Genomic DNA, 144,179 nt, shown 5'->3' on the forward strand with positions numbered 1-144,179 from the left:
CCCCATAGGCAAAACATACGCCCGGAGGCAACATATACGCCCTGAGGCTAAACATACGCCCCATAGGCAATCTTTGATTTTCTTTTATCAATCATGTGTCTGAAATAAAAGTTTTATTAATCATACGCCCCATAGGCAAAACATACGCCCGGAGGCAACATATACGCCCTGAGGCTAAACATACGCCCCATAGGCAATCTTTGATTTTCTTTTATCAATTATGTGTCTGAAATAAAAGTTTTATTAATCATACGCCCCATAGGCAAAACATACGCCCGGAGGCAATATATACGCCCTGAGGCTAAACATACGCCCCATAGGCAATCTTTGATTTTCTTTTATCAATTATGTGTCTGAAATAAAAGTTTTATTAATCATACGCCCCATAGGCAAAACATACGCCCGGAGGCAATATATACGCCCTGAGGCTAAACATACGCCCCATAGGCAATCTTTGATTTTCTTTTATCAATCATGTGTCTGAAATAAAAGTTTTATTAATCATACGCCCCATAGGCAAAACATACGCCCGGAGGCAACATATACGCCCTGAGGCTAAACATACGCCCCATAGGCAATCTTTGATTTTCTTTTATCAATCATGTGTCTGAAATAAAAGTTTTATTAATCATACGCCCCATAGGCAAAACATACGCCCGGAGGCAACATATACGCCCTGAGGCTAAACATACGCCCCATAGGCAATCTTTGATTTTCTTTTATCAATTATGTGTCTGAAATAAAAGTTTTATTAATCATACGCCCCATAGGCAAAACATACGCCCGGAGGCAATATATACGCCCTGAGGCTAAACATACGCCCCATAGGCAATCTTTGATTTTCTTTTATCAATCATGTGTCTGAAATAAAAGTTTTATTAATCATACGCCCCATAGGCAAAACATACGCCCGGAGGCAACATATACGCCCTGAGGCTAAACATACGCCCCATAGGCAATCTTTGATTTTCTTTTATCAATTATGTGTCTGAAATAAAAGTTTTATTAATCATACGCCCCATAGGCAAAACATACGCCCGGAGGCAACATATACGCCCTGAGGCTGAACATATGCCCCATAGGCAATCTTTGATTTTTTTTTTTTTTATCGATCATGAGTCTGAAATAAAAGTTATCATTATTATTATTTTTACTACCATGTCAAATACCTGGCATTCCGTGCACCCTGTACTCCATGACATCTATACCCATCAAGACTCTCTACAGGTTCGCGGCCTCGGCCTGCTCGCGACAGGCACTTCACAAGCGTACTACTCGCGACGGGTGCTCCACAAGCGCCGTTACTCGCGACAGGCGCTCCACAAGCGCCACTGCTAACGACAGGCACTTTACAAGCGCACTGCTCACCACACGCGTTTCACTGGTGCGCTGATTGTAAACAGGCACCGCTCAGGCGCGCTGATTGTAGACAGGCACCGCTCAGGCGCGCTGATTGTAGACAGGCACCGCTCAGATGCGCTGATTGTAGACAGGCACCGCTCAGGCGCGCTGATTGTAGACAAGCACCGCTCAGGCGCGCTGATTGTAGACAGGCACCGCTCAGGCGCGCTGATTGTAGACAGGCACCGCTCAGATGCGCTGATTGTAGACAGGCACCGCTCAGGCGCGCTGATTGTAGACAAGCACCGCTCAGGCGCGCTGATTGTAGACAGGCACCGCTCAGGCGCGCTGATTGTAGACAGGCACTTTCTCAAGCGCGCTGCTCGCGACACGCGCTTCAATGGCGCGCTGCTCTCGACACGCGCTTCAATGGCGCGCTGCTCGCGACACGCGCTTCAATGGCGCGCTGCTCGCGACACGCGCTTCAATGGCGCGCTGCTCGCGACACGCGCTTCAATCGCGCGCTGCTCGCGACACGCGCTTCGATCGCGCGCTGCTCGCGACACGCGCTTCAATCGCGCGCTTCTCGCGATATGCGCAGGTTCGGACCCTTAGGCGGTAACTCGATCTACACGATTTCTCTTGTCATCTCAAACACCAAGTATCTTTGTGGATCTATAACATTCATCACTTGACCATGTAGGGCAAGCATGTCATGACATACCAAACAATAAAATCAAGTTTTAATTCAGAAGTATCCTGGTGACACACAAATTAAAATAAACTGAACTTAGAAAGGACATCAATGACTTAAGACATAATGATATCCATCTGACTCAGGTAATGGCTTTAATTTTATCACAACTCTGCTTTACCAGACCCTCACTAATAAACTGATCTATATTCTCAATTTCAGTTGTTAGGAAAATTCTTTAAATTAATTGAAAAACCTGATCTTGTCTTATTAAACATCAACACTAAAAATATAATAAATGTTGGTTTGATCTTACCGCAGTACAAATTGAATAAGTATCCATGCCAGGACATCCGGCAGCTTATACCAATAATGGCTTGAACAATCATGCTATCTGTCATATTACATGACATGTGACATGCCAATCCCAAGTTTGTCATAATAAAATTTTACTGAATCCTCACCCTTTGGTTTAACTCAATTGGCATGTTCCTTAGTCTGAACTACTACTACTGTTCTTAACAAATGGAAACACTAGAATTAAATTTATCATCAACTGACATAATGAATACATGGGGTCCTCCATTCATATTTTGGCAAAGTTATCTTTGCCATGCAATTGCATTGTAACATCTTTTCATGCATATTTGTCACAACTTCAAAATTATATTCCACATAATACACCACTGACTTGTATTTTAGTTTTTGTACCAACTCCTTTAATACCTCAATTTGACTGTCTTTTCTCTTTATTCCTCTTTGTGTGTCTTAAAATACAGAAAAGTATTTTTAATTATCCTGTTAAATTATAACATAACTTGTAGTCTTTAAAAGTACTGTCTTAAAGCCAACAGTATATTTAAATATTCTACACAAAACTTTTATCTATTAACCAAATTATAATCTTAATATTAAATGTATGATTCATATTATTTTACACACCACTTTTGTCTCAACATAAATCATACCTTGTTTTAAAATGAAAGGCACTTTTAATATTTTACACAAACTTTTGTGTCTTGACAAACCATAAAACCAAACCTTTAAATCAAACATTAAAATAGAAATAAACACAACAAATCTTGATTTTGTGTTTTCAAGCCAATGGTCTTTTCATGGTCTGTTAATAAAACAATTTTCGTAATATGACTTTATGATTGTACGATTACGGACTTTAGGAAAATGTTTTCAAGTCTTTTAGAAATCACCAAATTAAGAAATCAGTAAATAATTTTGTACAGATAATTAGAAACATGGAACAATCTCACCAAATATGAAGATTTTCACGCTGGTGTGCGTTTTAAGTTTACCATTTACTCGAAGTTCTCAATATCCTTACAAATTTAAAAATCTTACTCTCCGGTAAACAATACGATTCTTTTATGCAACACAATCACTTTGTGAGTTTGGGTAATATTCCACTTCTGAACTTTTAGAGAATTACTAGTCAAGATCATCTCGAGCCGAATTGCGCGCTAAAGTTCCCAAAACCAAGTGACAGATAGCTGTAGTGAGGCGACGTAAGCGTTGATATTTGACATGTCTAGTGCTGCGCCGATACACCGGCACAGTGTTGATTTTTGTCTCTAACAGTACCAAATTTCATTGAGATCCGTTGAGCCGTTCTGGAGATACCTTTAAACAAACATCCATCCATCCAGCCATGTAAACATTACGATGATTAGTATGATGTACTCTATGCCAAAACATAGGAACAATATTGTTCCTTGATCTTACCCTTACTTATATTATAAATGCGAAAGCTTAGATGGTTGAATGGATGGATGGACGGATGTTTATTAGACGGTATCTCCAGAACGACTCAATGGATCTCGCTGAAATTTGGCATAGATGTAGAAAATAGTCTGTTAGAACTACTAATGTTACTACTGCTACTAATGTAGTTTCTTTATATAAACCTTGTGAACAGAGTCGCAGTCAAAAACTATTAAATAAAATTAAAAGTTAAACTGCTACAGTATGTATAAAACTTTTCATTCATCCTCAAGTATTTATTATTTTGAAAAAAAGAGATTTGGGTCAAGACCTACATAATGTATAACTCTGTCTACCCCCTTAGATCACACACACTGATGCTTTATCAATTACATTTACACACCAACTAAAGTTTACTGAACAGACTACATTATTTACACCACAACGTTGTCTGAATCGAATTAATTCCAGAGCCGAAATTTATTTAATTCAACGCCCACGTTTAAAAAAATATTTAGTCCCGAGTATATTTAAAATAGTCTTAACACATGTTTCCGTCGTTAGAGCTTCAATATTTCTGCCAAGACTACATAAAAATATCGTTTCATTGATAACGTAACGTAAACTTACGAAATGTTAGAAATTTTTCTAATAACTAGGTTAGCAAAGACAATTTTAAAAGGATCGTATGTAAGCTACAGTTTTTAAGGAATATTAACTCACATTTGACACCTTATAATATACTTTGTTCGATTATAAATTTACAAAGAAATCAATCGGTAAGAAGGCTTTAATTACATTGAGTTCTGATATCAACTAGAGTTGCAATGATGAAATTAAGGAATATGAAATTACTAGCTGTCGCCCGCAACTTCATCCGCGCGGAATTAAATAAAAACTTAGTTAGTAGCCTATGTGTTCTTCCAGACTGTGTTCTACATCTATATCAAATCTCACTGAAATCCAAGCAACCGTTCTGGAGATACCTTATAACAAACATCCATCCATTTATACATTCGCATTTATAATATTAGTAAGATTGGATTTCGAAAACGACGAATAACAGGAAGCATTGAGGGGTATTATTAATAATTTTTCAATCCATACTTATCAGTTTAAATTGCCAGATTGTTTAAACATTACTAAGTAAGATTTAATAAACAAAAATGCTACGTAATTAAAGATCAAAGGAATATAAAACGTGTATGTGTTATGAATTAAAGGTTTCAAAGAATAACATTAATGTATAAACATTTTTAAAAGCTAAATTAGTAAGCGAAGGAATTTTCTATTCAGAAATATCTTATCATTAACAATAATAAAGTCAGATTTATTTTAAGTAGTCTTTTGTAGAGATATCTTTCACTAAATAAGGAATTTTGGGACTTAGGAACTTATTGACCATTTTAATTAATTACAATAAGAAATATCTCTAATAATGTATAATAAAATCACGTGGATACGGAAGTGTGTTAGTGTAATCCAGTTTCTAATAGGTAGTACAATCGTGTACAAAATGTTTTTTTCAATTATCGTATTAAAACGGCTTGTCTTATAATGTTTTTAAAGCCAAATCAATCTTTTCTTCACGACTTATTAATAATATAAGGTAACCAGATATTAAGAAGTGAATTGTAGATTAGTTTTAAAATGCCTTTAATGCAAAATCGTGAAGTAATAAGACTAACACATTTTAGTTATATTGTGAAAAATGTGACAAAAATTAAGTTGTATGAGAAAAATTATTTAACCAGAAATATTGAATAGATAAATTTAGTCTAGAAAATTCTTCGGATTTTGGTCACGATCTTTGCTAATAAAGACTTGAATATACGACCTTTGTTACTAAAGAGTGTACGCGACTGTACCTTATACGAGTGTGTGATCGTCCGATAACAGAGAACAGATGCTATGTTCTTTTATTAGTCTGCGCAGCTCTGGGTCAGTGTTGTACATACGTCGTAAAGTTTACCGCTCCAAGCTACATTACCCTGCTATTTGTTCCACTAAAGTTTAATATAAATACAAATAGAAGCTTTTGTTTCCAGATCAATTGTTTTAGTTTCAGATTAAAAGCTAAGTATTGTTACATTAAACTTAGTTTTACAAGTGTACGACAACATTTTTGTTAAGTATGCAAATCAGCTCTGAACCTTTTTTAAAGTTCAGTTCACTTAGACTTGAGCGCTCACTCACTGATCTCGCGATATAACTATGTCGGCAGACGCGCCTCGAGCTGCTTGATGACTAGAAGCTCGCAGCTCGAAACACAAATCATAACTCTATGCATGTCCAAATTGAGCTGCGAGCCGGTTCACTGATTTGCTTCACACATGTGAACCGTGCGCTGATCTTTAGATCATCAATTTTAGTTGAATTACCCATGACTATTGTTAGGAAGTGTGAATATTATTAGGTAAAAGCCTTTTTGCCCAGTTACAAAAACAGAACACCTTTGTGCATTCATTTCTTTAGTTGTTTAGATCATTTTCTAATGTGCAAAAGAATTAGTACCATATTTTTCCGCAATACCTCAAGGGTTTTTATATTCCAGGCCAAGCTATATTTACTTCCATACTCGTTAATTTGTCACTAAAGTTGATCCTTAGTATAGATTTCTCAAAACTAATTCTACACTAAGGGGGCCACTTAACTATTATGCGGTAGTTAGTATTTTTATTTCTGTTAACACTCCATGTGCGTCTCAACATAATGAAAATAAAGTGAATGTTAACCCAGAATTCGATAGCGGATCACAGTATGTATTTACGTTTCGGCTTTGAACCCATTATCGATGTGAAACGGAAACGTCGGCAATGGGGCAATAAAACATGATCTTGTTTCCATGAATTGATGACGTCATATAAATCCCATACACGCACACTGAAATGAAATCCTACAAATCGAGACATTTTAAAAAATAGAAGACGTACACCGGAAGATAAAGTTTTAAACACGAAATTAAATAAGACATAAAAAAAAATTGTCACTACATTAAGAAGCATATTATGTTTGTGACTGACATACTTAGAACAATGCAACAATTGTTTGGCAGTCATAACTCAGTGGTATATTTGTTTGACGGCCCTGACATGGGCTCGCGATGTTACCACACTACGCAACGGCTCATCAGTTTCATATCGATGGTTTTCTGACGCAACCTCGTAACTCGATTTTTGACGATTTTGAGATTTAATCGGAAAATTAATCAATAAATATAGCCGCATAGATCTGTAAAGTTATAAATAAAAATATTCATTCAATTTTTTTTTATTTAAAAAATACAATCTCGTATCTCAGTTCAAAAAAATGTGTCAAGCGCAACCTCGTATCTTGAAATACAAGATGGCGCATTTATAAACAAGTTCTCTCTTTTTCTCCTATTAACAGTAGAAGCGTTGCTGGAGTTTCTTCCGCCACTTCTTCTCCCAGCGCTAACGCTTTCCGAAGTGGTAGTAATGTTAGTTGTATTAATAATAGCAATCAGATAATAGCAACCAATCAAGCCGAGGTTCGGCCCTCTCGGGCACCCTTGAAGCGGAATGCTAAACGCGTAATGAGTGACAGCCCAAGCCGAGGTCCCCTCTCGGGGGTCCTTGCGCCCAGTCACTCCATGGAGCGTCCACCGAAGCGACCTAAGAGCTCGGTGACCTCCCAATCCGGTAATAATAACGAAGTAACAGCCCGAGCCGAGTTACTCTTAACCGAGTTTCAGGCTAAGCGCCATCTGCGCCTGGCCACCTCAAGCCCGGTGAAACTGTAAATGCCACTTCAAGGCAAACAGTGACTGCTCAGTCACAAAAAAAAATCTCTCAGCAATGTTATTTGGTCCAATTTTATTAATAAAAACTATTATTACTTTAAATATCTTTCAGTAAATTGAATTGTTATTCAAAGTGAATAAACAATAGTTAATAAACACATTTTTAAATTAAAGTGAAAAAAAGTATCAAAGTAAGTAAAAAAAAAAATTAAACAATTATCACTTCTAACCCATCACTGACACACTGGCATGAAATTAAAAAAAATAATTTGTTACTTATTAGAGTTAAATAATACGAGTATGTCATCCGAAGAGCCAAATTCAACAAACGAAAAAACAATATCAGATAAAGATCGAAATAATAATGAAAGTAAAAATCACGAAGTAGTAATGGTGCTTGATGAAACCACTGGAGTTTTAATTCCTCTCGAATGTACACCAGTGAACGAAGATGAAGAGGAGAATGTTGATGAATCTACGGGCTTATTTGTAGTAGATTCAGATCAATCAATGTCATCACATGGATTATTAAATTTATCAAATTCAATAGTTTTGAATCAAACTGACAGTTCTAAACTGGGTAAAAAAAAGTAGTGATTTTGGTTTGTTAAAAAAAAAATCAAAGAATACTAGAAAAGAATCAAAGCTAATCAAGGGGAAGCTATCACACGTAGAGAATTTTTTAAATAAATTACCCAAGATGGAGTCTCACTATTGTCGAAAAGATACATCCAAGTTATATTTAGACAATTTACCTATATATAAGTCTGCTCAAGACGTTTACCGTGATTTTTTAAAATCTATGAAAGAGCCAAATATCCCAGATAGTGAAGTATCTAGCTATGGATTTTTAGTTAAAAAAATGCAATCGATGAATATTGAGATTTTCCAACCGCGAAAAGACTTCTGCGACACATATTTTGCATTTAAAAATAAAAATATATCAACAGAAGAGTACAATAAGCATGTAAAAGAAAAAGACCGTGCTTGAGATGAAAAAGACCAGGATAAAACAAAGGCTATTGCTGGAGAGATCAAGGCTTTCACTGTAGATGTCCAAGCTGTGCAAATGATCTGTTCTTAAAATAAAATAATTAAAAAAAAATTATTCATGTATCCTTATTTGAAAAAGATATTACGCAATCACGTATGTTAGGGGACGGACGGGCAAGACGGAGAGGGCGGGTAAAACGAATAATCGTTTTAAATCGCTGGTCGGTCGGTAGAAATACTTTAGACTGCCATCTATCATTCCATTATATAACTACACGCACCGTTGTTGACAAAGCGTCGGTCTCACATACTTGTGTCATTTTTTCTTCATAAATATTGAAATTTAGGAAAATAATTAAAATTTTTAACCGTAAGTATACAGAGATTATTTAAATATTGTTAAGGACGATGAAAATTAAAATTTTTTTAATGGAATATATAATTAATGAACATGAAATAATCAAGCTATTTTTTTTTTTATCGCTGTAGTTTGTAATAATTTAAGGTTATGTTATAAAACTACCAGACGGGCAAAACGGAACCGGGCAAAACGGATACTTAATATTTTTTAATTAAGTTTTAATTGTCTTATATATTGTATTTAGCATAGTATACTTGTTGCAGATGGTTTATAATTATAAAAGAAAAACAGATCGTGCCAGTTGGTCTGAGGAAAATTTACAAAAGGCAATGAAAGAAGCAAAGAAGACATCAACACTTAAAGCAAGAAAATATATGGTATCCCGTATGCAACTTTGCATCGACATATGCATAAAGGAACTTCAAAAAAGAAACTGGGCCGCTTTGAAACTATTTTTTCGCCGGAGGAAGAAGAAATACTTTTAAAATATACCCACGAAATGGATTCTCTCTTTTAAGGACTCACACGACTTGAGTTTATGAAAATTGCTGGAGATTTTGCTAAAGTTAAAAAAAGATACTGCAGCTGCAAAAAGAAAGGCTCCAATCGACGCTCCAGGTCCATCCAGTGTCAAAAGACCACGAAAAACAAAAAAAAGCCTTGGAAAAATCTATGACATCTTACCTGTGCACCGTATGCAAAGAAAAATATGTTGATCCGCCGAGAGAAGATTGGATACAATGTGGGACCTGCCAAGAGTGGACACATGAAGCCTGTTCTTCATATTCGGGACGTGGTTCATATTTTTGCGACGATTGTTTTGATTAAAATGCGTTTTCTAATCAGTATTCGTTTTGCCCGACCTGGGTATTCATTTTGCCCGCCCTAGTAGGGCAAAACGGATAATGTTGACTTTTTTTTTTTTCAATTTTGAAGAAGAATTTCTTTATTTTTATTTCCATTTAACTTTAATTATAAACGTTAATGACCCAAAGAATTATTAGCCAAAGCTAAGAATAAATATGATTATAATATATATTTTTAATTTTATTTTTAAATTAACATATCCTTTTTGCCCGTCCTTCCCCTACGTTTTTTTCTCTGCGACAAACACGTATCTCAGAAAATAAAAGAAAAAATAATGATTAAATTTTTTTAATACTGTATTTAACTCAAAAATTTGTCAAAAGATTGAATATTTTTAAAATTAGAAAAAAAAATTGTTAAAAAAAATTAAGAATTTCATTATAAAACGTTTTTTGTCTTTCCTGAAAAGTAGTGATTTCTGAGATACGAGGTTGCGTCAGAAAACCATCGATATGCAAGTTGTGATCTATAGAATAACCATAAATATATAGAGCTAGATAACTCCCTGAACAGTAATAAGGAAATCAATAATTTTAACAACACTTCTTCTACACATAGAAATTAAAAACCCAATTATTTTTCAAATTTGCATACGGCTTTTATTTCATTACATTAAAATACAATATTGTATAGTTTATCCTTTTCATTCTTATTGAAAGAAAGTGAGACAACTGTAATAACGCACGGTATGATTTGAGTACTTTATCAACATTTACTGAAATAATATTAATGTTTTGTATTGAAACCGATTTATTATTAGAATGGAAAAATTTATAAAAGTTTTTATTGTTATTTATACGATTTCATTTTTCAATGTCGAATAAATCTCATCTGATATAATAGTCAAATGGATGGAAAATTACGTTATGACAACTATAAAAAATGAATTACTGGAAAATGCGTCCGAAAGTTTATAACACGCGTGTAAATCATTCTGATTCCCGTCATATTAAACACATTTAAGACTAACCAACTTGCGGGAGTAGACAGAGATGTCAAAGATCTTTTGTCCTGAATAAGAAGTTATTAAATTGATTTGGTGAGTAATTTTACGACAATTCAAACACTAATACTAAACAGATTGTACTACAAGTTATTCTAGTTTTTAAATTCATATTTAAAAACTAGATTACTACTTTAAATAAACTATACGCTATTCAAGAAAATAATTTATATCTGTTTCAAATTTCATCAGACAAATATTTAGCACTAGTTGTTGCCCGCGAATCCGTCCGCGCGGAATGAAAAAAAACTTAATAAGTAACCTATGCGTTCTTCCAGACTATGTTCTACATCTGTAGCAAATTTCATCAAGATCCGATCAGCCGTTCCGGAGATACCTTCAAACAAACATCCATCCATCTATCCATCTAAACTTTAACATTTATTACATTAGTAAGATTAGTAAGATATATGGAGTTACGTTCAAATAACCATTCATCCATCCATCGAAACTTTTGAATTCATAAATTTACAAGCGTTTACCGGCGTGTTTAATTATTTCAAGTGACAAAGCCTTAAATATCTTTTTTTAATCTACTAACGATTACTTCAAGTAAATTTTATTACACAGACTAAATTTATATCAAACATATGCATATTTAATTTGATAGTACACACACATATTCGGTATTCATAACTTAGTAACAAATATTACAATGGTTCTAAACTATGAAGTTGTATAATAATGGCACTGTCCGGTTTTGTTAACGATGACGTCACACGTCATATTGATACACCGGAAACAATCATAGCCTACAATGTTGAAATATTAACTACTATAAATACGTGATCGGAAGGTCCATTGAATTGATTATATTATGCTTCAGTTTATTATAATGTTGGTTTTCTGTGAAGGAAAACATCGTAACGAACAAAGATATGTATGAAGTTAACTCGCACTTAACCAGCGTGGTTGGACTATGGCCTAGTCACCCCTAACTTAGGTATGCTACGATTCTATCGGTTGGGACGTGTATGAGTTGATGACGGATTTTTATTGACACGAAACATTGACATATTGCAATACCTCGCACTCTCTCTCTGGATGTAATATTAATAAAAAAATAATAATTTTAAATTTTGTTCTGTCTGTGTCTGTAAGTTTGCCGCAAAGCCGCGTTTTTCCTTGTAATTTCAGGAACGACTGCATCGATTTTGACGGGAAGATAGTTGATGCACACGGGAATATTACAGTCAACTTTTTTTTATATGCTGACGAAGTTGCAGTCGAACGCTAGTATTAGGTCCTTACATATGAAATTGGCGTTTTGTATGGGAGGAAAAAAAGTCGAATATTTTTTAATATAATATATTTAATTAATCAAAGTATGAACCATTATTTTCTATGCACTTTTGCCATCTCATAGGTAGTTCATTGATCCCTTTACTAAAAAAACCAGTCGGACGGGAATCAATAAAATCTTTGAAGACGATTTGGACTGCCCCATCGGAGTTGATTTTTTTCCCTTGCAAGAAGTTATCCAAATTTCGAAAAAAATGGTAATCTGTTGGAGCAAGGTCCGGGGAGTACGGAGGATGTCTTAGACTTTCCAATTGAAGCTCTTCTAATTTAGTAGCCGTCTGTTACGCAGTGTGTGGTCTAGCGTTGTCGTGAAGCAGCAGTGGCGTGGAGCGATTGACCAGCCTAGGTTGTTTAGCCGATAGCTTTTCCATCATGGTTTGCAATTGCTGACAATAGACATCAGCCGTAATAGTCTGGCCAGATTTGAGAAAACTGTAATGAACAATACCGGCACTAGTCCACCAAACGCTTACAAGTAACTTTTTTGGGGTTAATTTTCGCTTGGGGCAGGATTTGGCTGGCTGGCCAGGATCCAACCATTGCGCTGAGCGCTTCCGATTATCGTAAAGAACCCATTTTTCATCACAGGTAATGATTCGGTTTAAAATACCTTCATTATTGTGCCGGTTTAGTAATGTAACGCAACAGTCGACGCGCGCTTGCCGGTTTGCTTCAGTCAATTCGTGAGGTACCCACCTTTCAAGCTTTTTAATCTTCCCAATTTGCTTCAAGTGAATTAAAACAGTTTTATCACTAACATCGCAGCCTGCAGCTAACTCGGACGTGGTTTGCGATGGATCCGCTTCCAAAATAGCCTTCAACTCTTCATTATCAACTTGAGTCTCAGGCCGTCCACGGGGCTTGTTTTGCAGATCGAAATTTCCAGAACGAAAACGTTGAACCAAAAACGAACTGTGTTTTCTTTTGCAACACGGCCGCCATACACATCATTCACCCTTCGAGTCGTTTCCGCAGCACTAGTGCCACCGTGGAACTCGTACTCGTAAATAATGCGATATTTTTAGTTTTCCATTTTGTAAAATGAGTGACGCAAACAGAAAAAAACAGAAGAAAAAAAACAAACGAATGACGGTCATCGAACCACAGATACATGAGTCTATAGCTGTACAAATTTGAATTTGGAATTCCTTACCAAAGAGGAGAAATTCGTGATTAAATTGGCCAGTACGAAAAACGCCAATTTCATATGTAAGGACCTAATATTAGTATAAAAAGAGAATTAAACAAACATACAGATCGTAAATAGACATCCATATACCTTACAACCTTGACACCTTCTGCGTACAAATATTTTATTTCTCCATGTTTATCTTACAAATGGGTCGTTCTAGAAACATGGTATCCGGAATGCCATAGCCTTGATCGATACAATTTGTATTTGTATTTTGAATGGATGAAATTTTTGTGGTTGTTTATTTCGTTGGTAAAACTGTACATTACATGTTCAAATAATTTAGCTCTTATATTAAATTACTTTTAATCAAAGATAATGTGTATTAGGGTTTAACTAATGTATTTAGTTTAACGAAACTTTTACATATTTATTTTTAACTTATATTCAACTAAATATGAATCAATTTTTTTTAATCGTGGCGTGGTATTTATTGAAGCTAATTTTCGTAAGAATGTTGCAAAAACCGTGCACGTGTCAATGAAATTTTCATAAGCATTTGACTTATTTATTATGAAGAGCTGCCAACAAGTTGATCGTTATAAATACTGAATTGCCTCTTCATATTCACGTTACGAAAGTGACGGCAGTAGATAGAATGAGTTTATTTCCGTCAAATCATAATATTTTTACAAACGCCAGTATTTACTGCGAATGTTCTTTGCAGTTTCAATTTAAATTGTTTGCGGACGCTTTTAGAAGGCATTGGATATTAAAAGCATTTTTAATGATTCACGAATTTAAAAGCTTTATCTGTAAATCCTTCACTGGTCTTTCAACTCAACTAAGGTTATTAGGGTAGCTAAACATTTTTTTTTTATATCAAAAGATGGCAAACTAGCAAACGACTACCTGAACTCGCCGAAATAGAAGTGACCGCTGCCCATAGACATTTACAGATGCAGATACGTTGCCTACCTTTAATAAATGGAGAAGGGGACGCACAGAAAGAGAATATTTCCCCGTCCTATGCGTCCCCTCTTCCGCTAGATCCACTCCCGAGAAAGAGACTAAAATTAAGCCTCCGTCATCACACGGAACACGGAATTGCTTCCACTTCACATAAATAATTAATTTTAATACAAAAATTGGCAATTAATTTTATATTTACAATGTTTTGGCAACAATTTATAGCTTTTAAATTATTTAGTCCTTGCTAGAGAAAAATGATCTATATTATTAATTTATAAACGAGTAAAGTGTTTAATAAACTTTAAATACAGCCGTAAAAGTGTATAAAAATATATAAATTCATAAATAATTTAAACAATGCTCAACATCAATGAATACTATAAACTAAAATCGACGTTGAAAATGTTTTACATCATATATCAGCTGTCTTTTGCTTCAGTATTAGACATTGATCTGTAACGTAAACAGCATCAGATGCAGAGGATATTACCACGCGAATATAGAAACGATAGCCATTGGCTGAGTTCTGTTTCGTATTCAAAAGTTGTATACGTTTTATTGATGCTTGCGGTCGTTGTATACGTAGTAATCATTTCAAACCGATAACCAATTACTCGTGGATGCTAGATCTAGAATGTTCCTTGGAGTATAACTTCAAGAAATTGTATTAATATCCATTTAAATACTTACACAACTTACACCTATAACCCAAAGGGGTAGGCAAAGATTACGGACCTCCATTTGGTATGGCGAAATAAACCACCGCAATCGCTCTTTCGAGAGACGGAACGTGACGACTGGCAAGCCGCGTCGCCGTCTTTTTCTCCCGGGAATTCACACATATGTGCGGGTTGCATCACGATGGTTTCCTTCACCGTACGACCGTCGGATAAATGTACATATTTAAATTGAAAACACACATTCGTTCGTGGGATTCGAATCCAAGACCTGCAGATTGCAAGTCAAATATTTACATCCAGCGTTAAATCCGTTAGAGAAAGACTTACCAGAGTTTCAAGTCCAAGACTAGGTCGAACTGGCGCGGAAATAAACAGAGTAGAGACATTTATTATCGAATTTATTCAACTTTATGTCGCTGTGTCGTTTAAGTTACATACTTTTATAGTAAAGTGGAAGAATTTTTCTGTTAACGCAATTAAATAAATTAAACCTGGCTGACTGTACCTTGTAAGGGAAGAATACAGAACAAATGACACTGTCCAAAATCGTACCAGACTTGTTTGCTAGAAGTAGTCAATAGACGTAAACCCTGACGTTCTAAGCGTACGTAAAAAGCCTAGTTCAAAATACTCTAGGACGTTAATAAACGAGCAATCATGTGAAAGTTTGCTGAATCATCAGTTTATTGTAAAGAATATATTAAATATCCATTGAACGTCAGATTTATATGCCTATTGACGTGGCGTTATCTAGAAATAGCTACGTGTACCTGAACCCGATCCGTCAGAGCTTTATAATGGCCGATCCGAGCTGGAACGTAATTCACCTGGCTTTTCACAGATAACATAGGAAATCGATTTAGTATTTCTTGTTTTGTATGGCATGGTTTTAAATTCAATCTAGTCAGTTGTTCAGCCAGACTTTACTCTTACATAGTTGTAATAATCTTACTAATATTACAAATGATAATGTTTGGATGGATGGCTGTTTGTTAGAAGGTATGTCCAGAACGGATTCATGGATCTCGTTTAAATTTGGCATAGAAGTGGAACTTACCTGGAAGAACACATAGGCTACTAATTGAGATTTTTAATAGATTTTGATTGATGGAGTCGCCAGCGAAAGCTAGTTTTTAATAATTATATTTAAAAAATGTGAGTGTTTAAAAAACTTTTTTTTTATGTTTCTTTGGTTAGAAGAGGTGATCAATTCCACCACTGTAGTCACAATAGATGGTCTATTGCTTAATTAATTCCTTGCTTATCTTTGCTTATACCTATATATTCCTTGCTTATACAATGTGTTTATATTTTTCCCTCATCTAAAACTACTGCAGATATTTTAAAGATAACATAATATAATAATTTCTTTTATATTCCAGATATTTCCCCTAAGCTTTCGAAGAGAGCGGGCTTCTAAGTCCGGTTTAAAGGTAAGTGTTTAATATTAATTTGCTCTCTTAAATAACAAAAAATGTGATCTTGAAAACTAGTTCTTTCACTTAGTAAGTTGAGCATTAGAAAAAGTAATACACATTTTTTATTTGATATATCTTCACGTGTAGTTAAAAAATATTAAATGTAACTTACTTAAAATATAAAACATACATGTTGAAATTCCTCATAACATAAACAGTGCTGAAAATAATTAATTATATTTCATTCTTGTAGGGCAAGGCGTCATTAAATATATCCGCATGTATATTAAAAATTGTTTTGAATTGTCTGTCTGACAGTACGTTCATTCGTTAATATTACACACATTGTATATTTAATTATAAAATATGGTTTGTTTAATTGATAGCTCATCATTTTTAACTGATAGCTTAAAAATGACTACTACACCCCCCTCCATCAATGGCTAGCTCTCCCCCTTGATCATCGCCTGGCGACGCCCTTTTTTTGAAGAAGGAATAAGCCATGGTAATGACTTAAAGAGAGATATCGAAAAGCTAATGTACATAAGAAACTGTAATTTCTCAAGCCGCTTCAATAAAAGGATGTTTTCTGCCACTAGCAATTTATTTTACCTTAGGTTAAATGTAATTGTAAATTTGAGACAAATTATTTAATATTTCCTTAAGTAATATTTTAAATTAAAAGGATAGTTTGGAGACTTTAATAGTGTAGTTGTAGACACGATATGTCGTCTTCGTCATAATTTATTTGAAACGAGCAAGTTGACCGATTTCCATCCATTTATTGCAGCATTAAACAATGTTATTATAGCACTTTTCAAGTTAATTACCATTGCGAAATTAGGTTTAAACTGTTTGACAATGTATCAAAGCTGTGTACGAATAAGTAACAAATTCAACCATCAAACTTTTAATATGATTTAATTTAATTAATAATAGACACTTTTAGTAAATTTTTAAAGTTACTAAAATATATTTTAAATGTAATCCAAAAATTCTTTGAAGGAAGTATCTTTTTGTTAGGAAAAACTAAGTGTCTCATTTGATTTTTGCAAGGTTTGCAGGTTCTATTAAATGAAACACGCCTTTTCTAGTCGCCATTAAAATCTAGGAAGTTGCTTTTTTGTCAGTTCGGCAGATCAACGTTCAGGAACATTATAACATTCAATACTTTGATCTTTACCGCTTGTTTACCTAAAAATTATACTGTATATTAATTAAAAATTATAAAATTTTTAATAAGATTAATATTTTAAAATATTAACAGACATCCGCTTTAAAAACTGATGCATTCGTAAAACTAGAATAAAATTAGGTCAATCGTTATTTTCTGAGGTAGTTTTAAATCGCTGTAGCCTTCGAATAATGTAAAATAATTATTAATTTTACTTTAAAATAAATACAATAAAATATCTAAGACATAATATGCGAAATAGTCCAAAACAAATGGCATCGCAGTCAGCCGACAAGCGACGGGCAGGGGACGAAAACGTCCGGCCCGGATTAGACGAAACTATTTGATTGACGCGCTATATATGTAACAACTGAATTCTATTTCTATATCTGGAATTGCAACTGAAATATTCAATAGAATTAAATCTGAATTCAACCTTTACCTAATAGACCCATTTCAAAATTACTGGTTCTAAGAACTGATTGCTACATTTTGCTACGGGGTAAGCCCGTGCAAAAAAAAACTACATCGTTACAATTTCTTTCTTTAACTTATAAACCCTCAACTTTGTGTCTTTGCAAATCTCTGGCTTAACCGAATTCTTCGTCGAACATATGATGATTAGTTGATAAGGTTTCAAAGCTAATTACTGGCTTCTCTAATGTTTATGATTCAATTCGATTGTAAACTCCCATAGCGTAAACGACTTAGCCTATTTTAGCGATTAAGGTGCCAGTACATTCATATTCTTATTTTTTATATCATAAAGTGGCAAACTAGCAAGCGGCCACCTCTATTCACGTTAATAGCGAAGTAACCGCTACCCGTGGACATCAGCAATTGCAAATGCCTACCTAATCAACGGAGGAGGAGACGCACAGAAAGACATTTTCCCCTTCTATGAGACTCCTCCTTCGAAATCTATATCCCCTTTCCATCCTTTCCTTGTAAGAAAAGGGAAATATTTAATTAATGTGATGTCTAGTATGCAGATTTGTAAAACATCGTGATTACGCATTGAATACAAACCAATGAGCGTAAAGGAATTATGTTTTTTTAACTTTAACATTCGTTTATCCGCTATCTGTATATCTTACTGCGTGTTTGTTTTGCAGCGGAGCATATAAATCTCTTCACAAGTCTAAAACTGTTACTACTTTTTGTTAATGAACGCATTCCAATGATCTAGGTACTGTAATGTGGGATTTCTTTGCTCTACTTCTTTTCGTGTGCTCCACTGTTTTTTAATTTTCATTAACTTTTAGGTCATAGATTATAACATACCAGTATGTATATCCAATAAATTATCCTCTTTTCTGTCTGCATGTATATTACCTAACCTAATAAATTACATAATTTAGAGTTTAACCTTAATATTTCCACATACAAGTGTTGTAGTTAGAAAATGACAAATTAACAATAATTTCAAACGAGTATGAATAATCAGTTAATTTCGTACATTATTTTGGTCGTGTGTGCCTACGCCTCTTGTCAACGACTGTCATGAAACTAGGATCAAGTGTTAACCTGCAATATATTTAAAACGGTCTAATAACGAAACAAATTTGTTTGGAATGTCATCATAGGGTTCCGTAAAATACACTACGCGATTTGCTGTCCATAAGATGTTTACTCCGAAAAAAATAATTGCTTACGAAAAAAGTGGGCACAAATATTGATTGTGCTTACAAATATTTTGAAACATTAACTTACTACGGAGAATTACTGGTTATATCAGTTTTTATCGATTCAGTTTAATTACAAAAAGTATATTACAGTTTTAAATAGCAAAATGTTTTATGTTAGTTTAGAAATATTCTATAAAATTATACGGAACCCCAAAAGCATTTTTATAATACGTTCCAGATGTGAATATATTTCTGTCGCGGCCAAAATAAAATTAAAAATATTCCGCAAGTGACTAACGCTGTCAAAATAAAATAAATGTCAACTTTAATTTATTATAATATCATTTTAACGCCATACTTTTTACAATTTAATTGGGGCCATGTGTAAAAATTTATACAGCATTGTATATTACAAAAGTACTGTAGTATTGTTTAAAAAATCATAACAGAGTAAGGTTCAAGCTAAAAATAATAAAGACAGTGATTTAAGAAGAAAAAAATGACGACTGTAATTCGTAGTTTATATAAAAAGATGAAAAATTGTTCACATAGTTAAATATGATTTGTGTATTTATAAAATTTTATTACGTATTTTAGAGCGTCATTTGAGCACAAATTGCACTAAAATATCAATAATTATTGACCTGAATAGAGACGTTTTTGGTGCATTACATCATTACCAAATTGTTTTGACTTGAGCCCTGCAATACATGTTATTGTTTGGACCAATACACTCAAAATATACTGGTTTAGAAACGTATGAACTAACGTGAAAAGCTTGCTACGGTAATTGGAACTTGTACTTACATACATAGCTATCTAAGTACAGTGAGGTTTGTTAGTGGTGTGACACCTCTTAACTAATGTTTGAGAAAATGCATCTATTTTTCATCGATTAACGCCTGTTTATTGAACATGTATAAATTGATTAAATTAAAATTGCCACCAGTTCTATTTGAGTTTTTCATTGTTTAACATAATTTTGTGCTTGAGTCAGAACGTATAAAAAATGAATTTCAAATCTGAAATGTTTACAAGAAAAAAAAACACTACTGAAATTTTCATACGTTCAATGTAAGCATTTCAAAAAGAACCACTTAAACAATAAAAGATTTACGGGCTACCATTTAGGCACCAAACAAAAACAGATCAAAACACCTCTTTGAACGTTAGCTTAAAAGTAATTGCGATAGTAAACTATTATTTTGAAACTAATGCTCAGATACGAACTCACGTGCCTAAAGTTAATTCGATGTCAGACATATTATAGGACATTTATAGGTGTCCGATCTCAGATTGCATGTCCTTATTCCCCTTTTTCAGATTGTATCCGTATCCAAACTCCAATCTAAGATTCGCTATATATTTATCCAACATCAGATTTCGGATACAAAGATCGATACTCAAATTTAATGTATGTTCAACTATGGACTTATTGTAGTCTATTTGATAGTCCGAATGTTCGATGTTTTGGCTTTATTTCAATCACGTGAATCATGAGCGTGCTTTTGTCCGTTGCTTCTTTCATCTTTATTGTAATAGACCATCAAGTATTCCGCGTATTATGATACGGGTATAAACTAGTTTGACGGCACGGAACAATGGGACCGCTGCCAATTTTCATTACAATCTCCTTGACAGTATGTATGCCTTGCCATTAATTGTTGCATTTAATCTTTTTTTATTACTTGTAAAAGATTAAAGGAAAACAAATCGATGTGTATCTATTTTAAGAGTGGTTAACCAACTTTTAATTCTATTCTTTAACGATTGCTTTATGAGTGATTTGGGAAAAAAAATGCACTAGTAAAATATTTTGTTTTTCTTGCTAATATTTTGTTTCTAATATGCAAACATGTTTGTATTATAAGGTAAATTCATTCAAACATTATTTTATAATCATTAAAACATATATCTATCCGTCTATGCCTTTTCCCAATCATTTAGTGTCGGCACTCTCGTTCTAGCTCTCCAGACGGCTCGATTCTTGGAGCTTTGTTCGTCTATTCACTTAAATAGCCGGATATTACACCACTCTTCTGCAAATATTCCAATTAATTAAAGTAACGAGTATATTAGCAATATCTATGAACGATAAAACAAGTGCCGTGTTCCGCACATCCATCATTTCCTCAATAACACTTACCATTTACTGCGCAGCCGCTGTAGAAACGGCAATAAATTTAATGATTAATTCGAAACGGAACTGATACTTGCCAAGTGCAGTTCCCATTGGAAATACCTCCTTAAATTTACATTAATATAATAATCTGATTTATTGCAATTTATAAGTGTATGGTCTTCAAACAAACAAGAAGTTAAAAATAATGATTTAAGTACAGTCGCGTTCGTTCGCGGTATCCTAGTTACATCTTGAATACGAAATTGGCATCTCGCAACGAAATTATACTACGTCCTTTCTGATTATAGGTTTGCCATCGATGTTTTGAAAATAAGAATAATTGTGGTTTACCTGCACTGTGCCATTGACGGAATACTGTGGTGAATAAGACTCTTTTGTTAAGTTTACTGAACTTTAAATATAACAGACTTCCGATGGCTTTAGTTAGATAATTTATCATATGCCCTACGAGTCCAGAGAAAACTGCTAGGTTATGTTAGATTAAGTTAGTAACCAACTAGTGTTTTCCCGTATTTTAGTAATACCTAGGTCTTAGCAAATACAGATGTATATTGTTTTAGGCAACCTAAATACAATTATCGACTGTTATAACCTGAACACAAACGAAATGTTATTGTTTGTGTTGTACTAAAAATAACCTGTGAGTGAATTAGTTTACCTAACCTCAAAGTAAAATCAATAATTAGTCAGTGTGAACGCAAATGCAAATCTACCGATGTAGTTATTTATGTGTATTAACCATAGATATATTTATAGACTAGTATTGAAGTGTCAAACATGTTTGATGTTTAATCCAGAGACAGTTTTTGCAATGACATTTTGTATTGTAAAAGGCAACAGTTACCCCAATGCAAGTGGAGGCCTTCTTTTTCGCCTCACTTTTGTGCTCCTGGTTAGATATCTACTGATAATATATCTACGGCATTAACAATAACTTTAAAATATCTTATTAATATTTTAATAGGATAAAAAATTCAGTCATCGTCTCGAACCATTTAAATTGTCTTACAAATACCTCAAATTTTCATTGCCATATATTGTTCACCCACTCATACCAGAGGGCCTACAACTCTGTATTCGTAACGTCATCGAATTCGAAAGAATTGTATTAGATTTGCACAGTACCAAGTACCGTATCAGTACAGTATCAGGCGTAAAGTACTACAACACATCTCATATAAATATTGACATATTTTGTCGATGACGTTACGAAAATGCATATCACAAATATTCGTGATAGACCCACTGGATAAGAAAGAAAACAATGTTTTTGGACACGTATTTTTAAATTGGAAATCTTATCATTTATCTATATATATAAAAGAAAGTCGTGTTAGTTACACTATTTATAACTCAAGAACGGCTGAATCGATTTGACTGAAAATTGGTGGGCAGGTAGCTTAGAACCAGGAAACGGACATAGAATAATTTTTACCCCGTTTTCTATTTTTTATTCCGCGCGGACGGAGTCGCGGGTAAAAGCTAGTCATCATATAAAAACATATTTTTATCCTTGTTTTCTCAATGAGAATGAAAGAGAAAACGATATATTTTTAAATGATTCCCCAGTGGAAACGGACAGTTACGATATAAATGCATTTCAACAATGCAATTTGTGAAGTATTGTGTTGAAGTAAATGTAGTAATGTTCTTCAGCCGTGAAAGGTTTTCGAAATATTTATCACTGAGAAAATCTCCATTAAAATATACAGGGTGGTAGAAATGTTTATGATTTGAATACACACATACAGGATGTTTCACTGAAATACTATACACATATCTGTATGAAAAGTTACTTGTTTTTTTAAGGCAAAATGTTTAAAAAATAAAATATTACGATATATTTTATATGAAATATATTTACACAAACCTATTAAGAGCTTAATTAACATTTTTTAAACAACTTAAACTTGGAATGGTTAAAAAAAATTAACATACAGAAGATTCTTTTGGAAACATAAATTTAAAAGAAATACGAGGATTTGTTCCTCTTAATATTCTCTTGTTACTTATTTCTTATAATATTATAAATCCAGTAATAAAAAAATGTTTCGTCTAAATAAAAAAAAAACTATTGCGCACTAAGTAAACAATAATAATGCAATAATATTAAGAATATTACAAATTATAAAAAATAGAAGACATTACATTCATCAAAATTAATTAAAAATTAACTATAATCTTGCGTTAGTGCATATGTGTGCGTATAATCTATCTTAAAATGAAAAAAAAACATGTCATTATGCCTTTGTAACTCAAAAAAATAATTTAAAAACACCAACACAATCCAAAAATTCACTCACATGTTTGTACTATTCTTCTTACATTCGAAAAATAATGAAATTAAATATATTTTTTTACCATTTATCTAACATAAACGTACGAGAACTATATCTATGTCTTATTTAAATTAAAATGTCTTCACAAATATACAAAATAAAGTGACTATCCAAATTCAGTCCGTCTAAATCAGGGATCCCCCAGCATTTTAGACAAGTGACCCCCTTTTCCAAAATGAACCGTTACCACAGACCCCCTATGGCCAAATTATCTACTTTTAAGGTCAATTATTATTTTTAATTCTGACTTAGGTCAATAGAAGAAGGCAGAGTGAGAATTAGTAATGCTTTAAGTTTAATATCAACCCCAGGGGGTGCGATATCGACCCCTTTGGGAACCCCTGGTCTAAACTATAAGTAATTACTTTGATAATATACATTTTTTTGGTACCACAGGCATTAAAATGTGAACCACAAACTGTTTTGAAAACTGTAAAATATAGTATAATTTAAAAAAATAGAACTGTCGAACTCTTCCAATGTAAAATAGAAGTGAGAAATCAGACATAACCACAATTCATTGTAACCAAGTAAACATATTGAAAAGATATCAGATACAATTTTTGTCAATTTTTTTTTTAAAAGAGGTATCTTATAAGATAAATTTCAAAAATTACATTCTGCATCCACTAAAATTTTATTAAAAAAGTAGAAGAGGTACATCCTTAAGGTGAGAAGAAAGGAGATCAGTTTGCGTTCGTGACATGTTTCGCATAGAGCTAAAAACCAGTTAATATGTAGACCAGACAAACGGATAATAAACTCTATATACTTCTGTACTTTGCTCTCTTTACTTATAAATGACCAGCAAAACAAATACCTCTCAATTTAATTTGTCTTGTTTTTGTTGAACTCTGCTTCTTTCCAAAAACTGCCTGAATGGCATTTGGTGTGAGTGAAACGAACCATCAACCACAGACCAGTCGAAATACTAGAGCGATCGCTCATTAGATAAAGAGACCTTTGTGTATTTACGATACTTCAATTCTCACTATAAACTGTATTATAAACCAATTCTTGTATTTTCATTCTGAGCATCAACTTTTTAGCTGGTACCAATTTCTTAACATGTGGAAGAAGACTGTTAAAGAAGCCAATATCTTCATCTTTAGCGGGCTCTTCACCGGTTGCACTTCTTTGAGCTTCATCATCATCATCGTAGAAATCTGTCTCCATTATAATTGGTTTTGTATCGAATTCATCGAAATCTTCTTCATTAGTGACCTCATTCGCCGGCTCGGCGTAGTAGGATGCGGACGTGTCTATAGGTTCATATTCCTGTGGATACTGTTCGTCTACTGCTTCATTATTCTCGTAATCGTTGAACTGACTTGTGAGAAATTGTAGTTTGGGCAAGTATTCCCATTCTGAGTCTTGCTTACGAACTTCCTTCCTTGCTTGGTCTCTTAGATATTTCCACTTCAACCGCGCTTCGTCTCCTGGAAGAAAATATTGCATTCTTTAGTTATGGACTGCATAACTTCTAGATTTAATTTTTAGATACAATTACGGCATTCAGTAAGCGGTAAATGTGACGTTACGTAATGCAAATGAAACATAATTTGTTACAGACCAGTCATTAGATATTGGTTACAATAATTTACAAGTTATTTATCGTTTACAATTTACCCAGTTCTTATTAACATTGTAACCCGAAGATACGTATTAATTAATTTAATTATGCATGATAAGTCTGAGAATTAATTAGCAACGCATTTTTGTTCCTTCGTACTATAGTTAATGAGATACGTTAACATCATGCAAATTATGCTTACGGTTACCTCTTTCTATCAAAAAAATTATACAACAGTATTAAAAACCGTAATCTAAAATGTTGTACTTACTCGTAACTCCTAATTCCTTAGCGATTTCTTTCCAGCTTTCATCCAGTTTATACCAGTTATGGTGACCTTTTAACTGCCTATTCCAAATCAAATCCATAGGTCTGACTAAATCTATCAACTTATTCATGTCAACATCAATAGTTCTACGTTTGTTCATCAATAACTTCTTCCTCATCGTATAACCGAGCTTCGGTCTTTTTATAGAATCGTCTAACGAATTGAAAACTTCATCGGTAGTATCTTCATCACCTTCACCGTCTTCAGCCAGGAACTGGTGGTGAATGAATTTCAACTTCTTGAAATGTGGCCAATCTGATTCGTTTGGATTCTTTTTCATCTCTTTCCTGCATTGATCTTTTAAGTTCTTCCATCTCTTTCTACAGTTTATACCTGAAACATTTTAAAAATCAACTTGGTAAATTGATCTAGTCCATTGGATTTTGGAATTAATAAACACAGTATGCATGAATTGTAATTATTAGAAATTAATTTAAATCATATTCTCACGAAGTATTTTATTTATTAGTAGATATGTACTATGCTTTGTTATTATTACTAACATTATAATTTATGGGTCGTATTTAGGGGATGAATCTCGCTTTGAATCGACATGTCGGTAAACCTAACCACTAAGCATAGAGGTTGTTTGATTCAAAGAAATTCATTAAAACATTTAATTAGACGTGTGTTGAGCAGCTTCAAACCGACTCAAAAGTTCAGCTCACATAGGCTTACACCATTCAGCTACGGCTCACCACCTAAATTGGCAGCTCACGGCTCAATGAGATGTTAATGCGAACCGAGCCTTGAGCTAGTCGACGTATCGCAGAGCGACCAATCATGCGCTAGCAGCTAGCAGCTCGCGGTCTTTTAAAACGAACCGCGCGCTTTACATTCTCATAATGCTGGTGACTCGCTTCTCGCAGTTCGAAACTACTCAGGTACAAAATAAGCTGAGCTGCGAACCGGTTCATTGATCTGATTCACACATGCGAACCGTGAGCTGTTCAAGTATAGTTGTGTTATGTTACCAATGACTACATTTTGAATAATAATGAAGCCAGTTGAAATTAATTCAACTCGATTAGTTTCCTACAGTTTAAGAAAATATTTATCATAAAAAAACGTAGCATTAGAATAAAAAATTCTATGAAATCATTCAATCGATCCTGATACAATTGTTATAATGTATGTACCTATTTGGCACCTTTGGTCAGTCTGTCAGATCGTTCGAGTCGCGACAGTGAGAGAGCGTAACAATAAATACAAAGCGCGGGACAATATGGCGGACGGGACGGGCGTTCACCTTCACAAGCGAAGCGAATACGCTATTAACTCACTCGTCGTGCCCACTTCCGCGGCGACCTCGTTCCAATAGCGCTCCAATTTGAACCGGTTCCTGTGGCCCCTGTAGCTTTTATCCCATAAACACTCCCTGGCCTGGACGGCTGCTATCAGTTTGTCCATGTTTTTGGACCTGACGCCTTTGACTTTAGACTTCATAGCGGAGCGGTTGCGCAGGCGGGAGCGGAGACGGGCACTGCGAGAGCCGCGCGGCGGGTTACTGAGCGGCGTAGGCCGCCCGCGCCCCGCTCCCGCTCCCGCTCTCTCTAGCGCCGTCCTGTTCGCTCGCTCGCTCGTGCACGTTCCGCTATTACAATGCAAGTCGATAAACTTTCTAAACCTTTACCCATTTTAATATAGGTATCTACTGGCAAATTGTTTCTGTTATGACCAAATGTGTTGTACTTATTACTCGTTTGACTGTTGTTCAGAGTATAACTCGTTATAGATTCGTAAAATTATATCAGGACAATGGTCGCAATGAAAGCGGATACTGGATAACTATGGCCACAATTTAATGTTTCAATTTTGCTTTTATTATCATTTTGCGATTCAACTTTCAATTTGTTTTATCTCACACGTGCAACTCTACCCAACTAACTTGTCTTGTATCGGCAAAATACAATTAAAAACGTCAGATAATCCGGTTATATTACTATTTAAAGAAACTAAACATTACAGTTACAGTACACAATTTGTATCTATGTAGCTGTCGCCCGCGAATCCGTCCGCGCCGAAATAAAAAAAAAACTAGCCTATGAGTTCTTCCAGACTATATTCGACATCTAATGCCAAATTTCTGGAGATACCTTCTTACAAACATACATCCATTTAAACATTCGCATTTAAAAAAAAAGTTATTTAATAATTATAAGTGACAACGGCATCTGTTATTTAACATTTGAATCTTCTTACACAAAGCTAAAATATGTTGTATCTACTTCGACATAGAGGTCGCTCGTGTAGTAAATTAACAAGAAAATAAAAAAGAAGACGAAAAGTAAAAAATTAAATAAACAAATATTATAATCTCTGATCAGCTTGATAAATTACAAGAAGTAGAGTCGACTTTTTATTTAAAATAAGGTATATTGGTAGAGCCCGCAATAAGACCTTTTGCACGAATTGGCGGGCTTGAACGGTGCCATGCCCACGACTACACAGAAGACAGTCGTGAACTGGAAGCAATTCCGCGTTTCTTCTGATGAGTGTGCGTGCCGGAGGAAGAATTTTTAGACCCCTTCCCCTTCCCACCCATTTCTTAGTAGGAACTAATGGGAGGGAGAAGTGAATTTGGCGGGGGAAAAGATGCGTAAGAAGGGAAATTTCTTTCTGTGTCTTTCCTCCTCCGTCGATTAAAAGGAGGCTGCGATCTCTATGTTATTTCGGCAAATCCAGGTAGCCACTTGCTCGTTTGCCATCTTATCTTATAATATATAAAAATAACAGCCTATTGCATAGTATATTTTCAGCCAATTCACGCACAATGAAACAATCCTAATGTGACAAAAGAATTCGGACACATATTTTTATGATCCAATGTTGGAACTAAGATGTAAAATTTTTAACTAAGTATGAATAAAAAAACCTAAAAGTAATAAATAAGTTACATTACATTGTAAGGTTAGTTTGAATGTAAATAAGTATACTTGGGCATAAAATAATGTTTCAATAAAGTGTGTACTGCGCATGAGTGAAATGAAGTGGTATTTAAGGGTCATCAGCCGGGCTCAGTACGATCTTCAGGGCGACCGAGTCAGCATCGACTGATCCAATTACTGAATACTTCGCAAGTCACAACCCTACTTGCTGAACGATATCTCGATTAAAGTAAGTGTATAAAGTTTTAGTATATTCGAAGATAATGTAGTAAAACTTTCGTTTGGTTTTTATAAGTTTGGTAATGTTATATTACACGGTAGATAAATAGTGTAGTTTTATTGCGTCAAAATCATTTTGAATGACAAAAAAGTTTATAACTTTTTGGGACGCAAATACTATTAATACTTAAAAACTAAAAAATGTGTATATTTTTTAAATTGTGTGTGAATTTTTTTATTAAATTGTCAAGTAAGTAATTTTTATAATTACATTTTGAATATCATCACCATATCTGCTATTAAAATGCTGCTGGTTTTATAAAATGTTTTAGCTTTAAAAATTTCCAAATTATCACCAATTATTTGAAATAATCTACTAGGAATACTTCATTGAAAAATAATTAATTAACGTATATTTTTTCCAAAAGTTTTAATTTAGATTTTCTAACCCATTTTATTTTAGATTTTCGTATAACACGGTCTTTTATTATTGAATAGGTTTAATTTTATAATCTAAAAAACTTGTATCAAAATATTCGATAGAGAATAAGAGAAAAAAATATGTCTTTACAAGTGTCCATAGTGAAAGCATTTATACAATATTGTAACTGAAACTACTAATAGAAGATGCATCTTTTTTGGTAGACGCTGCCCGAACTGGGTTAAACACCCCAAATGGAATCACCTTGAAGATATGTATGTATGTATATTTATACATCCTTAATGTGTATATGTACATTATATTACTACTAGATTAGATTTTTTATATCACAGTACAATGCAGCGATTCAGTTTTATAAGTCCAAAAAAGTCACATTTAGCATCTTACTAGGTTTTTTAGTTTTAGTTAATTGATAACTGTTTATTAATTAACTAATTTTTGTATTAACTATTTTTTTTAAGTTTATTTTTCAATTTTTTAAATACATTCTGATTCTATTTTGTTAGACTCCGGATTAGACTCCGAAGCTAAATAGAGCTTACGAGTCTAATTTAGTTTATGGGTATTGAATAGAATAAGTTACGGTAGTAGATTATAGTTTTTTTGTATTCACCCTATTATATCAGTTGTGTACTTAGACATAAGCCTTCTTATAGTATTCTATTGTTCACACGTAAGTGTATCTCAAAGTATGACTACATATAACACTTCCGAAGTTAGAATTTTGTTTTTAACAGAATCCGAAACTTGACTGCATCCGAAACTTACTAACTTCATTCTTCGCTTAATGTATTTAAAATAAAGTCTGTCTGTAGCCGATGTACTTGATATCACGAACGATGCGAACCGATTGTTTATTATACAAGTAGGTCGCCCTTGTCTCACCGCGACATCAACCTCGCTGAAGGCTGTTGCATCGGATTAAAGACAACAACGTCCATCAAATAAATATTTATTAATTTCCTATACATACTATCGCTATCGTATATATTCGATATCAAGAATATAAAAAAAAATCAAAATAAAACATCCCTAACTTTTTTAATGTAAATCCACAGCTAAATTTTTAATTTTTCCCCACTTACCAATACCCTTGCCTTGTCTCCCATAAGCATAAAAGATTCAGCTCAAGTTGAGTACAAAAACCTAGAAAAATTACGGGTTTCGTCTGATGAGTGAGGTTAGGCTCTCCGCTTTACCCTTCCTTTCTTTTTCATTATCAATATGATAGCCCTGTCATATATACTTTCTGTTTTAGGTGATTAAGGAATATTATTGGTCTGTTATCAGTGAGAATCTGGTACGGATTTTTAGTTACATAATTCACAGTTACTTAAACAAAATATGATGTTAGTAAAGTGATAGTAAATAAAGTAGTAGATAAGATACATTGGCATTAAACGTTTTAGTGAATATAAAGCCGGGACACTAGTAAATTAAAGGTATTAACATAAATGTATGCGACTGTACTTATAGTACGTTTTAGTCAACACGAGGCGTCCCTGAAGCCAGCTCAGCCCGTGCGCCGTTCGACAACACTAAGTAGACGGTGTGTGGGGAACAGATTAATGCAGATAAGTTGATATTGGAAAATAACGATATACAAGTTAGAAAAAAGTTTGCGGAGTGTAGCACTTTGTAACTTCCTTACGGGACTGTACTTGTATAGTTCGACTTAAGAATGTAGAGCCTGTGTAAGAAACTTATTTTAAAATGCAATTGCCACTCTATCGCTATAATATTCGTTTTTTTTGTATTTCCTGGTAAATAATCCACAGGCGTTTTTTTTATAAATTTAATTAACCAATATAAATTAATTAGAATGGATCTAAATAGTTGGCAAGTTACCAGATTATTCAGTTAAAAAGGAAGCTCAAATAGTTTTAGTTTCGGGTACAGGCTGCAAACAACAAAGGTCCTAAATTCAAATTGTATTTACTACTTTTTAGAAAAGATGGTTCAAACATGGAACATTCTTTATAATAGGAAATATATTATGTTAGCTTAGAAGAAGCGCATGTCTCAACTACATTTAGTCGGAGTATACCTACAGTCTTTCATCATCATACATATTAAATGCTAGTTTCCAAGACACTGCAGATTCGACAAGTTTGCACTGGACTGGAAACATCTTTATTTCTATGTCACCTTTGTGCAGTTTTAAATGAGAGCGTACTTCGTTTGTCCCTCGGGCCTTTAAACTAACTAGATGTCTTACTCTTAGCAAATCTTTTGTCCAACATCTTGAGCTACATAAATATGTGTTTATCTCTTTCATTCTCTGTGACAACACTGAAATAACAATATGTTATTGAAGGTCTTGACTACGAAAACCCAAAGATATCAAACTTTGTATTTGTAAAAGAATGTTTTGTTTATATAAGAACGTAATTAAGAGTACTAATGTGGATGGCTATAAAGGTAGAGGAAGACATTTTGACCTTTCTTTTCAAAGAATGGATGAGTTGTGTGAAAGAGGATATGCGTAATGAAGTCTACGAAATCAGATATGACGGATGATAGAGGTGTATGGAAACTTTGCCAACCCTCCACAGGAATAAGGACAGGTTGATGATGATGAGTTAAGAGTACTAATGTTGGACCAAAGTTATATTAAATGTCTCCATTTTTTTAATTTTTAGGAGAATAAATACAACACATTGTTAACTATAAGGTGTAATATTAGGTGTTGTTTAATATAATATAAAGTGTGTTATTTAGTATACTAATTATTCGCCTTCGCAGGCTCATCGTCAATACAAATATGCTTTTTCTGTACACACTAAACCATTTACGACACATAAATGTCAAAAGGTTAAGGTCCATCGATACAATAAGAAGTGGTCTTTGTGAATATCTATACAGTTTTATCAAAACTTTATACCCTTAAGAAGCTTAAGTGATTTTTATATGAAGTACTCTATCGAGTAGTAACGCGGCCCTAATCCCTCCTTCCCCCTAGCCGAGAGGCCCTCTTCCGATGGGAGATAAAAAAATCGGCCAAGTGTTTCCGACACTATTATTTTATGTCAGGCGCTTTTAATTTAGCACAAGTCACTATTTATTGCGGCAAGTTGAATAAAAAATATGAAATATATTTTTTTACTCTAGCAACACTTTTAGTAGAAATTGTCACGTTCTTCGTACTCTCGTTTACGGAAGTCGGCCATTCTGAATGTTATATAATTTGTAGGTAGAAATAAAAAACTGAATACAAGAGATTTCTTTCATCTCGATTACTATGGTGATGTACTTATGTACTGTGTATGTATATTTCTTTTTAATTCTTTTCCGTCAAATACAACTTAAGTTGCGTCATTGTGTTTAGAATATTTTCTTTTACGTAATTAAATTTATTTCAAGGGAATTTTTGTACAAACAAAACTAATATACTAAAAAACAATTTTACAACAATTTTAAAATTAGATTACGAATAATTAAGTAATTACCTTTTTTTCAATATTGATGCCATTTGCATCGAATTAATTCTCATGTTAAATTATGTTTTGAAGTGTCTTCTAGAAATGATTATAAATAAAATTGTAATATAGTTGACTTGAATTCCTAGTTATACCTCAGGTCACTCACTTCATTTAATACATGACGGGCACAGACGGAAATACAATAAAATAATATAAGGTTTCACAACGGGTATCGCCATATAACGTATATCTTTACAGCCCTTGCCTTTGAAATTCAATTCACTTTATCCTATTAGAAGACGACTGCGGATATTTTCTAGTTTCACTAGTAACTGATCAATTATAGTTATTGAGTTCAACAATTAGTATGTTTCTAAGTATTTTAAATAGTTTAGACATAATTTCAATTATACGTCAACTATATCGACGCTGGAAAGCATAAACGCTGTAACCCTTGAAATCGCGAATATGTTTTTCACACGTTAATAATTTCAACCATTATCAAACGATAATGATTTTATTATAGGTTAGCGCAAACTACACCACATTGCTAAATACCGCATGCTTGTAGGCATATCAGCTCACGAGTTATGATTTTTTGGCTCTCCTGTAAAGTTCATACTTTCGGGGTTACAGCGTTTACGCTTTCCAGCGTCGATATTATGTCATTACTATTTGCTCCGCTGGCTCAGCCACTGAGACAGAATGGATAATGTTCGGTGTGTCAAACACGCATACATGAGACTGCCAGTGGTCGGCGCCCAGTTAGCCATCCCAGGTATCGCTGGATGGATGAGGTGGATAAAGATCTTCGATCAGAGATTGGATCGGGACAGTGCGGATCGGATATAATGGAGACTTTTGTTGTCGTAGGCCAAGGCCCATTTCAGGTCACTGCGTAACCATAGTTAGTTATATCATGACTAGCGCCCGGCGCTGACAAATTGTGGCTATTGAAACATTATTACGTGCAGGCTTGCGAAATGCCAATCTTAACCATTAAATAATTAAGTATTTACTTATACCGTAAACAGTGCTGTAACACATATTTATGGTGAAACATATAACCATTTTAACGTCCATAATGTCAATCAGTCAATCGGCGCCCAAAGAGTTTTAACACACGTTTAACTAAACATTGTCATTAAAAGTTATATAATTAGCTGTTGCCCGCGACTCCGCCCGCGTGGAATAAAAAAAAACTTATTGAGTAGCCTCACATAGGCTTCAAAACTTTCAAGAAAGATTACATATCTGTGCCAAACATCAACATGCGTTGAGCCGTACCTGAGATACCTTCAAACAAACAAACATCAATTCATCTAAATATTCGCATAATATTAGTAAGAAGTGACACATAAATTCATAGAATTATGTAGGTACGTTACGTATTTTTTTGATGATGCAATTGTTTTAAAAAAATGAAAAGCTCCTTTTAATAATTGAACTAATACATACAATATCTTGTTAACGTCTCTGAGAAAAATATCAACAGAAACTAGAACAACGACCTTATTTGCATAAGCATCATAATTAAGGCAAAGATCAATCGAACTTCCCTATATCTAAAGAGTACAACAGCCTCTTTACTTCAAAGCTTAATAAAGGACAAAGAAATAATATTAATCCTTGGTTACTAAGACCAAAATCTCTGTTTAAAACGTATTGTTATTTCTATTTTGTCAAGGATAATAAGAAGGATGACGATATGTTACATGCAAGGATGTTGGTCTCAGAAATCAACGATAACTACCCTCCTCGGTGGGGTAAAAACATTATTGATAAACTAGTTTTTATTTGATACTTTCAATATCATATTTATTTTCTACTAGATGTCGCCAGCGTCCACTCGGGATTAAAAAAAAATAATTTGTAGCCTATGTGTTCTTCCAGACTAACTTCTACGTAGTAACGTAGTTACGCGTAGTAAACCTGTATTGTTTTTCTAGTCTGTTTTTCTAACACACCTCAGTACAAGTAGTGATGGATAAATTCTGCTGCCATCAAGTGTAGATTGAAAAGGAGATTCTGCATTTTGTCTGTTTTACATGCGAACTTCTGGTGAACAGATTCTCTAGTGTTACTATTTTTATAGCCTTTAGAAAATTATCGTTTATAGAATTAGACTAGAGACTAGAAGTATGTCATTGTTAAGCCTGCTACAAACCTTCAGTATCAACTGCACAGTTTTAACTGAACTGAAGATTTGTGGCTTTATTTTCCCAACCAAACCGTCTCATGTTTTTCATTATTGGTATTTTAATGTTGGTACATGTTTATATTGTTGCAGCTGTTGTTCGACGCATGGCGACAGCGCAGCATCATGTCGGGCATGACGGGAGCAAGCATGCTGCGCACCAGGCGCAAGGATGTCAATGTCAAGCCCAACAGAAAGTGAGTACGAACCAACAAATATAATGTATGAAAACAAACGCATACTGCAATCATATTAATTGCCACATCAAATTGTAAAATAAAACATGTTACTTTATAAAGTGACGGCATATTGTAGACACGTAATATTGTCACGATATTGTTAAGTTCATTTGCTGTCTTATAATCTGGGAAAAGTGGGGACAAGTTTAGTATTCTCAAAGGTTTCATCTTTGTTTAATAATTTCAACATTGAATGCTAATATCGATATAAATATTATTTATAAAGCGCCAACCCTCAAAAACGTCTTAGGGCATCGCCAAAAGTGCGAATGAGTCCTCGAGCGCACTCGTGCGTGCTCAGAGCTCACGTGTTTGCACCGTTTTATACAATTTGTTAGTCACGTCAACGCTTAAATCCTTTAATACTATAAAAATACTATTATTGTCACTTTAAAAAAAGATTCTCGCTACTAAAGTAACTGAATTAGAAGGAAGACTAACTGCCACTCTCTTAATCCTTATTTAATGATAACTTAATCTACACTAAGCTTATCAGAAAGGAAAGAATAGTTTTTAATAATAAGGAATTAACATTACATTGCGTAAAAAAAAGAAGTCGCATATCTCTCGTCCCTTAAAACTTTTTAAACAACTCTTAAGATTCCTGTCTACCCACAGGTTGGACCGAAAGTCCTCTCGGGGCATGCTCTACGAGAACGAGGAGTTAAGGCTGCGCACCATCAACATAAATGCAGAAGTAGAAAGAGGTAATAATGATTTTACTACGCCTTAGACGAGTTAAAAACTTCTTAATAATTGCTGGAGTTATAAATTCTTTACCAGACCTAACTAATAAAGTGTAGAGAGATGGATAGGACCTGCGGAGGCTTTAACATCTGACGAAGCGCCAGAGATTATAATGCACCCAGTTCTTCCGGAATAATAACTAGACCTACAAGCCGGTTTTATGTAACAAACTATTGAGAAATGACACTCACGGAACCTTTTACAACTAGCAAAGCGGAGGAGAATAAATACTTCAAGAACGAATTTTGTTTTTTTTGTTATTATGCAGAACGAACCAACAATATTGTGCAATAGTTGCCGTTTCTTTGGACTCTACCATTGTCCTACACCTATTTAGAAGCTTTATTACTTAAATGAAATATTTTCGTAGGTCAATCGGATATTAAGAAGTTGAAGAGAGAAAACGAGCAGTTAAAGCGAGAAATATCAGCACTTCGCTACGAGTACGATCGTCTGGATAGCATGCTGCGCGAGCGACGCTCCTCGCCGGAGCATTCGGACGTACGGACAACATTTACGTCTAACATTTTATATAGAACGAGTGTTAAAGTTTGGTTACATTCTTACGTAACAATGTCAGACATAACCTAACATATTTCAAAACAAATACAAAACACAACCGATACTAATTCTTTATAACCTTTGCCTACATAGTTGCGAGAATATGTTACGTTACCCTGTTTTGAATTTAATTCAATTTCTAACATGTTTAAATGTGCAGTCTTGTAAATGTTAGTTTTGACCAGATATTATTATCTCTGTTTTGTCAAAGAGAATGAGAGATGGTAAATTTCTTCTAAGTGTCTCCGCAAGTGAGTCATGCAAATATTTGCCGTATGTTTTGTGAATAAAGCACATTGTGTGTTGGCAGGACAGCGCGTCGGTGAGCAGCGCGTGCCCGGAGTGCGCCAGTGTGGACTCTGCGCGTGCTGTCGCCTTCCACGACCTCAGCGTCGTGCCTGAGGAGGCAGAGGAGGGGAACAAGGTACAGACATTACTTTATTTTAAAAAAAAATGTCCATTTTTTTAAGTTATCAAGATATGAGATTCTGTCACGACCAAAATGAACGTCTAGTTATTATGACCTAGAACCTAGAATAAGGGTCTTAACCCGTGAACACAAGAGGTGCTCGTTACTCGGGCCTCAGGCGTAATGTATAGGTAGAGACCGATCGCCGAAAACTGAGGGCACCAGCTAAAGACATACATCTTTACGGGCGCCAGACAATCACACCGGGCGCTTAATGTGGTTAATACAGCTTAAATGTTACTTCTCCAAACGCTTTTAATCGTTTAACATACGTGATTGTTGCCAAAACACATTACCTAATGTTGTGATTTTTGAGATGTTCGGCTTAGTAATTATAATTTATAAATTAACTTAGATTAATTGTGTCTTAGATTAATAAATTGTTTGTCAAAAGTTTTAAAAAAAAATATGTGACTGAAATTGTTAATTGTCATTGCTTAAAAGTTGATCGTCAAAAGTTTAAAAAAAAAGAAACGTCAGTGGAGATTGGCGTCCATGTGGTCGGAGAAGGAGGTTTTTTAAAATAAAAGATATTGTATATTGTTTAAGTTGGTTCAATGTTTAATGACGAGGAAGTTGATTAGTAATAAAGAACTTATAAGAATATAGAATTGGAATTTCATTTTATATCAGAAGTGCTATTAAGATCTGCGCGCCATGTCGGATAACAACCGTGAGTATTATTCGATGTTATTATAATAATGATTTCAAGCTAAGTATTCGTTAAGAATAGTAAAAACTAAAGTGGTTCTCAAAGCGAGTTATTGGCAAAATACTTTTAGTTAGAGGAACTCTTTGATATTGATGCATATGTGTCGTATTAATGTTTAATATCGATGACGCAAAAGTGCACATTCGAGGTTGTAATAAATTGTGTACAGGACACGTTGTGATTATAGACTCTTACTCCAAGATGAAGTATTCAGAGCACAAAAGTAAAGTCTGTTAGAAAGTCTGTCAATTAATTGAGTACAACCGTTTTTTTTTTTTTGTTCTCATTTTATCTCTTAGTTTCCAGTACAGTGTAATTATGCATTTAAACCAGGCCTATATATAAAAAAAGAACTTATTAAAATATATATATTTAAAAAAAAAAACAAAACATTGTTTTAAGTGTTTTGATCCCAATTATAATTTAGTGAAATAAATAACTAATAATTCAACACATGTAGTAATTTATTTTACTGTTAATTCTCGCCTGTTTAGATCTGTTTCTTAAGTGTAGGTGTGCTGTTGAAGGAACAGTTAACGGCCATGTAGGTGTGCTGTTATATGAATATCATTAGTAGAATAAATCTCACAACAGTCATGTAGGTGTGCTGTTGAAGGAACAGTTAACGGCCATGTAGGTGTGCTGTTATATGAATATTATTAGTAGAATTAATCTCACAACAGTCATGTAGGTGTGCTGTTATATGAATATCATTAGTAGAATTAATCTCACAACAGTCATGTAGGTGTGCTGTTGTAGGAACAGTTAACGGCCATGTAGGTGTGCTGTTATATGAACATTATTAGTAGAATTAATCTCACAACAGTCATGTAGGTGTGCTGTTATATGAATATTATTAGTAGAATTAATCTCACAACAGTCATGTAGGTGTGCTGTTGTAGGAACAGTTAACGGCCATGTAGGTGTGCTGTTATATGAATATTATTAGTAGAATTAATCTCACAACAGTCATGTAGGTGTGCTGTTGTAGGAACAGTTAACGGCCATGTAGGTGTGCTGTTATATGAATATTATTAATAGAATTAATCTCACAACAGTCATGTAGGTGTGCTGTTGAAGGAACAGTTAACGGCCATGTAGGTGTGCTGTTATATGAATATCATTAGTAGAATAAATCTCACAACAGTCATGTAGGTGTGCTGTTGAAGGAACAGTTAACGGCCATGTAGGTGTGCTGTTATATGAATATCATTAGTAGAATAAATCTCACAACAGCCATGCAGGTGTGCTGTTGTATGAGCAGTTAATGGCCATATAGGTGAGGTGTTATGTGAATAATGAATAGGTGACACGCGTCACAATTAGCCAGACCACAAATTTGTGCCTCAGGATATAACGTTACAAGTCAAATACGCCATAGATAATTTGAGTTACAATTACAAAAAAAAAAAAACGTTAAAATTAAGACAAGAACGTTAAGTGCAAGCATTTTCAGGAAATGGCGATGGAAGCTATACACCGAAGCGAACTCGTCGGGGACATCAGAGGTTGACTTCCGATGATTCCGAGGAGGAAGCAAACAGCAAACGAAAGAGAATGTCTGGAGGTATGACGGCGGACGACCTTGTGAAGATCATAACATTACTACAGGAAAATTCAAGTAAAAACACTCAAAATAATAATAATAACGTGGTACCAGAGTTCGATCCTAACAATAAGTCTCAGGATGTGGAGCGATGGTTGCGGAAGGTGAATGAGTGTTCAGTTATTTATAATTGGAATGATAAACAAACGGCACATTATGCGTTACAAAAATTACACGGGCTAGCGAAGACCTGGTACGAATCCTTACCATCACTCGATTACACCTGGGAGGAGTGGCAAATAAAATTTAAGAGAGCTTTTGCGAGCGATATAAATTACGCTATGCTATTGGAAGATATGTTAAACTGAAAATCTCGCACTGAGGAAACCTTGAGAGACTATTTTTACGAAAAGTTGTCATTATTAAGTAGGTGCGAGATTGTCGGTCGTAAGGCGGTAGATTGTATCATATACGGAATTACGGATGGTTCTATTAGGAACGGTGCTCAAGCATTAAAATGTGAGGAACCAGAGGATCTGCTTAATTATTTATCTTCACAACAGCCTATACATTTAAAAGATTATCGGGGAACGCTAAATAATTCTTTCAAACGAAGGGAGTTGCGGCAAAACAATCAGAGTAGACCTTCAGTCTCTAGTAGGGGTAGTGGTAGTGATCTAGTGTGTTTTAACTGTAGTGAACGAGGTCATAGCTACAACGTTTGTAGTAAACCATTGATTAAATGTGTGAAATGCGGTAGAGTAGGTCACAATTCAGAAGCTTGTAATAGAAGGCCACTGCAGTCATTTGAAACTAGCTCTCAAAACAGTTCCAAGTCATTAGACAAAAGGGTTTTACGGGTTGTTGCTAGTGAACTATCAGACTTAAACTCAAAAGAACCTATCGGTCATTGCGGTAAGGGCGACTCTTGTTATGCGAATCAATGTTCTTCTAACGTCAATAACACGAATATCTCGGACGACACTAACAATAAATTCTACAAAAATGTTAGTGTCAACGGAGTAACAATGAACGCTTACATAGACTTTGAGAGTGAATGTAGTCTGATTAGGTATTCAGATGCAATAACTCTCGGTCTCGTGCAACATGACACTAGTTTACCAACGATTAGGGGATTTGGAAATTCTACAGTCTTCCCGAAATTTCAATCGTTTATTCAAGTTCGAGTTGATGACGTCGAAACTAAATTAAAAGTTTTAGCCGTCGACGATGTCTATTTAATCACACCTCTGTTGATAGGGCAGAACTTTACTGAAATGGCAACCGTGACCGCGATGAAAGACAAAGATCGTCTTGTCTTCTATCATACTCCCGTTAGTGTTTCCGACGAAACTGTTAATGCTCTCGATTTGTACGTTGCTAAAGATGTGGTCATCAAAAAAGGGGGCTTGGTAGAAGTTTATACTAACATACCTTATACGGGTGATGTCTACATAGACGGAAGTATTAGAATGAGTCCAAACCAAGAGCACCACTTGCACCAAGGCTGTTTTCATGTCCAAGACAATAGAACTACAATATTTATCACAGCATTGACAAATAGTGCGCTAAATTTTAAGGCGAACAAGTTGGTCGCCAGGTGTAGCCCTATAGCTGAATCTAAAGTCGTTAATCGGGTTCGTTTAGATACAACAAACGAGGATAAGACTATCGAACTTCCACCCTTAAACGACACTGACCTAAAGATAGGAGAAAAGGTAGATCAACATGCTCGTGACAGATTGTATAATCTTTTACAAAAGTATAGAGACTGTTTCGCAACCACTCTCGGCGAGTTGGGCTGTGCAAAAAACACAACTATGAACATAGAGTTACATGACAAAACCCCAGTTGTTTACAGACCGTATCGTTTGTCACACTACGAACGCGAGAAAGCTAGAGAAATAATTGACGATTTAATTGAAAACAACATAGTTCAAGAGTCAGATTCAAATTATGCAAGTCCCATCTTGTTGGTTAAAAAGAAAAATGGTGAACTTCGGCTTTGTGTTGATTACCGAGCTCTCAACAATAAAACCTTAAAAGACAAATATCCCTTACCACTAATAGACGACCAGCTTTCGAATTTGAGTGGTAACAAATTTTTCACCACACTGGACATGGCATCTGGTTATTACCAGATACCGATGGGAGAGGAGAGTCGTCATTTAACTGCATTTGTCACCCCAGACGGACATTACGAATTCAAGCGTATGCCGTTTGGGCTGGCAAACGCGCCTTCAGTGTTTCAAAAGATGATGAATCGCCTCTTAGGTCCTCGTAGATTTACATCGGCAAACGCTTATATGGATGACCTTCTCATTCCTTCTGCCTCAGTTGATCAAGGCCTTGAAAGACTTGAAGATGTGTTGCGAGTGATTCAAGAGGCTGGACTTACGTTAAACCCATCAAAATGCAGTTTCTTTGACACTCAGATTGAATATCTCGGTTACGACATTTCATCGGAGGGCATTAAGCCAAGTGAAAGAAAGATAATGGCTGTCAAAGAATTTCCCGTGCCATGTAACGTTCATGAAGTGCGGCAGTTTCTCGGTTTGGCAAGTTACTTTCGTAGATTTGTGAAAGGTTTCGGGGAAATTGCCAGACCCTTGACGGCGCTGCTGAAAAAGGATTCACAGTGGCGGTGGAATTCCGATGAGGCGGAGTCTTTTGTTTGCTTAAAGAATCATTTAATTAAGCGACCTTTATTGGCATTGTACAACCCAGAGTTGGAGACAGAGGTGCATACAGATGCTAGTTCGCTAGGACTGGGTGGAATACTGATGCAATGGCAAAGTTCTCCTAGAGTGCTTAAGCCTGTTGCATATTTTAGCAGACAAACCACACCAGAGGAACGATATTTCCACTCTTACGAGTTGGAAACTCTTGCTGTGGTATGTTCACTAAAGAAGTTTCGACCGTACCTTTTAGGGCTGAATTTTCGCGTCTTCACTGACTGCAATGCTCTAAGAACAACCCTCACAAAAAGAGATTTAATACCCCGCATAGCACGGTGGTGGTTGCAAATTATTGAATATAACTTCACCATCGAATACCGTCCAGGTTGTGGAATGAGACATGTGGACGCATTAAGCCGAAATCCTCCAATTAAGGACAATTCTCTAGAGATTTTAAATACGCTAAACATTAATACAGAAAACTGGTTACTGACACTACAGATGGCTGACCCCGAACTCGAACGAATCTTTAAAATTCTAAAGCCTGATCTTAATGAAGAGGTTTTAGAAATAAAAAAGAATTACGTCGTTAAGAATCATTCCTTACATAGGAGGGTTGGAGAAAACCATCGTTTAGTGATCCCCAAAGACGCAAGATGGCAGATATGTAAAGCAAACCACGACGATATTGGCCACTTTGGATTTGCCAAAACATTGGAGGTCATTCAGAGTAGGTACTGGTTTCCCAAGATGAGACGCTATGTAAAAAAATATGTCGCTGCATGCATTGACTGCGCATATAATAAAGATTCTGCAGCACGAATTAATAGTGGACTTCTACACCCCATTCCTAAAGTAGAAGTGCCATTTGACACGTTGCATTTAGATCACGTTGGACCTTTTGTAAGAAGTAAGTCGCAAAATAACTATGTTTTGACGATTGTCGATGGTTTTACGAAATACCTGTTTGCAAGACCCGTCAAGGACACTAAAACCAAGAACGTCATCAAAGTTCTCGAAGGTTTATTTACTGATTTCGGGGTACCGCGTAGGTTGATCTCGGATCGTGGAACTGCGTTTACCTCTTCTCAATTCAAGAGTTTTTGCAACAGCAAGGGTATTAAGCATGTACTCAACGCAGTTGCTTGTCCCAGGGCAAATGGTCAGGCCGAAAGATTTAACCAAACAATTCTCAAAGCCTTATCCACGCAAAATTTTGGCAAAGACGAACGCATTTGGGACGAGCAGTTGGGTAAAGTGCAATGGGGTATTAACAATACTGTTAATGCTTCAACAAAAAAAAGTGCTTCGGAACTATTATTTGGAATCAAATTCAACGGTCCCAAAGATAATATGTTGACAACTGAAAACCTTGAAGGAGATTGCAATCCATCCGCAAACAATGAGATAATCAGTGGATCTTCGCCCGTCGTTGGATATCTCGCAACAAATAGGCGTTCAGATATTCTTCAGATCCCTATAATCGGTCAATCGTCATTAACTACTTCTGATGAAGCTCTGAGCAATGAATCGGTGGATCAGTTACCGTCAACTTTGTTAACTACACCGACAGATATAGTAAAAATTAGGCAAGAAGCTTCGACAAATATTAAACGGAGCCAAGAAAACCAAAAAAGAATTTATGATTCCAAAAGATATCCAGCAACTACATTTTCGGTAGGTGACTTAGTAAAAATTACCAAAACGAATTTTAAAAATGATGGTAAAAGCAAAAAACTTTTGCCCAAGTTCTGTGGTCCTTATAAGGTGACAAAAAGCTTGGGAAATGACCGTTATGAGATCTCGAATATACCTGGTTTTAAGTCAAAAAAGTACGTAACCGTTATAGCTGCGGATAGAATGCGTCCTTGGATTAATATTCGATCATTAGAAATTGACAGATCCTCTCGTTCTCCTTCAATTACTTCAGATTCTGACTCTAGTTCCGATAAGGAGTAGTTAGATATATACATTTCCTTTCTTATTTTTTTTTCTTCTTTTGAAATTGTTAATTGAATCGTGGAAGAATACCCTTGCCGATGTTTAACAAGAGTTAATTCAGTTAAATAATCTGTCAATTATAATGTAAATTGTCAATTATAATTTTATTATAAAATTTTGTATGTCTTATTTTACTATGAGCCAAATGTTGTGATTTTGCGTGCTTCGGAGTTAGCACGCAGTAGGATGGCCGAATGTTGTGATTTTTGAGATGTTCGGCTTAGTAATTATAATTTATAAATTAACTTAGATTAATTGTGTCTTAGATTAATAAATTGTTTGTCAAAAGTTTTAAAAAAAAATATGTGACTGAAATTGTTAATTGTCATTGCTTAAAAGTTGATCGTCAAAAGTTTAAAAAAAAAGAAACGTCAGTGGAGATTGGCGTCCATGTGGTCGGAGAAGGAGGTTTTTTAAAATAAAAGATATTGTATATTGTTTAAGTTGGTTCAATGTTTAATGACGAGGAAGTTGATTAGTAATAAAGAACTTATAAGAATATAGAATTGGAATTTCATTTTACTAAAGTAAAATAAAGATCTTTGATATGTTGAATCATCGCGAACAAAATTAAACTCACGTAAAAAGACACAGTTTGCCGAGTTCGCGTTCACCGGGGCTGACGTATCGTACTTCTGCGTCGCAAGATCATTCTAACAAAAATAGCACAACTATTAGGAAGCTATAGATTCCCAGAGTTCATATAAAACCTTGCTTTAGACTTGTACAAAAGTCCTCATATGATTTCAGTCCTACTGGAGAAAATAAGTCAAGGGCATCCGCGAAGTGTGTATGAAAATAATATATACCTAGAGTTAAAATCTTATAAATAAACTCAGTTGCGTCCCGAACGACCACAAACTGGCAGCTTGTGAAAAGTGATTAAAAAATATGCGTTCGTTCAAACGTTTTCGTGGATCAAAAGGTGTTTTATTATTTATTTTATATGTGCTATTAGTTAAACGTTTTGTGAATCTGTGAATATTATACTATATGTTACGAGGCATCTTTTAAATAAAACGGTTGATGGCATTTTAGTGTGGAATATAATAATCATGTGACATTTTATTAAGAAAAAAATATTTATTTATAAACATCACCTATTTTGACAGCATGTTTAAATTTGGAATGTGTTTCCGCATGCTGAAAACGTCAAATTCCTTCGAAAACTATTTAAAAATTGTATCATTTTTGTGTTTTTTTGTGCCAAATATTTGTATAATTAAAAGAAAATTCCTTTGGTATTGTGAATGATATGAGCGAATATTTATGTTGCTCTTGTTACATTTCTTGACTCCAGTCATCATAAGCGTGACAAATCTGGCAGCTGACGTTAAGTCGTAATTTTTAAATGACAGTTGAGCGCGCCAACTTTTAATTCAAAAACGTTTTGTACGAAAAGTGGTTAGTTATATTTTAAACAACTTTTTATTGCGAGTTAGTTGAAAACACAATACAATATACATTTTCTGTTATTAAAATTAAACAGGAGTGTTATTGCGATTAGGTTTTTAATTTTCTATGGTTCGATTTCAAAATTGAACCCCTCTATATACCTATATTATAATATTTGGTGATTCGACATATACAGAGTTGTTATATGTTTACTATTAAATAAAAGCGTAAGCGAATGTTAGAATGAATCTGTATACGTCCTGCATTAATAATAACAAAGCGTTTTAATTCTAAATTATGTTATTACGACGAAAGTCTATGTTACACAATATTATGAGAGAGTATATAGTTTTAAATGTAATTTGTTTGTACACAATGAATTTTTCATTTAAATTCCAGAGCGGCATTGAATCTCCATGCACCTGTGAGGAGTGTCGGAACGATGCGACATCAGAGGCCGCCCCGCGCCAGGACAGCGAGGACGTGACCTCGCACAACATGGAGCGGCTAAACAATGTCGACTCGCGACCCAAACTCGAAGACAATGGACACGAGCGGACAGTTGACGTAATTATTCACGATGCGCCCGATATGCCTAGATACTTCCAGTCGGTGACGTCATCGCCGTGTCACGTGCTCGCGCCCCCGCCGCCCGGCTTCGTGCTGGCGCCCGCCCCGCTCCCCCCCGCCGGCGCCGGCGCCCTGCACACCACATACATCCAGCAGAACTCCGTCATCATGTGCAACACGCGCCACGTGCTGCAGCGCCAGTGCTGCTGCCAGACGCCCCACACGCACGCCCCGCACGCCCCGCACGCCCCCCACGCTCCGCCCGACCTGCCGCCTGTCGACACACAGCCGCCCAAGTCCTACGTCACTGAAAAAAACATAGAGCTGACGTACGACTACCCGCGCTCGACGCCCATCCCCAGCAACTCCAGCCCGAAGTCCGGCGACGAGCTCACGACGACCACTGAGGTGGCCAGCACCGTCGTCTTCGTCGAGAGGCGGATACCGGTAAAGCCGAAGAAGTTTGACTTCTTCTTCAGGTCGCGGTCGGCGCCCGTTGGCGATCACGAGGAGCCGATATACGCAACCGTCAACAAGCTCCCCAAGAGGCTGCGGCGCATGGAGCTCGCCAATCTCGAGAAGGAAGTCGCCTACCGGGCGGCCGAGCCCGATTCCTCTGTGCGGACTGAGGTCACGCTCAAAACTGACTCCGAGTCGCAGGCCCCGCCACCCGACGACGACACCAGCCGGTCGGAGAGAGAGAAGTCCTCCGCACCGCAGAGACCGGAGTCGCCGAAGGCAAAGAAGCGCAAACGCTTCTCGCTAACCTTCAAAAAGAGAGAGAGAAAAAGACGAGATAAGAAAAAGGAGGCAAAAAACGGTTCGGCCAAGAACGGGGTGCAAGTGCCGCTGGAGAGCGACAACGAGCGGCTGCTGGAGGGCGCGGGCGAGGGCGAGGGGGCGCGGGCGCGGCGCTGCTCCCGCCACCGCCCGCGCGCCTCCACCGCAGGCCCGCGCTACAAGCGAGACAGCTATCAGGTACACACGCTGCGTCGCCGCCGCGCCGCGCCGACACGCTCAGAACACTGTTCTCTACGTCTCTGTTACTTGTCTCTACAAGACTGCACATTTTGATCATATCTTCCGGTTTCTAATTTAAAACAAGACTGAATATTCAAAATAACCGTAAAATATTTTAGTACGTATTTTCCTTTTGTTTTGACATCTCCAATCTACACTCTCACGACTTTATTCTTTCTGTCCTAATATTTCATTTCATTTAAATCATTTCAAAAGTAGAAAACATATTAGCTAGTGTTAAATATTCACATAATATTTTACTACGAGTATCTTAATGTGTGTTTTTTATCCACTTAACTCTCACTAAACATAGTAAAATAATATTTATTTTGAAATCTAATTTGGCAGGAGATGACGACATCCCACTCAGAGCACGAGAGGACGAACAGCGTGTGCTCGTCTATGAACTCACTGGGCTCTGCTTGCACGCACAAGTCGCGCAAGCTCTCCGCCGCGCCACAAGATGGAGCCATTCCCTGGTGCGGGTGCTGGGGGGCCGGCTGCGTGTAGATACACGAGGGTAGAACAAGAAATTATGAATGAAGACTATTGCGTATGCTACATTGTTCAATGTGCACAAGGACCAGAGAATCTCAAAGAGGTCCAGATGATAATGGTGTAGGTTTCACAAATAAAAGAATTATAGCAACAGGATGTTCTACGAAGCCAGAAGAATTTTTAAAGGGACTACAAGAATGAAAAGTTTTGATATCTCCGCTGTATACTTTATAAGATGAACGAAAATGGCGTCCGTGACATCTGTTTATAACCTCAAAAATTACAAACGTGTCAAAAATGTACAGAATTTGTCTTCGTATGACAATTTTGTGGTTTGATATATACCAGGTGCTTGGATATTCTGTGGACTCTTAAATTATTGGACAATAGCTAGTGGAGTGAATTTAGTTTAGATTTTTAGAAATCATTTGTTATCATATACATAAAAAATAGCAGAATATGTTGTTTCAGAAAGAATGTTTTATATAAGTTTGACGTCTAATCCACAGTCGATTTGCGGAAATGTCATTTTGTATTATAATTATAAGTGACAACACCGAAAAAATTTATCTCTACAAAAGACCTCCGGAGGCCTTTTCATCGGATTAGCTATGCATATAATGACGACATATATAATCTACTTTTTATGTAAAAATACATATATAATTAATTTACACAAAAATAATTTTCTATTAATTATTGTGAAATTTAGACATTACAAAAAAAAATAATTTTTAAAACTGTTAATGTCTACGGTAATAGTATACATATAAATGGTGTAAGTTCATTTTATCACAACTGTGTAATTCCAATAATACTTTTAAAAAGCACTGATCTCTAAGAAGAATAGGTCATTGCTTAGAAATTACAAATTTTGCTTCGTTCTGACTTAAATGCGCATGTTTATATTACTGACATGGGTGATTTTATCTCTATTATTAGTTCAAATCTTCACCACCATGACTAACCTCTACCATCAGCGCCAAAATGGTGAAAATCAAACAGATATAAAATACCATGCCTTGTAGCCTATCCAGTATAGAGGTCAGTAATTAAAAACATATTGTCGTCTCTATTTTGTAAGAGTGAAAGAGATGTCATATATATTTAAACAGTGTATCAAAACTTTTCTACAATGGACTCAGTTCCTTAAGGAATTTGTGTAAATCAGTAGTAGAATGTGTAAATATTGTAAATGTTCTGTGATTTCATAGAAATACTCATGTTCGGTACACAAATTATATTACAAAAATGGTTCTGTTCTCGTATTATTTATATTAATAATCCTCAGAATCATTTAATAACCCTTAGTGCAGATTTCTCATACCAATACTAAACGTTGACTAAAGATTCTGCGTGTCAGGTTACGTCAATTCTTTTGTAGTTGAGAATAAATGAACTGTGGGCCTAACACGAATATTTGCAACACTCGCTTTCATAACATCATCGATATAATATATCGGGTAGGAGCGTTGCACTTTTGTCGATAATGTTTCGAAAACATTCTCACAAATATTCATTCTAGACCCTAAAGCAGTGTTCCCCAAAGTGGGCGATAACGCCCCCTTGGAGGCGTTTGAAACCTAGGAGGGGGCGATAAGAGGCCCAAAAAATGGGGGGCATTGAAATTAATTAGTAATGAAATTGTGGTTTTTAAGTTTTAGCTGAATAAAAATTAGGGGCGCTCTGAAATATAATTGATTTTCAAAGGGGGCGGTGAAAGAAATAAGTTTGACAACCACTGTTCTAAAGGGAATGTAAATAAAAACACCAGATAAATACATAGATGGTTATTTATTATAAAATAGGTATGACACATTCTTTTGAACTGTGTTTTACAGTTATAATTGAGACGCACATAGCAAAATTTATTTACCCACTGACTCTAATCAATTTGCCTTCAATTAAAATAAATTAAAGTTTGTTACCAAGAAATATTTTACGGATGGGATTCATACTACATTACTAGTTCTTATATAACAGAAAAGGATGGGAAGGGGAAGTGGATTTGACTGAGGACGCAGAGGAAGGAGAAATATCCTCTTTCTGCCTCGATTAAAGGTAAGTAACGTATCTGAAATAAATGGCTGTGTGTTCTATTTCAACGAATTGAGGTGAGGCTTATCGTTTTTCACCTCACATATATAAAACAATATTTAAGCTGATCAGTTCAGAATGTTCGTAAATCATATAATAATTATTTTTATTATAAATGTAGAAAATACTTTAAAAAATGTCTCAGTTATTAAAAAAATGCTTCAAAAATTTTAAATATTGATTTAAAATATTATAAAGCATGATTAGAATTCAGTGGGCTAAGCGTACATTGACTCTACATTAGAAAAATTCGACAACCTACAAAAAAAAAATTACAGGCCACAAAAAACCATTAAAATAGGACTCACAAAAACGATCCACGTCACCAAACAAAATGGCACTAAATTCCCGAATAACAAAAGGAAAAGGGGAAGAAAATTGTGCGAATAGAAAAAAAACAATAAAAAAAAAAATCATATTGCATAGAAGTAACAAAGATATGGCTTTTAAAAACTCTTTCATATAAAAAAATAATCTCAAATAAATAAATTACATTAAAAAAATAAACGAATAAATGTACAATATTTACATCAATTATTTATATAGAAATTGCATTTAAAAAATCATCAGGGGAAAATCGTGAAAATGGAAAAAAAATCATTTTTCGAGATCTGACGAAAAGCGGAAAAACTAGGAAGAGGAAACAAGAAATAGACAGTTTCTATGTCTTCTTCGATTCATAGTAAAATATAAAAAATCCCCCAACGTTTCATTCCCCTGTTGGACATGTCCATCTCTTTCCTACACTCCTTTTACTCGTATACAAAGCGAGTGTGCGAAAGAGACGGATTTATATAAATGACAAATACATTGATAAAAACTTACATTTAAATACACCTTAAACTACACTTAATGGAAACATCTAATATATTAAATAATTAAAGATTTCACTTCCACACTCCGACATCCAAAACTATTCAAGCCTTCCCAGTAAATAGATTAAATTCTGCGGATTATTGCACTTCATACCGCAATATACAAACAAACATAAACACAATTTAAAAATATTAAAAAGCAGACATTTTTTTTTATTAAATTGTAACATTGTGTTGTATGGATATGTATTTATTGAGGAAAGTATCAAGAAGACAATAAAAAAATAACATCCTAATATCAGTCTATTTAGAAAAACACTTACAACGCGTGCACAATAACATCAGACACTGTAATGACGTCACTACACACTCGGCTACAAACAACGCCAAGATATAATAACTGTGAATGTATAATAGCGTGATACTTGTATACAAACTGATTGCTCTTATCTTTTTTGTCTAAAGAAAGAGTGGAATAGCAGATATATTGTCGTAATATTGGGATTAGGTCTTATGTTATCGTGCACGGGTATTATAGGCCATTCGCTGCACAAAACCGATCTTATACAAAATCTGTCCATAGACCTTAACGTTTATATTAAAATAAGGTAAAAACCATGGACATAATAGTGTGCGAAAAATAATTATATAAAAAAAAATATCAACTCTTTTAAATACGATTATAAAAAGATGTAAAAAATTCACAAATCAAAAAGCTGCCCGATAACTTAAATGCATAAAATACATTGTATAAAAAATATACAAAATAATAATAGTAATAAAAAAATCTGAAATATGTAAAAATAAACCTTATTTATATTGTGATGAGATACAATTTTGATTAAAATATATTATTGAGAATCCGAGAATGACTGAACATTGCACAAAGATTACGTGATTTTTAAAGCAAAATAAAATTTGAATAAAAATAAAGCAAAAAAATCAAATATACATTTCATAAATCTCCATTAATTTTAAATACATAGAATAAATAAATGCATATATTATTTTAATAAAATAAAAACAGTACATCTAATCATATAAAAGCTAAATCGTGTCTGTTTCCATTATACAAATTTAAAAAAAAATAATTAAAAATGGCAATAAATATCACACTGTATATTAATACCAATGACTCCAATACTTTCACAAATACACGATTTTACTCGATTATGCATCAACATTGACTATCTAGCGATTTATCTGCTGACACACACTAGCTAGACTGGCATTTTAGTATGTGTACACATTAACTACACTCGCATTATAGTCTGTGTACACACTAACTACACTCGTATTATAGTCTGTGTACACACTAACTACACTGGCATTATAGTCTGTGTACACACTAACTACACTGGCATTATAGTTTGTGTACAAACTAACTACACTGGCATTATAGTCTGTGTACACACTAACTACACTCGCATTATAATTTGTGTACACACTAACTACACTGGCATTATAGTCTGTGTACACACTAACTACACTGGCATTATAGTTTGTGTACAAACTAACTACACTGGCATTTTTAGTCTGTGGCAAGACTGTGCAGTACTTTAAGTGTCACACTCACCAAACTATGCCCAACATTTGAACAAACATATACAAATATTGGATAATTTAGTTCACTGGTATACCACTTCAAACAGCTCATAAAGAGCCTTATTACAGATTATATACGACCTAAAATATCAAATGGGAGTATAAATATTTGTTGTTTCGCCCAAACACGACCTTACTCGCTATATTTATTATACAAATACATAATACAACATAATGCCAAGCTTCGATTATTATATCAAGCAAATATATAAATAAAATATATTAAACAATAAATAAAAGCTCCTATATAATATTTTGCACATATATAAAGAACGTTACACATATATATATCACTATATGTTAATTAATATTAACAATTACATCAATAATTACTTTTCGAGTGAACGGAATGTGCTCGTAAATGGTGTTGCCATAAATCGATTATACAAATATAATTGCTTACATTATATCATTCGGTATTACTTAATTTTAAGATTTTGTGCTCGAATTTCAACCTTAATACTAAACGAAATGCGATTCGATTTCGAACGACGGGTACGTTACAAAATGGCGTCCGTTGTGTTCACACTAAGTCGAAATTCATTTTATAAAAAGCGTCTAGACATCAAAATGCAAGCAACTCGTAAGATCGCCGTCCACTAAGCGCGATATGATATGACAACACTTGTACAAAATAAACCGCATTTAAATCACTGGAACAACGGCCGAACTTCCATACTTAATTTATAACGACCACAGCAACTCAAGAGTGGGTACACTCGGCTGTCACCAACTGTCACTGTCACATTGACAGGTGTCAGTCGCGCGACAGTGGCGCCCCAAGCCAAACTTACGCACTAGCTGTCACGACATCGCCACTGCGGCGGCAAGTTCCATACACACGTTACGAACTGCTGGCGTGCTCGCGTGATGACGTCACACCGGCCCGCTGACGTCACACGTCGTTCATCACGAATGCAACATGCATTGTGGGTTCCTAGAAATAGTACAACACCAACCTTATTTATTTAGATCAGTGATTGTCAAACTTATTTCTTTCACCGCCCCCTTTGAAAATCAGTTATATTTCAGAGCCTAATTTTTATTCAGCCTTAAAACTTAAAAACCACAATTTCATTGTTTTAATAATTTTAATGCCCTCCATTTTTTGGCCTTCTTATCGCCCCCTCCTAGGTTTCAAACGCGTCCAAGGAGGCGTTATCGCCCAAGGAGGCGTTATCGCCCAAGGAGGCGTTATCGCCCACTTTGGGAAACACTGATTTAGATCTACACATTTATAAATTAAAGCTCTAATGCTTACTTTATAAGTTTAAAGATTTTTGTAATTTAAAATAGAAAATTGTCGTATTTCATTTGATTTTGTTCAAACAACATAATAAAAGCGTGTAAATGCTCAATTACTACTGATATAACAGCGATAGAAGTCGTCTGTCAGCTCCATCTAGTGGCGATATCATACAACACTTACACACGTTCCTCACACCATAACAAAGGCCTCCTGCCCCCTGAAGAGGAAGGGATGCTGGTCGATCATAGTCTGCACGATGTCCTCGAGGTAGGGGCGCGTCATCTCGAAGCGGCCCATGTCTGAGAACTGCACTGGGAGCAGCGTCGGCCACCAGCAGATAGCCAGGTTCTTGCTGTCCATCGAGTTCAGCTTAGAATTGTCCGCGACCCTGGATTTTAGAAACTTATTTTAAAGTCTAATTGATTGTGTCACTCAAGAAATACGATAGGATTATTGGCACTCATTGTATCGGAGAAGCGAGTAAGCATAAAGAGGTGATCAAAAGGTAAAAGTATGCATTGTTTATATGTACATTTCTGTGAATTCTTTTGATAAACATTACATTTCATTGTAAAACTCTGTTAATGTGAGATTTTTTTTAATTAAAAGATGGCAAGCGAGCTCGCGGACAAATAGCGAAGCGACCGCTGCCGTACACATCGATAATTGCAGATACGTTGCCTAATTTTAATCGACGAAGGACGCACGACGAAGCACTGAATTTCATATTCCCCAATCCTATACGTCCACTCCAAAAATCTACTTACCCTTTCCATCCATTATTTATAATATAAACATGGGAAGGAAAAGGAAATTTAAATTAGACCTACGTCAGACACACTCATCATATTGTACGCGGAATGACTAACTTGACGTTCATCTTCTGTATAGTATAGTACCGTGGGAACCGGACTATTCGTGCAAAAAAATATTTTTGGTGGCGTCTACCACTGTTAGATGTGGTATAGACGTCGCTGGTGTGTCAGAGAAATGTCACACCTGGCAAAGTGATGCAGCACGTAGTCGAGTGTGGCGCGGGCGACGGGCGTCAGCGCGGTGTTGAGCAGCGAGCGCAGCGCCAGCAGCCTCCAGCTGCGGTCCTTCAGCTCCACACCGCCCGCTATACAACCGCGCATCGCTACACACATACATACATTCATTTAATACGTTTTTTTTTCTAACAAAGTTATGACCCTTTTGCAAAAAACAGAGACAACATTATAAGTCTATACGGTAGTCGAAATCCACAGTTACTTTACTATCATCATCATCATCATCATCAGTTATCACCCTAACTTAGGGGTGACTAGACCATAGTCACCCACGCTGGCCCAATGGGGGTTGGTTGACTTCACACATATTGTAGTGGCCTGTATTAAATGAAAGTTCTTCTTGATCGGAGATGCTAACGCCTTTATTGCTCCCAAACGATTGGACAATTTTGACAATTTACAATAGCAATTTATACTAAGTTCGCCGCGGCTCCAACAAACGTAACACTGTGCCGCACCGTTCTTTAGCGGGCTTAAGTTAAAACAACGCCGCGTCTTTCTGTGTCAGTTGATAAAAGATTTACAAAGAAACCCTTTAGCGGCCCGCTGTGGCGACACAAGATAAACATTGAGCCGACGATAATTCTTTGAAATGTTAAACTTGTCGCGATGCGAGTTCAAGAGCGGCACGTGTAACATGAGTTGGTAACTACGACGCCAACACACTTTACTTTACTGTATATACAAAAATTACTAAATAATACACGTTATTTTCATCAAATCACATTAAAAGGCACATTTTGAAATGCATTGTATATGATTTCAGATGTCTATAAAACAATGAAAACTTAACACAAACTGCACCGCTGTATCTTTTCCCGTCTTCAGCGAAACGTTAAATTTGCCATCTATCTGACATATAAATAATTAAAGACAGCACCTTATATACTTACCAGCAATATCTTCCAATTGTGACATGCTGGTCTCATCCAAGAGGGGCGGCAGTTTCTTGGAGAAAAAGTCTTTGAGTGCAGTCGCTACGGCATTCACTGGGATGTCTAATGCTTCTAGATCTATATTGGGGTCTGAAATAGAATGTTTTTATTACTTACAAATATAACATTTTATACACCTAACCTAAATATGTAGATAATTATAATATGTGACTAAATTATTTTCAATGGAAGGATAAACTTATGTAAATCTTCTTAAAATTATTCAACCCAATTTTTAACGACATTTTATTACGACAAAGTTGTCAGTTGAAAACCTACACATCAGCGATATTTAAAATCTTATTAATATTATAAATGCAAACATTTAGATGGATGGATGGATGGATGTATGTTAGAAGGTATCTCCAAAACGGCACAACGGACCTTTACGAAATTTGACACAGATGTAGAACATAATCAGGAAGAGGACTTATTAAGTTTTTTTTATTCCGCACAGTCAAAGTCGGGGGTGACAGGTAGTACCTTCATAAAACTTGCTGAATAACATATCGACATGCGCCCTGTTGCCGGGCACGCGGTACAGGCCCTCTGAAGCAAGGCCCTCTCGCTCTATGAACTCCACGCACTTCTCTACGAACAGCGGCACACCGTGTGGACCCTGTAATACAATGTATGGAGAAAGTGAATTTTACATATAAAGTGTAGAATGATTGTTGGAAATTCATTAACTCTGCCTACACACCATCATGTTATAAATGTCTTTATTATATCAATCCGCTTCCCGTATAGTTTAAGTATTAAAAATGAAAATTAATATATACCAAAATGTCACAAAGAAAAACAGATATATAATATTAAATTACCTGTGGACCCCAATTCTGTATCGATGGTGCATTTGTTATCTGTGATGAATTCTTTTTGTCTTTACTTTTGGAGAATTCCTGGAATATAAAAATCTACTTTTAATTTAATTAAGGCACTACTGATTTATGAAGTTAGTAATTCAGATTGTTTTACTATTTCAACTTGCTGTGTATTTGACGATAAAATTCGATAAATTGACACATCTTACTTATATTATAAAGTGGAAAATTTAGACAGATAGATGGATAGATGGATGTATGTTTGTTAAAAGGTATCTCCAGAATGGTTTATCGGATCTCTAATATAGGAAACGACTAAAACCGATGTCGACACCGGACAAATGTACATGTGTTTTAGCTGTTTCCTATATTACTTAATGTCTCACTTAAGCTTGAATAATTTAATTAACGGATCTCGGTGAAATTTGGCATAGATGTAGAACATAGTCTGAAAAAAAAAGCAGACTACTAATTAAGTATTTTTTATATCTAGTATCTATCTATTAGACATCTAGTATATTAGTAATGAACCTTATGCCTGCGGTCGTGTTTGCTGAAGGGTTGTCCGCGGCGCCGAGAGTCAGCCGCACTCGAGGATGAGTTGTCTTGAGCCGAGGACGGGTATTCCCCGGATAATAACTGCAAAACAAAATTGCATGAAATAGCAATTTTAATAGTAACATTTTTTTGTATCTATTTTCTATATTTAATCGATTTAATATGAAGACTTTTTATTTCATTTTTTTTTTATAATATTACATAGATTTTATTGAGAACTAACCTCATAAGGCATTCGATCCTGTTGCATGAAATTAAAATTACACAAGGTTTATTAAAAGCTGTATACAATTTTTATGTATACATATTAATAAAATTTGAATATCTGTATTAGAGTTGCTGATGACAAAAAAAAAACAATTTTAAAAATCTTTGTATATATCGGCTGGACCGATTTTACGAGAAAGCTAAGTGAATCTATTACTAAAAATACATTAGGGGGTCTATTTTATTAAATCTAATTACCTTATGCGTTGGCTCATGATGTGGAGGAGGCGGTAGAGGGCGAGGACGTCGCGTCTCGCCATCCGAACTACCGTCACTGGAGTCGCTCGCAGCCGCTGCAACATTAAACAAACAGTTTTTATCTTATTTTTATAAACTAAATTGCTAAAATAAATAAATAATTAGTTAAATTAGATTGATAATGTCAAATTATTGCGTTTACCTTTATCTTCTTGAGTCCTCGCCCGGTATCCGCTGGGCAACTCGGGTGGACCTACAAACATGCCCAACTTCGGTACTCGCGGACTCTGAACCGCCACTAAGTTGCCTAGAGACCTGTAACATGAAACATATAATTTTAACTAAGATACAAACTACGTTATTCAAACATAAAACCATTATCTATATCCATCAAAAACAGATAAGTCGCGTTTTAAAAAGGTTTACTAAAAATAGAACAATACAAAAGAGTCATTGCACGGAATCTATTTTACTTGTGAGGTTATTTGCAAAACATCTTGGAATATTAACTTTGAATTGTGTTGGTATGGCAACATTGTTCATTTTTATATCATAAAACGAGCAAGAGGCCACTTTAATACACCAAAATATCGAAGCGACCGCTGGCCATGGACATTTGCAATTGCAGATGCATTGTCTACCGCCAATCGACAAAAGAGTGGACACACAAAGACAATATTTCCCCATCCTTTGCGTGCCGTCTTCCGTCAAATCCACTTCCCCTTCCCATCCTTTTCTTGCAAAAAGGTGAAAAGTGAAAGAGGAAGAAATTTAAGCCTCCAGCACTCGCACTCATGAAACTTGCAATTGCTTCCATTTGACGGGTGTCTTCTGTGTGGTTGTTGGCACAATTGTGCAACAGATGTAGTTGGTGTGATGTTGTGTTGGTGTGATGTTGTGTTGGTGTGTTGGTGTGTTGGTGTGTAAACACTGACCTCTTCTTGTAATGTCTGGGCGCGTGGTGCGCGTTGTGCCGCCGCCGCGCGTGTATCCGCGCCGCGCCGCCTGACGCCTCGCTGGACCCGGAACTGTCAGTCTCCGAGAATGCTGTATCACAAATATAACATTTACTATTACTTTCTATTGTCATCCCTTTCTTTCTCTATCTTATTTAAACAGAGACACCTGTATATTACAAGTGTTGCGCCTGTGAAATTTTAAAAAAATATAAATAACTAGAAGCGAAAATTTAAATTGATGAATGGATGAACGCATCTTGATGAAATTTCGCACAGATGCAAGACATGTTCTATAAGAACAAATAAACAACTTATTAAGTTTTTATTATTCGTTCTTATTATATTTTTATAACAAAGTCGAGGGCGACAGCTAGTATACTATACAATTAGAAAAGGAACATCAAATGGTAAAATGTCTAGTAATATCATGAATTTCACGATCAATCGGTAACATTTTATCTTTAATACATTAAAAAACACTCACATGGTTGATGTAAAGTAGTCTTTTCATGTCTTCTATGTCTCCTAAGCCTGGTCATAGATGGAGCCTCCATGTATTCATTAGTCTCTTTAATCTGAAAAGATATAACATATTACATAATATACAAAGTACATAACTAAAACTCTTCACAACAAATTCTTATCCCACATTACATCATGTACAAGTCAAATTTGGTTAAGCGAGAATCTCGGATTAAACCACTATCACTGAGAAAATATCGCTCTCTTATACTCTCGCTTATTTAAGTTCGACTGTATTCATATATTTTGATTTAAAATCTCTTAGCAAATAAGCTATAATATTTACTAACATAAATAAATCTTTTTAAGCTATCAACTTATATAAAAAGTATGTACATTTCTACTTATTGCTAAGGGCTAAAAGTATTTGAAAAAAATATTAAAAAAAAAACAATCAAAAGCTCAATTTTAGATCAACCGTGCTATTTGCCGACATAAAAATGCAGCCAAAATTATTTATAAAAAAAAATTAACAAACCAATCACATTACTATTTATTTTGGATATATCCGTGTCCATTAAAAATAAATATCTCAACGATTATTTCATTTTTGTGGTTCACATTTTTTATTCTTTCATTATAAAAGCTCTGTCAAATCAACTTGTAAAGTTAAGAAGCCTAAATCCTTAAATGTACGTATATTTTATTTGAAATATACACTTGCTCTTATGCGGTTTACGAACCCTAAGGGTGAGATAAGATACAGCTGGAACTATAAAAATAAACGCCATGCAAAAATGAACTTTATCTAAGCGTGACAAGATGCATATCCTTGTGCTCTTGTACCTGCGCGTACTGCGCGTCGAGCTCGGTCTCGGAGCTGACGCCGGAGGGGTGGTGGTGCTGCGCGCCCGCGCCCGCGTGCGTCCAGCCGCGCCCCGTCTGCCCCACACAACTCACACTGTCCGACTCGAGGGACCATGTACCCGTACCACCACTACGCTACGTACCACTGTACGTACTGTACGTACTGTACTAAGTCGGTACAACCCCTCGAGTTGGTTCCGTACAATACTAATGTTTATTGTCGTCTAAATCCGGCTTAAAGGACCAATTTGTTTAAATCTCTCGAATGGAAATTAAGTCAAAAATGTAATGCTGTGCGTTCACGTTTTGAAATTTTGAAAAAATATTTCAAAGGTGCCTTAAATATATTAAATTTGATAACACCGAGTCCGGCTCGAAGGACTATGTGCATGAATTTGTATAATAACAGGCAATAAAGTATTATGATTTCGATTCTTCTTTGAATTACCGAAACTCGAAAAAAAATAGGACAACAGAGTATCCAATTTATTGTTATATTGCCTGAAATTATTGAAAAATTAAAAAAAAAAATTATCATTAGTAAAAGTATCGACTGAAAATGATTTGAAATAACAAACATAATTGAGAAATAATACTTTTATCATATAAATAAAAACAAAAATTATCTTTCAAGAAACACTAGGTATTATTATCTCAATTAGGTCACAGGTTTTGAAATGATTGTATCACATGAAGAGCACTAGATAACCTAACATGTAGATTATGTGGGTAGTTGATAAACAGTCATACCTTTCTATCGCGCGAGTGCGGAGGTCCTATAGTAATGTGTTGTAGCGCATCGCTCACCATCGTGTAGTTATTCATATCCAATTTGCCAGGTTGCTATATCGTTAACAAAAACATATATAACAAGACCCTTATAACATCTATCTTATATATATAAAATAAAGTCGTACACGTACACTATTTATAACTCAAGAACGGCTGAATCGATTTGACTGAAAATTGGTGGGCAGGTAGCTTAGAACTAGGAGACGGACATAGGATAATTTTTACCCCGTTTTCTATTTTGTTATTCCGCGCGGACGGAGTCGCGGGTAAAAGCTAGTAGTGTATAAAGACATTAATTTGTACTGTACTAACATGAATCTATAATTGAAGGTTGTATTTTTTCTATATATACAGGTAAATTTTTATTAAGTTTCGAATATTATTATAGTGTCGTAGATATAGACTGCCGTGTAAGGTGTTTCCCGTTGGACCGATCGACCTAATGGGAAGAGAATTCCTGTAGGCTCATAGACCGAACGGGAAACAATCGGCGTGACATTTGTATATTGTTTTGGTTGTCTTGTCAAAAAGAATGACCACAATCTTACTAATTTTACTATTAAATACGAAAGTTTAGGTGGATGGATGGATGGATGGATGGACGGATCGATGTTTGTTACAAGCTATCTCCGGAACAACTCTACAGATCTTGATGAAATTTAGCACTGATGTAGTCTGGAAGAACACATATCCCATGTGTTCTTATAAAGTTTTTTTTTTTAATTCGGACGAAGTCGCGGGCAAAAGCTAGTTAGGAGGGTTACATTTAACATACCTTGAGTGTTTGAGAATGCCTGGGTCGCTGTGGCGGGGGTTGGGGTCGCGTACGACCAGTTGTGAATGCGCGGTGCCCGTAGCCCGCAGGCTGCCACACTCCACCTCCATCTGCAATGTACCATAACACCACTAATATACCACATCGTTATATAGCACTGCTAAGAGTAATCACAAAAACACTGTTTTAGTAACTAATTTTAACCTTGAGTCAGCAAGCAATCACGGTCTCTCAAGGTCAATATAACTTTAGTTCAAACATACCAATAATAATTTTCACATTTCATTCAATTTACTTGAAAAATTAAGGTAAGGGGGTGTTCATAAATTACGCGAGGTGTTTTTATTTTAAATTTCAGACAGACACAGAGAAAATTTGACTCGACCCCCTCCCCCCTTAAACCTCTCGCGTATTTTATGAACGCCCCCTAATTTCACATTTTTCTTTTCAATTGAGTTCTATTTCATGCACACACACTTGCTACAATATATATTGCAAAGTAAATATATTTTAAAGTCGAATATTTGTAAACAATACCAAATAACAAATTGTGCCAGTATAAAAATATAATTAACACTAGAAACCACATTCTCATATTTTGATAAAAAAAAGTATCGTAAAACAAACTACATATTTAAAATAAAATATTCTTAATTAAATAAAACATAAAATAAAATCAAATAAAAAAAATTCTATCCTACTTTTTCATGCAGATAAAAACTTTAAACAAACACTATATGCATTCTCTAAATAAAAAAAAAATCTTACTAGAGAAACTTTGGATTTTTTAACATTGTTTAATATTTCCATAAAGATTTCAACATAGACTCTTTTTCCACCAGCACGACTATCCGCTGGGCATAAGTGACTTGTCATTTTAGTTTTTTCTTTTATTAAAATATCTACACTGGTTTTAACTGTTTGACTAGTGAAACACCTCTAATGCCAGTCATAAAGTCGCGGGGATATTTGCTTAGTGGAAAAGCTGTCTACAACATGAAGTAAGGTTATTTTCACCTAATCTGCGTCTCGAATTACATGGTTGCAATATAAATGGACTTTTAAAATTATTTGGGATATAAATCTAAAGTTTCTCTATCGCCATTGCCATTGTATCGTACAGGACTAGACAAGTCTATCTACACATAATCGTGTCTCAGTAAGATACTCGCTTGTGCAGTCACCTGACTCGTGCGTGCTCAGCGACTCCTCCGAGCAGTTCAGATCCGCTGCGTTTGTAAAGTACCATTACATTGTTATTATTGGTATTTATTAGTAAAAAAAAATTGTACGTCTTCATATCCAGACAACTAAAATCACCATACAAACCGATTTTGTTTTCTCTTTTAATTTCTCATGAACAAATTTATTATTAACACTTTCAATGTCTCAATGTTCTTTATTCATTAAAGTAATCCGAGTCGTTGTCACTGAATGTGTTAAAAACTTTAGACCAGGGGATCCCCAAAGTGCAACCCCAAGGGGTCGATATCGAACTTAAAGCATTGCTTATTCTCACTCTGTCTTCTTCTATTGACCTTCAGAATTAAAAATAATAATAATTGATCTTAAAAGTAGGTAATTTGGCCATAGGGGGTTTGTGGTAACAGTTCATTTTGGAAAAGGGGGTCACTTGTCCAAAATATTTTGGGGATCCCTGTTTTAGATTTTACGCGTAAATTTCGTAATAAGAGTTAGATAAAACAATAGGAACATAAAACTAAAAGTTAAAATTTTCTCCTAGAATGTTTTAATGTTAACAATAACTGAAGCTTTGCCAGACAAATTTGTGTCGTAATACGTTACACTTACGGGACAGATCGGCGTGCATCCTGTGGTCCGGTGGTGCAGGCTCGGGCGGAGTACTCGGCGGCGGGTACACGCTGAATCCTATTACAAAAAATAAGGCTATAGTTGTTTTCAGATATCTTTGCGGCTCTTAACTTCTTATTTTTTTAAAATTATTTATTTATAATACAGTGTTAACCTTGGAAATATAACTACGTCACACAAAACTATTTAAAATAATTTGACTGTAGGATCAAATTTTTTTTTAAATTTAAATTAATATAAAATAAAAGTAGGTAAATAAGTTAAGTTAAATGTCTTGTGTGTGCGCAGAACACAAGGTTAGTTATAGTAAGGCGTAGAGGGACATGGGGGAGGACACTGTGCAGCACGCCTATTACCTTGAGCCGCCAAGATATTTGAATTTAACTATACTAATTTAAAGATGGCACAAGTTAAATAAATCTCTCAAACCTGTTAAATGTAAATTACTGTTGTTGTAAGTCATTAGTACATCAAATTCATAATGACGTCCATGACTAAATTCACTAACATTTAGCAATTTCGTAAACTTAAAAATAGTAAGTCAATACAGTTGCTAAATGTTTTTTGGTTGTCTACATAGGAATCTAATCTATCTACAGATATCTGCCTAGCTCGTATCTCTCAAGGTGGTGGAGTCAGCATTCCTAATCAGTCTCTTCCACTTTATCTTCGAGATCTTCATTTGTGACTTAAAACTCTTACTCTTTTAGCATTACATCTAGCAAATCTACAGATAATATAGAATATCTGTATACCTTTAAGGAAGCCTCTATTCTTGGAGTTGTTCAAGGTGTCACTGTATTCAGAGTCGATATCAGCTCGTGAGTCAGGACCGATCAGTAGATCCAATGAGTTAGTCAGTTTATGTTCCATCCTGAAATAACACAACAAATATTAATAAAACAAAAATATCGGTTTATTAAAAACCAATTCTAAACTTCTTGGACAAATAAAATTACTTAATTTTTTTATATTACAATGTGGCAAACGAGCAAGCGGCCACATGAATTCGCCGAAATGGCGAAGCGACCACTGCCCATAGATATTCGAAATTGCAGATGCGTTGCCTACCCTCAATCGACGAAGGAGACGCACTAAAAGAGAATATTTAACCTTCCTATGCATCAAATTCACCTTCCTTTCTCATCCTTTCCTAATAGGAAAATGGTGGGAAGGGAAACAAGACTAAAATTAGGCCTTAGGCAATCTCTTATCTGCACCAGTAAATAAGGCATTAAGTTTTTAAACTGAGTGTTTGTGTGTATGTATGTATGTATGTATAGAGATATGGTACTTGTGGTTGAGATGGTGGGAGTGGTGTCGCGGTGGTGGTGCGGGGCGCGCTGCAGCCACATCTGGCAAGTTGTGAGGCTGCTCCATGCGGAAGGCGCGCTCAATCTCGCCTTTACGCTCCCACACCTCCTTGAAGAATGGCGTGTAGAATGCAGCTGGAATATACAAATGGTTTATTGATTACTATTTATATAACTACATTCAAAATACGAGTTAAATTGTATACAAAATTGATTTATAAAACTAAATTAAAATCTGTTTAGATCATAATTTTATCAAAAAAAAAAAAACAATAATATACAGGATTAAAACCCTAAGACACTTCACTTTATGACTACAAAAAAAGTATGGCATGGCAAAGTATGGCAGATTTTTTATGGAATTCTATGTGCTTCTGTTTACTTAATATAGGCTTTCGAATAAGAAATTTCAATACAAAACAAAAGATAATAATGACATGATCACTTAAAAATCATTATAAACATGTTATCACCACTTTAAACAAAAAAAAGTAAAGAAATGTTATTTTGCTTAGAACTTAGAAAAGTTATTTAAAGTACTTGTTCATTAACTGTGTAATATGTTCTAATTTTGTATCCTGAGCATACTTACCGAGGGTTTCTAAGAGAAAAATCTCAAAAACATAGATTTCCCACAGATATTTTGGTCTCAGAAACCCAGTGTTTATGCAATATCTAATATATAAAATTCTCGTGTCACAGTTTTCGTTCCCGTACTCCTCCGAAACGGCTTGACCGATTCTCATGAAATTTTGTGAGCATATTCAGTAGGTCTGAGAATCGGCCAACGTCTATTTTTCATTTTTTTTTACTGCGAACGGACGGAGTCGCGGGCGACAGCTAGTTTAATATAGTATGTATATTGACTAACATTTGTTCTCAGCGCTGGACGTATAAGTAGTGAAGTGAGCACCAAGTCTGTCAGCAGTGGCATTGCCCTCCGTGATGAGGGCGTGGCCGAGGTCGGTGCCGAAGAACGCGGTAGCTGCAGATCCACCACCATCAGTCACCGCCACCATTTGGATCGGCAGGTTGGGGATATTCATCGAGAATGCGCTGCAAGGTACAATATCATTAATATGTGGCAGAGAAAAAAAATCAAAAAAAAAAGAGGCCCAACTGCAAGCACTTCCAATCGATTAAAATAATTTTTATCAAAATCGGAGGACCAGAGACGGAGATTCGCGGTAACACACATAAAAAAACTGTCGAATTGATAACCTCCTTCTTTTTGAAGTCGACTAAAAAAAAGAAGGTGAGGGGAGTCGGACAAAGAAAAAATATTCAGTATCACAGCTCTCTCTCTCAAAAAATCTTCTTTAGTTAAGCCTTTTGGAGTGCATAAGACCAAATCATTAGCTTTCTGCTAAATGACAAAAAAAAATATTACTAACTTGAGAGTAGCCAAGCTAGCTTTCCTCTTGGCAGAGTATATTAGTATAAATCCATGAATCAGCTCCTCTCTGAATTGACTGGCGCCATGGAAGCTCGATATTATCACCTGCAAAATATTTTTCTATGAATATTATGATTCCATCACATTATCTTTGAAAAAAAAAATGAAAAAAGAGACAGACTATGGATATTTAAACCATTATAAACTGACCTCGACTTTCCTCTTTGAGTCTCCGAGGAAGGTCTCTATGACAATAGAGCGGTCGCCGGTAAGGAAGCAGGCGCGGTGGCCCAGCAGTGGGCCTAGCACACGCTCCGGTGAGTATGGGTCATCGCAGAACATGCACACCATTATCCTGAAACACATATAATATGTATCAATACAACAAGAAGTAAGCTCCCCACAACTTGTTACCACTAGGTAATAAGTCCATATATACTTTAAGATTCAAACTTAATAGAGGCTTGTGGTCTCAACTCTGAATCTCCAATAGCCTAATGGTTAACATCGGTGGCTCAGGGGTTAGGCAATTGACTTGCAATCTGTAGGTCCTGGGTTCGAATCCCACCACGTACCAATGTGTTTTTCGATTTACATATGTACATTTATCCGACGTTCTTACAGTGAAGGAAAACATCGTGATGCTGCACATATCTGAGAAGAAATTCAATGATATGTGTGAAGTCAACCCGCACTTGGCCAGCATTGACTATGTCCTAGTCACTACTAACTTGGGGTAGGCTCCGAGCCCCTCAGTGGGGACGTATAGTGAGCTGATGATGGATGATTTCCGATTAAGTGTTCGAGAGTTATCCTACCATTGCACAAGCATAGAGAAAAAAACTTTGTGGATAATGTACGCATGACACTCTCCGGCATTGACACTTAGAATTATGTTCCGTGTTCAACAATGTATTACCGTATATCAGAGTCGAAGCAGACGATGAGGTCTCTGTAGAGATGGGCATAGCTCGCTTTCTCTCTGTTGGTGCGGATGAGCTCCTGGATAGCGTCAGCAGTCAGCACCTCCGTGCCCAACTCACTCACCGCCGCCTCCATATACGAACAATGTAAGCTGGGACAAAAGTATATTAATCATTAAAACAAACAAACATACTGTAGTGGACTGTATTATATGAAAGTTCTTCTTGATCGGAGATGCTAACGCCTTTATTGCTCCCAAACGATTGGACAATTTTGACAATATACAATTTATACTAAGTTCGCCGCGGCTCCAACAAACGTATCACTGTGCCGCACCGTTCTTTAGCGGGCTTAAGTTAAAACAACGCCGCGTCTTTCGGTGTCGGTTGATAAAGGATTTAACAAAGAAACTCTTTAGCGACCCGCTGTGGCGCCACAAGATAAACATTGAACCGACGATAATTCTTTGAAATCTTAAACGTGTCGCGACGCGAGTTCAAGGGCGGCACGTGTAACATGAGTTGGTAACTACGTCGCCAACACATACAACACTAATAATTTTAAGTACCAAATAAGAATATATGAAAAAAAATATTTTCATTCAAAACTTGTGTAGTTTTGAATATATTCAACGCGAACGTCAAACGTATTATTTATGTATATGTTTTTGTTATAAAACGATAGAATTCGACTGCCTTGTAATCCGTATATATATATTGTTGTATCTGTCTTGTCCAATAGAATGAAATAGATAACGTTATATATTAACAAAAGAGTCACAGCAGTGGAGTTACAAGAAACAGCAACAATGATCCATTCTACAAAAAAAAAAGTTTTCAGTAGTTTGAACGTGAGTTAGCAAAGAACTCACTTGTCAGCAAGGTTCTGCCCCTCCTCCTGCAACCTGGCGAGTTCCTTTTTGTCCATTCCTTCATCTTGTACGAACATCACCACTAATGGAAGACCCTAGAACACAATAAATATTACAGTTCGTCGATTCCTAAGTAGTCTTATTCAGTATTTCACGTTTTCATTGTTATGGTTTTTATTTGAAAGAAAGAATACAAACTTGAAAAGGTAATTTATCTTCTTGCTCAAGACTCGACAGCAGCGTTTTCTCCGCACAATTTCTGATGAATTCAAACGACTCCTGGTCTTGATAGACGCAGAAATAACCTAAAACAGAACATATTTATATATGTAAATATATAACATTAACAATATTTTTTAATTCTATCATGATCTTAAAAAATATATTACTATACTTTAGAAAAAAACTGAGCCTTTATAGTGTGCAAGAATATGCTGGATAAGAGCAAAGAAACACCAATAGCTTCGTACGATATTTGAACATTAGTTAAAAGGACGAATTCGACAAAATTAGATAACAACACATATTGGTTAATTAAAAATAAAGTGTAAATCAGCTCTGAACCGATTCAAAAGTTCAGGTCAAAGACTTGAACCGTTAAACTGCGGCACGACAACTAAATTAGCAGCTCACGGATCATCACGATATATGTAATTTATATGTGAACAAAACGCTCAATTCTATGTATATATTGAGCCGAGCTGCGAGTCGGTTCACAAATGTGAACAGTGAGTTGATCTGCAGGTCATTAAGTTCAGTTCAGTTAACTAAGTGTACCGTTAGGTGCGAAGTCATCATCAGTGTCGGTGGTGTCATCAGCATCAGCAAGCCTCAGCCGCTGCTGCACCCGCCAGGGTTGTCCGCGTACACAGACACGACGCGCAGCATCACATCCCGCCAGCAACCGCGACCCGAACTCACCAGCCACGCCCTCCATCTGCACACAACATCTCTACTTTAACTTTTTTTTATATCATAAGGTGGCAAACGAGCAAACGACCACCTGGATTCGCCACAATAGCGAGGCAACCGTTGCCCATAGACATTCGCAAATGCAGATGCGTTGCCTACCTTTAATTAACGGAGGAGGGTACGCACATAAAGAGAATATTTTTTCTTCCTATGCGTCCCCTCTTCCGCCGAATCCACTTCCCCTTCCCATCCTTTCTTAATAGGAAGTGGACTAAAACTAGGCCTCCGATACCACACTCATCAGACGAAACGCGGAATTGCTTCCACTTGACGCCTGTCTTCTGTGTGGTCGTGGTATTGCACCGGTCGACCCGGCCAATTTGTGCACCCAACAAATATTGTTGTTGCGGGATCTACCACTGTTACCACTTTCCATTTCACAACATTTACAAAAAAATATTATCACGATCTTATACACCCAATTACCTGAAACTTTTGTACAGGTTTTTCAGCATTTAAAAGTGGCTTACTTTATATAATGAAATAGTAAAGACGAGTAAAAGTTGTATAAACTGACAACATATTAAATGTCCCCTAAATCCGTGAGGTTACAAATATACGAAATATTGCAGTAGACTATGATTATCAGATGACACTCACCCCCAATATGATGACATTTATCTGATTGGAATCTGTGGTGAGGGCCCAGGGAGCGGCAGGCGGACCTGCCTGACATTGCGACTCACTTCCTGATGTTAAAGATCTGAAATCATACATACATTATTACATTTCTACTAAGCTTAAATTATGTAGAATTCAACTAATACATTGTACAACGGAAAACAACTAATATACAAAGGATAAAATTAGAAATTTAAGCACCATGGATCGTCTTCTCTCATAATATTCAGCAACTACTAAACTCCCTCAGAAAACATTATTCAATAATTGCTGACTACATTTTTCAGTATTTGCTGAACATATTGTTCAGTATTTGCTGAACATTTTGTTCAGTATTTTCTAAACATATTGTTCAGTATTTGCTGAACATTTTGTTCAGTATTTGTTGAACACATTGTTCAGTATTTGCTGAACATTTTCTTCAGTGTTTACTGAACACTTCGTTAGATATTAACTGAACGCGCAGTATTTTCGGCATTGTCCACTGACCCAACTCGTGTGTTCAGTATGACGGGCAGCGTGGCATCGAGACAGTTGGCGGCGGCGGGGCAGTGCTCGCGCATGGGACAGTGCACAAAGCCGAGATGCTGGAACAGCAGCAGCTTGCGATCCTGCTCCATGCGGTCCAACATCTTGTACCTGGTACATAGTAATTAGTCACTTTATGTTTCAAAGGCAAAGAGAGTAACAAGGAATAATGAATTATTTTACCGTCGCAACTTAAACGACAAAAACGCCATAGTTGATATGTCTGTTAGAATTTAAGCAATTCTTGACAAAATATTTTTTTTTAAAACGTGGTAGACATTACCAAAGTATCAGATTACGATAATATTCTGAATCAACAAAAATTAAGTAATTCTCATCATAAATTATAAATGCGAAAGTATAGATTGATTAATGTATGTAGGGATATTTTTTACAAGGTATCTCCGAAACCGCTAAATGGATCTCGATAAAATTTGACACAGATGTAGAACATAGTCGGGACTTTTTAACTTTTTATTTACGTACGGACGGAGTCGCGGGCGACAGCTAATATTTAATACATTAAAAGTACCATAATAGAATACCTGAAATCATCTTGTAGTACATCAGTGATTTCCTTAATATCTTCTTGTGTGATAGTGCCGGTGGGTGATATGCTTTTAAAATGATAGAACAAGTCCGCATGTTCCAACAGCAGCTCCTGGAATTAATACTAATTAGAAAAAGGTAGACTTGATAACACAGAACTGCTAGCCCTACATCACTTGACCCGTAGCTTCTAGAAGCTGCTAGAAGCGTGACCGACCTGCAAGTTATTACGTCACTTGACCCGTAGCTTCTAGAAGCTGCTGGAAGCGTGACCGACCTGCAAGTTATTACGTCACTTGGCACGAAGCTTCTAGAAGCTGCTAGAAGCGTGACCGACCTGCAAGTTATTACGTCACTTGGCCCGAAGCTTCTAGAAGCTGCTAGAAGCGCGACCGACCTGCAAGTTATGACGTCACTTGGCACGAAGCTTCTAGAAGCTGCTAGAAGCGTGACCGACCTGCAAGTTATGACGTCACTTGGCCCGAAGCTTCTAGAAGCTGCTAGAAGCTTGACCGACCTGCAAGTTAAGACGTCACTTGACCCGAAGCTTCTAGAAGCTGCTAGAAGCGTGACCGACCTGCAAGTTATGACGTCACTTGGCCCGAAGCTTCTAGAAGCTGCTAGAAGCGTGACCGACCTGCAAGTTATGACGTCACTTGGCACGAAGCTTCTAGAAGCTGCTGGAAACTGGAAGCTGTGACCTACCTGCAAGTTATGCTTGGCGCGACGCTGTATCTGACGCTGATGCTGATCATAAACGCGCTGCTGCTGCTCCTCAGACAGCGCCTCGTAGCACTCGCGGCCCATCAGCAGTACGCGCACCTCCGACAGCTGCTTGCCCGGCGTCACATAGCCTGTCTCCTCCAGCAGACGCTTGAACTGCTGGCACCATCTGAAATTTAGAAATAAATAAAAAACTTTATAAACCAAATTTTAAATTTTATAAAAATAGGCGATTATATAAACAGTTGACGATAACTAAATTTAACAAAGAAAATGTGACCAAAAGTTTCAATACTTTAACATAGAATAGCCAACAGTCTTCGGTACCTTTGCCTAATTACGATAAAAGCAAATTTGAACTTAATAAGATTAAAACTTATTTAACATCTTACTCGTAATTCCTCTGTTCTTCTTGAGCCTCGTGTAGGAAGGTCTTGAATACGGCGGCCGCTTCATTCGTCTCCAATATATCGTAAGGTATCTTCTGTGATTGCCCCAAAGTCTATCAACAAAAAGAACTTGACAATAATCAATGTTAACAATGGCAAGGTAACGATTTTTTTTGGCTCAAAAGAAATCATTTCCTTGAGATTTCTAAAAATTTTTTCATTATTCTGGCCAATTATATTGTAGTATAACCCACAAAGTTGTAATCTGAAGCTGGATTCGATCGCTGGACTGGAATAATGTAAACTGGCTGTACCTGATATCGCACTCGTTCTCCAAGCCGTAGCGTGGTATCAGTATTGAGCGGGCTGTCGAGGTCAGAGCCGGAGCCCGAGGCGGAGTCCCGGCCGCGCCCCTCGCTGAAGTAAACCGGGAAGTCACGGTGCGACCGCAGCTGACGGACTACCATCGGCCAGTCGCTGAAAATATTACGTTAAATGATACAGAATTATCGATATGACATTATCGATAGCAGTAAAAAGTTACATAGATAGTATTGTAGTTAAATTCTACTGAAAAAGAAAGGATTCTTTCTACCAATATTTTTTTATTAAGATACTGAACAGCCATATACAATTAAGAAATAAACTAATACAAATCAAAAAGGATTAAATAGTATCCTTAATAATTACAGACTAATCTAAGTTAACTTTTAAAGTATTTAGTAAGTAAAAAATTTAATAAAAGGAACACAACATAGATGCAATATAACATAAGACTTTTCAGGATATTACGCACTTTAAGTTTGTAGACAGCAAGTTTGAGTAAAATATCAAATAAAAAAATTACAGATGCGAAGAAAAAAGGTGCATCTGAAGTAGTTAGTTTGTGAGAATGTGATGTGAAATGTGTCTCTGGATCTTGTATTGAAATTTGGACACTTTAAAGGAAATTTCTTCAAGAATAGGGGGACAATATTATATTAATATAGGTAAATAATAAAAAATATAAGTGAAAAGTAGTAATAATATTGACAATTATCTCTTACTTCTCCTGAAGATCTTCAGTAGGCAGGTTCATACGAGACAGCGCTTGTGGCAGCTTAGCTAGTTGCTTTCGGAGTTTCTTCGCCGAGCGTTCTTCTTTCAGACGTCGTATGTGACGACGGTATACCACCTGGAAATTCAAGATTACATTAAAGTTGTAAAAAAAAAACTAAGGAAATATATTAAGATATTTTTATGTCGAACAGTTACCTGAGTGCCATCATTTCCAAACTGCTGAACAAACTTTATCCATTCTGGAAAGTGACATAATCTTTTGCTGGCTGCGGACCACATTTCCCTGAAAAGAAAAGTTGTTTATTGTTGACACAATTAAAAAACAACAATTTAAAATTAATGGGAGTTTATTTTAACATAAAAAAAAATTGTAACAGCATGGAACATATTAAGGAGACATACTTGTGATCTTGTACATGTATCCGAATGAGCTGAGTAAATGCCTCCGTCACAAAGTCCAGAGTCTCACGTCTTATTCTCAAAGCCTCCGCATAGTTGGCCACCTGAAATAAATATATATTATGTTATTATAATTTTAAAGCAATAAGTGATAATTTATTAACATTCACTATATTTATCGCATATAATGTAAGGACACAGATTTTTTTGGTAAGAAAAATCTATACTCAAGGATTGTTTAAAATCACTATTTAAAGATTAACAGTCGTTAAGTGACCTCTTCGGTTATATTTAGTATAGGGATCTATGCTTAGGGACTCTCTAACCGTTAATTTTTCAGTTTAAAACATACTGCTATCTATGTGTTGTAAAAGATAATGACAAAGATCTTGGACTCAGAAATCCACGGTTAGTGACTTACGACTCTGAATAAGATAGTAATACGAGTTACCTTCCACATACTATAAGATATTTACCTTAATCCTAGCCTTAGCTTTATCAATCATCTGAGCGAGCAGGAAGAATGCCTGGTCCACATTGACATTATCATGGCTGGAGGTCTCCACTATTGGTATACTGCCTTTGAACTCCTTCCTCTGGACCAGTCTCTCCGCCTCTCTCACCCCTTGCTCACAGGCTTCATCATTCTTTGATGTCACAAGGACAACTGGTTTCTTCAGTTTTATTATGTTCTGGAGGATTGCCGCTGTTATTTCATTCTAAAAAAAAAAATTTATACTTTTATTTAAAATACATTTTAGGAAACCTTTTTTTCATTGTGTCTAAATAAAGTGTAAACAAAGGTTAAAGCAACTTCGTCTCTCGTTCTGTTTTCTTTACTAATTCCCTCACCTGCTTCTCCCACGTCCTGCCGGGCACCAGGCTGACATCATACACGCAGAGAAAGCCATCCACAGTCAGCTTGCCATCAGCCATCAGCCGTTGTTCGTACTCCTTTTCTATACCCAGCTGGTTCTTACACACGTACATCAACTTCTCTGCCGACTGTATCTTTGTGGCGACGCATCGCTTCACGTACGGCTCTGTTTTGCCCACTGTACAATGATAATTCAATTAACGGAGAGTCTCGACTGTCGTAACACTTGTGTAACAACAATATTGACATCCCTTTCATTCACTTTGAATAAAACAGAGATAAGAATAGAACGCTTAATCATTGATGGCTGTTACATTAAAAATACATTCTGCTTTGAATATAAAAGAATAAGATAGAACACTAACCTACCCTCACATGAAACTACTCGCAATATCTTAATGTAGGTACCCGTAAAACCTTCAAAGCCACTACAATTTTCATCATAGCAGTGAACATGTTAAAGATAATTTCTATCAACTAACCTTTGAATGGCTGGAAGCAGGCATCATCAACGAATTCCGTCTGCTCGATGACCTCAAAGCGGTACTCCTGCTCATCATTTTCCTTCGGCACGCCGCCCCAATACAAGAAGTGGTCGTTGTTTACCACTCGACCGCTGAAGTCGGACTAGAAAAAAAAAACAAAAAACCGGATGTTACAATATTTAGTCTTAAAACCCGTTCGTCTTTAAGATCCATTTAAATAGGAATTAAGTAGGTATCTTTTTTCTCTTAAATTGATAGGAATGATTCACTTTGTATTTCTCATCTCATTTCCTTAATCGCCCGCCCTTTATAACCTAGATAAAGAAATTAGATATATGATATATCAATACTTCCCTAATTATATTGGTATAAATAAATACAGCACAATTAATAACTTGTAAATAATGAACCTGAGCAATTTCAAATTCTTCGCGACATCGATAAAAAACGGTAACAAAACATAAAACGGTATTCAGCAAAAAAATACAACCTTCAATTTATTTATTTCAATATTCACAGTCAACAAAGACAAGTGGTCAAGGGCTCTTTGGGAACGAGGGCCGAGCGACAAAGTGCCAACTTAAGCACAATCGGAAACTCGGTGAAAATATTTCGAATCAGCTTAATTTCTATTTCTTTGTAAAATAATAAAAAAAGTACATTAATTTTAACCAGTATACTAAAGGGGAGAGTTTGTATGTATGGTGTCAAGATATGAAAAAATTATATTTAATGTTCATAGCTCTTCCCTTCTTTTAATTTGAGATAAGTTCACTCAACTAATTTAAACGACTACAACTCTGAAACAGATTCTGCAAACATATCACCAAGTTCTCTGTAACTATACATTTCGACTGTTGTGCTTATATTGCATATTGCTGTCTATGTTTTTGAATGAAAGTAAGGGATGACAATATGTTTCAATTCTAATGTAACTACAGTCAAAATGTACAGTAAATCTTTTCCACTGCACTCTAATGTATATGCAGCTTTATAATAGTAAAAGCTATTTCCGCTCACCTGACTTAGGACGGATATGTGATCAACGTTGTAGTCGTCAGCGTTGGTGCGCACGAAGCGGTTGCAAAGGCAAGACTTGCCGATACCCAGCTGACCCTTCTCCTTTTCCGTACCTACACCAACAAAATAAAAACAATTTTACATCTTAGCTAAATCTTAAACTGTCTATTGTAAATTGCATAATTTGCTAACCTAATTAGCGGAAGAGATAAATCAATGTAAATGTAAATATAATACAAAAGAGTTGCATCAACATCTCTATATATATAAAAGAAAGTCGTGTTAGTTACACTTTTTATAACTCAAGAACAGCTTAATTGATTTGACTGAAAATGGGTGGGCAGGTAGCTTAGAACCAGGAAACGGACATAGGATAATTTTTACCCCGTTTTCTATTTTTTATTCCGCGCGGACGGAGTCGCGGGTAAAAGCTAGTTTAAAATAAAAGCCCATAATCTGTAATCACTTTCTGTAACTAACATCATTAAAGCAAAAATCACTGTGAAAACTACCAACTTATTACATGCATAACATTCCGAAGAGTGCCACAAGGACATACATAAAATTATTTATTTTAGATTCATTACTGTTTACCATGTATGATAAAACATAAGACTTTCAATGACATTACACTCCAATCTATCATATGACATACTTAATAATCCAGAGCTCCGTTTTTTTTGCCAGGATTTTTATAATTCAGCTCTTAATTAATAATTATAGGTCACCTTATTTCCCATGTGCATATATCTTTATAAGTGTGCAACTCCGCTGCTGTTACACTTTTTTTGACACATATCTATGTTCATTTTTCAAAAATAATGTGACAAATTAAAAAATGTATTCATACAAGTGTCAAAGCAGTCGTAATACATTATGGATAAATACAAATGTAATGATACAAGCTATACTACAAATGTAATAGTTGTGAAACTATTTAAAGCAACCATACTTATCTTACACAATAAATAATTTAAAGGAAACCTACACACAATGCAACAGGAAGTAGAAGAATAGATAATAAACACCCGTACAGCTTGTTAACAATACCAATTGGCATTGCATCGTATTGATCATTTGATTTGGTAACACATAGGAACCAACTCTAACATAGCTGAATTTAGTGTAAATGTATCCAAAAAATGTTAACATGTCTTTCCCTTTACTAACATAGACTGTGCTGCTTTTCAGCATAGGTGTCTGGTGAATGGTCCAATTTTTCATCAAATTTATTCAATCAATTTGTTCATCTACCATTTTAAGAATGACTAAAAACCACACAAAATTGCATACTATCAAAATTATGCATATTATGAACTTGTTTATAAGGTGTTTTAAACTATATAAGTTTTCTAACACAGGAAAAATTTACTATTTTTTTAACCACTAAACTTAGAACATATAACAAACGTGATATGCATGATAAACACTATTACAAAATGTAACTTTTTACCAATAGTACACATTACTAGTTCTTATAAGAAAGTAACATAAGAAAAATTTTCATTTACAGATCCTTGATAGGAAATATTGTACTTTTCTAATAAGTAATCTCATTGTAAAAAATGATCCTACTTTCTTAGTTATGTTGGTCAAATGTTTATTATACAATTTGCCTGTTGGAACATTGTCATTAAGGCAATTGAGATCATATTGCACAAATAGAATGAGCAACATAGGAGGATGTGGTGTTGCATTCTTTCATTGCATGTTTACTTATATTTGTCCTGTTCATGTTTACATGACTAACTTCGAATTTTACTCATTAATCTTTAAAAAGTAACAAGATTTATGATTTTTCAAATATTCTAAATCAACAATAACTTTAAATGACAAATTACAAACATAATATCTTAATCTTTTTATGATGTAACATTAACAAAGTTTTACACTATCATCTGCATTATAAATTTTGAAGAATCATCATCATCAGCTCACTATACGTCCCCACTGAGGGGCTCGGAGCCTACCCCAAGTTAGGGGTGACTAGACCATAGTCAACCATGCTGGCCAAGTGCGGGTTGACTTCACACATGTCATTGAATTTCTTCACAGATATTTGCAGGTTGCATCACAATGTTTTCCTTCACCATAAGAATGTCGGATAAATGTACAAATGTAAATTGAAAGGCGAAAAACACATTGGTACATAGCATGATTTGAATCCAGGACATGCAGATTACAAGTCAAGAGCTTAGCCCCTGAGCCACCAACACTTTTAATTAACAGGATGGTTTTAATAGGTAACATACATACATCATGTATTTTACATACATTATGTAAAATACAGGAGCGTCGGTGGCTCAGGAGGAGCGTCGGTGGCTCAGGAGGAGCGTCGGTGGCTCAGGGGTTAAGCACTTGACTTGCAATCTGCAGGTCCTGGGTTCGAATCCCGCCATGTACCAATGTGTTTTTCGATTTTCGATTTATGATTCGATTTAGATATGTACATTTATCCGACGTTCTTACGGTGAAGGAAAACATCGTGATGCAACCTGCACATATCTGAGAAGAAATTCAATGATATGTGTGAAGTCAACCAACCCGCACTTGGCCAGCGTGGTTGACTATGGCCTAGTCACCCCTAACTTGGGGTAGGCTCCGAGCCCCTCGGTGGGGACGTATAGTGAGCTGATGATGATGATGATGATGATGTAAAATACGTATCTAACATTCCTACATCTGCTTAAGCAGATTTTTTTAATAATGAAATTGTGAAACTCAAATTACTTTACTATCTTTTTATTTGGCTTAATAATGTATTTTATTTATATATTTTAGATTACTTACCATGGGTTTCTGAGACCAACGCCTCTATATAAAACATATTGTTGTCCCTATCATTGTCTTTGACAAAACAGATATGACAATGTATTTTAAATGTGGATTTTGGTCTGAGAAGCCAACGGTTAAGTGACCATCCTATGTATATAAAGATATGTATATAAAGATTATTAGACATTAAAATTATCAAGTTAACCATTGTTTCTGATTTTTCCATTTACATAAAGAAAATTGTGTTTCATATATTTATGTAACTGCTACGTGATTTGACTTAAGATAAATAAGGAGACCCAACCTTTAGAATAGGAAAAAGTACAGGAGTATAAAAAATAAATTCAAAATAAAAAGACCCATCCGATGAAGAGTTACATCTCTTAAGTGATAAAACTTTTTTCGTTTAATAGTTTGAAGATAGACAAATTATGTTATATTTAGATCTATGTTAGAATACTTACCAGACAGTCCCACAACAGACACCGTCACCAGCTTTCCCCCGACATTCTCCGACTTTTTTGCCATCGTAACAAATTTATCACTGTCTAAGCACGTAACTAAATAAAACAACACTTACTACGAACATCACAACACCAGTTTCTACAAGTTAAAAACAAATGAAATTGATAATCATGTAAATTCTTCTCAATTTACGATTGCCTCGTAAATTATAAGATTAAATGAAATATAAAACTCCTTATTGTTGACGGAAAGTTATTCGTTTTCATTTAATAAGATATATGGCAGCAAAACTAACAAAAATAAAGCATTTGCTCTTAATTAGTAAAAAAGAAAGGGGAAATAGCGTTGACAATGATCGCCAGATGTGCCGACATTCAATAAACGCCCAGTTTTGTAACAGACATCCTCCTACTTTTGTTACAATTCTAAGTTATTTAATTTTAGAAAAAAGCAATGACAATCATATAAATTATCAAATGTAAAACGTAATCAGTTAATTTATTGTATTCACTATATAGCCCTACACTTGACACACCAAATTACAATACTCAGATAATCTCAAAATCTGCAATGGATTATACGATATATAATTTTTAAAATAAATCTCACATGGATAATGTTACACAAATTCTATATTTTACATTCTAATGGGATTGAATTTCTAAAAGAAAACGTAAAATTTCTACAGATTCTACACTGACACAACTCGCGTTGCTTTGTACTAAACAGAACTACCAACATATCGATAAAATTGTCCGTAGAGAAGAAATATGTTTTAGATTTTAACCATTTTACGAAATCTTACAATTCTACCGATCTTTAAATAAATGCTCATGAGTGTTGATTGTGCGAAATTTTAAGAAAGAAAAAGAAGAAAGGAGTGTAAGATGTCGTTCGATTCCTATTCTTCGACAGAAATTTTCAAATAAATATTTACTAGTTAAAATTAAAGTTTTGATCAATTATATTAATTTAGAAGCCTCCTTTCATATTGATAATGATTTAAGACTTTGTGTGTTAGCGACGAGAGTACCTGCTACATTAAAGTAAATTAAACTTCGTAAAAAGCGGTATACGAGAAATAACATTAGATGTATGATGTAACTGTAACTATGAATGATTATAGGATTTGAGAGAGTTATAAGGAAAAAGTATGGCCTGCGGCGTAAAAGTGGATATTGTGATCATTGTCGAAGCATGTTTCGATGGATTAGACACGTTAAACGGATGAATGGAGAAAGGTTGAGTTTATATGATGTGAATGAGGTGAAAACCTGAGACTGAGACAAATGGAAAATCTAGGATGTGGCGTGATTATGTCGTTTTATTGTACATTTCAATGTATAATAACAACAATAATAAAAGTTTTATGTAATTATGACCTGAAACAAATAATCTAATTACGAAGAGAACAAAAAACAGTGATACAAAATGTGGCATTCACATTTGAATTTGTAAATTATTTCATATTAATATTCTCAAATAACATATTGCAACACTAAGTTTGACAGCACCATTACGAAAACACAAGCGCATAAATGTCTCTCCGCGATATTTTCTTGAGAAATGACTTCGACAAATGATGGAAAAGACGTGAATTGTAAACAGTCAAGTGGCCCAAAAGGCAAATTATATTTTATTGAACTTTACAAGGTTAGTCTAGTTTTAAAATCCTAGATATTCACGATTCAGTGCGACGCCGTTTGATTGTAAGATCATTTTATGGCCGCCATATTTGCAATGTACCTGCTCTTGTTTTCGTGTTTTTTATAGATATAAGCTTATTTCATAATGATTATGCATACAATGTCATGAGAATTACTTTATAAAAATCTACAACATAAGTTGTGACAAAATTAAACTCCTATTTGTACTATGCTTTTGTCTCATCAGACTTGATAGTAGGTATCTTAAACCATCAATGATGATGTCTGCCATTCTTCAATTCCAAGTAATCACGTACTCCTTGAATTTTGTCTAAATAAGATCACTATCCTTACATGCATACATCCAACATACATTGAATCCATATGCCTTTTTAATCTCTTATATATGCTATATGTGCAATATGTTGAATAATAAAGCATTGTAATTTGTGAGTAGTAAAAAAATAAAAGTGGCTTACATTTAATACTTATGTATTACTGGAAAACAAATGTGAATGTTTTTGCTTAGGATTCTATAACAAAGTTACAATATTAATAAAAGCATTAATCTTTCAAGTATCATATTTTTAATTTTGCACAAGCTTCATGTGCAGGATTCAATTAATACAAAACAAGAATGATTTTAACTATTATATTAAAAGATAAATAGAATTATGCTGTTTATTTTCTTTAACATCATATCTAAATCTAGTAATAAGATAAAGAAATATTCATTTATTTGATAAGTATAGAGATTATTAATTAATCAAGTAAATATTTGTTAGATTAAATAAGATTTGAGTCATGTGATGAGAAGCATTATGCCTCTTCATCAATTGGGTTAAAATTGGTGGACCAATAATATTGATTTGTCATAAAATTATTTTATTTTGTTCCGTAATATTATACTGAAAATTTATCTCATATCAGCTGCGGTTATATTGTATGATGGAAGTGAAAAAGTTAAAAGTTGATATTTGATGTAGTCACATGGAAAATATCTACACTATGGACCGATTTCTTTTCTTGTTTCTCATGTCGGGTGGTGTCAGAAGTTGATATCTCTCAGTGAATAAAGTTTTAAAAGACCAATGCAAGATCGATTATCAAGAATATAGAGGTGGTAAATAATAACAGTACCACTGAAGTATATGGTGATCACAAACTACTAGCGACAAGAGCTTAAAGTTTTTCTATTCATAATGTCTTCTTACTCATTTTTATTTTTGCTGTATTTTGAATTATTTATTTTATATTATACTAGCTTTTACCCGCGACTCCGTCCGCGCGGAATAAAAAATATAAAACGGGGTAAAAATTATCCTATGTCCGTTTCCTGGTTCTAAGCTACCTGTCCACCAATTTTCAGTCAAATTGATTCAGCCGTTCTTAAGTTATAAATAGTGTAACTAACACAACTTTCTTTTATATATATAGATTTAATTTAACAAATTCCAAAAGTAGGGTTGGCGACAGGCAGGCTGCCATAAAAACAAAGCCAAAACTGTAAGGTCTATAAAACCTTGTGTGCCCGACTCCACATGATTGGGAAAAGGCCAGGGAGATGATGATGATAATGGAAATTTATAGTAAAAAGTAATTTAACATAAAATACTAAATTTAAAATTTGCAACTCCATCTACACAGAGGATATATTTTCATAAAACCCAAAATAAGTACTCTGTTATTTGTATTGAAAAGTGTCTGATAATTTTCACATCTTGTATTCTCATTCCTATTACATATATTAAGGTAAACTGAAGAACTCTGCCTGTTTTTTGTTTTAAGTTTTTTATGTATATATATATATATATATATATATATGCAAAATATATAAGAATCTTTCATGATCAGTTTACAAAACAAAAATCTGTTATGAAATTTTACATGAAGCTTTGTTTTAAACAGAGTATACATGACCTTAATTCAGATAGAATCATAGTTTTGTTTCATGAAAATTATCTCTTGTAGCATTAGGTAAAACATACATACATTTTATAATGTCTGTTTCTGGCTTTTGTAGCTTGATAGAACTCACCATATGATTCACACTAAGTATATTTTGTGTGCTTTTGAAGTTGTGGGCGAACCCTAGTTCATATATAAAATCATCATCTCCCTGGCTACTTATGTGGGGTCGGCACACAATGTTTCATGAACCTTATGGGTTTGGCTTACTTAAGTTTTTACGGCCGGCCGCCTGCCTGATGTCAGCACTAATTGGGAGGAATTTTTATAAGTAAATATAACATAATAGTTAAATAATATAAAATACAAGTTATTATTCAAAAAAATAATATAAACAAAAGATAGAAATTAAAATAAAAAGAGGCTCAGCTGATGATAACATCTTAAGATCTTTTTTATCTTACTCTCATAATGTTTTTCATGAATGTCTACTTGTTTCATTGAGTTTGACCAAAACTGTTTGTTTAATTTTGGTGAGTAAGATGTTAGCAGATTTGTTCTGTAACAATAGCATAGGTTATTTGTGATAAATGATAGTAATTATAGTTTTTAATTATTGCGTTTTAAAACTAATGTCATGAAAGTAACCTTAGTAAGTTGGGCAGAGATTATGTTTTTTTTTTGGTTTATTTTCATTTGTATCCTTACCAGTTTCCACTCGCTAACACATGTACAATAATATTGTTAGAGAGAAAATCAACACAGTTCCGGTGTATCGGCGCAGCACTAGACATGTCAAATATCAACGCTTACGTCCCCTCACTACAGCTATCTGACACTTGGTTTTGGGAACTTTAGCGCGCAATTTGCTCGAGATGATCTTGACTAATAATCTCTAAAAATATATTAACAAATTTAAAACTAAATAATTATAAAATTATACTAAAATCAGCCTAAATGTTTTAAGTTGTTCGTTTGGTAATTTAAGCTTCTTTGCATAAGATTTTTGTTAATGATTACATTATTTTGCTAACCATGACAATTAGTTAACAGCAATTACATTTAAACCCTTTGGATATCACCAACTTCATCCTGTACTTGTATATTGAATAATAAATAAAAATAGTTTGTTGTATTGTACAGTTCCTAGATTGTCGGCTGAGCGGGGAGGGGGGCTTGCCGGATCGCACGCAGCATCTCTGCCAGGCGTGGCAGTGCATCCACAGCCTGTGCCTGCAGAGTTCGCCCAAGCTCCACCTGCACCTGCTCGGCTGGCTGCAGACGCACACTGCACGGACTATATTACATGTAATATGACTGATATGTACATTGACCAGCTTACAGATTTATTTAGAACTCCATTGATGTAGCACAAAACTTCCAATATGTATTAATACAAGTATCACCACAGTCAAAACCACAGTATTGATGACCTAGTGTGATGATTACCTAGTTCAGGGATGGCAAACCTTTACATCTTAACGTGCCATTTAAAAAAAAAATTAAAATAAGTTCAAAAACATCATATGATTTTAACTTTGAGAAAAGATCACTCGCATATGCAAATTCTTAATATAAAATCTGTCCAAATGTGTCTTAGAATTTATTAAAGAAATTATTAAATGATATCTTTAATTTTTTTGTTTTTCCAATGTTAGACGGAATGGCAAACGCCAGACATACTACCACAGCATGCCAAGTTGGTCGAGGCGATCGATGTTCATATCAAAGAGAGCAAAGACGCGATCGCGAAAAGAAATGGATCGGGTCTGTTTTGGGAAATACATTTGCTGAAGAGGGCGGAGTGGTTCAAGAAGGTTCTCTCCAATCCTTGGGGACATCCCATCCTCAAGAGGCTTTCAAACCCCACAGAAGAAAAGCCCAGCGATAAAGAAGGTACACACACATTAATATTGATACAGAGGGATCTCTCTTAGTAGAAATTATGATTTGAATGAACAACATGTGACAACTTCAAAGTAATTTATAAATTCTTTAACAATTCTCCTATTGTAATAATATTAAATTGCAGTGATAGAATGGCTGAAGGAGGAGCGCAGCGAGATGTTCTTGTCGCGGCTACGGCAACTGGCGATGTCGAAGGCGTGCGCCGACATCGCCGCCTCCCTCGCCACCGCAGTCATGGACCGCGCACGAGCCTCCGCCGCTGCGCACGAACACGATAAAGGTAAGGACTGTTATGACAAGTGTGAGCACTTTCATAACAAAACCAAGCTCTCATAACGAAGGTGAGTACTTAAAGAGTGAGCATTTTTATTATAAAGATGTGTACAGTTTTCTTAAAGGCAAGCACTTTCATATCAAAGGTGAGCAATTTTTAGTAAAGGTGAGCACTTTCATATCAAAGGTGAGCAATTTCTAGTAAAGGTGAGCACTTTTATGTCAAAAGTGAGCAATTTCAATTTTATTTTGATAATATATTTGTATTGTTTCCTGTTATGGGAAATCCTAATCAAATGCTTTCAGGTTGATAATTGGATATCTTTTGTTCACAGATAAGATGAATAAAAGTGAACCAACATTTGCGGATACATTGAGTAGGGAAGCCGGTTTTAATTCAGAAGTTTGGGATCTCCTCACAGATTTGGAGTTTGTGCTTCTCTACCAAGGTGACAATGCATCGCGGTGCATAGAATTGGTAAGAACAATAAAGTTATTTTAGTTTGTTACTTGCAATAACCTTATTTTCTATTAAGTATTTATAATTTTTAAAAATACAGTTTCTATTTCATGTCTTCCTTCTTGGCATTAAACTATAACTTAATTTTATTTAAAGAACTTAAGAAATAATAATTTTTGTGGATATTGCCTGATTATTACTCAGTATGTAACAATGTTAGTGCATACTGTTTAGAACAAAAGTTTAGCAGCGAAGATGAGCAGGGATCCCCAAACTATTTTGGACAAGTGACCCCCTTTTCCAAAATTAACTGTTACCACAGACCCCCCCATGGCCAAATTACCTACTTTTAAGATCAATTATTATTATTATTATTCATTCTGACTTAGGTCAATAAAAGACAGAGTGAGAATTAGCAATGCTTTAAGTTCGATATCGACCTCTTTGTGAATCTCTAATCTAGAGTAAGAATGAAGTAAGTGTAGATGGTTTATGTGAAAGAGGATATGAGTAAGAAGAAAATGAATTCAGATATTATGATGAGATGTATGAAAGAGTACATGTGCTGACCTTCCATAGGGAAACAGGCAGGTTGATGGATTATGGATTATTGTTGTCTATAAAACAATATAAAAGTTATTGTTACCTCTGTTGTTTTTTTTTTTCAAAGTATATTTGCAATGATACGTTTTTAAATGAATCTTAGTGTGACAGTAATTAATCTTAGTCGTGTTTGTTAAAGGCGAAACAGCGTTCTCTGCGTAGCGGCTCCAATCTAGTGGAGCGGATGCTGGGCCGCGTGGACAAGGTGCCTCGCGAGAAGAAGCTGTGGAAGAACGCTAAGAAAGTTGCTAAACTGATTGCACAGGTATATAGATAGTGTTTATATTTTGTTATAGTTTTTTTTTGTTGTTTCAAAAAGTCAAAATATTCTCAAAACATCTTGCCAACAATTTCTTTTCAGTATTGTATAGGGAAAACAAATTTAGAAGAATGATTTATAATTCGGTTTCAATACTAGCATTCCATCGCGACTTTGTCGGTACTGAATTAAAAACAAAAGCAATAAATAATAAAAAAAGCAGCTAGTAAATGCTACCGCGTGTATAAGATACCTTTCCGTCAATTTCCTTTCCAGAGATAAACTTGAACAAACGTGATCTTGCGTACAGACAGACATATAGAGAAATTTTTTATAAAAGTAGTTTTTATTTATCAACAAAGCAAATACATTATGGATATGAAATATGATTTATTCTTCTATATTACATACAGACATATTTTTATAAATTTAGATTTATTAGTGCACAAACCTTATCCGATATAAGAATAACTCACCGAAAAAAGTGTTAAAGATGCCCAAATTTTTTTTTTTTAATTTTAATATAGATAGATTGTTTGTAATACTGTATGTGTAAAGGTGACAATAACACGGTGCATGGTGTTACCATCGTGTGCGGGCGTTGTGTACGACGCTCTGTACCGTTGCTCGCGCTCACTGGCAGCACTTCTCCCACCTGAGGCGTTACCGCGAGCTGCAAATGCACTTGCCGCACCTGCAGCCACCGCTGCACATCTTCACACATTGGCTACAGCTGTTGCTGAGAAGGTAAAACATGCAATAACAGATGAAATTACATCCAATAATGATTGACACCAGCAAAAATAACATCTCTTACACGAATGAGACTGCATAGAAGACACTTCATGTTGAAGTTATTACTCGTACAGTTTGATGAATGCGTTTGAGACCTAATTTAAGTCTTCATCCCCTTCTCAAGCCTTTCTAATAAGGATGTGATGGGAAGGGGAAATGGATTTAGCCGATGAGTGAATGTATAGGAAGAAAAAATATCCTCTTCCCCAGTAGCCTCATAGGTCCCGTTAATGGTAGGCAACAAATCTAAAAGTGCAGCTATCTATCATCAACAGACACTTCGCTATTTTTGCGAATTCATGTGGCCGTTTGATAATTTGCCAATTCATGTGGCCGTTTGATAATTTGCCAATTCATGTGGCCGTTTGATAATTTGCCACATTTAGCTATAATAAAAAAGCTTTGATACAGTATGTACATAATTTTTTCACATATCTCTCTATAACAGGGATTATCAAACTTATTTCTTTTACCGCCCCCTTTGAAAATCAATTATATTTCAGAGCCCCCTAATTTTTATTCAGCCCTAAAACTTAAAAACCACAATTTCATTACTTTAATTAATTTCAACTCCCCCCCATTTATTTTAGCCCCTTAACGCCCCCTTCTAGGTTTCAAACACCCCCGAGGGGGCGTTATCGCCCACTTTGAGAAACACTGCTCTATAACATCCGTCATATCTGAATTAACTCCCTTCTTACGTATCTTCTTTCACATAATTCAATCCGAAATTTCTTTAAGTAATTTTGTATGAAATGAAATTCAAAAATATTTCGATATTCCTCTAAACAATGGATTTATGTTTATCGATTTTTTTTTATAAATAGAACTTTAGGCGATGGTTTTTTTTAATCCTTTTTATGATATGATTTCAGTGCAAAGATGAAATGAAGGCATTCGTATGCGAGTTGTATGTGCGTGCGATAACTACCGGCATGAACGAACTGGAGAGACTCAAACTAAAGACTGAAAAGGTAATTAATTTAATATTTCCTAATTTTTTACATCTCTTAGCAAATTTAAAAATATAAACACAAATTAACACATATTGTATTTGTTACATGAAAAAATAAATAATAATAAAAAGTATGGCTAACATTTCACAGACAGAAAAAACATACTAGACCTACCTTTGTACCAGTGTACTCTATATATGAATAGGACGTTACTTAGAAATGACAGCCTTTCTTTGTTCCGACATGAACATACCTGTTGATATACCTGACAGTTAATTCTATCTTTATTATTAATTCCAATCAAACCAAATAGAACTCGAAACCCAAATAGACAAAATACCACGGCTTATAGCCTGTCCATCTATATCTATATATATAAAAGAAAGTCGTGTTAGTTACACTATTTATAACTCTAGAACGGCTGAATCGATTTGACTGAAAATTGGTGGACAGGTAGCTTAGAACCAGGAAATGGACATAGGATCATTTTTACACCGTTTTCTATTTTTTTTATTCCGCGCGGACGGAGTCGCGGGTAAAAGCTAGTTTAATATAATTTAATATCAGGTCAGTGACCCGAATCTTCCCACGAAGTGAATGCAAATCTTCCCACATTTTATTTCTTAATATATAGTTATAAATAGTGTGAATTTAATTAAATATATTTGTCCAGGCGTCCGAAGCTAGAGCGACAGAACAAATGTTGAGCACATGGTTCACACAACTGGGCTCGTTGTTATCAAAGAGTCCTCGTTTGAACTATGAGTGCGCGCTCACAGCCTTCTCTGTCCACCCCTCACCGGCGATGTACGAGCGTATTGTTGCAGCACCCGCGTTACCACCACTTACTACTAATACTGTGAGTTATAACTATTTTTTTTTCTTATAAATTGGTTAATGCTAAGAAATGTCATAAAATAAAATTTGTGCATATATTGTTTTTTATGTATAAGGGAAAAATGTTTTAATTTTACATAATCTAAATGTTACTTTTGTGAAATACTTTAAAATGGTAATGTGTTTTTTTACATTTATTTTTATTACATTTTAATTTTAACATAGTGTAATTCGGGTTCATCTGGTTTTATATTTTTGTATAAATTTTCTAGGAATCCACTGAAGCCTCGGCAGATGCAAACTCAGAGTTTGGAAGTTGGGCTACGGACAGTCGGACGACGACTAACTTTGTGAAGACTTCAGAGACATTAAATATTAAACAAATACAAAATAATGTAAGTACAATATATCTTACTTCTTACTAATATGATGGATGGATGTTTGAAGGTATCTCCGGAACGGCTAAACGGATCTTGATGAAATTTAGCATAGATTTAGAACATAATCTGGAAGAACACATAGGCTACTTATTACGGGTTTTTTTAATTCCGTACGAATGGTGTCGCGGGCAACAGTTAGTTTCCTAATAAACTACGAGTGATAATATTTTTGCATATGTTTTAAACTAGGAAATGGTATAATGTAATCTTAAAATAGTTAATCAAAAAGGATAAATAATTTTAATTAAATAACAGAATGATTACTTATTTCAAATTTGTTCGATTGCTTGATCAATTGATCGCACGACAAAATTATTTGACAGAAAATTTGTCATTAAAATTTAGTAATTTGAATGAATTTTTTTACACTTTACACTTCACACTATATATCTGATACGATTATTTTGTATCATGCTGTCTCAATTTAAAGGATGGAGGCATTGGCAACCTTATTGTAAGTTTAAATGTAGACCCCAAGATGTATTTATTCCTTGTATTTTTACTTTGTGGCTTTTATTATCGGTGGAAATTATGAAATCACATTGTTTTTTTATAGAATTATCGATGTAAAATTGCCTGGTTTTGTTTATTTTTCTTAATTTGCATATCCATTCAGGTATTTTAAGTTATGAATGATTAAGCATACTCTTTACTTGATAAGTAACATAAGTTAGATGTAGTTGTTTTAGGACTAATACAGTTTGTTGTCTAAACAATTAATAGTAAATATAAAAGAAAATAAAAAAATAAATTCATCATCAATGTAAAATTCAGAAAAAAATCTATAAATTCATTTATAAAATGGATCAGCAATTCTTGAACTTGATTAACTTGTTCTATTTAACAAAAACTAAATCTTAGATAATGTAATTCTGAAACAAATTAATGTTCAGTTAAATATCCAGGAAACTGACATAGAGGACTTTATTTTTATTTTCTGAGTAACTTGAGGGTATGTACTATGAGAGGTCTTTTTTTCTAGTCGACAAAATCATGCCTAAACAAAAGATTGAACCTTTGTTATAATAATTACAGGCAAATGTGTTATCAACCGCTGTACTAACTGAGGGAGAGGCGATTGGCTTGGGCACGGACTTGTGTCAAGACTTGGCTGTGCTTCTCTCCGGACCTAGACATAAAATACTCTCCTGGGACATTAACAGGTATAGTCAACTGTCATAAGAGATATAGTATAATATGTTTTTATGAGAAAATATACAGAAAATTTGAATCATCGTTCCTTGTGCGCGTGCGTGCTAAGGATTGGAATAAGTTGCCGGCGTCAGTTTTTCCGTCCAAGTACGATGTGAGGGCCTTCAAGAGTAGAGTGAATAGGCATCTACAAAGCTAGCGCTTACCATTTTTAGACCACATCTTCACCTCATCGGGTGAGATCGTGGTCAAGCGCTAACTTTTTCAATATAAAAAAAAAAAAAACTGCCTTATGCTCCCATAGATGTCATCATGATTTAGAGCAGGGATCCCCAAACTATTTTGGACAAGTGACCCCCTTTTCCAAAATGAACCCCATGGCCAAATTATCTACTTTTAAGATTAATTATTATTATTATTATATTTCATTCTGACTTAGGTCAATAGAAGAAGACAGAGTAAGAATTAGCAATGCTTTAAGTTCGATATCGACCCCTTTGGGAATCCCTGATTTAGAGTGACAGTAGCACTAAATATACCACTGATGTACAAAAACACTTTATTTTAGTACTTTTAGTACTCTGTGGAGTGTAGTCATGGCAACGACTTTGTTAAATTTCTCTTGACACTAGCACCACTTAAATACAAACCATACAAAACTAGTTTGGACAATTTACGTTGCTTCTTGTACGAAGAGCCTTAGTGATTTTTTTTCTTTTTTTTTTAATTAATTAAAACATTAATTAACTCTCAAATGAAATACGTGGGAGTGACTTAGGTTCTAAATATTATTGTGTAGGGATGTCCTGTTGGAGAACTGCAGGACGTATATGGAGCGTACTGACGGGGGCACGCGCGCTCTCACCACTGAACTTAAATATCTCAATTTGGACCCTCGCTCCTTTCAACATTTACCATTTGAAAATGATGATGAAGATAATATTTATTACGGTATCGAGAAAGGTAAGTCAAACTAATAAAGCGGTTCTTTATGTGTTTTAGACTACTGTTCTCGAAATGAATTGCGACAATTTCTAAGTAAATTATCGCATGTTAGGAACTCAAATTTTACAGGATTTTAAACGTTTAATTATTCTCCATGCAACATATAGACAACTGAAATCTTAAGTTCTTATTTGGCAAATTAATTTAAAAAATATAAACACTGTACTTTGTAAAATATTGGGATGTGATTATTTAGACAGTAATTACCTTAACGTTTTGTACCAAATATTGCATTTAAGATGTGACTTTATTATGTTTCATTTTTGCGTACATTAAACATGGAAAATATTTGCAAGATAAACTGAAATTTTTAATTGAATTGTTGATGTTGAATTAAAAGTCCCAGGGATGAAAAAATAGAAAATCTCTTTTAATATTTCTAACATATGTCAAATTTGTCCCGCTAAGGTTACGAACATTTAGTAGAACATGAAGATGTTGAACCTGAAAATCAATGGCAACAAGTACTCTTTGACTCTGAGACGGAAGATGCAATATCCAGTTGTATGGAAGATATAGATTCCTCCCCAGTTAGACGGAAAAAGAAAAAATCGAAACGTATAGATACCACCGATGAAGAAGTCGATCCGCTTTCATTATCTGATGATCAACAGTACCAAAAGAAAAAAGAGAGACCACATAGTAAAGAAAGGTTAAAATCAAAGACAAAAGTATCGAGCAAAAACAAAGAGAGCAATGAAAAATTGATGTTAGAAAAGAAAGAACAGAAAGGTGAAAGGAAAGAACGAAAGAAGAAAGATAAAACAAATACAGTCTCTGAAACATCTGTTCCTCTATCAAGGCTTATTGGTATGAAAGTTGCGAGAGTTGAAAATATGTCGGAAAAACTAGAGATGCAAAGTGATGAACAAAATCAAAACAGAAAATTGTCTATAACATCACTCAACTCCGATAATAGTGACAATAATGTTGTATTTGACGGCTTATATTCAATGGATGATATTTCTAGCCCAGAAAAAAGTAATCGAAGTCTTCAATCACTTGCCAATAAAACGATCAAGTTAAATATTGATTTAGATGATGATAACAAGCCTCTGTCTCAAGTGATTAATGAAGCATCACTAAATAACCAAAGTAAAAGGAAAGAATTACTAATTAATTCAGTAATATCATCGCAACAGACTAATTATACTAACTATGATAAGGGATCTAGTATTATTAACTATAAAGACATTCCTGCCCAACAAGATAATACAGTCGTCAAGCAAAGTATTAAAAAACTGGTAGAATTCAGGAGATTAAAGAGTGACAGTAACATGCAACCAAACACCACAAGTCTAGTACAAAGCTCAAACGAAAGCTCACATGCTCAAAGACGACAAGAAGATATTAAAGAACCAAGTTCTTCATTGCAGCAGAAAACAGCAATGAATAATGTAAATATAAAACAGTTTGAACATATGAGCCCTTCAACTAGTGAAGTAAGAAGTATATTGAACGGAAATTCTGTAACATCTAATAGCTCAGAAAAGCTATATGTTGGCCGAATTGTATTTGGCTTGGCAAAATATACTAGCTCTTTGAATGAACAGAAATTAAAAGAAAGTGATACTCAAAGTAAACTTAAATCTCTTTCGCCTGCTCCGAAACCTGAAAGTAGAAATGTTAATGCCAAAACATGCAGCAAACGACCCCCGGATAAGGAAAAACGCATTGCTCAGAAACAAGTTCTAGTTCGAAATCAGCCACAATGTGTGAAAGCCAAAAATATAAACGAGACCAAAACCGGTTTTAATGAATTCATAAAAGAATTACCTTCACAACAACAATTTGACAAACTGAAAAATACAAACGAAACAGAAACCAATTACAAGAGTTCCGTAAATGAATTAAAGCCACAACAACAATGTGACAAATTGAAGAGTGCAAATGAGACCAAAACTAGTTACAAAAGTTTTGTAGATGAATTAAAAGCAACCATAAATGCCGGTACGATTGAAGATGAAATTTACAAGGAATCTACATTCCAAAAAGACATATCTTCAAGTAAAACATTTTCTATACCTAACCAAAGTAAGTTAAAAATAAATTCAGCTTTAACGACCCAATGTGCCAAACCTATTGTACACCAAAAGATAAATGAAGCACCTAACACATTCGCTAGGCTTAATTATATGCATAAGAACAAGCAAAGTCATGTGAGACCTAAAGCCACCAGCGCTATTAAACAAATGCAAGAAAAAAAGTTGACTACTGAATTGGATAAGCAAATTATTGATTATAAACTAGACAAATTCAACTACCTCCAAACCAAAGATTTAACAATATCGCGTGTGGGAACAGGAATTCACAACAGACAGTTAAAAGATACTCCATCGATAGTACAAAAAAGAGAAGTTCATGCTCCATTAATAAGACAAAAGAGAGTTATGAGTAACTCCTCTAATTTGACGAGAGATCAATCTGGTACATCTAACGTTATAAAACCGGATGAAAAAAAGATTCCTATCCAGATGAAAACAGATGCCACCGAGGAAACAACTGCAATAACAAACGCTAATAAATATCAAACTTACGTTGGAACAATCGAAACAACAAAGTCGTCTATGCTGAAGGAAAAGGACCAACAAGACATACTACTACTATTGCGACAACAGAATAAGTTAAATGCTCAAAGTCCTGTAATAAAAACTGAATTGAAATTCAAACATGTTGCTCAAATATCACCGCAATGTAAAACTGAAAGTAGAAGTAATAACAACAACGTTATTTCTAATCTTCGTGATATGGGTGGAACAGGTGTCCGGAGTTTAATTGACTGCGAAAATAAAAATAAATCACATGAAAATTGTGTCCAAAAGTGTGAGACCAAAACTAATACAGTAATATTTTCAAGTGATCAAACTCATCCGTCGGTCATTAAAATGCCAGTAAGTGGAAGTAAAACGATCATCCATTCGTCACAACCAGTGTCGAAGTCGGAAAGTTCTTGTGAAGTCTCTAATACTAAGACACCTTTTAAAAGAGAGAGACATACTCAGAAGAAAGTACCCTTAGATGTCGAAACAAAAACAGACTGGAAATTGGTTATGGAAGATCTTTTGAAACATAAAACACCTAGCCGAGGTCCCAATGCTCTAGATATAGCACTAAACAAAGATTCATTTAAAAAGCATATTGCTAAAAAGGAAATTGATAATGAGAAGGCAGTGAAGATAAGAAGAAACGAAAAGGTCTCTAAAAACTCAACCTCTCCTGGTAATAATGTCGTTAATCAGAAAATGATTCCGTCAGATTTTATATCAAGGACGACAGTTAGTGTTCCAGTAACATTGGTTCCAACAGACTTGCCGAAAAAAATATGTAAGCAGGACGTTAAAAAGAAAGCAGATACGTATTACGTACCTAAAATCTCGTTACCTGATTTACCAAAGAATACATGTAATGTTCTCAACAATCAAGATCCCTTCATATCTGGTCTACCGAATTCAGATTATGATATCTTAGAAGAACTCATGGATGACGATCTGCGCCAAGAAATCGGCGAACTGATTTCAGATGATGAATCAAATTATGCAAATATAACAGACAAAAAAGAAAGTCAATGCTCTGCTATTGTCAATCCTTTCCAAAAAAGATTCTATGATAATACACAGACGACAGTACGAACTCAAGAAATGCAAATCTGTGCACCAGTTCTCCACCAAGATAATGCTTTCGCAACAACCAATATAGCAAGAAATGTTATAAATAATAATTTAGCACAGTTTCCACAATCATCTTCGTCGTCTCCTGCCTTTAGCAGTGGTGGTCAAGCTTATTCAAATACAGCAGTTGCCGGAACCATAAAATTGACTCGTACAAATAATATTGTACATAACATTGAATTTCCCAGTATAAAAATGAATAATACAATTGCGTCAAATATATCACATGTTGTTGAAAACCAAAGTTTATTACATACGCCTTGTTCAAGCAATGATGTTTACCTAAAACGAGAAAATAATGTAGATTCAAGAAATGTTCTCTTTACTACAATACCGCCAAGGGTTTCATTACAAAATGTTGTTGTTATTGACTCGGAAACGGTTTACGATCCATATAATACCATGCAAATACAAGGAAAACAAAATATACAGGTTCGCAACACTAATCCCAACATGTATGTAAATGTAAATAATATGCCAAATATTCCTTTTTTACCTACAACAACATTTGATGCCCAACCAGTAATACCAGTTGTTTTCGACAATACACTAACGCAAACTGGGACGCAAAATAACATACGACATACGTTACCTAATTCCAATATACATCCTGTGGAATATTCTTGTAAACCAAACCTTACTAGTGCCGACCAATCTACTCAATTTATAGAAAGTCGAGCAACAACATCGAGCGATAATAAAAACCAAATTACTCTAAAGAGCGTGTGTAGTTCTTCAGATCTAGACTTAGAAAACAATAAAGATTTGATCTTGAATTATGAAAGAAAAAAATTACCTCAAGCACAGGTTGGTGATAAATTATTATATACAAAAACAGACCACAAGTTTCCAAAAGTAAAACCCTTAGGTGACATTGACACTATGATAGTATTCTCCAAACAAAGTGAAAGACTAAAAGAAAAGCGCATGGCAATAATAAATAGAGAAGTAAGACATTACACAAATCTGCCCCCGATACCTTTACATTATATGTCATTAAATAAAGGAGAAGGCAAAAGCGCCAATTCAAATGAAAGTAAAGAAGATAGCGTTTTAAATGAAAAAACTCCTGGTGAGGATGTCATATGTATCATTGAAAATTCATGTGACGATTATTCGAGAAGTCTATTATTGAAAAAGTGCGAAAATGATAAAGATATGCCAAATGTGTCAAAAGAGAGCAGAAAAGATATAAACAATAGATATTCCGATAGTTTACGACGTAATAGTTTACCACAAAAACCTTCACCTAACCCCGTATATATAGATAAAATAATGTTGAGGAAGACTAAAAAAAGGAAAATAAAAATCAAAAATGCACCACTAAAGGCTGCATCTACTCTGAGTCATAAAAAAATGTTTAAAACTAATTTAACCAGTAGTTTGAAAAAATCTTCGAAAGTACGTAAATCCAAATCGTACGTACGTAAATCAATTGGAACAACTGGAACTCAGAAATTAGAACAAAATATAGGGATTGAAAATAACTTTGAAATAAACGGGAATGTCCCCAAAAAGTCCGATACTGTCGAATCAATTAACGTTTTTTCGATTGAAAATGAACCTTTTGACATAGAAGACCAGTTGATTGGGTCAGTTATATCAAAATCGAAATTAAGTGCACCTGTTAAGGACTTCGATATATCTGAGCCTAAGGATATAACGGTTGAAATTAATGGCAAAGGCGAAGAAAAAGAAAATGACTTAAATAAATCGCAAAAAGTCATCAACGAAAAACAGGAAGCGAATAATATGAAATCTGACACCGAAGTTGGTGAAATTAGTTTTGAAAACGATTTTAAGGAACAAAGATCTAACACAAATAATGATTATAGTACAAAAAATTATAATGGCAAAAACGTTCCACGTCGCTTGTACAAAAGGAGAAGTACATTTAAAAAACCCAACGATGAAACCAACGATGAAATTAAAACTCTTAAAAAAGCTACTACAAAGGAAGGTTCGAGAAACAAATTGAGTATGAATTCACCATTTGTAAATAATGATGGTTTGCGTGACGATAACGTGACAAAAATCTTAACCACAGAAAACGGTTCTTCTATAAAACAAAAACAAACAGTTCATAATGAAGTTATAGATCTAGATAAAGTGTCTGATGCGAGTGTACCTCCAATCGAGTTTACGAATTTGTTACCTGTAAACAAAAATGATAAAGTTGAAAATTGTAAATATCGAAGTCATAAAAATTTTACTTATAGAAATGGAGTTCAAAAAATTTACAGTGAAATAAAGGACTTAAACCAAGTAACATTTGAAGAAATTTCGTCCAAAAAATCAACAAAGATAGCTCAAAAAGCATTCCGTGTCGTGTTGCCTGACGGAACAATGTTTAAAGCCGTAATTACAGGAAAAAAGAATTACGATGTCAATGATTTAAAAATCAATTCAAAAATTAAATTTCTATTATTGGATAATTTCTTTAACAACAAAATGACTTCCTCTAGTAAAGTTCTCCAAAAGAAATCAATCGGGGTTTCTACGACAAATAAAACCTTGGAAAATACAAATGAGGTGGAAACAATAGATTTAATAAGCGATGATGAAATAGACTCTGGTTTAACTGTACGAACAAACTCCGGCAATTTCTTAATACGTTCCTTGGATAAAGAAGATTTTGAAAAACATAGAAAGAAATTGGCTAGTAAATGTTCTGTGACATTAACGAGATATTCTGTAGAAGAATTAACTGCATTAAATAGAAGCATAAGAGATCCAGAATCGTGTGGCACAGAGCAAAGTATTGCAACTTCAAAAGACGAACAATTTCAAAATATTCAGAGAGGCGAATTCGAACAAATTGCTAAAACTCAGCTTCTTTTATCTGATAAAAACGTTTCAGAAACTAGCCATTTGGAAAATGTTTGTAATAATGATAATACACAGATTGATTTAGTTTCTGGAAAAATAAAAATGGAACCTACTACGGGTAGAATTCAAAATGTCCCGAATGCTGTGATAATAAATGACGATAATGACGTAGAACTAACTTTTACGTCAACTGAAGAACAAAAAGATCTAAATGGACCTCTTAAAAGAACACAACGGAACACAAACAATTTTAATTGTTTCATAAAACTTGTCAGGTGTGATAATCTAGTGAAAAAATACAACGTATTAAAGCAGAAATGTTATGTAAAACTTGTGCGTTGCGACAATGTTTCTTTTAAAGAGACAAGTCAAATACCTCACCTCTTGGAAGAAGAAACATTACCAGTAGAAGCAACATTTTCTTACAATGAAAGTTATAGCGATAAGAAGGATTTAAATCAAGACGACGCCGCGGATTCCAAAATGAATGATCATGCAATGCATCCCTTAGTTGAAGAGGAGCAGGATAAATATCAATCGGAACTCAAACGAAGCACATCTTGTTCAATATTAATTGATTTTTTAACATGCAGAGAAATAATGGATGATATTATGATGGATGAAAACGTTAATAATGACAGTGCTGAACAAGAATGGTTTGTTAAATTACCTGTATATTTTGAAGTTAATTGTTATGCAGAATGGTCAATGACAAAACGTGATTTATATCTGCAATCTTCTAATTCAATGGAAGGTATTCACCAAAATCCTAATATGTTCTATAATAACAGTCCTAACTATGTTGAAGTCTTGGATTTTAAAGGTACTGAAACAGCAAATGCCAATTCTGCCCTTGAAATACTTCCGACGTTTCATGTTCAAAGTTTGTGTAATTTGGCATTACAGTTTTTCCAAAGTAATTCATTTTTAGATTCGTTATATCCTAAATCACATGTCACCGCAAAAATAACAAAAAATGATAACCCTCTACTAAAAAGAAAGTCAAATAATGAATACAAAACATCCAGTAACAAAATATCTAAACTCGAACACCAAACACCATTGTGCGAAAAAAGTGCTATTACTGTAGAAGTTAAAAACAAAATTTGTGCAGTTACGGATGATAATATTGTTATAAAAAATTTAAAACCAGAAAATGGCAATGATTTTGATGAAACGGTATTAGCGAATATAAGTGTAAAGCAAAATAACATTTACACAACCACAGGTAACGAATTGTCCAGTCCCAAAAACGAAAACATTGCTGAAAAATTATCAGGCCCAAACGGAAATATATCAACGTTTTGCGAAGTTAAAGACACAGGACTAAATATTGAAGAGCAAAAAGATATTGAATCCAATCAAGATTATGAAAATATGGCTGGTCATTCAAACAATGCAAACAAAATAATGAAAACCGAACTTAAAAAAATTGATGTTTGTGACGATGATGATACTGTTATGAAATTAGAAACGACCGCAACGACTAATGCTAATTCAAAAATATGCAAAGAAAATTCAAATTTGTCAGATACAACTCAAAATATGTACGTTAAATCAGGAGATCTTTGTGATACTTTCCAAATAATAGAAGAAAAAGATGTCCCTGTCTCGCATAATAATTCAGTAAATCTTAATCAGTCTCAAAATAAATTTAATTTTATTAATACGGATCATAGTTATTCAACGATTAGCAAGGATGTCAATAATGACTTAAATCATTTAAGTAGAACCGAGACCTGCCTTAAAGTTGATAATTCCATTACTGATGATAATTCGGATTTCACAAATCAAGAATCTAATGTAATGATCACCGAGGTTGAAATTTCTTCAAATTCAGAAGAACGAAATATTGTAACTGAAAGCAGCACAGAAGGTGCAGTTCTAGGAAATATTGAAAATAGTAATGTACTAAACGACCAAGTACCTGAAGAGACGTACAATGTTCTCAGAAATGTAACACTTGTTTACCAAGATAATGCGGAAATTGTGTTAAAAGGCATAGAGTATGAAGATCCTATTGCTGGCACATGTTACATGTTTCCTTTGGAAAGTAGTACAATATTTTCCGATGTAGTTAATGAAGGCGATTATTTTTGTAATGATAAACAAGGTGATGTCACAAATAACGACGATAATAAGATCCAAATAAAATCTAGTAACATTGTTGATGTACTAAGCGATGAAAGTTTGTCAATTATACCACCTATAAAAACATATTCAAGATACAAGCAAGAAAACAAAAAGTATTGCTTCGATAAATTAAGTAAAAGAGGTATAAAACGTAAAAATACTCGAGATTGTGAAATGTGTGAAAAACGATACAGAAAAAGAAAAAACATCGATTATTTAAAAGATAGCGTTAACAAGCAAAGTAATACAGCGTATGGTAAAGAGTATAAACGGCTATTACATTATTTCAGTTCTATAAAATTTTCCTATACAAGGTCATTTGATAAAGAACACATTGACGTTCTGGATTTACTCAGCGGTTGGCCCATAACAGAAACATACGACGTGCCATTATCTGTCACTGAGTCGTCTGATATATTTAAAGACAATTTTGAACAAACGTGTTTTCCGGATCCTTTAAAACAAACACTGGAGCAAGAACTATCCTCTGGTTATATTGAACCCATAACTTCGGATGATTCTAGTGAAACTAATTTCAGTATGGGTTTTGGTGAGGAGTCCGGCAGAGTCATACAAAATTTAGAAAAGAAGGATAATACTTTAAAATTTTCGGCTGCGACTCTGTCGGACGTAAAGCAATCTCAGCCGTTTTTAGTGTCCAAAAAATATGTGGACTACGAAAATTCAAATGAGGTATCTAATTCATCTATGGAGGTCCAAAACATTAAATTAAAACCTTGCACTGATTATATACAATTAAAGGACAAGGTACGTTCGTATTTTAAGAAAACAGCAATAGAGTTGAAGTATAACTGGATGAGAGATAATTTAAAGGATAAGGATTTGATGAGTTTCAATGGAGATAATAATATTACAAATTGCCTACTAGACTTTTACTTGTATGATTTTATTGAACCTTCTCCAGTCGAAAGTATTGTACAAGTTGTTCAAATTGGTCAGCTACCAGTAAGTGCAGCTGCGCAAAACCCAGTTAGTTGTGATCCGCGCGTAACGCAAGTTGCAAACGCCAGTCCCCCACAATGTTCAGAAGAAAATAGTTCACAAGACGATTCCCAGTCACCAGTGAAAACAGAGTATACAGAACTCACAACTGCAGATCTCACTTTACCGTTAGTGGCAGACTATAATCGTCATGATTGTCATAAAATAACAGAACCTCAGGAACCTGCACATTTACATAATAATCAAGAAATTTTGCAGTCTGAATTTGGTTACTGTGGTAAAATGGATCCTAAAGAAGATTATAATCACGACGAAGTTAAGGATTTGAGTCTTAGGAATAAAGAATTGCAAATGTTGGGAAAAGAAGACACAAATAACTCAGTTTATCATTACGATCCAAATGTTGATAATGAAAGTCCAGAGTTAGATACTCAGACGACTTTTTTTGAATCAACTAACAAAGAAAATAATGTACCGGAAAGAACGGATCAGATAGCTCATGCAATGAGTGCCGCTGGTATTACGTCAACGGTTGAGAACGATCCAAAAGCACATGCATTGGTTAATATTCTGTCTGAAAAATTACAAAACAACGTTGATCCGACTCAAAATCACGTAAACAGTTGCTCAAATGCCGCATCCATTAACGCAGTAGCGTTGCAGCAAGCTTTAGCACAAATTCTTCCTCCCCCTCTAAACCAAACGACTAGCGCAGAAACTGATTCACAGACGCCGTCAATAACACCACAAGTATTGCATATCGTCCAAGGAAAAAATGCTGAAGGTAATCAAATAACACTAGTCGATAACCCCCAGCAGTCTGTTATAAATACACCGAATGCTGCACCTGTACTGCATATTGTACAAAACAAGAGTTCAAACACAAATGCAAGTTGTAACGGGACCCCTGTACAACAAACTAATTCATTCGGAGCCCTGTCTCTGGTGGAAACTGGATTACAGCAAAATGGCAATCAACTCCTACACATAGTCAACACTGGCAATCAAAAAGACAACAATACAAATCAACTTCTTAAAAGGGTTAACCTTCTTGCTAATGTTCAAGGTTCAAATGAACAAAAAATGTTACAATTCGTTTGTAAATCTACCGATGGCAAAGCAATTCAGCTAAATGCCCCACATCAAGGTAGCATGGTTTTGAGATTACAGCCCATTGAAAACCAAAGTGTACACGATGGCCCGTCAAATACTGAACAACATAGCCCAGCGCCTGCTGCAGCAAATAATACACCTGTTCAAGAAAACATCAATACACAACAAGAAATTAAATCTCGATCTGTTTATGAGGAAAACTATGCTAAATTTATCCAAAATACTTCGAGTAAATCAAATCCAGAAAAAGCCACAAGCCTTCCGAAATTTAATCAGGCGTTTGGCAAACCTGTATTTCAAGAGGAAAATCAAAAGGAAAACGAAATGAATAGTAACGACGCTCACTTACCAGCCGTGAATTCAGTTGATGATACTCCTGAAACTTCTGATAACGGTATGAATCTTGATCACATTGGGCAAATCAGTAGCCCGCCATTGTTGTTGCGAAAATCACCTCAAACTTCGCAAGCCCAACCTAATTTAGTTCAACAAATTAAACAGTCCATTTCTCCTATGAATATTCAAACTATGCACGGTGGAGTTATTTATACACGACAAATACCTGTCAATATTGGCGGAGGACAGACAATAAATTTGATAACAGTACCCAGTACAGAACTTATAGATGATTCTAACCACAAACAACCTGATGTCAAGTATGTTAATCAAGGTGATATTGTTGAACCATCTATAATTAAAATTGTGCCACAAACTACGTCTAACTCTGACTTGTCACCTGATGAAACAAATCATAACGCTGGTACTTTAAACGAAGGTGCGCAAAATACTCAAACTCAACCTGTTTTAACACAGATGCGAATAAAGTTGCCGATGTTGAGTAAAGCACCACAAATGGTATCTGGTACGAGAGTAGTTAGACCATCATTTTTTCAAATCCAAAGAAACGTCATCGGAGGCGCCAACCAACCTGTTTATCAACAGTTGGTGCTGACTGCTGCACCGCCTCTGGGCCAACAGACTATCAGATTACCACAATCGCAAATGACGAGACAAATTAAAGTAACTAACGAAAGTTCCTCGGAATCACAATTGAGTTCATCGACTCTCGAACAACTAAGAGAATTTGACATGGTACTGGAACAAGTCAAAGAAAGGAGCACGGTACAACCGAATTCTACTACAAATAACTCCATTTCAAAACCTCACACTACCACGTCTAATGACGCAAACGACGTCGCCTCAGCCGGACCGACAGCAACAGAGCCAACTCAAGTACTCTTTTCTACTGGAGCAAATCAACAGTTTAATGTCGCATATGGTAATAGAAAATCTACCGTTTCGACACCAACTACATCAACGTTTGTCCGATCCCCAGATTCATCAGTAACTGAATCTCCCACTTCTTCGAATAATGTTCAAGTTTCACAAACAGTAACATCTGCTACAACCTCCAACAGTACATCTGTGCAACAAAGCAACCCAAAGCCAGTTAAAATTAGTTCTAGGTCAAGACCAAGACCGAAAGCTTCGTCAAATCCTCCAAACACATTAAAATTAAATAATGTGCCGCCTAAGCCCTCAACACAGAAGCCACTAGAAGATGAGCAGACAACGCAAAGAATACTGTATATATTAGCCGAATACAGAGAGCAAGTTGAGAATTGTCCTGATAAGAATAAACCAGCGCCCCGTAGACGTACAAATCCACCATCCAATCCGGGATCCTCGAAGCGAAAGAAGAGTTCCAGTGGCTCAAGACGATCGGGTGCTCGAGACTCGAGTCCCATAAATGGCGATGACGCCAATCGCACTATGGGCTCAGAAGACAGCAGCTGCGGAACATCACAGGGCGATTGTAATGAGAACTGTTTAGAAACGCCTTCGCCGCAAGACAGTCCACGTAAACTGCCAAGAAAGTTGTCGTTTGAAAACGAAACACCACCCCCTCAACCGCGACCGCAGTTGCAGCGTAATGTGATAGTTGCAGACGGCCAGACTATCACTGTCGCCCGGGGACCGACGGGAAAACCCGCTACGGCCTTGCTAATGCCGGCGAACTATATCCTGCCTGTCTCGATGCTAAAGGGCGGTCAGCAAATCGCTATAGTCACAAATCGCGGTCCAAAACTTTTAACCGTGAGCGGTGGCGAAGGTGGAACGACCGGTGCGTTACTGCTGCAACGGCTGATCGGTCCCGCCGGGCTGAAGCCCATGCTGGCCCGGCCCGGTGTGCGCCACGTGCGACTGCCCACCGCAGCGCTGCACAATCTCCACGCGTTCAACTTCGCAACGGCCACGACGGTGCAACCGCCAGACAGCACGATGTCGCCAGCTCCATCATCGACGCCCCCAGACCTGGTAGAAACTAGAGCGGCGGCTTCGCCGTGGACCGAGAAACAGACCCAAGACGTTAAGCCGGAGCGGAGTCCGAGTCCGGACGGGTCCCAACCTTGGAACGTTCCGACATCGGCCAATACGCATGAATACACCTACGAAGAGACCGTGCGCACCGACAACTTGGACAGGACCGTTCTTGTAAGTACAGCAATTTCTTACATTAGAGAACTTCTGTATCATGATATAATATAAATTTATTATTAAACCTATAACATATATTTAATTATAATATTTATTTATTCCACGCCGTAATATTTCCTTAGTAAATAACCGATCGTAATTCAGAAGTGACGGAATATTTTGCAACTTCAGGACCCGATCCCAGATCGATACAGTCCCGATATGGAGGCGCAAAGGATCTTTGATAAGATGTTCGAAGTAGACATGAAAAGGTCTTACGTTGTCGATACTCAGGACGATTCGCCGCGTTGCGGTTATGATATAGACACGTCCGATTGCGACGATAAGTGCTACCATCAGGTGACCACATCGTAGTACCGTCGCAGACCCCTATAGATCCGCCTCTTTTCGTAGAACATGCACGCCTCTCTTTGTTTTCTATGCTTTCCTCTTCGTTCCGTGTTGGTTTTGCCGTTATCCATATTATGACTTACATGCGACATTATGATTATCGCTGCATTCAGCTGAATAATGAAAAACATAACTTCTAATTCTGCATACTTTCATGTTATCAAATAGCTATAATATGCTTTCTCGCTTATAAGTTATTTAAAAATATTACTTGATAAATTAAAAACATTAATAAGACAAAAATGTATTATGTTATTTCTAAATTAATCATAAAAAGAAAGTCGCTGCAACCAAAAGAATGTAACCCTGGCATCCTTCACAGGTAACGAAGATGAAAAAGTTAAAAACTATTTTTCATAGTAAATGTTGTCTCCATTTCGAATAGCCGTATCATTTTTATATTACTGAATTCGTATTTTCGAGGAGAACTCTATACTGCTTCCTTTCTATTAATAAAATTTTAAAATAGCGAAATTAAATCATGTTTTATTTAATTTTGCATGTAACGAAATCGGTTCTTTTATATGTACCCTCATTATCAAGTTATCCTGCATTAAATTTGTGCATGTAGTTGCATCAATGGTCATCCTACTTCTAAATCTTTATTACTATAGTTATTTAAAAACATATTATTTTCCTCTATAACTTTATGTAAGGAATTACTTATGTAATTAATACGTGATATTCAACTAGCCTTATTCGTTGTCGTAGTGTAAAAAAAATTGTTAAAATTCAACGACAAAAAAAAACTTTTCCAGCTTTTTGCTTTAACTATTTACTAAAAAAAAAACATAATGGCTTTTCCTGTGAAGACATAACGAAAACATCATTTGTTATATTTTATTTAGTATCGTAGTATTTATATGAATTGATTTTGAATAATGTGTATAGGTTGTGCAGAAAAGAGACATTTCCTCACACCGACAACACAGATTGACTCACGTGACCGCCGCAGCCCTGAGGCATAAGTATGCCATATTGGAACACGAACTTAGGCTGCAGGTAAGTAAAATCTCAATCGATAATCTACAGTACTTAAATAAAGTAAAAAACAACCCAACTGACTACTGACACTACGAGAAAGAATACGAAATTACTGACAAATTAAGCTTCAGAGTTGGACAAGCCATTTAGGGTACATTACTACTGGTATGATAACATTTTGCACTGCAATTTGCTCAAAGTTAAATTTCTTGATCGTGTCTTTTATTCAAATAATAATTCTATTGCAGAAATCGCTATCGGAGGAATGTGAAGATTTGGGTGTGGACTCGCCGTCTGCCTCGGAACTGTTCCCGGAGGCCGAGCTGCTGTTCGCCGGCTCTCCAGCACAGGACCACACGCAGGACCCGCACCCACACCGCCCGCACACACGTGAGTACCATTTGGACCATGAGTGCGACTGAACCATGACTTCAAACCGCCATCAAAAAGTCCAAATTGTCTTGTCATTGCCTTCATAGAACTGTTTGTATTTCAGCTCCACCCATTATTATTAACCAAAGCATACCCCGACCTGACATGGACGATCAAATTGCCACCGACCATCTTCTCCAGCGCCCCGATCTTCAGGAAGAAACAAACAGTGACCTGGCTATGAACCTGGGATTGGACGACGTCGGTATTGTCACGGTGACTGAGAATGGAGCCACTATCACCTTGGATCACGAGGAGTTTGCAAGGTCGCATCCCAATACCACCTTCCATAAGGAACCAACCGAAGAAACGGAGGTAAAAGTGATTCATAATTCATTATCATTCATTATTTTATTAATCACTCAGTTCGGTGTAAATTTTTTTATGTTTTCGAGTATGTTTTGTGACATATTAGTACATCACCTTGACTTTATTAGATCATAAATTTTATGAGAGGAGTACTTAAAACTCGACAAATACTTTCAGATGCATCCCTATACAGTATCGGAAATTAAAAGCCGTCACATTACGTCGACAATATTCCATGCTAGTAGAGCCCCGGCCACAGTACTGATGGGCCCGCAGACGACTGTCATCTCTCAGGCGAGTCACGACAGCCCCCACATACAGCACAACATCAGATACACACACATGGACAACATCATCAACGCGCCGGTCGCACAACAACACAACCTCAATCTATCGACCGTACTCGTAAAAGATGACGGTCTAACGAGGTACGACAGCATCCTGACTGACTCCAGGGAACTGCATCTCTCCAACACCGCCTCGGCCATCGTCCACTCGGTCGGCAACGCCACACAAGTCATCAGAAGAGTGGGCTACGATGATGAAAAACGAGATCCGAGATTCCTCATCGACGATCCTGACACATTGATGGGCGGTGACGACGCGAAAATGATGGGAGAAGACAGCTCGAGGGAGGCGTTCGAATCCATGTCCGGCGACGTGGACTACGATCGATCATCTCCGGAGCGCCAGACGGAACTGTACTGGGAATCCAACTCTGTGGCGGATCGTTTGGAGAGCAGACGACCGATGGATTTTAGCAGCGACAGCGAAAAGTGTTGCAAGAGCCCGCCGTACGAGGAGAACAACTCCACTGACTCCAGCGGCATGAGCACGCAAGTGAGACTGGACTCGGTGATCAAGGACGCGAGGGGAATAGACCGCAGCGGCAGCGCAGACGGCTCCTCGGCCGACGACGCGCTCCCGCCGCTGCGCACTTACCCCGCCAAGCGGGTGTACCACCACCCCGTGGACAGGGAGTCGGGCAGGAGTCTGTCGGGGAAGACGAGAGCCGGCGAGAGGCTGGACAGCCTGGATGTGCGGCGGCGAGCGTCCGGCCGCGGCGTGGTGAAGCGCTGCTGTCATTGCTGCTCCGGCTCGCCCCTGCCGCCGCGCCCCAAGAAGCCCAAGCCGAGGAAACCCAGCCTAGACTACAGCATGCACTGAACACGACACACCACTTGTATAAAGCCAAACATACGACCAGACTGAACGATGATCTCATTCGCGTGAGGTTCCATTTTCTAGTTTTAATATAGTGTTAAAAAAAAGAAATTGTTAAACTTGTTTTGTATATAACCTTGTGTTGCTAACTTCCGCGACTGTCCCTTCTGTTGATTAGCTTAAGCCGTTTCCTTTAAGTGTTACGAGTGAATAAGTTGCGGTCTGTCACCGGTCAGTTCAAATCTTTTGTACGCTTCTTGATGATATCTCTATCACGGGAGGCATTTTAATTGTTATTTTTTTTTTTTTAATTCTTGTAATATATTCATTATATATAATATATAAAATTCTAGACGATTGTAAAAACTACTTCTGTAGGTATATCTTGATTGTAGGTTAAGTGTTTCCTTTAGCGATTACAGGCTATACTCAAATGTGAATTTTATATAATATCTAGGAATTAGCTACTACTAAATGATGTTAAATATGGCCCCTTCTTGATGTTAGACTGAATAAATTTTCTCCTTAGTATGTTTCACACTAACTTTTGAAGCAAATGTTTTATATTTTGTTTTTCTATTTTGTATTAGTCTAATACTGTATTATATTCGTCTAGGTGATAAGTCTAGGTGACTTCCATTGTGATGCACAAAATCTATCGACCTGTTATAATTCCAGATTTAAATGAGTGGATTTTTTTTTTGAGCCAGAAGAATCTTTTCGACGCGACTGTACCAAGAAAATATATTTACGATGAAACGGTTTGCTATAACTTCTTTATAATTTAACTTACGGCCGATATTTGACATGATGTTATTTAAGGTATTTGATTTTTTTTTTATATCCATAGATTAATTTATATATGTAAATAAATAACCCGCCCAGTTCGCTTTCGGGGAGCGTCTAGTCACTACTATATATGTCAGTGTTGCGGCGGAGAGCGCACCGAATACTGACTTTCAGTATTCAATCTGCTTCTGTATATAATATATATGCAGTTTTAGATAAAATATATAACTAATCTACATAGCTGTATTCTTGAGAAAGTTAATTTGACTTTCTCGTTGTATATAAGAGAGGGGAATGGGGAAGAAATGTTAAGATTTAGTGAATTTAGTAATAACGGGCGCATTTATAGCAAATTGTCAAAACCCGATATCATAAGGCGGGTTTATTATGAATATTAATTAGAGGACGATTTTAATAATAGGTTTTGCCATGGTGGAGAAAATATTTAAAATTTATTGATTTAAATCAAGGTCACTTGACTTAGTGAAGCTTTTAGCTTTACGTACAGTTTGTACCTTTCAGATATGTTAAGTTCTATGAGGAAGAGTGAGATAGTGTTAGTCTTACTGAGTTACCATTAATATGTTTTATGTCCATCAGAAATCAAGATATAAGGCAAAAGAAATAATAACATAATTATGTTTAATTATTGGGGTTGTAAAACTAAAAATTCAAAATTTACGAGCCCACGTTCATGGAGGCATTTTATTATGATTGAAGTTATTTATATAAGCGTATAATTTTTACTAAAATGAAGATTATTTTATGACCTAGATTTAAATCAATATATTTAAAAAATTTCTCATTTTAAGAACACGATTAATGTAGCTGTAAGATAGTGGTAATAGGTAATGTTTGTGGTTCGACGCGCGGCCACTACACCCGACATTCTACGGGCAAGTGATTCAATGTTAGTAACCCATTACTTAAGATGTTTTTGAGACCTTTGAAATTTTTTTTTTTAATTTCTCTCCCCGTATTAAAAGGCGACGTAATTTTTCTGCCATTTTATAAACGTAAGGTTCAAATTTTTTATATAATCCAAATATATTATTGTTCGCAAATATTGTAGGTCGATATTAAAGTCAGACATTGAGGAGATACTTTTTTTTTAGTCTTGTTGTTTTATTCAATTTTTAAAATTTATTAGATGTAATTTAAATAACTAAATTTGTGTTTCCTAAATGTGAAATTTTTATTTTCAACCTCGTGACTTTTGTTTTCTTTGTGATAATGTAAATATTATTTTAAAAACTGCTCCATATAAAAATGGCAATTAAAATTTAACGATTAATTTAATGTATTTTATTTTATAACAAGAAAGAGAGAGAGAGAAGTCCAAGAACATGGCCACAAAACGCTGCACACCTGAAATTTTAATTTAACAGATAAAAAGTACAGTTAAAACTGAAGGTGTGTAGCGATCTTAATAAACGTAAAGTGTGCTATGGTTGCCATTTTTCGCCCATGAAATTTGTTGGAGTAAATATGATCATCTCCCTATCCTTTTCCCACTTACGTCGTGTCAGCTCTTTTATGACTGTCATAGACGTGTTTTCTAGAACTAGACTTTTTTGTTTTATAATATGGCGATTGGACATGAAGAAAAACTAAAAAGGCAGTAAGTAATAGGTATTTATATCAAATATTTTTATTAGATGGTAAAACATTAGTAGTTGTACCGTGTACTTATATTAATATATACATTTGTTGCTATAAAAATAGATTTTTACATTTCTTAACTTCGTAGCACAATAGTGTTTCCCAAAAGATGTGATCGACCGAAATTTTAAAATGAACCCAAATGTCTCGTCTCTCATAACTTTTTCGATACATCTTTTCGTGCTAGCTCTCTCTAGCTAGCTAATACTCTAGTAAATGATAAAAAAAATCAGCTAGCTGTAAGTCAAGGGAAAAGTCGTCAGCTGATAAGTTTCAGTGGGTCATAGATGCTGTTGCGTTACACCTTTCAAGGTACCAGCTGAAACTTTCCACCGAGGTACAGCAAGCTGACATTAATTTTCATTCATAGTAGCATATAAACGATCACCAGGTCAATTTTTATTTGAGAGGATATTACTCAAAAAAATTTTTTTTTCTACATGTTTGGGAGGCTGCCACTGCCCACCCCACCCACGTAGTCGCAGCTAACGGTCGCGGGTATTCATAGTATATGTCCCTTATGCATTTTACGAAGTTTCGCTCGAGAGGAAATAATTGACCGAAAATGCACCTGGCTCCCGGACCACATCTTTTGTTTGTCCACATAAAAATTCGCACAAACACTTTTATTAACATTGGAAGACCTCTAATTCTTTGATCCTAGCATTTTTGTGATCTTCATTCCTTGAAAGGATCGATGTACTTTTATGGCTTTTCAACAATGATGCCAACAAATTCAAGGTCACGGTCATCGTAATTTCACTAATTCAGGCATTCTGATTTATAGCCGATTTGTTCTTTTAAATTCTAGAACGTACTTTAATTACCTTCGGAACACTTCCTCTTATCTTTTATATTTTTCATTACAGCTAATACTTCCATTCTAAATTCTAATCTTTCGTCTTCGTTGTATTTCACGACTGTGGGCAGCAGGGACGCAAAAAATGCTTCATCTTCGTTCATAACTCTAGGATCGTTAGACTCATCAACGCCAACGAAATCTAATTCATTACTAGCGTCGAAAACTGACGATTTCTTTGGTAAGATCATTTCACATTCTTCTAATTGCTTATTTCTCTTTCTGCTATTACTCGGCTTAACTTTTTCTTCTTTTTCTAATTTAAAATATGAAATGGGTACATCGGGATTGTAAAGGTCAAGACTGCTGTGTTCCTCTGGTGTTATTTTTGTAAGAAATTTAAGGTGTTCGTGTAATAAGTACTTTTTCTTAGGCTTGCCCATTCTTGTCTTTAGAGTTTTCACGAAAGTATCTCGAATGTTTGTCCATTTGTTGAGTATGAGTTCACCTGGAAATACAAAACATAGGTAAGTTACAATGGAACGTCGAATTGGTAGATAAATAATAGAGGAGCGGGGATGGGAAGGTGATGACTATCTACATAATATAATTTATGTGAAATGTTGCTAACTAATGACCTGATTGGCTTTAGGTGCTATGCATTTGGTAAGCAGGCAGTAATAAAAAAATTGTTTTAACAATAATGACCGAACACAATTTCGGTAACAAAAAGTATCTAATTCTTTGTGCATTTCAATAAAAATATAAAACACTATATTAATATAAAAAAGCGACAATTATATTTAAGGTCCCCTATATATGCCGTGAATTTGCCGCGGTTTTTCAGCGTCGAAACACGGTGTGAATTATACATTGTCATCTCTTTCATTCTCGTTGAAAAAACAGAGACAATATGTCAATTCATATGTGGAACAAAGGAAATTAGCGGTTGTGAAGACTGTCGTGTCGTGTTAAAATGGAGACATGCACTTTGTAAGTCACTGTTTACCCGTTATCCTCTTCATCTCCGCAGACATTTCTTCATAGCTGTCGTCTAAAATTGAAAATATTTCTTCCCAAGCTGCTCTTCTTTCGACGCGGTCCTTGTAATTTTCCAACGACTTATCCCAAAGGCACGGTCTATCACGGACGCTTTCTATAAGAAGCACCACATCGTATTTAAATTCTTTAGGCATTATCACTTAAAATTCAAAATATTCCTTTACTTTATCTATAAATAACCAATGTAAATAATACAAAACACAGTTTACACTCCCTTGTCTGATACGTCACTAACAAGAATCAAAATGTCGGATCGTACGTTATAGTCGTGTCTCTTTCATTCTTCAAGAGTCAGACGGAGACAGAAATATCCTGTTGAGGTCACCGACATCACGCAGCGTCTCGTGTGCTAGTATCGTGACGATATACGAGCTGTCGTGCTCAAGCACGATATCCAATATAAAATGAGCTTTTATCTCTACTCAATATTTAAAAGTAAAAGTAAACTTTTCGTAGTTCATACTTGTTTGGTTGCTAAGAAGGCGGAGACGTTGTTAAATGCAAATATAATGGAAGATATTTGAGAATTATTAATGAAATAAAGAAGAGGTTACCAAACATTTAACTAACGATAAAAACATCGAGACCTTGTTTACAGTCACAAGTATCATTAAGTACTTTTAAAAAAATATAAGCTGTTACTACGAGGTGTCTTTTAACTTTAACAAAAGAAGATTCGTAATTATTCTCAATTCAAGTTCATTTGAAGATGTAAAGAGCAATTTTAATTTTTTACAGAATTAAGCAGAAATCTCAAAATGCAAGGCACAAAAGCTATTAACTACAATATAAAATAGTTGAAAGCTTGCTTTGGCATGTTTAAAAATATTTCTTACGAATAAAAATATGGATTCAAGTATTATAAATAAGGAATCAATATTATTGGCAATCTTTCCTGATGTAGGTGTAACTATAACCTTATTTTCAAGTACCTAAAGTTAAATGATGAACTTAAAAAAATCAATAGAACTCTGTTATGACATAATTAAATTGGTCGATGGATTATATCGAATTTAAGTTTTCAATGAGAGAAAAAATGTTATTTTATCTGTATTTACAAATCAACTATTGTAATTCATGTTTGTTGTAAAAAGATCTTTACTGTCAAGACAATAAAGATTAATATTGGTTAAGTACGGTACAATGTCCCTGCAGCACGGATCGAACTGCGCGCGCAATTCAGACATGTCATTTAAATTTTGTACGTGAAAAAATCCACTGCGACAGTTAATAGGTTATTTTTACCATTTTGAACATTTTATATTTAATATTTTTCCTTTTGAATGTATTTAAAATAATTCAGATTACCTAAAAACTCAATTTCGATAGAAAATCTGTTTAATTTCTGCTCATTATGGTGATTTGAGTGTTTTGCCGATTCGTGGATCAAAAGGTAAGTTATTTTTATAATATTGTAATTTTAAGAGGATAGTAATAAGCAATTAATTCTATTTAGCAGCATACATGTCTCTTATACGTAAATCTGTATATCACATATTCGTTCGTATGCAGATATTTCTCTATAGCCTACTGGTATAGTTACTTGAACATTATCTCAGACAGTCCAAAACAGTCATAAAACAATTGAATCAATGGTTCGTGATTACCCTCAGTAAATAGTAAAGGTTATGGAAAATAAACCATTTCGGAAAAGTTGAGGTTTATCACACACGTAGTTATATATACAATATTTAAAATATTATACTTGAAATGTTCTTTCGTAATTTGTGTGATGTATATCATCACCTGCCCTGATCTAAATTATTAGAATTTTTAAAGTTATTATAAGATTATCATTTATTTTATTTTACTTGCACACAAGAGTCTTCGAATTTACAGTCTTCCTCAAAATCAAATAGAGTAAATTTGTTTTCTAGTATTTTCCCCCGGGTCAGAAATTAGATCAGAAATAATATCTTTGGCAGTGACCATGTGGACGGTTTGCGTACCGGGATGGGGCGCGGCGCTGGCGGCTGGTGCCCTACTGCTCTACGGCTCTTTGGACGTGGCGTACTTTGCCCGCATGATGTACACCGTTGCCCGAGCTCGGTACTTCCGTAAGAAGGCCTGCATTTTGGAGACGACAGAAGTCAACTGTGAGTGCAAGAGTGATCTAGTAAGCAAACAGCCTCGATAGATGATTGTGTGTTTTCTTTACAAAATTATCAAATATGTCCTTTATTGGAAACATATATGTAAGATGTGAAGATAAAATTTGATTTTTACGAATTGTAGAAACTTGTAGTTAAAAGGGTCAGTAATCTGAATGCCATCTTAATAGCGCCTGGCTATTTAATATAGCAAAATAACGAATTGATAATTTTGCTTTGCTTTCGTGTTGATGAGTAATTAGATTGTTTTTGTTTTTAGCTTGGTGTCTACTAAACGACATAGACACGTTGCTGTATCACATGAATAATGCTCGTTATCTGCGCGAGCTGGACTTTGCGCGCGCGGATTTCTACGAGCGCACGGGACTGTACGCCAACATCAGGGCAGCGGGTGGCGCGGTGGTACAAGCAGCCGCCACTATACGCTACCGACGATACCTCAAGCCGTTCACGCGCTTCAAAATCACATCTAAAGTGAGAACTTTTTAGGATATTTTGTAGTAGACCCTAACAATGTAATGTAGCGAACTGATATTACCGACTGCTGACTGTTTATTTTCCGACTATCCTTTGTTAATTACTTTTAATTTAAACAGTGGTAGACGCCAGCATCAACAACATCAGTTGCGCGAATGGGTCGGCTCTTCCGATGAAATACCACGACCACAAAGAAAACAGGCGTCAAGTGGAAGTAATGCCACGTTTCGCCTGTCCAGTGTGCGTGCCGGAGGCAAAATTTACACTCCTTTTTCTTCCCACTCTTTTCTTATAAGGAAAGTTTGGGATGGGGAAAATGATTTGACGGAGAAGGGGACGAACAAAAGGATCATATTTCCCCTACCTATGCGGGACGCATTAGTGTAATGACACATCATTCCTCCGTAGGTCGTCCGTTAGCGATCGCTTCGCTATTTTGGCGAAATTAGATGGCCGTTTGCTCATTTGCCACTTTATTATATAAAAAAATTCAACTTTATTCTTCCTAATATCGATTTCCAACTGACTGCCGTTTATGAATTCTCTATCGTTCAAAATGTTATTATCAGGCAGTATACTGGGACGAGAAGACATTATTCATGGAGCACGAGTTCGTGGGTCCCGGTGGGTTCGTGCACGCGGTGGCGGTGTGCCGGCAGCGCGTCATTGACACTTCTGCGGCGGCCATCGCTGAACTACTGCTGCAGCTGCACTGCGCCGGCACTTGCCAGCCCATGCCCGCTAAGATGCCACCGGAGGTTAACTTTCATTCATTCGTTTGTTCAATAACTCATTCATTCGTAGAGAACGTACACTACCAAAGTTCATACTCTTGGCTCTTTTAAGTTAACCCATGTAAAGCGTTATCATTCAGTTCATTGTTGAATTAGAAACTTCTGGATTTTCATTGAATCCGTCTAGATTAAGCGTGCGTAAACTTTAATATTCAATCCTTCTTTCAATTAAAATGAGGTATCTATAAATTATGTCACATATCATGGGGAAGGGAGGATTCGACGAAGTATGACATTGTGTGACATGGGGCAGGGAGGTGTCCCAAATTTTGTGACATTTTTTTGATAATTAAACTTAGATAAATGCCGCCACATTGTCAACATTTTTTTTTGCATAATTTGTGACATCACACTAGGTAGGGAGTGTTTTTTTTTATATTAATATTTTTACATCTACAGACGCTTGGTCCGTACTCTTTCCTGCACAGGTTTTAGTTATCTTTTTTTTATTTATTAATATCCCTGGTAGGGGGTGTTACAAATGCCCAGCTGTGATGGGGGAGAGGGGTCAAAAATCAATAAATTCGTGTGACATTCTTTATGGATTGCCTTTGATAATAAGCTATCAAATAAAATTAATTTCAGTTGGAACTATGGGTTCAAAGCAATGAGATCAGTTCTGCGAAGCTCCGAGCTCCACAAATGCCCCAATCCATCTTACACACCTCGCACAACATCGGCTGCGGCGAAATGGTACCGAGTCTCAACACCGAGTGAGACGGGACACACTGTCCGACCGAACTACGGTCCCGTTCACACGCACTGAAGCAATCGTAAGTGCGAGCGAGACGGAAAACCGTAGGTATTTTGGGCAGTGTTATTCATTCATTTTAAAGTTGTCGACGACAACGGACGTTTCTGAAGCCTGTATTGTGCTTTTCGATGTATACAAATAACATTTTGTGAAACCATTTTTAGATAGATTATTATGAAATATAATGTTTAATGAGTGTCGTATTATCGAATTCATTTTTAATGTCATATCGATGGAAAATATCTATAATCTTGTATTTTTCCAATTAGAAATATAAACGAAATTAACTATAACGCTATTTAGTCGTGTTATATGTCATATTTAAATTAGTAGAGTATAATGACTTAGTAATATGTTTGATTTCAGCCTTTGTACTCACTTATAGAAAATCGCGCAATTTGTACCTTAAAATAATAGATGTATGTCTAAGACTAATTGTATTTGAAATAAAAAGCCTTTTAAAAACTATTGAACGCAAGATGACTTAGAAAGTAAGTATTAAAAACTGTTTTTCTTTTCAACCTTTTATTATATTGAACAGAAGAGAAATTTTGATGTAAGTTTTGTACAAAAGCAAGCCTTCTATTTATTTTAAATTGAAAATAAACAGAGACAACAAGATGTTTTTGGTTTTTGTACACTTGTTATAACAGTGCAAGTTTACGGTAAATCTTAAAAATTGATTTTAAAATACAAACCGTATATTTCATACAAGTTTATTTGGCATTATATAACTTGTAAATATGTCATGTCTATGTATTAATTATTCTTTATTGTAATTCGTAATATAATCGTTAAATATTTTGAACTTAATTAAATTTTAGGAGTATATACGCTTGTGTAAAATGTAATCATAGAATTTAATCAAATCAATTTCTTATTATAACCTCAAATATGTCAGTGTTGTAATTTTACAGATTAAAAAATTTATCGTTGGTTTCTGAGACCAAAATTCCTGTATGAAACATATCCCTATCATTATATTGGACAAAACAGATAAAACAATATGTTTTATATAAGTATTTTGGTGTCGGAAACCAACGATTAGTCGATTCCTTTACCTAGAAACTGTTTAAAATAAATTGAACTTTTTATTTCTAAAATAAATAGTAGTGTTTATGTCGTAGTTAAAAAGTGATGTAATATGTTGAACGATTAAATCGTTTTAAAAATGCACTGTGTTTAATGTATTTAAAAAAAAATTGTATGCTAATGTAATCGTTAATCTTTATCGATAAGTGTCATAATCGCATGCACAAATAGAAAGATCGTTGTTTTTTTCACTTTGTGATGTAATAAGGTCCTTGGCATTTTTATTGTAAAAAAATATTGACAATCTCTGGTGACGTCGCTAATTGGCAACTTATAAAAACAATAATTTTATTAATTTCGACGTTTACGAATATTTTTTTTAATGTCAAATATGAAATTATAATTTGTAATGTTTGCACAAACTAGCCGAAGTTAATAAATGAGTAGCTGCACTTCTTAAAGAAGTGTTCAAATCAAGGAATTAAAATTTATTTGCATAGCAAAGATATGTGACGAAATATCCCCGTAAAAACAAACAAAATTAATATTGATGTTAAACATTAATAATTTTTTTACCTTATTTAATCTGTCGACTTAGATCACAGTTGAAGAATTTTCAAATAATGAAAGATTGATGCAATTTGATATTCGAACTCCTCTCTTTTTCAAAAGTGTTAATTCTTTGTTCAAAAATTATTTTTTCAATTATTTAACAGGCAATGCATCTATTGAATATTGTAAAAGTTGGCGTTTATTTTATATCCATTAAATAAATATCATTGTAATAGTTAGTTGTATTTTTATCATTATCATATTTAATCTGTAATAAAGTTTCATGTGGCTGAATGTTGTTTACTTTTGTCCTTTTCCCCATAATTTAAGTGTTCACGTTTCCGTGACTTTAATGTTTAGGTTATATTTAAAAAACAAAAATTCATTTGATTTATCGAATGGAAGTAGGAATTGCTAAATACCATAAACGTCACAAAAAATTTCGCCGCAATTGTTTTCAAAGTTTAATAATGTTGATAAAAATCAAAAATATAATGACGTTGCGTTTATAAGTGAAATGTAAGCATGATTAAAGAATAATGAATAAAGAAACAAAAACACTAATTTCAGTGCGAAATAAGCTGCATAGATCGGAACAAAAATAATTAATTACCCTTTTTTCCGTCGAGTAAAAAGAAGGGTACTTGGATAGTGATATTGACATTGTGACATTCTCTTCGAAATTTTCCTTTTAAAATTAAACGTTGGGCATAAAAAGTGATTATATGTGTTAAAATAAATTGTGTAGTATTTGTGTAAATATTAAAATTATTACTAATCTTTGGTGCTAAAGTTAGTGAGTGTTGGTGGTGAAAGTTTTCGAAGACCCATTAAGAACAAAGTACCTAAGTAACATGGAGACAGCCGATATTAGCAGTTCCCTTTATCTACCAGTGGGTTAGTACAAGTAGAATAAGTAGATAGATATACGAATATAAATCTGACTGAATTTTTCGATATAACGTTTTGCGTATGCGTATGACGTCGCACGTCTCATTATTATGATTTATAAGTACATAAGTTACGTTTTCTATCTCGTAAACATTCTCTGATATCTTTACTACGTAACTAATGAAACGAATGTCTAAAAGATAATCATCGAAAAATATCTTTTACCAAAATAACAAATGTAGGTACTGTGTCTCAAGTAGGTACCAGGCATGCATATCTGATATAGTTGACATAATCATTCCAAAATAGTCGTTCAACATGTTACTAAATTGATGATTGATTATTTGGCATTGTTACACTGTTTACCTGTTTTCAAGGCACGGAGAACGTACCTGAGACGCGTACGCAATCTTTAACCGGGTCACCTGACAGAAATACACGAGTTATGTGAACGACCCGCGTCCACTTACCTCGATGCGATTTTTTTTTACTTTATCTAGACTAGTTGGTACCCTGGTCTGGTTAAATTTAAATAATACACGTAAGTCCCTTCTGTAGAATGTGCGTGTCAAAACTGCAATTAGTGAGTCAGAAGTAGTTGTCGCTCCTATGTTATTGAGAAATGTTAGTTATTTTGTGTTAAGCAGCAATAATGGAACGACTATCAGCAAAGAATAATACATTACAGTTTACAGTTGTGAAGTAGTGGTTTATTAATTTTTATTGTTGAACTCGACGCGACGACTCCATCTCTTAAGGAAATAACCATTATAACTATGGCTTAGGTATACTTTGTTTATTTAATGCCGATTTTTTTAACGTTTGTCCTAGTTTATCTAATATTCTGAGCTACTTACATTTAGCTGCTATTTTGAATTCTGTGTACCATTTAACTCTTTATCTGTCTTTCAACATTTGCTTTGGAAGAAGCTGTGCCAAGTAGATGACATGTTATGTAAAACTGCACTCATCAATTATATATACAATTTATTTTCAAAGCGTTCACCTTTGAATTTTTTTTACTATGTTAATGATTTTAACAACTCTTTATTCTTGGAATTACAGTAGGTAATAAGTGTGTTTTAAAAGTAATGAAAATAATTGAGTGACGCAGCTCTAATAGGATTTCCTTATACTAGGCTTGATTACGTAGACCATAGACTCCTATTCTTAATAGTGTTTTTCTTAATAATTTCTTTTATTCAGAACGCCATCGGTAATTTAAATTGCTTAGCTTTGCAAGTTGATTCATAAATGCATTCTCTCAATATAATAGATAAACAGGATATTTCATAGGATATGGAAAGGTGAAATAAAATGATGTTTTAATTGTAATGTACACAATTTATTCATATCGTATAGTGTCTCTTATACAAAGATATAAATTGTAAATTCCTCTTTCGCGGTCCGAATAAATAAATACTTAGTATAACTTCCTTCAGTCCTATCACGTGCCCTATAGGGCATCACCAGGAGTATAAACTCTTACAATTGAATTATTTGCGATCTGCACTTTATATAATTTAGAAATTTCTCAAACCATTAACATTTCCGAGATATTCACATTTGGCAATTTTCATCGTGGAAGAAGTACGATGGAAATTAATGAACGCTTTGCGCTTTACACGTATTTCTCGAACAAATAGTAGAGGTCCAGTTGACTGAAGTTGCCCACAGATTTTATTAAGAAAGGTACAAAAATATCATATTAAATAACTATTTTAAAGGTAGGTATGTATTGTCAAAGGCACTGGTATTCTTAATCTGATCAATGCTTTTGCGTAACATTAGAATTTAATAAAATCTTAAAAACTATTTTGCGATTCCATGACAGCATACGAGGATATTATCTCATATATTTTTTTGGTTTGGATCTTAACGGGCATTCCGATTGAGAAAGACATTATACATTTAAAATTTATAAATAATCTATGTTGGACTTACAATAACTTATATCGACTTACGAACTAACACTTAGGTAGAACTTAGTCTTTAGCCATCGATTTTAAACTACCGAGTCTTCGAATAGATAAAACAGATCTACTTCGCTTACTTATTACATAACATATACATTATACATAGCTCACCACTAAAAATGCATTTTTTTATATCTATCACTGAGTAGACAAGTTTAATCTGCTCGAAAAGTCTGCAAACCGAAAGTTTAGTATGAGGGTGAGCCACGACATGGCGTCGCCGCGGCCCTCCGCAAACACCGACACATATAACTACTAGGAAGGATTACAAATGGGCGTTGCGACTTGGTCGCGTACAGCTGCGCATATCATACAAATATAAATCATCTCTTTACAACGTGGTAACTTCGTCTACTTGTGAGGGGAGACGTGTTGCGGGGCGGCGGAAGGGGTTTGCTCAGTGTTCGTGCGCACGCGCCTTGTTTTGGTGCATCATGTTCTTGAGCGTCGCCACTTCGGTAGCTAGCCGCGCAAGTTCCGCCTTCAGGTGGGCGTCCTCCTCCTCAATGAGCCTGTCGTCGGGCCGCTGCGGCCTGTAGTCGACGCCGAGCGAGATGCCCGAGTCCCTCTCATCGCTGGAACCTTCGCCGTCCCAGGAGGGCGAGGAGCGCGGCCCCGGCTCCTGTTTGATGTGTTGGAGGGACAGCAGGGCGCTGGCCACGTCCTTGTCGCCGAGATGGGTTTTGTGGCGCAGTTTAAGAGGGAGGCAGTTATTTTCGGGCGCGTACTGTTCCGTCGTCTCGTCACCGGAGCCCGACAGCGAGGACAGTTCGTAGGGTGAGAGCGCGCGGCGTGTGCGCGACAGGTTAAGAACTGAACCGGGTGGCTCGTAGTGCGCTGGGTGTGGGTAGTACGCCTCCGGCGCCGGGAGTCGTTCCTGGTAGGGCTCCGGCGCGCGCTGCGGCGGCGGGGAGGGCGGCGAAGCGGGCGGTGCAGGCGGCGGCGGCGGCGGCGCCGGTGGGAACAGTGCGCCGGTCGACAGCTTGGTGCGCTTGGAGCCGCACAGCACCTGGTCGCAGGTGGGCAGCGTGGCGAGAACCTGGTCGATGCTGATGAGGTTGTCGCCGCAAATGCCGTATTTCTCCTTTATAGCGTCGAGCTGAGCCTTCAGTACGTGGTTTTCTTTGGAAAGTTCGACGACTCTCTGTTCGAGTACCATGTCGTTGAAGCGGCGCTTTTCGCGCGAGCGCTTGGCGGCTTCGTTGTTGCGCCGCCTGCGGTCCCAGTAGCCGTCATCCTTTTTACTGTCGGGGATGAACTCCCGCTGCTTGCGCTGCCCGAAGAATTCCTTACGCTTGAAGTCGAAATTGGAAGGGTAATCGTGTGGGTCCCCGGACGAGCCGTTGGACGGCGGCTGATCCAGCGGGAAGTGTGGGGATACGGAGAGACGAGCGCGCGGAGGCGGCGGCACGCGCTGTGGCGAGGGGGCAGGCCCCACACCGCCGGCGCCCAGCAGCTGCTGCTGGCTCAGAATGAACTCGGCGACCATGTTGCGGCGGACGACGCCCGGCCCGCAAGGATCCTCGATGTGGTTCTGAAACCAAAGAAAAAGAACATTAATAACGTGCCAAGTCGCCGTTACCAAGTTACAAAATGACCGCTTGCAAAAACCGTGTCGTAAGATCCCGTGCTGTGGCTTGCACGTGGAGCTTTGTGTAATCGCGTTGCTACATTTACCATTTTTTGTGTCCAGAGTTATTAGCAAAATGTTTGTTAATAGTTTCCTAACCTCTGTTACACTAATAAACGCGCTCCGGATATCGTCAGCTTCCTTTAAATTGGCCCATGCGTGGCGGGCGGTGTGTTCGCGTCGTGCGAGAAACTGTGCAACTGAAGCACGCCGGTCAGCATGTGACAAAAGGTAAGCAATAATGTTGGCCAATAGTTAGTCTAAACACAGTTTAGATTTCGCAACACGATCACGTTGTTCCTAACGTGGCCGCTGATTTACCTACTTAGACTATTTAACAATATCAGCATTTTTTCGGTACCAGTGTCGTTCACCTTTTATGTAACGAACCCTATAGCGATTCAAACACCTATTCAAATTATTTAAAGTATGTTTAATGAGTCTCAATGTATCGGCAATATCACTGACAGGAAGTGCTAGTCTTAAAAACTCATTGTAATCGACATCCATCCGATAATATAACAATGAAAGAATCGTTAATTGCCTATTGTGCTAAAACCATAAACTAGGTAGTCTACCTTTTTCTTAGTGCCGACTTGTGACTAGTGCATAGACAAAAAAAGCTAGGCGATCACGTTCTGCGGCACGCGGCGCGGCGTACAACGTGAGAGCTCTTTCTAAAACACAATTTATGCTTTTACAGGACAATTTACATGTATTTGTAACTATTCCGCGGTCTGTGACACGTGAACATGTTGATTTATTCGGTCTTATTCATAATTTGCTCCTTATGAAATTCGAAAGAGGGCTACTAGTGAGTCTCTAGAGAATTTTAAGCCTTTTTTTGAGCAAACTCATTGCGTGGAAAGCTTTATATAACCTCTTCCTATTTGATTCTATTATTTTTAAACGCAAATGATCCTATTGTGAATTTTAAAGGTTTTACGTAGTTTTGTGTGACAAAAAAGTAAATTTGAGAAAGAAATCTTTTTCTTAGATTAACATATTTTTTTATAACCTCATATTATTATCCTTCAAAATCAATGTCACAAAAAGTGGTCGTTTTACTTTTTAATAAAGAATCTATAAAACCTGTTAGTATTGGCATTCGTTTTCAGCCAGTGACACCACCGTAACGATTAATATTGGAAAGAAAAAACATAATAACTCTGTTCACGCTATCTACCGCAATCTAGGCAATTTGCCTAACTCAAACCATGGCAACAACGCAGGCTTCGGTGTCACTGGGACGCCCCAGATGCGCGCGCGCCGTTAGATTCGACCGTTCGATTACACCGCCCGAACATAATTGGCGGGAAAATTAAATGTCATTAACGCGTACATTTTTAATTATTGGTTATTGAATCTTTAAAATAGAAAGATATCGATTCAATTTCCTAATCGATTTTAATATTAAAATTGTCTAAAGATTAGCAAATGATATTTATTTTAATTTATGATTTATTTATTTAATATTAGACCTAATATGTCTTATTTTTGTTTTAAGATTTTTAAAAATATGATTATATCAGTTATGCCTAAATAAACAGATTCAAACAAATCATCCGAGCATACATTGGTAACAGTTAGAAAAGCCGTTTTTTATTTCACCGTTACTTTGGTACTTCTATGATACACAGTTAGACGACTCTTTTGGTTGAATGGCTATTTTTTATTCTATTTCAAAAGGTATTTACAAAAGATATATGATGTATTAAGTGCGTAATTTAACGCTAACATTTTGATATTAAAAAAGAAAAATCCCGTCAAAATTATAATGACTTTACATTCTTTCTTCTATTTAAGGATTTATTTTCGTCTTACAAGAACATAAATGTACATAGAAATATCAATTCCGTTCTGTTCTATTATATTTATCATAATTAATAGTAAATTGTCAACGGTGTATGAATTAGTTAGGAAATAGTTGTTATAATTTTGTTATTAGATAAACTTTTGGCCGTATGTAATCTATTCATATCGCTAAGCTATTTATTATGGTTATTATTAAATCTGCAATTAAAAATATTTTTTTATAATGTATAAAAAGACGTTTTAATGTTTGTAAAATTATATCATACCTGCCAGTGTTAAAAATTATTTATTCTCAAATAGTAAGTAACGCTCTGTTTGACTGACGTAAAGAGTAAACCCGTTATTTGATGGTCTGTATAACACAGACAGTTAAATGGTCGATAATAAGGTTAGGTTTATCATGATATAAAATCTACCGCTGCTTTTACATGCAATAAGTACATTTCTGTTATCAGAGTTATCTTCTAAAGACTAACGATTCAAAACGAAGTCATAGACAACACTAATATTAACATGATTGTTGTTTTTGCCTCCTAAATTGAGATATTTTTTCGACATTGACCATAGACAACAAGACAACCAATAAGCGCACTGCCCTAGTAACGGTGGCGTCCGATCCGGCCAACAATCATGCGGCTTTTGACGTGGACAGTTACATAGCTAATCATTTAGTTCGTGAGCACACCGTTAACCAAAAACTGGGACCGTACGGTACAAGAGTACGGTTTTTGTGCTCATCGTTGCCGTCTAAAACCCGTAATACTGTTATGAAACAGCTATTTAGTTTCGTCATTGCCTTTAGAAGCGTTCAAGGTTGGCTTTGGCAATTGGAAATGCAAGATTGCTTGTACATTTCGAGGTTATAGTGTTTTTAATTATTAATTTGCTCTTCTTTATTAGAAAGTCTAATAAGAATCTTCCCGGAGGCAAGTATGGTATAGCAATAGAAGTTCTGAAAAACTTATCTGCTATCTTGATTTTAAATCTTTGAGATTGTGTTCCAACAATAAAGGCTGCAATAACTGCAGGAAATAAATTTAAATGTCGAGGTAAAAGATTTAAATATGAGTTTGGTGAGAAATATTTTCAAGCACGTGTAAGTAAATTGAATTTAGGCACGTGTTACACAGCAATAGTACAGCACGGGACTCACGCGTAATACCCCCGTGCGGTCAGAACACGTGATTGGTCAGTTGTAGTTATTTTTAATCTGTATTAATTTTGTCAACTTTTTATACTCTGTTTAAATTCAATAGATGTCAAATTTCTTAGTCTTTTTGTTAAGAATCGTTAATGACAGTAAATGGTTTCTTACATTATATCTGATTTATGGTGAGTTTACAAATTTATTTCATATCTTTAATATACCAAGTCGATTATTATCCTTAATAATTATTATTGTCAAGCTTGTATTGGATACGATTACAAGTTGACTCATTGGATAAAACAATTTAACAAACACTGATAACATCTTGGATAAGGTATTTATAAATTATTACGCAAGTAGATTAATTAAATTTCGTTATAAAGAAAAATAACTGATAATTTAGCTAAATCAGACATATTATAGGTAATTAATTATTATGGCCTTTGCATAATGCACACTAACATTATGCTATTGAGTCATATTACGTTTAATTTTAACAAAGTTATTCTGAATTGTATTCGGGAGACATCTTCATATGAAGATGCTCACTTTTTCTTCTTCCTACTTTTATTCGTAAAGGTATAGTGGTAACTATATAACGTGACAACAGTCTTTGAATAGACATTTTTCTCGATACATCAAGATAAACGACTTTTATCGATATTTTTTTAATTGGCGGAATTACCAAGGATAAAGTATACATAGAACTTATATGATAAAGTTACATTCTGTTTCTATCTGTTTCCGGTTAAGTCACGCAGCATTAGCAATTAGATTAGAATTACATCTTAGCATTATGTAGTAAAAATTGCTTCAGTATTGACTTCTACAATTGTTGTAAATGAAAAATGTGCCTCCGAAAACTAATAAATGTATATAGATGGCGTTGTTTTCTGAACAAAGATATTCTTAGCTATAGGCTTGCTTTTTCCTAGTGTCTTCCACGCCATCTGGTATCTTTAACAATGTTCCCTGGGTATCAACCGTGTTTAAGACGATTTCCCGCTGGGTTCAATCCTACCAGGTCGGGTCGGGTCGGAGCACCGATCAGCGACCTCAGCCACGCCGCGTCCCGCCGTCGCACGTGCAATCGTGTGCTAGCACGCCGGTCACGCGGCGGCCGGCACGTGTCCGCACTTGAACCTCACGTTGCCGCTTGCGCAACGAGCTAGCTCACTCCTCACTGAACCGTTATATAAACTTGCAACGTGACAACGTGAACTAACAACGTGAAATTTTAATTAATAGATTCTTAATAAATCGACAATCCAGCCTTGACCATCAGACTGTTTGGGATTTTTAGTGGAATGTTCGTTTCGTTTGGGAACTTCAAATAACTATTTCAGCTACTGATTATTATCATTTGGTTTTATTCTCCACCATCGATAAGAAATGCGTTTACTTCAATAGCAATTCTAATTACAACTACTATGTTATGAAAGCGCTTAGCTACATGTTATCTATTAACCGTCGCCTATTACGGTTCAGCAGAATTTAATCTATCAACACATTTAAAAAGTGACTTCAACTGATAACAGAAAATATCAAATGCTATTGACCTTCCTTTTAAGCTTATAGACAATATCGGCCATCTTGGAAAAAGTAGAGAAAGTAGTCCAGCCGTAACTTTCCATACGCTAGCCGTTTATTGCGCGGGAAAAGTAGGGCAGTCGCCATCTTGATTTGTCATTTTGCCGCCACACGGAGATCTACGACTAAACGTCAATTTATTTTAATGATTAATTACTTATTTGGTGACGAACTGCTATATTTCAAAATTCGCTTCTATGCATTTCATGTCGAGAAACGTGTGGCTCTATAGATAGTACACACAAGTAAGACTTGGATGTTTATAAAACACATCATTCGTTGTATCCGTTGTACAGGCGAGCTATTTAGTACTATTTTAATTCTAAGGTTGTGGATCGGGAAGGTCTTTCAAGTTGGATGTATTTCAACAATTTTTTTGCGCCAATTTTTCTGTATACTTGACCGATATTCGCAGACGCGTATTTTCACGTAATTAAACAAAGCGGGATTTTCGAGTTATTTTCGGGGTGGCCTCTTTCGTTGCGCGATAACGCTTTGGTGTCAAGGTTGCGTTTCGTAACTGCTCCGTGCGATAAACGTATACCGACGTACTGGTACAAAATATGTCAAGGTTCCGAGTGACTTTTCCGGTAAGGGATTTCCCTATCTCTTAATAATCTCTCCTTCAATAACACCTAGGCCTAGTTGTGACGACCTTGTCTGCTGAGACTAATTGCTCATTATTATGAATCGTTTAACCTATTTCCCTGCACTAGATTTGACAGAATTAGCTGCGCAAGTCTTACGTAACCAACACTTTTGGTTCCAGGAAGCTACGCAAATAGATGCTATCGTAATGATTTCAAACCATAAATGACTCATTGTATGTTTTCGTATACAATTACAAAAAAAATGGTAATTCAGTTCAACGAACGGAGTAGGAGATAACAAGACGAGTTTACTTATAGTCCAAATAAAAAATCAGTGTAGGCAACAAATAAGGATGTACCTCTAGGATCTAAATTCGCCATTCGGGTCATTAACATTAGTAGCCTTTGTACATCTTCATTGCGCTATTAATTCATGTTAGTTTGAATTGTTCTATCAATATTATTATTAACAAAAAAGTGGTCTTGGCCAGGCTGATGATTACAAAGTAATACTTAGAAGTGTTGCGTCATCGTACCATTTCTATTGTGCATATCCTTGTTGGTACTTTTAAGAGCTATGATACGTCACACATTGATCTACATTGTCGCAATTGGCCGTGTATACTCACGTGCGCATCACTAACTAGGTTACAGTAATGCGAGTGTTCGAGATAAAAAAAAAATAGGTCAAGTTATCTTTGCTTGTCCTCGGTGCGGTGAGAATTATCGGCCGCCTTGTTGCGCCGACACGAAAAATCGGTTACGTAACACAAATAATTACATGTAGTAATGTTTTTATAAATAAAATATATTCTCATGACCTTAATAGTGTGGTCACAGATTAAACAATAGTTTAATTGATTTTAAAGGGAATTAATAATCTATTTTTACCAAGTTACAATAATGGATTTCGTGATATTCAGAAATATCTTCTAAGACTATTTGTATACGCGTGCTTTGTTAGTAAGTTATAATAAATAACTATCGTTTTGTCTGTCGTGATTTAAACGAAAATTCTTACAAGGGTTTTTAACCACAAATTGTTCTCGTAGCCGCAATTTAAATGACCATACATAATCGCCGATCATGATGCGTGATTAACCAAATGCATGCAGTCTCGACCTTATAATAATACCTTCCGGTCAACCTTGCGGATTAGTTCCTGTCTTACGTCATTAGCAATAGTGCATTTTGTATTACAATCATTATCTATTTGTTACAATTCTTTGTTCTTTATCTTTGTTATATATAGGTAGGTATGATTTTTCGTATTGACTTTCATGAAAATTTGTATAGATTTTTTTGGTTTTAATTTGTAACCGTTTTAAAATTATCTTGACACTAAAAACACAAAAATTTGGTTTTTTTCAATTGACTAACGATGATTTAACGTTTTACGATTTTATCTTTAGCCGTATTTAATTTATATCACAGAAATGGAGAACAAAAGATGATAAATTGATTTTTTTTTATTGCATTTCATATACTAATGTCTGTCAAAATATTACAATTAATAACAAGTGAGTGCGTACTTTAAACATAGTTCAAATGATGGTCCTGTATGAAAACATATTGCCCAACGACATTTATAGAAATGAATACGAGATAATCTAAACAGGCGTTTTGTCTGTGTGCGTATGTGTGTATTGCAGCTTGTTGCGCAACCCGCCCTAGGGACGTTGCGTCATACAGAACTGACCTTTACGCGGTGGATCGATTCCATTGCACGTAATTTTAAATATCCTTTGAAAAATATGCATTTAAATATTATAAACGTTATTAGTAATTAACAAATACCTTTTCGTATTTTATTGTGAGGCAGAACTTTAAAATTAAAAAAATTAAAATCTGCAAGTTGATTTTCTATTTTTTTTTCTATGATAGGACATAATAGGGCGATATTTTTTTATTTTTCTATTGAATGTAACCACGAAAAATACCGATATTGAGTGAAGCATTTGGTAACTTTTTTTAGCAGTTACGAAATCTAGTTTCCGCACATCCGCAGGCGAATGCACGCCGGATTGGAACCTTGAACCAGTTGTGTAAGCGGATAACAATAGGCTTACGACAGAGCCGTGCTGCCTGGCGCCGCTTGCGACACAACAACTTACAATCAACAGCACTGCACTAATTAAAACTAAACAATTTTACACGAAAGACACAAAAAAAAAAGAAAAATGAAAAAAAAAAAACGCGTTTGTTGACCATTTCGTATGTAAAAAATCTTAATAAACGTAAACGTAGACTTTTTTTTAATTTCGTCGATAAATAATCGTACAAAATAATGTAACCAAACAAAAATAATCAGCGATATTGTAACATAAGTTGTATTGACATTGTAAACAAAGATAATATTGAAAACACATGTAAGGAAGCACATTCACAAACAAAAGATCATAACAAAGAGCCATTTAAATGCTACATATATAATTCTACGAAATGATTTAAGCGATGAACATTTTGGCACGAAACTAAGGGGCATGAATAAACAAAATTCGAGACAAGAAGTCAATGACATAACGGAAAAACATTTGAACGAAACCACGAAACGTTCGAAAACTCTGACTCATACATAAATTACTCATTGTAATATATTTGAGTCTAATCTAAAATCAATGATTAAATTAAAAAAAAAAAACTTAAATTCATTCATCTTTATTTGCCACCATTACTTATTTTTTTCTAATCCAATTTTCTGTTTTAATGATCTAGGTATTTTACAAGAATATTACTAATATTTAAAAATTAATAAAGTTTCAAAAGGTTGAAAATGAATTAGAATTTTTTTTTGGAATTGAAAAATGTATTTTTTTGTCGAGCAGTTTAATTGAAAATGTTAAGTGTTCAAATTAGAAGTGTGAAAAATTTGATGAAAATTACCTATTTTAATGAAAAATTGATAATATTCTTTGAAAATTAATATAAATACTTACGAAAATATTTGCGGCAATTATCGGCTCCTTATCCGGAATTATCCAAATAGTGGGAACAATGTCATAATTCACAAATAGAAAAATGCACAAAACTGTTCACGGCGTAGTTTATTATGAAAATTGTTCAAAATGAAAAATGTTACAAACACTCCCACTTTTCACGTCCCGAAAAATATTTGTCACTATCACAATGTTGTTATGACGAAATGTTCACTGCGATTGGTGCTGCGTAGTACTCTAGTTAGTTGGACACGACTATTCTCTGCGAAGTCTAGAGTGCGACTAAATTTTGTAGAGGGGTCGACCGACTCGGTGCCTGCAGCACGCACACTACCTCGCAGCTTCAATGTGTGGGTGACTACAGTAGTGTGGGTGAAATGCGTTGCGCGTGTGTGCGAATATTTACGTAACTTACCCTGTGTGTAATCACTTTAGCCGGCGCTATTGTGTCAATATAGTGTCTATTTTTTAGTTAATTCGCGATTGAGTCATGTGTTTGTCTCATTTTTGTGTTTCTACGAAATTTGTAATCGATTGATAAGCGTGTTACTTTGGGCAATTTGTGTGGCGTAATGAATTAATTCCAGTATGGCCTAATATTTAGTTTAATATTTCAACTTTATAGTTTTTGTTGCTATTTGTTAACTATTAACTATCTAGTTGGCCACTTGTTTTGCATAATCCTAAACATGAATCTATGAATCTAGATTACCATATTTATTGCTTTTAGTATCCTATGTTTGATGTTTTAATTTCAAAAATCACTAGTTACAGTGATTTTTGAAGAAGTAGAAGAATTCTAAAATAAGGTGAAAAGAATTTTAGAATTTTGAATATCAATGAATTTTTTATATTTAACTAAAACACAAAAATGCATCAATAAATGAGTATATAACAACTGACAAAGAAAAGATTGAAAATATTAAGTTCCTCAAAAAATAGAAATTAATGTTTTCCTAAGGATTTCATTGACGTCATATAACTGTGAAAAAAAAAATTTATAGGTTATTACCATTTAATTTTGTTTATCTTTTAATGTTTATCGTTGGACTTTACCAGACGTTTAGCTTGTGACGATATTCAGATATGTGTTGGAATTTGAAATTATATACAACTGGATATTACATAACATATAGTTAAGTGTTGAATGTAAATTATTATAGTAGACAAAATATGTATAATTAAATTCTAATAAGGAAGTTGTAAGGTTTCTACGAAGTCGGTTCGGTATTTGCGCATATTGATCGCGGTCATTTTTTTTCGTTTGACATTGGAAATTTTGGCGCTCTCGAGATTTTCGAGAAACTGGACGTTACTCGAGTCATGTTTTAAAATAATTGTAATGATGCAGAGAAAATGAATTTTCCTTTAGTCATCAATGAATAGTTCACTACAATTTTCATTTTTTATTTTTCTCTTAATTTATACAATGACGTTGTAACATTAATAAAAAAATATTTAATAATTACAGAATATAAAGATGTGTTATCGCATGTTTTACTTTTTTATTAAGTTAATGTGAAACTTACTTCTTAATATTACTAATTAGCTTTTACCCGCGACTCCGTCCGCGCGGAATAAAAAATAGAAAACGGGGTAAAAATTATCCTATGTCCGTTTCCTGGTTCTAAGCTACCTGCCCACCAATTTTCAGTCAAATCGATTCAACCGTTCTTGAGTTATAAAAGGTGTAACTAACACGACTTTCTTTTATATATATAGACTAGCTTTTACCCGCGACTCCGTCCGCGCGGAATAAAAAAAAAAAGTAAACGGGGTAAAAATTATCCTATGTCCTATTCCTGGTTCTAAGCTACCTGCTCACCAATTTTCAGTCAAATCGATTCAGCCGTTCTTGAGTTATAAATGGTGTAACTAACACGACTTTCTTTTATATATATAGATTATAAGTGCGAAGTGAAAATTTTAGATGGATGGATGGATGGATGTTTGTTAGAAGGTATCTCCGGAACGGTTTAACGGATCTTGATGAAATTTGGCAAAGATGTAGAGCATAGTCTGGAAGAACACATAGGTTACATATAGTATAAGTTTTCTCATTATTTCCACGCGGACGGAGTCACGGGCGACACCTAGTATTGTATAAAAGACAAACATTAGATTTCACATAAATTACTATTATTGTGTGATGACTTTAGAACTTATTTACCTATAAGTAGTTATAAATATTCTGAAAATTATAGGTCCTCCTTTGACTATATTATAAATCTAGTTTTTATCCATTGCTGTTATAAAATTTACTAAGAAGATTGACCCTTCCATTCATCCGTAATTCATTAATCATCACAATGGGAAAAATAAGACAAATTTAATGAGCCTAGTTTTTTCTGATCTTACTAAAGATTTATTTTCCTTGCTACGTTTTAGTGCCATTTTCTAGATTAAATGAATATAATAAGTAGGTAAAACAAAGTATAATATTGTCCATTTTATATAAAAACTTGTTTTCGTCTAACTCGACGTTATGTAACAAAAGATATCGACAAATCAAAACACAATTGCTTTGCATACGAGAAAAAATAGCGGCCATCTTGAAAAAACTGTCGCAAACATATCACGTGCAGGAAATTATAATGTAAAACTAAAACTACAAGGACGGGCCATATGGCCGGTTGCAATTCGTCAAAGCGATAAATGTTAGGTGGGTTATTCTTAAATAATCTTACGTAAAATAACTCCCTTCATCGATAGTTGTAACAGAAAAACTAATTCGGAATGCTTACGTTCGCAAACTTCATAATAGTTTTTAAACGTCATTAATTTTTTTTTGTAATACGAATCATCACATTGTAAAATAAAGGGAATTGTACAATTTGGAGTAATAGTAGTATTACTGTTTTCCCAAAGAAAATTAAAGGGATGGCATATATTAATACAAGTGCCAGACAGCAATGAAATTCTACGTTTACAAAAATCTCTCCTAGTCCTACCTGCAGTGATATGACGCGAATTAAAAAAAATCGCGTTCCATATACGAATACCTTGTTATTAAGCTACGTTAATATTGTAAAAAAGAAATTTTTTTTTGTTTGCTCATTGAATAGGCTCCGAAACTACTGATCGATTTGAAAAACTCTTTCACTGTTGACACGCTTGTTACACTACACTATTCCTAGATTATATTTATTACTAGATTATTATTAATTCCGCCAAGACTAAGCCATAGGGATTAAGATATAAGGGTTTGTGTTGTATAATTGGGTAAAAAACACCAGAAGGTTTTAATGGACATTTAGTAATATCGAATAACCACACAGTTTACAGAATAGCCTGTTGTAAGTTATGGTATAAAAAAAAATAAAATAAAAATGAATGTCAATTTTCGTTTACCGATGTGAATTAATCATGACATTTGAATTTCTCAGTATTATTGTATTTTGAATACCATGAGGAACAACGGAGGGACGGGTGTTAGGACAAAAAACGGGTTACCATATGACCCATATTGGTTTTTTATTTGTATTTGTTACGACTTCAGACATAATCAGTCAAAAAAACTTCTATCACTACGTTATAAATAATGTATTAAGTATATGTTTTCAAGCGGAAAAATACAAGATATTCTTTTATTTTAATACTAGCTGTCGCCCGCGATTCCGTCCGCGCGCAGTTAAAAAAAACTAAATGGGGGGAGGGGTTATGAAAAAAAAAATGTTGGCCGATTCTCAGACCTACTGAATATGCTCACAAAATTTCATGAGAATCGGTCAAGCCTTTTCGGAGGAGTTCAAGTTCGAACCCCGTGACACGAGAATTTTATATATAAGATAACATTTATATAGTTTTTGTCGATTTTATACTTAAATGCTTTAGCACGCGACTTCGTCCAAGCGGAATTAAAAAAAACCTTAGCAAGTAGCCTATGCGTTCTTTCAGACAAAAAATTTCATCGAGATCCGTTCAGACGTTCTGGAGATATTTTCTCATCAACATTCTTTCATCCATCCATGCATCCATCTAAACATTCACATTTATAATATTAATAAGAAGTAAGACATAAGAATCCTTTTGATCCAGATCCCGCCAGTTACATTCGATAAGCGATACCTCTTGTAGAATAGTGAAAATCTCTCAAACTGTATAGGTATAAACAAGTAACAAGCAGTTGACACATTAAAAGTTATTATTACTTCCATTAATTTATGACTTTACTGATTTTTCCTTTAATATACGTCTTTTGGGGTCTCATCTTTTTCAAGAACATTATCACTATACTATCCTTTATCTAGATCTCTTTAGATATCTGTTTTTTTATATCTTTGGCAACCTCTAACTCTATATGGTTACAGTACCACAAACTTGATGGTTATGTAATCTATGGAAGCGTAGATTTTTTTATCTGTATTGATATTATAGTCTACAATTTAACTTTATGATCCTGTCTGATATTATTCAATAACAAAAAATGGAACACTTGTGTTGTGAAGATGATATTTTTTGTTCTATTTGTTCAGGTTACGTAACTTTATTTTTTGCAGGAGGTAATATTATTTTACACGAATGAAATATTCCCTTAATCGTATTCCAATTTTTTTTTGATAAAGCTGCCGATGTTCTGTTTCAAGATCTTTCTTTTTCTCCCCTTAAAAAGAGGCACAAATTGTTCGTTTAACATAATAATATATTGATATTATTAATGAGTAATTTTTTTGATTATATTTTTTGGCTAGTTAAGATTACAGACAAACTAAATTCAATTCAAAAATGGGGATTGGAGCCTATTCTAAGTTAGGGGTGATTTGACCCACTGTGGTTTGACTTCACACATCTTTGAATTTCTTCACAGTCATATGCATGTTGTATCACGATGTTTTCCTTCACCTTGATTACAATTAGTAAGATATAAATTTTTATCTTCATTTCACGTATATAAATACCTTTGACTATATTTCATTTAGAACAGATTACATAACGACACGTTAACGCTAAAACCGGTTGATAGAATAAATATTGTTACTAAATTATGAGTAATAAAAATAGACTGTCACGTGTACAATAATTGTTTGATTCGTTCACACGTCACGTGTATGAATATATATACCATAATATATAATATAAAATAGATATACATAATGTATTCAAGATTTTTATAACTATTACGTAAAATGTTAATTGAGACTTGATTCACGTTTTAATTAAAATGATACGTATGACGCTACGCGATTGTTATACCGTAGGTTTTCACTGCCTAAACACTTAAGAATAAAATAAACATTGAGAATACAGGGTTAGATTTTGATTCATAAATATTTCGTAATGATTCATTATGTTTTAATTGATATTAAAAATTTACACTAAATAGACAATCGCGACTTTTCATCTTTCGTCGTCATATCCGTTTACGTGGGGACGTCCTCACCGAGAAGATGGGAGCCTAGCCTAAGTTGGAGGTGCCTTAGGTAACACCACGTAGACCCAGTGCTGGTGGGTTGACTCCACCGCTAACGAACAAGTACATATATCAATCAAACAATCAAAGATGTGTTTAATGGAAGACCATATATTCCGTGGTTGAAAATATAATATAACGAGCTTGCCGTTGCCCGCGATTTCATTCGCAATTCAATGTTGTGTGTACGGAGCACGCGCAGATCGATTCACGCGACCCAGCCATAAAATATTAGTTTCGGCGAATTACTTTGCCTTGTGCACGAAGGGCCTAAAGAACAAAATATCGGTGAAACGAGCCTGTCTCGAAGCTCTATGACACTGCATTGCGTAATCTAGGTGAATTAGGACTGATATTCTGTAAGTACGAAGGGAAGTCCGTATCTCCGGATGAACTATGTTATTAGGAGCAGAGGTCAGACACTAAAAAAATTGCGAGACACTTGATATAAATATTGGTATATAACTTGTTTACAATAAAATATTGATAAGTTGAACTATTTATTAATTATGTAAAGTTTTTTTAGTAATTATTACATAACCAGTTTTATAGTTTAACTTCTGAACTATTGGTACAATATAGTAAAAAAAAAATTATAAGAAATTATGAATGAAAACAGAGATAAGTATAAAGTAAAGACAAGTTTCAATGGATCACTACGGTGTTCCCACCGCTTGTTTGCCCCCTTCTTTTATAAAAATAAACGGGCTCACTTTTAGCATAATTTGCCTTCTTAATATTTTACGTAACTACGTACGTCCTTTAGGAGGACAAGTTATACACGTAAAAATAAAATAGTTATAAATTTTATACTTTTAAAAAACGCTTTCATCTATATCCGTGAAATTTATTGTTGCTGAATAAAAATCGGTACAAGTGGAAACAGTACAGATATTATATTTCGTAGTCTAATTGTACCTTTATTAAAAAGGATTTTCTACGACTTTGATTTGTATTATTCGAGTAACATAGTAACAATTAACTTATCCCATCGTTGTAAAGGTAAGGTCACAGTAGTAATTACTACATGTTTGTAAATATTACAGGGCCTTGAATAAGATCTTAGTACTAAGCCTTGTTCAACACAACTCCGACTAGTGACGAATCGAACAACAAACAAACATAAAACAATGCCACAATGTCGTTTGTCAACGGGTCAACAGTCTGGAAATAGACAAAGATGTTTAATTAATAAAATGTAAATTGTGATATTATTGTTTTTAAATAGCATACCGACGGAACAATGTTGCGAATGGTTAGCGTAATATTCATACGTTTTGTCACATTTTATTAGAACCAGTGATGAGTTTAGCGGTGGTTGAATGAAACACTTTTCTTGTTGGAACGAAGTTCCTTATCGCGCATTGTGAAAGGGGGCTAGACGGAAAAAATTCTTACGAAAAGTTGCCACGACACTTTTTGCTATATCACCATGGCAACGACGTGACAATATATAACGAAAATTCATAGAAATAAAATGTACTTCTTGTGAAGACTTAAGTTTTTTATGCATAGAATAAACATTGGTTCCTTCACTAATTAATTGAAAGGAACTTCGTTCCATCCGGGTGTCCCTTGACACCTCTCAAGTTATTTACTAATTTTATTGCTTATACAAGCTTTGATTTAGTTTCACCTGTCACGATGTTTGTCATTAAATCTTGTAAATTAAATTTGATTCACTTTATGCTTAATGATCGAGCTGAAATTTTGCATGCATGTGTAAATGGCGTGACAATGTAATATGATGATATGGTGTGGATCTGATGATGGAGCTGGAAGATGGCCATAGGATCATCGAAATGAAAAAACACAATCTCATAATTAATCTCGAATAATTTGTAATTTTTATAATTTTAGATCTTTCAATTAAGAAGAACATAACAAAAGCTTGTTTTTTTAAAAGATTTTTTTAATCTATAATTTCTTTTACGTAGCCTAAATTGCTATTCCACAGACATTTTTCTTGAAAATAAAATTATATTTACATTATCATAGAAAACACTTGTATGAAGATTCTTCGAAATATCGCTATAACAATATTATCTAGTACGCATCGGTTATTCCCCGAAATGTGGTTTTTATTTTTATTTTATCTATTTTTCATTTAATTTGAGGGCATTGTAAGTAATGTCTTGGTTACAATATTGATGGTTCAACACAATTTTGCTTCTAGATTTAAACCTTTTCTGTAACATGTGAAATTTATGAATCACGGGTTTGCTAGTAAGTTATTATAAATAAATAATTACTTACACAATCAAACAAATTAAAAAAAAAATCCACTTAGATAGAGAAGTTAAGATGGAATTAAAATAATGCGACTCTAAAGTTAGTCAGCTAAAAGATCGCGTAACATCTGGCGTAGTTATTTGCTATCCTTATCTAAAACTAAGAGAAACAAGTAATAAATTCCGCAAATATATTACGTTTGTTATAATATTGTGTACGTTATTATGTAATTGCATGAACTTTGCATGCAGAGGTCGGTATGCTATTACTTTGCACTATCTTCTTCAACTTATCAAGTTTTAAGATGAAATGTACACTTTATCATAAAGAGATGTAGACAGATAGAAATAATATTTTTTTAATTACATTGTTAAATTGTCATGTTTAGGACACGTTTTACTGATTTATCTAACGGATTACTTAACTCACAAAAGATGTTTTTCTCAAGTAAGTATGTACTCTGTCCCGTGGCCTAAATATTTTTTTGAGTTTACTAAATTTGAAGATTGAGGTGTTTTACGATTAGTATGTTTTCGTGAAGGCAAGTCTTTTTTACTAACTATGAGTTGGTTTTACTATTTTTTTTTATTTATTAGGTGGCAAACGATCAAGCGGCCACCTAGATTTACCGAAATAGCTACCGCCGACGAAGAAGGGGGCGCAAAGGAAGACAACATTTCCCCATCTTAAATGTCCCTTCCCAGTCAAATCCACTTCCCCTGCCCATCCTTTCCTTATAAGAAAAGGGTGAGAAAGAAAAGAAAACTAAAATTAAGCCTCCTGCACCACACTCATCAGACGAAACGCGAAATTGCTTCCACTTCACGCCTGTCTTCTCTTTGGTCGTGGTTTTGCACCAGAGGAGCCGAACAATTCGTGCAACATATTACGAGTATGTTGTTGTGCTGGCAGGTCTCTTAAATATGTCTGTCATAATGAAATACACACAGACTTGTGAACACTTATGTATAGGACGTGTTAAGACAACCACGCGCAATAGGAATGTTACATTTTCTCGTGGCTTATCAAATGTTTTCATACAAAAAAACTATTATAGTTACATCATTCCTGTATAAACGTTTGCGGAGTGATAACGGCTTAGAGATTAGTTTATCGTGTATGCGTGATTTTAACGTGATTCCCAGATGCCGCAGAGCGTACGAATGAAGTTAAACTTTCGAGTGTCGAGTGACATACGGTGGTAGAACACTATAAACAATGATAGTCGTCTAGACCAAGTTTGCTATGATTAAACTCGAATAGAAAGTAGTAGGGGTAATTTTGTCATCTCCAACCCTTTCATTATTCATGGCAAAATAGAGAACTCCACAGTGAAAAGAATTCTATTGATATCTACAAGGAACGCAGCTTTGAATAATTTCCACTATTTTTATCCTTTCGAAATTACAACAGCTTTTAGGTATTCATTTATTTTATGTACTTACTATTATATTTTTTATGTAAAAACTGATAAATTATTATAAATTCACGATGACTTTCTTGTTTAATTATAAACTAAAATGGCTGATTAGCTTATTGTTTATAGCGTTTTTTTTTTAATTTCCACGCAGATGAAGTCACTGGTGATAATTAGTTGTTTAATATAATTAAAATTTAATCTGTTTATATTCGACCTGTGACGTGTAGGCGTTATCTCTCACCATACATTGTGTATACGCCAAGACGTTACGCAATTTGCCATACTTATCGCACACCCATTTTGTATTTATAGCTTAACATATGGCATATCTTATCAAATATTACAGAACGTAGTCGAAACATATTGATAATTTCGTCTACTCGTGACACATAACATTTTTAGCATGACAACCATATCGTGGGTTTCCATTGCACTCTTCTACATAATTCGGCGCATTGTTAAAAATAGAGATATAATATTTTTTGTACACATTTGTTGCCAATGAAAACCTTAGCTATATATGTACTATATTTATAATGTTAGGTATGAATCAATTTTTTTTATATTCTTATCGATATCGGCATTATCTGGAAAATATGATAAGAAAAATACATTTTCTATTTCTATGAAATATAGTGAAAATATTATATCGTGTTAGATAATTTAATTTGATATTGGATTTAATTTAAATATTATAATCTTTTTATTCCGTTTTTGTATAAGACTTAAAATAAAAATAAGCACCGCAACGTAAGAAAACTTAACGAAAGAAATAAACTTATTTATGTCGATTATTTAGTGAATATTAATTTTGTTCCTTATGTTATAGTCTGGAAGAACACAGGTTACTTATGATTTTTTTTTAATTTCCCGTTGAAAGAGTCGCAGGTGACTGCTAGTTATATATAAAATATGTTGAGTCATGTGTTGTCTGTGATGAACTTAAAAAAAATAATAATATAATAAAATGGCTTCCCGAAGAATCGAGAATTTGGCGCCAATTCGCGGTGAGTCATCGCGCTTCGCGGGAAACCAATGCCATGTTTTTGTGATTCAAATGATAGTCCCTTGCTATGTTCGTAATAATCTTAAATGTACGAAATGTACATATTATTGTAGTGAATCACGAATATGTCGCTTTTCGTGCGTTAAATTTTCTTTCGTGATTAGTGACATCATTTTATTGAATTTTATTTTGAAGTAAAATATGAGACTATGTAAGTCTGTTAATACAGCATAGTACGAACTTTGATTTATCGATCGTAAAGAGCACGCGAATATATCATGACTGTAGTCAACAAGTCCTTTATATAGTGCAATGAGTAAGCGTTGGTTTTGTTATCGTCATGATAAGTGACAAATATTTCGTAACGTCGTGTTGTGAAATTTCTCTTTGTTTACGCATCAGGATGCATATGAAATTCCAATAAACGAATGATAACACAGACAAAAACAATTTACGTAATATATTTTTAAACTACGCAGTTACGGTTTTATTGATATTGAATTATACGCAGCGCAGTAATTTTGTAGTATTTCTATTTCAGTCGGGGAAGAAGTACCTTAAGCTTATAAATTTGTGGCGTATATGATAGTATTTAGCGTTTATTAGGAGTTTGATTTGATAAGTCAGGTATGCGTGACTCCGACTAAGTCGCCTATGTGTTCTGACTATGTTCTCCATAAATTTCAGCGAGATCCATTGAGTCGTTCCGGAGATACCTTCAAACAAACATCCATCCATCCATACATCTAAATATTCGCATTTATATTAGTAAGATAAATAAGGTGACGCGATAATAAAACACTTTTTTTTTAATGTGTTCATTTTCGCTTTACGCCTTTAGGACTTCATATCTGGATGGATAGATCGATAATATTGTTTATTTTTAAAATGGGGCCAGCGTGAAGGGCGTTTCTTATCTTATATTTTATGAAGTTATTTTTCCATCTATGCAGTAATTTATGATCATCAAGGTAATACAACATAATATATGTACTTTTAAAGGTATATACGACAATGATGGCTAACATTATATACGACAGTATTAACGATGTCAAAATTAGAAAATTAGAGGCTCTTTCTTTTTGCTATATAAATTAAAAAAAAACGTAAAATTAATTTAATTATGTACCTAGATAGAGTATGAATAAGGATGTAATCTATGAACATCTTGGTATCCGTTTCATTTGTATGATTTCACGATTTAAACAGTGGTAGACGCTAGCACCAACATTTGTTGCACGAATTGAGTGGCTCGCGCAGTGAAACACAATTACCATACAGAAAACAAGCGTGAAGTGGAAGCGATTCCATGTTTCGTCTGATGAAGAGTGCGTGCCAGAGGCCTAATTTAGTCCTGTTTCCTTTTTTTATAAGGAAAGGACGGGTAGGGAAATTAGATTCGACAGGGGAGTAGACGCATAGGAAGGGGAAATATTCTCTTTCTGTGCGTTCATCTGCAATTGGAATTGTCTATGGCTAGTGTTCGCTTCGCTATTTCAGCATATTTAGGTGGCAGCATGCTCCTTTGCCGTCTTATGAAAAAAAAAATTAAAAAATAATCATTATGTATATTATCGCGAAATAAGTATTATTGCGTATTCTATGGCACCATGTAATAGTTATTCGTAGAATTTGTATTTGATTCGTGAGTCAGTCGTTGCTCCGTTATTTCGTAATGCAATGACGTATAATAGCCATATAATAATGAATATTGATCATGATGAAGGTCGCGGTAACAACTACGTATTATTTCTAGAGTAATATTTATATAAGAAGCAATCGGATAACTCTAGCGGCGGAGTACGCACTTCGAGAGACTTTGGGGAAATCCTATGTTCAGTAGGGGATTGAAATAGACTGGTGGTAACGGAAACTCCTTTGAGTACCAAGGAGTTTTTCATTATCTATGTACCTATCGTATAGTCAGTCAGTTCACGTCTGATCTCAACACTATCTAATATATAAAATTCTCGTGTCACAGTTTTCGTCACCGTACTCCTCCGAAACGGCTTGACCGATTCTCATCAAATTTTGTGAGCATATTCAGTAGGTCTGAGAATCGGCCAACATCTATTTTTCATTTTTTTTTAAATGCGCGCGGACGGAGTCGCGGGCGACAGCTAGTACAATTTATAAATTAGGATCTTGGTGAATGCGAGGTTGACTGGTTAGGTTACATTTTAAGTCATCCTTAATTCTTGTTAAAAAGAAACCGAGACTGACGCATGATGTATTGTCTTTTCACTATCCAGCGCTGTGCAAAATCTATTTGAGTGCGGTTTTCCCTAATTGGAATATGAAATTATATTGCATCTTGGAATAGGCAATGAAATGACGTAATGGAATTTTTAAACGATTTTCTTTTGTTATCTCTCTCTGCGCACCCTCACTCCAGAGGGTCGCGACCTCTCTTCTTGACCATCTCGCGAAGGGTGGTTCTCCATTCTGTGCGGTTCTCGGCGCTGTGGATGGCATTATGTATGCTGGAGTCGAGTGCGGTGCATAATTGGTCAATCCAGCGCATAGGGCGGCGCCCGCTGGGTCTCTTTCCCTCGATTTTCCCGTAATGATATTTTTTTCTGGGTTTTCGGGGGATCTTCTAGCGACGTGACCGAAATATTCCAGCATGCGGCTGAGGCATACCGTGAAAAGGCTTTTAGTGTCTTTAAGCTCTTCTAGGATCGAGTCGTTTGTCTTGTTGTCGTGTGTCCTTTGTTATCTAAATGACAAACGAAACGGGGTTTAATTGTTAGTAAATATGTGTAATGTTGTACTTTGAGAAAAACCATCTGAAAAACTGATACTTGTCTTCTGTATCAAAAATTATGTTAATATATGTTAAATTGAATAGCTCCTGTCGAAAAAGATGTACAAAATCATCTCTTTCAATAGACATAGAATAACTAGTGTATACATTTGTATGTTTAGTCGTTGGAGGTCACCTAATTATGCTGGCTGTTCCCGCCTAAGGTATGCATTGAACACAATCACATCAACAATGCGCATGTTTATTGTCTACCAAATCGGGAACGATTGTCGTTGCCAACTGCACTCATGTTGACATTGAAGGATAAATACATATAGCAGTCATGCTCTTAAATTTGTTTTTTTTTTTGTGACTGAATTGCCACTGTTTGTCTGAAAGAGACATTTCCCGCTTCACCGGGCTTAAGTGACAGAGCGCAGATGGCACTTAGCCTAAACCTTGTTCGTCAACTTGCGTTCTTTTTTGCACTGTAGATAGCACAATCCTTATCTCTAGTAAAGGAAAAAACACTTTAAAACACCATTCTATATTTAATGATATTATATTTTAGTCGTCTTAACAATATATTTTACAGTAGGGACTAATGTTCTCTTAATCTAAGTTTAGTTTGCATAAGCTTGCTAATAATCGAATTCACAGTTTAATTCTACTGTCGTTGTCTCTGTTTTTCAAGCATAATGAGTGGCATGGTAATATGTTTACAGCTTCCTCAGTGAAAACCCGCTGTAACAGTATCTAAAATTACTATCATTCACGTCATAGATACGACGAAGCGTAAAATGATTATTTAAATGTAATATCGCTGACGTAAAGGGAAATTAATATAGGTATTATTACATCTGGTTTTACAGGGATTGATTTTTAATAGTTTTGATAAGTCATTAAATAAGCATATTGTGACGCATTTACAGATACGTTGCCGATTGCTCAAACGTAAGTAATCGTATCCCACAAGTTTTTAGCTAAAAAAGTAAAATAAAAAAAATCCTTTTCAGTTTTTGATTGTCTATTCTATGTTGCTTTTGTATTATATTTATTTTCAAACATAAGATAACGTCGGTATCATCGATATATCAAATAATTATTCGTCAATAATACTCGTAACACCTGAGTATAGAGCGACGAATAAATCTAATTACATAACAGTTTTTAAGTCTTCAACCAGTTTATAACACGAGTACATGACAAAAATTTGTAATCGAAACTTGTTAATATTTGTTAATGAAAATTGGAAATTAGTTTGTAAAGTAGCTTAAGCCCTAAGTTACATAGTTCAGTTAGGTAAAACCGATCAGGTAACAACTACGTCACTGTGTTACATTATCAAAAACTTATTAAAAGTATATCGCAACTAATACATTGAAAGTTTTCTAAGAATCTAATCGATTTCTATTAATACTGCACGTTTAACACTCCTGCGGGTTACGTGACGATGTTATAAGATTATCTATCCTATTGGCTCAGTGGTTAGATTATCTGTCTTGTATAGTCAGGGTTCACAGATCGATCTTCAAACAATATTTCCTAGCACGCATCGTTCTTCGCTCATATATAATTATAATTTTTTATTCGTCAGCTTATTTACGTTTATCGTGTCCCTCTGCAACATTGCCACTTTATACAGTAAAGATGAACTACTTCTCTTCATTCCATCTTACAAAATTCCATAATTTGGATTTTAGGTTCCTTAAGTTCCTGTCAGTTCAAACCTTGTCTTGTCAGTCAGTTTATTGAAATAGGATCATAGATATTACAAATGTGAGTGTGATTGTGTCACATAACATCACTGGTGATTGTCATTCTAGTAGTATATGAGGTCTCATGTACATTCTAAAAGATAATATGTTCCAAGAACATGCTAAATGGTAGCAGTAAGTTATTCTCTATCTACGCCTCCTGGATTGCTGGGAGTATTTATAATGTTAAAGCAGAACTCCACTGCACTGAGACTTTAATATATATTTTCATCTCTTACATTCTTTGAGAGCGGTGGTGGCGGAGTTGTTAAGCGCCCCGGACTGGACCGTAATTTAGAACTAAAACGTCCAGGTTCGTTTTTTTTTTCAAATTTCAAATGTACATTTATTCAACGTTCTTATTGTGAAGGAGAACATCGTTATGCAATTTGCACATGTCACCGAAGAAATTCTAAGATATGTGTTAAGTCAAACAACCCGCTCGTGGCCAACGTGATTTACTATAGCCTAGACAACCCTGCATTGGGTAGACTCTGAGCCCCTCAGTGGGAACATATAATGAGCTCATGACAGATCTTTGACAAAACAAAGACTACATAATATATTTATACAAGTGTATTGCAATCGAA

General features: G+C 35.2%; 7 protein-coding genes and 1 long non-coding RNA gene across 9 annotated transcripts; 4 read left to right on the forward strand and 4 right to left on the reverse strand.

Annotated features, from left to right (window-relative positions):
* Positions 1–24,150: 24,150 nt before the first annotated feature.
* Positions 24,151–26,960, reverse strand: LOC106711225. The gene is made up of 3 exons (XM_014503499.2): positions 26,711–26,960; positions 25,371–25,760; positions 24,151–24,965 (listed from the first exon to the last, which is right to left on the reverse strand). Exons 1-3 carry the CDS (start codon positions 26,871–26,873, stop codon positions 24,508–24,510), a joined length of 1,011 nt encoding a protein of 336 aa, XP_014358985.2. The 5' UTR covers positions 26,874–26,960; the 3' UTR covers positions 24,151–24,507.
* A 1,505-nt stretch (positions 26,961–28,465) lies between these two features.
* Positions 28,466–47,523, forward strand: LOC106711208. The gene is made up of 8 exons (XM_045683763.1): positions 28,466–28,544; positions 29,180–29,234; positions 34,689–34,792; positions 35,453–35,541; positions 35,952–36,082; positions 36,453–36,566; positions 45,343–46,491; positions 46,882–47,523. The coding sequence occupies exons 2-8, from the start codon at positions 29,229–29,231 to the stop codon at positions 47,041–47,043; spliced, it is 1,755 nt and encodes a 584-aa protein (XP_045539719.1). The 5' UTR covers positions 28,466–28,544; positions 29,180–29,228; the 3' UTR covers positions 47,044–47,523.
* On the forward strand, positions 37,942–39,176 carry LOC123722311. Of its 2 annotated transcripts, XR_006756472.1 has the most exons (4): positions 37,942–38,014; positions 38,069–38,103; positions 38,158–38,389; positions 38,425–39,176. It is a non-coding gene; the product is annotated as an uncharacterized LOC123722311 (long non-coding RNA). The 2 variants fall into 2 exon arrangements; XR_006756471.1 differs by having other exon boundaries at positions 38,158–39,176.
* A 4,370-nt stretch (positions 47,524–51,893) lies between the features above and the next one.
* LOC106711207 (rho GTPase-activating protein 190) lies at positions 51,894–78,400 on the reverse strand. The gene is made up of 40 exons (XM_045683683.1): positions 78,295–78,400; positions 77,685–77,823; positions 74,446–74,558; positions 73,423–73,567; positions 72,916–73,118; positions 72,540–72,782; positions 72,067–72,167; positions 71,860–71,947; positions 71,652–71,779; positions 70,920–71,082; positions 70,609–70,718; positions 70,199–70,385; positions 69,490–69,605; positions 68,906–69,055; positions 68,396–68,498; positions 67,601–67,760; positions 67,022–67,128; positions 66,824–66,918; positions 65,948–66,103; positions 65,239–65,383; positions 65,027–65,133; positions 64,504–64,688; positions 63,614–63,767; positions 63,075–63,193; positions 62,299–62,376; positions 61,671–61,715; positions 60,487–60,596; positions 59,670–59,762; positions 58,899–58,994; positions 58,075–58,165; positions 57,567–57,678; positions 56,834–56,946; positions 56,632–56,726; positions 56,140–56,247; positions 55,609–55,686; positions 55,268–55,403; positions 54,743–54,874; positions 53,797–53,935; positions 52,978–53,185; positions 51,894–52,485 (listed from the first exon to the last, which is right to left on the reverse strand). Exons 2-39 carry the CDS (start codon positions 77,746–77,748, stop codon positions 52,987–52,989), a joined length of 4,767 nt encoding a protein of 1,588 aa, XP_045539639.1. The 5' UTR covers positions 77,749–77,823; positions 78,295–78,400; the 3' UTR covers positions 51,894–52,485; positions 52,978–52,986.
* A 799-nt stretch (positions 78,401–79,199) lies between these two features.
* On the forward strand, positions 79,200–107,939 carry LOC106711206. Its single transcript, XM_045683797.1, has 18 exons — positions 79,200–79,338; positions 82,383–82,547; positions 82,898–83,135; positions 83,272–83,427; positions 83,756–83,898; positions 84,623–84,748; positions 85,301–85,489; positions 86,413–86,511; positions 87,167–87,352; positions 87,603–87,725; positions 88,806–88,933; positions 89,722–89,885; positions 90,336–103,129; positions 103,304–103,471; positions 104,414–104,524; positions 104,755–104,896; positions 105,003–105,253; positions 105,425–107,939. Exons 1-18 carry the CDS (start codon positions 79,252–79,254, stop codon positions 106,412–106,414), a joined length of 16,260 nt encoding a protein of 5,419 aa, XP_045539753.1. The 5' UTR covers positions 79,200–79,251; the 3' UTR covers positions 106,415–107,939.
* Positions 107,940–109,678: 1,739 nt separating this feature from the next.
* Positions 109,679–110,940, reverse strand: LOC106711214. Its single transcript, XM_014503476.2, has 2 exons — positions 110,671–110,940; positions 109,679–110,169 (listed from the first exon to the last, which is right to left on the reverse strand). The coding sequence occupies exons 1-2, from the start codon at positions 110,855–110,857 to the stop codon at positions 109,682–109,684; spliced, it is 675 nt and encodes a 224-aa protein (XP_014358962.2). The 5' UTR covers positions 110,858–110,940; the 3' UTR covers positions 109,679–109,681.
* A 1,000-nt stretch (positions 110,941–111,940) lies between these two features.
* Positions 111,941–115,008, forward strand: LOC106711215 (protein THEM6). The gene is made up of 5 exons (XM_014503477.2): positions 111,941–112,116; positions 112,649–112,819; positions 113,094–113,308; positions 113,881–114,069; positions 114,691–115,008. The coding sequence occupies exons 2-5, from the start codon at positions 112,654–112,656 to the stop codon at positions 114,820–114,822; spliced, it is 702 nt and encodes a 233-aa protein (XP_014358963.2). The 5' UTR covers positions 111,941–112,116; positions 112,649–112,653; the 3' UTR covers positions 114,823–115,008.
* Positions 115,009–118,657: 3,649 nt separating this feature from the next.
* LOC106711222 (nuclear factor interleukin-3-regulated protein) lies at positions 118,658–129,352 on the reverse strand. The gene is made up of 2 exons (XM_014503492.2): positions 129,019–129,352; positions 118,658–120,844 (listed from the first exon to the last, which is right to left on the reverse strand). The coding sequence occupies exon 2, from the start codon at positions 120,797–120,799 to the stop codon at positions 119,708–119,710; it is 1,092 nt and encodes a 363-aa protein (XP_014358978.1). The 5' UTR covers positions 120,800–120,844; positions 129,019–129,352; the 3' UTR covers positions 118,658–119,707.
* Positions 129,353–144,179: the final 14,827 nt, after the last annotated feature.

This window comes from Papilio machaon, chromosome 23 (genome assembly GCF_912999745.1).
Source record: "Papilio machaon chromosome 23, ilPapMach1.1, whole genome shotgun sequence".
Lineage (NCBI taxonomy): Eukaryota > Metazoa > Arthropoda > Insecta > Lepidoptera > Papilionidae > Papilio > Papilio machaon.

Coding starts and splice junctions, on each gene's coding strand:
- LOC106711225 (XM_014503499.2), bottom strand. CDS start 26,873: ATGAAGTCTAAAGTCAAAGGCGTCAGGTCCAAAAACATGGACAAACTG. Junction 25,761..26,710: donor CGCGGAAGTGGGCACGACGA/GTGAGTTAATAG, acceptor AAAATGTTTCAG/GTATAAACTGTAGAAAGAGA. Junction 24,966..25,370: donor TAAGGAATTAGGAGTTACGA/GTAAGTACAACA, acceptor ATTTTCTTCCAG/GAGACGAAGCGCGGTTGAAG.
- LOC106711208 (XM_045683763.1), top strand. Junction 35,542..35,951: donor AAATGCAGAAGTAGAAAGAG/GTAATAATGATT, acceptor ATATTTTCGTAG/GTCAATCGGATATTAAGAAG. Junction 36,083..36,452: donor CCTCGCCGGAGCATTCGGAC/GTACGGACAACA, acceptor GTGTGTTGGCAG/GACAGCGCGTCGGTGAGCAG.
- LOC106711207 (XM_045683683.1), bottom strand. CDS start 77,748: ATGGCAAAAAAGTCGGAGAATGTCGGGGGAAAGCTGGTGACGGTGTCT. Junction 65,384..65,947: donor TGCTTCGACTCTGATATACG/GTAATACATTGT, acceptor TATGTGTTTCAG/GATAATGGTGTGCATGTTCT. Junction 58,166..58,898: donor TCGACGCGCAGTACGCGCAG/GTACAAGAGCAC, acceptor ATATCTTTTCAG/ATTAAAGAGACTAATGAATA.
- LOC106711206 (XM_045683797.1), top strand. CDS start 79,252: ATGACTTCGACAAATGATGGAAAAGACGTGAATTGTAAACAGTCAAGT. Junction 87,353..87,602: donor CACCACTTACTACTAATACT/GTGAGTTATAAC, acceptor TAAATTTTCTAG/GAATCCACTGAAGCCTCGGC. Junction 104,897..105,002: donor CCCACACCGCCCGCACACAC/GTGAGTACCATT, acceptor TTTGTATTTCAG/CTCCACCCATTATTATTAAC.
- LOC106711214 (XM_014503476.2), bottom strand. CDS start 110,857: ATGCCTAAAGAATTTAAATACGATGTGGTGCTTCTTATAGAAAGCGTC. Junction 110,170..110,670: donor GGAGATGAAGAGGATAACGG/GTAAACAGTGAC, acceptor TTGTATTTCCAG/GTGAACTCATACTCAACAAA.
- LOC106711215 (XM_014503477.2), top strand. CDS start 112,654: ATGTGGACGGTTTGCGTACCGGGATGGGGCGCGGCGCTGGCGGCTGGT. Junction 112,820..113,093: donor GGAGACGACAGAAGTCAACT/GTGAGTGCAAGA, acceptor TTTTGTTTTTAG/CTTGGTGTCTACTAAACGAC. Junction 113,309..113,880: donor GCTTCAAAATCACATCTAAA/GTGAGAACTTTT, acceptor TGTTATTATCAG/GCAGTATACTGGGACGAGAA.
- LOC106711222 (XM_014503492.2), bottom strand. CDS start 120,799: ATGGTCGCCGAGTTCATTCTGAGCCAGCAGCAGCTGCTGGGCGCCGGC.